At 33.1% G+C, this 144,179-nt stretch overlaps 5 protein-coding genes across 5 annotated transcripts; 4 read left to right on the top strand and 1 right to left on the bottom strand.

The window, feature by feature from the left end:
• The first annotated feature begins 17,725 nt into the window (after nt 1-17,725).
• On the top strand, nt 17,726-18,680 carry LOC134262637 (uncharacterized). The gene is made up of 3 exons (XM_062745012.1): nt 17,726-17,877; nt 18,161-18,241; nt 18,427-18,680. The coding sequence occupies exons 1-3, from the start codon at nt 17,733-17,735 to the stop codon at nt 18,621-18,623; spliced, it is 423 nt and encodes a 140-aa protein (XP_062600996.1). The 5' UTR covers nt 17,726-17,732; the 3' UTR covers nt 18,624-18,680.
• Nucleotides 18,681-25,402: 6,722 nt separating this feature from the next.
• On the top strand, nt 25,403-41,408 carry LOC134262639 (fibropellin-1-like). Its single transcript, XM_062745014.1, has 12 exons — nt 25,403-25,514; nt 25,739-25,897; nt 25,996-26,078; nt 26,177-26,318; nt 26,572-26,682; nt 28,458-28,568; nt 29,412-29,522; nt 29,757-29,867; nt 38,826-38,936; nt 39,088-39,198; nt 40,296-40,427; nt 41,184-41,408. The coding sequence occupies exons 1-12, from the start codon at nt 25,403-25,405 to the stop codon at nt 41,357-41,359; spliced, it is 1,470 nt and encodes a 489-aa protein (XP_062600998.1). The 3' UTR covers nt 41,360-41,408.
• Nucleotides 41,409-46,714: 5,306 nt separating this feature from the next.
• On the bottom strand, nt 46,715-58,564 carry LOC134262638 (uncharacterized). The gene is made up of 4 exons (XM_062745013.1): nt 58,427-58,564; nt 47,690-47,738; nt 47,131-47,418; nt 46,715-47,019 (listed from the first exon to the last, which is right to left on the bottom strand). Exons 1-4 carry the CDS (start codon nt 58,475-58,477, stop codon nt 46,715-46,717), a joined length of 693 nt encoding a protein of 230 aa, XP_062600997.1. The 5' UTR covers nt 58,478-58,564.
• On the top strand, nt 53,692-56,803 carry LOC134262636 (chromatin accessibility complex protein 1-like). Its single transcript, XM_062745011.1, has 3 exons — nt 53,692-53,839; nt 55,067-55,187; nt 56,149-56,803. The coding sequence occupies exons 1-3, from the start codon at nt 53,708-53,710 to the stop codon at nt 56,220-56,222; spliced, it is 327 nt and encodes a 108-aa protein (XP_062600995.1). The 5' UTR covers nt 53,692-53,707; the 3' UTR covers nt 56,223-56,803.
• An 8,648-nt stretch (nt 58,565-67,212) lies between the features above and the next one.
• LOC134262643 (diacylglycerol kinase beta-like) lies at nt 67,213-136,757 on the top strand. The gene is given in 30 exon segments (XM_062745019.1): nt 67,213-67,508; nt 81,242-81,339; nt 85,357-85,473; nt 86,756-86,849; nt 88,785-88,911; nt 95,101-95,177; nt 98,254-98,611; nt 104,765-104,923; nt 105,910-106,070; nt 106,073-106,133; nt 108,438-108,487; nt 108,788-108,862; nt 109,659-109,778; nt 110,033-110,159; nt 110,978-111,066; nt 114,219-114,335; nt 114,424-114,526; nt 114,985-115,040; nt 118,215-118,238; nt 118,954-119,045; nt 119,416-119,490; nt 119,810-119,985; nt 121,561-121,730; nt 125,458-125,522; nt 125,735-125,825; nt 127,202-127,415; nt 132,597-132,717; nt 133,017-133,077; nt 133,347-133,432; nt 133,565-136,757. Coding segments are annotated over 26 exon segments (2,802 nt in total). The 5' UTR covers nt 67,213-67,508; nt 81,242-81,339; nt 85,357-85,473; nt 86,756-86,849; nt 88,785-88,841; the 3' UTR covers nt 133,569-136,757.
• Nucleotides 136,758-144,179: the final 7,422 nt, after the last annotated feature.

Below are 144,179 nucleotides of genomic sequence, written 5' to 3'. Positions count from 1 at the left end.
TGAAAAAAAATACTAGTACTTTGAAATAAAATTTGCGACAATCTAAAGATGTGATTTATTTAAGGAATGCAATTTATTACAATTATTTAACAACAAAACTCCCAAATTTACAAATGAAATATATGAAGATAACGAACAGTGCAGATGATGAAGGTATATTGCTGCATAAGCATAAGAAAGGAAAGTTGACGATTGAAAAGTTAAAGTCATCACGTTTATCATAAAGCTGGATTTTTAGACTGCCATTAACGTCTTTTTCAAGTAAAATATTCAAATATGTAACAAATTAAAAAAAATGTCGTCTTTTTCTAATCAATACATCTTAACAATACGATTTAATACATTTATAAATTTATTTTTATATGTAATGGAGTTTAATATATAATCTCTTAAAGATCCTAACAAAAAAGGCTTTGCTCAGCACAAAGAGGAATTAACAAAATTAAATATCTTCTCAAGTGCCCAGGAGTAATATAAATTACATATGAAATTACAAAACCTTGATTTTTTTCGGTCTAGACATTTTTATGATTTGCCTCTGGTTTTTAAAGCAAATATCGATGATATGACATCATGGTCGAACAATACTGTAAAACCTAAAATGCCCCGTTTATATGCTGCTTTGCTTCTACTGATGCTTTGAAGCAGTACACTACCAGTCTGGAAGCAGAAATTAAGATATTGCTGTATTTTGGCCAGCATTACAGCCGTAGCTGATCAATGTGGTTAAAACTGAGAGCAGGTATTGTAAACAGAAGAAAACAAATTATCTGTCTGCTTTGTATAGTGAAAATTAGGTCTGTAAAGAAGTTACAAAATCAGAGCTTATAAACCAAACTATGGGAAAGCGGCAGGAATTTCAAATTGGTCAGAATAGATTTTCAATTGATTTTGTTGAAACTTTACTTGTTTGTATTTTTATATTCTTTTTTTCCACATTAGATTGCTGTACTTGTGAAGTGAAGGAAAGGGAAACCTTTGCTACAGTATTGATATTTTTTGTTTTGTTAAGTGAAAATATTGCTTTAAGAATGCCTTATCAAAAGCTAAATATCAGTTACCGGGGGGGGGGGGCTATACAATTTTGCAACGTTAAATTTTTGGTTTTAACAAATAAGGCATAAAGAGGATCCAAAAATATAGATCGTTCAGTTTATGAATGAAAAAAGTTGAATCCATGTTGTCTTATACAAAGTATTTGAAAAATTCAATTCTTTTTCTTTAGAAATGTTGACAATTGGATATACATGTATGTCCACATAGAAAATATAACTTGTATCTCGTATATTTGTTGTCTAGGGCGTTAGTGGGTAGTTTATAAAAGATTTCCTTATTGTAATCCAGCATATATTTGTTATTTTGCGAAAAATTTCCTGCCTTCAATCCTGTCTCATCATTCTTACAGCAGAAGATAGTTGTATATTGCCACAATTGTCAAGAAAAGTAACTTAAAGATTACAAAAATGATACAAGATTAAATGAAAAGAAATTATTTTCGACTTTGAAGGCAAAGTGCTGCATCAAAACATTCAGCCTTATAAATGATAGTCAATTAATTATCATTTCATCTATTTCGCCAAAAAAATGTAAAACTAGCATACAAAAATATTACACCAAAATGAATTATTATAATAGTCTTGGTACAGAATATTTTCAAGAATTATAGTTTTCATAGAGGAAACGGAATGTCAGATGGGAAATTGTTTGCAAAATTATGAGAAATGGTCGAGAAAAGACCAAAATAAAATAAATTAAATTAAATATATGAATATGTATCAATATGACATACACATTTAAAATCTTAAAACATAAAACTTTTGCGTTGTTTCAAATAGGAAAAAATTAAATCAAAAAAAAAATTGAAGATAGCAGAGTTTAAATAATTCGTTTTCAGAGGAGGTGTATGTAGGGTTTAAAATTAATCATGACTCGTTTCTATCTATGATTAATTTCATTTCAGAAATTTCATTATTAATATAATAGGATTGTTATGATGTCGTGTAACAAATCTGTGAAAAGGGTATGTGAAACAAGATATACTTTAAGGGTCAAAGGATTTCATTACTTAAAGTATCTTACGAAAGGAGAAATGAAGTATGCATGTAAGTGACTGAACTTTCATAACATTCCGCACACACATATTAAATAATGTATAGATATTATTAGTAAAAGGCAAATATAAACTATTTAAATGATTTTCTAAACCTAATGATAAGTTAAAATCATGTAACGCAAAATGTGGTTGAAGTTTCTTTTTCTCGATGATTGTTACTAGAAATTTGTCATATTTTGCAATAATCAAAAAATAAAGAAGTACCAGGCACCCCTCTATCAAAACGTCTAAGCCACACTGCTGCAGTATGTTTTTTTTAACTGTGACTAAATAAGCATTGTTAATAAATGAGTAAATTTCTTTAGCCATGCAGAAACTTGCCGACGAATTTCATCCGTTATTTCCCGATCATGATAAGGCGCAAAAGGCGGATGTGACCGGTGGTCAGGGGATGTTCACTCCCTCATGGCATATGATCCCACATATGATGTTTGAGAGTTTGCTCTGCTCAAAATTTGTATTTTTTTAACGGAGTGTTGAGCTTGAATACTGAGTACTATTCCCTGCCTCAATATATTTCATCGCAGTGAAATTGAAAGAAATGACACCCCAGAATATGCCATTTGTTTGATATCTGGAGTTTTATTGACCATAGATGATAAAGGCCAAGTGCCAACTAAATTGTTTAAAAATCAAGATAACTTATAATTTCCAAGGTCAATTTTCTATATTACACTGCTTTCGCTTTCATATAATGATTTTGTCTGCCAAATCATTTGATACCCAAAGGCAGATTTGAATGCGATCAATTTTCAAACCGCGGAAGGCTACTCAAAAAATAAAGAAATGTTACCGGAATTTCAACAACCTCGTTTTAAGTCGACTTTTCATACTAGTATTCTATAACTGGATTGTTTGTTTTGAACATTTTTTTACTAACAACGTGTCAAAGGGATAAGATACAGGTTCCAAAAACTTCGATAGTCCTCTCCCATACATAAAACCAGTGTTTAGTCATACAAAGCCGTACGAAATTAACAAGGTTTTACAATGTTTTTATACATGCACATAGAAGAACAAAAAAATGTTTTTATGAATAAGGAAATTATTTCAATTAATAATAATGGTAATGATAAATATGATGTTGATATTATTGAAAATATAATATTTTTCATAAAGTGAATTATATGGAGATAAAGAACAGTATTCAAGACAAAAAGTCCATAAAACGATACAAAATAAGAGCACGTGCCATGGAGGAGTGAACATCCCCTGCCGACGGTCACACTCGCCGTGTACTCCTTGTCATGATCGGGACGACCCGTATTCTGAATACATTTTAAACAATTCCATTTTTTCCTGAAAAGATAAAGATTCATCACCCAATAGCACATTAAGTATTTTTACATTATGAATTACAAGTCATGCATTCGTCATGAGATTGGATTTTACATTACTTATGTTATACCCATTGTTAAGCTTTATATTTTACATTGAATTTGACTACAGAATGTTCCGTCTTTCAGATCAATACATAGCTATTTCCACAGCGGGTGTGTCCGGTCACCATGCGATGCTTACTCCTCTGAAATTAGATGTACCTTAATCACAGATTGTGAATTGATGTATTTTTCGATCACTGTTAGTTTTTTTTTTTAGCCTTTTTTCGTGAATGACCTATATAGATATATATACAGAAATAAAAATATATCTTTATTTTTTTAGTTAAATATGTTTTTGTAATGATTTCTATAATTATTTCTAGAGAATGAAAACATTTCTTTACTTAAATTTATAATATTTGATTATAAAAAACAGTAGATTGTCGTATATATGAACTATTGTTTAATATTTATAAAATTTTTAAAATATTTCATAAGCTCGATGCAAAAGCCATTTTTCTGCTGATGCTATTTGAAAATTATTAAAGTTGTCAAAAAGCTGACAAAACTTGATTGATCAAAGAATCTACACATGAAGGAATGATTCTTAATTATAAATTTATAAAACTGCGTATTGCCTATACTTACTGAAATGCCATAAATTGTCCATATCTGTTTTTAGAATTTTAAAAAAAGACAAAATTATTATCCTTATTAAAAGTGTTGAATTCTTTTTTATGTGAAATAATTTGCTAGAGCAAGAATTTTCATGTGATGGAACGAAGATGGGTTTTCCTTCAGTTTCATATCTTCCATATAAGTCAGAAAATTTATGTAATGAACACATGAAAGTCATTTGACTGGAAATTCCACTTTTCAGGAGAACGTAACTCTACAAATTAATGTATGCGTTTTCTCATCATACCAAGTAGACATTTAGATAATTTTTGCGGCATGTTCCAATAAATCATTTATTTAAACCTTTATGCTGTTTGCTATGTGATAGGTACATTTCTCTTTCTGTACCTGTAATGGGCGTAACATCTGGACACTGATTTGTTCAAAAGTATTTCTTTTGTGTTTTCTGAATAAAAGAGCAGCAACTCTGAATCGTGAAATGTATTCTTCATTTCTTGAACAATATACATGTTTATTCCTTAGACTTAGAGACTCTGTTTCTTTTCTTCTATATGATATGTATGGTATGATTCTGGATTTGCAATTCTATAAAAGTATTATCTATTTATTTTCGTGTTATTGTGCTTTTTATTTTAAAGATTGCTTGTACTGGCAGGTTGAGTGGTGATTACGGCAAATTCATGCTGTTAAAACAACATACTTTGTTTTTTTTCTAATGTTAAAGATCGTAGATACAGAAGATAGAGAAGTAAAGCATTTACTTTCTTTATCTGACTGGTTTTATTCTAGTATATAGCCTTTCAAATATCCTTTCTTAGTTTAATAACAAAATTTATTTTCTAAAATGACTGATAATGTAAAAGTTCAGCATATGGAATGGCAGTATGGATCTCCTGCATCGTTTACGATGCTTTGAAATTGCAAGCCTATCCTTGAGATGCTTATAATCCTGTTCTTATGCAGAGTCGATCGTTTGATTTGACTAACGCCAAATATTATCCAGTACTTGTTTATTCTCTATATTCAAAGAGTACAAGCAATAGCTATATGGATTTAGTTGAAGAAATGACATTTTTATCCTTATGGCTTTAAAAAGATTGGTTTTTATGATTCTGATAAAGTGATAGCTTAAAACGACGTAACAGCAGTCATCAAATCGAAATTAACAGATACATGTATTTATATTCTTACAGATGTTTTGAAATCTTAAACAATTCGTTATTGTTCCTTGCCCTCTTTTTCAATTAAATTTATGAAGATAACAAACAGTATTCAAGCTCAAAAGTCCATTTAACAAATCAAAATTGGAGCAGAGGAAACACGGGCCTCTAGAACATCAGGGGTGGGATCTGCTGCCATGCTCTGAAGGTATCTTAAGATCTAAACAACATGATCCGAGAAGGCAGATATCAAAACATAAAATAAGTTTAGAGGAAATTTAAAATTTAGGGTTGTTTCAAATTTTGTTATCTCAATCAAAATTGTCCTCATTTTAATTAATAATTAGTATAAATATGATACCACTCATTCGGATATTTCCTTAAAATATTTATGCAAATTACCAACTGTGATATATAAAAATAAGCCTTTTGAACTATTGTGGTTTCTACTTTTAAGGTAGATCGCGGGTTTACTGTCTGCCTGAAAACATATCAAAATTTGTCATATTGAAATTTTACTTTCTGAAATTTTTGTGAGATTCGTCTGCGTGGTTTTATTGTTATCGTCTTTCAAAGGCACTAATGTTGATGAGAACTGGTGAATTACAATGAAATATATATAGGGTTGTTTTCAAAACCATGCTTTGGCGCAGACGAATTATTACTCAACACGATGAATGTGAGATAAATTTCAATCAAAATTGTCCTCATTTTAAAAAAACTTAATAATTAACAAACGTATATAATTTCATTAAGACGTTATATATAACGTTAGTGCACTCATTATTTACGTACGACATTTCCAATTCAAAATAAAAATTTATGCAAATTTTTCACCATGTAAACTGTGATATATAAAAATAAGCCTTTTGAACTATTGTGCTGTCTACTTTTAAAAGATACATTAGCAATATTTCAGAACTGATTCCATGTTGCTTGAATTATTTTTTTAAGCAGTACACTACATATTACATAATTATATATTATGGACATATTATTATGCCATTGTATGACTGAATACAGACTAAGTGATATTTTACCAACTGTACTCGCAATTCATTAATTAAAGTGAACAATTTATTTAAAAATCTCCAACAATAATAGGCACTGAGTAAGGAAAATACATGTAGGAATTTCTTTAATCTTTCTCGAAAGTGGAATAGAGGAAGCTTCTTGACGGAATTTACGGAGAAATCGACAGGAAAAAAAGATAACGTGCAATTTTCTTTGATTTTCATGAAATATAACGTCTAGGAAGAAGTTTAACACTGATGATATGGAAATATAACCAAGAACGCTAACAAAGGTATATGGTGTCTTCTTTCTATGTAACACTCACATTTGAGAAAAATACAGGGGGATTTCCATTTAATAAAGGAAGGGATATATGCGTTAATTTGGCACAAGAAAACAAAATAAGAAGCTTTCCATGAATATCCATTAGATAAATTAAATATCATTATTGCTTATTAATAATTGTTGGAATTTTCGAACTTTAATTGAAGCTGACAACGCCTATCTGCAATATCTGTTCATATCTGGATGTTGTACTGGCTATATACGCTAACGGCCAACTAAAAACAAAATCGTATAACAAAATGATGACTTCAGCTTTATATATATGTAAGCGTAAACTTTTTTGTGTTGTAATATTCGCTATCTCCTACATATGGTGTTTGTCTCCCATTTTCGATGCTCAGTAGCATTCTCTGAATGTGGTTAATTTTTAACTGAGGCAGGCTATTCATACATAACTTGATGCTAAAGGGATATCTACAATCTCGTTAAAAGTCAGCATTTCGTAATTTTCTGTTTTTTTTTTAAACAATGAGCTTAAATAAAAAAAGGATTTTATAGGTGGCTATGTTTTTCTTTTGTTTAATCGTTTGAATCAATTGACAACAAAACATTATACAAATTAAAAAATATATCAAAATTGTCAATAACCTTTTTTCTGAAGATATAAGGAATAACATTCAAAGAAAAATATATATTAAATAATAACTTAGAATGTTCACCATTTTTATCATGTCATACCAAATCAAATAACAGTCAATTTGGGCGGTGTATTGTCCTTGTCAGGATGTAATTATTCAGCATTTCGTTATATGTATTATTTCCTTGGTTTGGGTCAGCTTAATCATTTATTTTACGGAAGTTCTATGTATATTATTTTTTATTGGAGGATTTTTACTTTCAAGATTGAATACAAGAACACTTTCTTGTACGTATATATCAAATAGTCACTTTAGCATACCTTTTAAACTGCAATTAAACGTTTTCCTTATAAAATTAAACAGCTTTCAAGAATAAAACAGCAAGAAATTAGAACTATATTTATTTATTTATTTTTAAAAAGGCATGATATATGAGAACAAAGAACAGTAACATGCAAAAAAAAAAATGCAACTTGTGAGCAAAGAAATCAGGAACATCATATCATATACATAGATATATGTTAAAGTTAAGTTAATCAGTTTAAATGTGATGCTCTTATTTTTTAAGAATATGTGTTCAACTTGCATAGAATATAATAAAAATTAATTTCTGTCCTTCAGATTCATATCTCAAAGTTTGTTAAACACTCTTTTACAAGAAAACCTACATATATGAAAAATATAAGAACCAATGATTACGGAAAACAGGGAGATGTAAAAAAATAAATGTACAGGTCATGTAATAAAGTAATTTGTCCAATTTTTAATAGAGGAATATTTGATTCCATTTCAGACACTTCATAGATTTGTTAAAAAAACGAAGATGGTCAAGATGGTGATGTTTCCAATTCCGTGTTAATGTTCTTTACAGGTGATTTCACATTATGTACAACTACATCCTTTCAGGATGACGTCATCAATAGCTATGTCACTTGGCCAATTACTTCCTCTCGTGGCTTCAATAATAATCTGAAATATTCAAAATGCGGAAAGAACGTTAGATTGTCTAAGCAAGCCGGTAAAATATTATTTAAGGAATTAAGGAATGAGGCTTATTTGAACCTATGTTATACGATATAACATAGCTTGGGCATTTTTATGGTTTATAAACCGCGATGCGGTTTATAAAAAAAAGTGTACATGTAAACTGCCCCCCCCCTAAGTTATGTTATATCGTATAAGAAAGGTTCAAAGAAGTTTCAGTCTTTATAATTTAATTTCAGTGAAGTCAATAAGACAATTTTCCATCAAAAAATGGCTTCAAATTGAGCATATATCTTAACGACGTTCGATCCTGATATTTAAAGTCTTAAACTTTTTTTGCCAAGTATATTTCTAGTTTCTACATACATACCTTAATTAAAATTCAAATCAAAAAATGGGGGTAAATGCGCTTCTTTTGGCGCTACAGAACATTAAATATGACCTTATTGCACTGAAATTTGTGTCTAAGTGAAAAATTAATTTTTTTACGTTTTCCCTCCAATATTTTTATCCAATTATAGCATGAAACAAAATGAACTCTTAGGTTGTTTTAAAAAAGACACTTAAAAATTGTGACTAAGAAAAAGTTTCAAATTCCTTCGCATAATCAATTATTTGACCTTTCTGCACTAATAAAAAGTGATTTTTCTGGCATTGAAAATTTAATTAACAAGAAAATTATTTTGAAGTCTTAAACTTTTTCTGATTTGAAGCAAATAGGTCAAATTTATCTTGAATATTTAGAAAAGAACATCAAAACTTGGGGTATATGATGTAAATTTTCAGATATTACTAAAAAAGTGTCAATTTTACGTTAAAATTAGCTCAATTTTTTCCAGGATTTTCAGAATATATTTACTGTATTTGTCACTCTTTGTTGATAAAATTCATAAGAAATAATTGAATAGATATTTCAGAACCAGCATAACACATTTCACTGCAAAAAACAGCTTTGTGTGCAACCAGGATGGAAAAATAGGAATCGAAAATTAACAGTACTGTTATAGTTCAAAATGGAAAAACTGAGCATTTTCGTCTAAAAAATCTTCCACCACAAAATATAGTCCCTAGCTTAGTTCTACTTGAATGGAATTTAATCGCGGTTTTTTCATTGCATATAGTAATATTTGCACTGTAGAATTCAGATTTAATGTAAGAGCTTATAAATGATGCAAAATTTTATAAATAAAGGACCTGACCAAAATACTCTCAAAATATCAGGATCGAACGTCCTTAAAAGTAAGGCCAAGCGGAGTAACCGTTCTTGACGTAATTCATTGTGACGTAGGCAACTTATTTTATATCATATAGATATAATAATCAAATGGTTTGTAACAACCAAAATTAAATTATATATGTATATAATTTAATTATGGTTGTAACGCTGTATTTGATTGGATAAAAAATTTACTTCATATCGTATAAAATGGGTTGCCTACGTCACAATGACTTACGTCAAAAACGTATCAATCCGTCTGACGTTACATTCAAATTTTGTACAAATTGAAGTCATTTTGTAAGAACAATCATCTTTTTTTCTTACATCAAATGAATGAAAATTAAATTATAAGCAATGAATTTAATAGCTACCCATTTTATACGGTATAAACTGGGCTGGAACAGTTTACGCTTTTTTATAAACCGCTTCGCGGTTTATAATGCGTAAACTGCCCCAACCCAGTTTATACCGTATAAAATGGGTAGCTATTAAATTCATTCCTTAAATAAAATAGACAAGATTTAAAAGATAATCTCGAATACAGTTCCTTATCTTCAAATACATTGTTTTTCATCCTGATGCTCAAGGTCATAGAACAAATATGTTTTAGAGCTTTTACAGTGATATTTTAATTTATATTATAATTTTCTATGGCCCCCTCCAGAGCTGCGCCTGCTCTTGCTTTATCCTAAGGCCGGGATACATATTCTTTAAATTAGCTTGTTGACTTCCAACTTAAACTAAAATACTCACTCAAGTACACACAAATTTAACTGCAGTTTAAGCAATACATAAAAAAGATATGAAAAGTTACATATATATACAAATTTCCATATTTTTGTGGATAACATTTTACAAATTAATTTATACCCTGAGAAAGTAGAAATTGGGAAAATCAATAATGATATGTTAGAATTTAAAAATGCATTACAGGCAAAAAAATGGTATGTAGATAGTAAAAACTCACTGAGTTCTCTAGGCCAATTGCTTTTATACTTAATGGGTTTTATTTTTTGAATTCACTTATTATTGTAACTTCACACGGAGATATGTGAGGAACCTTTAATTTTCGCCACTCCAAATTACTCTGAAAATGATTTTTTTATGAAACATTAGGAAAAGGTAGCAATATGCTAGGCAATTACATTGCTTTGCCTCTTTTCAATTGCTTGCGAAAATAGATTACAGAAAACTTTTATTTTATAGCTTTGAGTAAAACGTTAAACTTTTCGAGTGAGCTAGATATTTCACAGATAACATTATTGGATTAAGTAAATTTGTTGTCAAAAGTAAGGTTCACTCGTTTTTAAATTGATATTAAAATGTTATTTTCAAATTAAATAAATTTTTGAAGGTAAATGTAAGAAAATACTTATATAGGAATATGACTAACCAGAAAGACTTGATTAAGAAAAATTATATGTCTATGGATATCTGAAATGCTTCTTCCTAGATGGATTCATTTTTATGTTTGGTCACCAAAAAAAAGACACTGTATTACAATTTTATTTGAAAATGATTAGTTTTGTTCATTTTAAATATCTATATCTGATTTGAATGGATATTCAAGGAAGTAGCTTAAGTGTTGTCTGTTTGAGTCATTTTTTAATTAAGTAAAACGTTCTTAGTTAAAGACAATCTGTATTATATTTAATGTATATAAAATAATATTCATGGAAACCCGATCTTTTAACCGGGGTAAAAATTTTATAAATGTTATGGCTTCTTTGGAAGATTACGCCAGACGGTGGGCAAAACATGAAAAAGAAGACCTTGACTCTTGTCAGAATGGATTAAATGTATCAATGCGTATTAAAATCTCGCATTAAGCAATTGAAGGTTAAAATGAAAACCATCCATCCTTCTGTGTTCAGTAATTAGCAGGAGGATTAGGTAGATCAGTTCGTATTGGTCCGAGAAGGAAACAACATAATGTTTGTTGGTAACCATCCTTATTCAAAGAGTCTGACACATCTGTTTCAGATTAAGACATTTTACCCGAGAAAATAATTCTAATGGTTTTCTGACGAGTGAAATATATGGAGATAACGAACAGTGTTCAAGATCAAAAGTTCATCAAGCAATAAAAATAGGGGCTCCAAAACATCAGAGGTGGGATCAGATGCCATGGAGGAGTGGGCACCTCTTACCGACCGGTCACATCCGCCGTGTGCTCCTTGTCATGATCAGGAAATAACGAAAAAATCCGTCGTTAATTCAGTGCTCAAATAATGGACTAACCGCATGAAAAAAATGATGACTTTAGAAAAGTCTGCTTTAATCCTTGTTTCATCAACTGAGATATATAAACTTCGTATGCAGGTATGAAGGTATATTGCTGAATAAATAAGGGAAGTTGACGATAGAAAAGTTTAAGTATAAACAATTTCTAAAACGAGGTAAACAACTTGAGGAAACAAGAATATTAACAGTTTCATTTAAATTCATAATTTCGTTAGTTCTATCGTCAATACGATGACCTTGTCAGCAAAGGCATTTTTATTATCAAATCAATTGTTGACAGACATTTTATATCATAATTTTTGGGCCATTTTTACACTTTGCATTGTCGACGGAATTTTCCATTATACCCCAATCATGACAAGGAGCACATAGCTGCTGTAACAGGTGGGTAAGAAATTTTTACGCCTCCATGGCACCTGATCTCACCTCTGATGCGTTGGAGGTCTGCGTTTGCTCTGCTATAAAATTTTATTGTTTAATTGACTTTTGAGCTTGAATATATATTGTTCGTTATTTCCATATCATATGTCGGCAAAACATCTTCCACAGGGTCTGATATATCTGTTGCATACTTTGATATGTTACTAGAATTATACATGAATGGTACTAAACAATACGTTTTATGAAAACGGGAATTTTTTCATCAACTTCACCTATAAATGCAGAAATATACCATTATCAAATGCATACGATGTTTACATCTCTCAGTTGATTTGATGCGCAAAGGAGGTGCAGAAAGAATTTTTAAGACGATGTAACTTCATTTAGCATTCTAAAGTTGAAAAATAAATGCATGGATAGGCTTTGGTATTTTTTTAATAATCCATTTGAATATTTCAGAAAACAGAATAAAGTGAAAGGAATATGTGATAAAAACTTATCTTTATTGACGTAAAGCAGAAGTAATCCAAATGGATATGCATTTTTCAGTTTGTACAATATAAAATGCAATTAAATCAAATAAACTAAGTAGATGTAGCTACATTTAAATAAACTCTGAATAACTGATTTACGAACGTGATGAGGACCTAATTGTTTATTGACGTAAGGCAGAGGTGGCAGAAGATAGGTTCTATGCCAAACATGTGCCGAGGGGGTACACATAAACGTGCAATCCATGTACATGGGGACAGTTTTCCATTGGCTAATTAATTACACTACATATGCCCCTAGCTCACAAATTATGTTAACAATTTACTTGTAATCTTCCTTTTAGAGTGCACATGTACCAAAAGTGCACCCCGGGACTACCCAGATTTTGGCTTGTTTTCCCAAGACTTGGGCCACTTTCGGACCTTTACGGCCAACCCTCCGAGCGAGCACTGGATAAAACTCTCAGTAGTCTTTAAATTAATGCATGCCGTAATGAAAATTCACCAATTAATATAAGGCCATTCACCTTCCCTCTTGGATACACACATTCTTCTAGGGCCTGCTGATTTTCAGCTGAAGTTCCTCTGCAACTGACCACGTGTCCTAGTTTCGCATTTACAACTCTGTATATGCTAAGCATATACCCACATGTTGTACATCTTTTTTTCAGCAAGCACTTTGCTTCACTGTAAAGGTGTCTCATATTTATTCTCATCGTTTTCTACATAAAATATCATATCAAAAAGGGAATATCTCAGTTTTTTAAGAAAATTGGTCTTTAGTACTAAACTATCACCTGACACCAGACGTGAATAATAAAACATGCATTTTTCATTCAAAATATGATAATTACCTAAATCAAATGAACAATGCAGAAGAGCCTACTTATAGATAAACTCTGGAAAAAACTGATCTGAACCAGGAATTTATAAACCGTTATGGAAATCGGTTACACATTGTCTTAAAATATTTTTAAAAGATGCTTGAGTTTCTGACTGACAATATCTATGTGGTTTTTAGAGTCCAGGTTTTAATACAATCAATTAGACTTCCCAGAGGTACCAATTGCGCCCCGTTATTAGCAGACCTATTTTTGTATTCATAAGAAGTTTAGTTTGTTCAAAATCTTTTACCGACCTTTAGATATATATCGACGACGTATTGTCGATTTACAATGGTAATTTCCATTCTTATGTCGATTCGATATATATTTGGAGAGCTTGAGATAAAAGATACCACAGAGTCTAATACATCTGTTTCATAATTAGATATTTGACTTGAAAAAGACGTAAATGGTTATCTAACAACCACGCTCTATGATAAACGTGATGGCTTTAATTTTTCTATCGTCAACAATTAGCAATATACCTTTACCACCTGTATACGGAGTTTATATATCTCAGAGGATTCAATTCGCAAGAGCATACTCTACGTATGAAAAATTTCTAAAACGAGGTAAATTATTGACATACAAGTTGATGAACCAAGAATATCAGCAGTCTCGTTTAAAGTCATCATTTCGTAAGTTCTATGGTCGATACAATGACCTTGTCAGCAAGTACAATTTATCATTGGGTTAAATGCTGACTGACGTTTTTCATACTATTTGTAAGTTCATTATTTATATACAGAATTGACGATGGATTTTTACATTATTTCCCGATCATGGCAAGAAGCACACGGCTGGTGTGACCGGTCAGTTGGAGATGCTCACTCCTCCATGGCACCTGATCAAACCTCTGATGTTTTGGAGGTCCGTGTTTGCTCAGCTCCTATTTTGAATTGTTTTATGGACTTTTGATCTTAAATGCTGTTCGTTTTCTGCATATGTTTCATTAAAGACATGCATTATTAGAAATGTTATCACAATAATTTGAATTTGCAAATATTAGTTCACAAATAATATTTATTTTATGATTGACACAAAAAATCTTGGATTGCTATACGACCCTTTAATATGTTTTTACATAATTAAATGTCTTTTGGTTGACATCTGCCCGACTACCCAAAGACTAGTTTTTTAATAGAAATTTTATTTTCTTGAATTGAGGTCGTTCGCCCAGCTTTCCTGCTATTTTTCTTTCGAACAAAATGCAAAGGTTGGATAATGACAGGGAATAAATACTTCTGTCTTATATAATCAGGGATTCTGTGTGTTTTAATTCATAAATGAAACACGCTTGCCTCATTATTGTGTAATGATGTATATTGATCCTACTCTCCCGAAATTAGTAATTTTAAAAATTTTCAAATATGAGCAGCATACACGTATCTTATAAAAAAAAAAGAATTTAATGTCATATGAACTTAGAAAATAAAAATAAAAATGTTTTACTTAAATTAGAAGATTATTTGCATCGACTTTTTAAGTTTGTAATAATTTAAAAAGACGTAAGCAATAAAATTTTATTTTGAAAAAAAGCATTTACATTGGCATTTATAAAATAGTTTGGACTCATTTCAGTTTTAAAATGTGAAAAAGAATAAAGATTTTTATAAATCCCATTCCATTTAAATTGCATCATTTAATATTACATTGTACTTGTAAATATCCTAATGGATCGATACTTTCATTTTCAAAATGGTTGGGCAAATTTCAAAAAAAAAAACTTCTACATAAGAAAAGCAGCAATCGCTATGACCTTTAACTAATATATCGACTATTTTTGTCAATAAATAATAGTTACATTTCACCAGTATCACCAGTATGGAAATAACCTAAGTACATTTATCCATGGGTCATTTTCATACTGGTTTCTCACCTTGACCTTAAAATAAAAGGGAAAAAACAGCCTGGCGCAGCATCAAATTCGATGTTTTACTAAAAATAGAGGATAATAATAATACTTACAACAAAACTGTAAAACAAATGAGACTTCCGATTATCTGAGTTAAGGTGATAAATACTGAATGCAACTTGTAATTAATTTATCTCTATTGTATCTTCCACTTGATAGTGTTACCATAATTTTTAGCTCACCTGAGCCGAAGGCTCAAGTGAGCTTTTCTGATCACATTTTGTCCGGCGTCCGTCTGTCCGTCTGTCTGTCTGTAAACTTTTCACATTTTCGACTTCTTCTCAAGAACCGCTGGGCCAATTTCAACCAAACTTGCCACAAAGTATCCTTGGGTGAAGGGGATTCAAGTTTGTTCAAATGAAGGGCCACGCCCTCATTCAAGGGGAGGTAATTGGGAATGAATGAAAATTTAGTGGCATATTTTAAAAATCTTCTTCTCAAGAACCACTGTGCCAGGAAAGATGAAACTTATGGGAAAACATCCTCAGGTAGTGTAGATTCAAGTTTGTTCAAATGATGACCCCCGGGGGTAGGGCGGGGCCAAAATGGCCGACCAAACTTTTACATAGAAATATATAGGAAAATTCTTTAAAAATCTTCTTCTCAAGAATGACCAAGCCATAATTCATCATATTTATATGGAAGCATGCTCAGGTAGTGTAGATTCAAGTTTGTTCAAATGATGACCCCCGGGGGTAGGGCGGGGCCAAAATGGCCGACCAAACTTTTACATTGAAATATATAGGAAAATTCTTTAAAAATCTTCTCAAGAATGACAAAGCCATAATTCATCATATTTATATGGAAGCATGCTCAGGTAGTGTAGATTCAAGTTTGTTCAAATGATGACCCCCGGGGGTAGGGCGGGGCCAAAATGGCCGACCAAACTTTTACATAGAAATATATAGGAAAATTCTTTAAAAATTTTCCTCTCAAGAATGACAAAGCCATAATTCATCATATTTTTATGGAAGCATGCTCAAGTAGTGTAGATTCAAGTTTGTTCAAATCATGACCCCCGGGGGTAGGGCGGGGTCAAAATGGCCGACTAAAGTTTTTAAAGATATATGTAGGAAAATTCTTTAAAAATCATTTTCTAAAAAATAGCAAATCCATGATTAATCATGGGACTACTTTTGGATATAAACTTTACAATAAAAAGCCATTTTCTACTTTTTCCTACCCTTAGTGCTCAGGTGAGCGATGTGGCCCATGAGCCTCTTGTTATACATGATATTTATTCGCAGTTTATGAAAATTGATCACAGATACGATTATACTGACCACCACTATTGATTGATTGTAAATTGTTTAACGCCTAGTCGGCAATATTTCAGCCATATTTCTGCAGACCACGGCTAACACAAAATCACCTATACTACCACACAGGAGATTAAACAGCTAAAGAACACTATTTTAAACAAGAAGACTTTCATTAATCTAATATCTTTTTTGTTGTGTGTATCAATAAATCTGGTTTAATTTAGATTTATTGATTTTAGATTTATAAAAAAAATACATGGTTTAAAAGATAATCAAGGATAGACAACCCTTATAGCTTAGGTTGTGCTTAAGACACTGTGATGAAAAATTTTGATTTTTACACTAAATTCAAACGTTAAAGGTAATTATAACAAATAATGGTAAATCTCATAAAAAATTATAAATCGATTACATGGTATATAAATGTGATAGAACTATCATGTATTCGAAAGCCAATCCCTCCACCTAAATAATAAGTCATTAATTTTAACTTTATGAAGCAGTAATTTCATTATATAATTAAACATTGTGGATAGGGGACAGGGGTCTATGCAAAATATCAAACAAAATATTTTTGGTCATGTTGAAGGAATTTTCAGGATTTTTAGACCATGACGCAATTCATGACGTTATAATACATGGACTAAGAGAAAATTAAGTCATTATTAAAAGATATGTAGTCTTAAAGGGTCCAGTTGATATTTAAGGTATTTCAACTAACACCGATTAGTTAAATTTTTTTACGAAATTCACAGGACCAAAGAGGGGCGGGTAAGTGTACATTTCTTACTGGACATTGCAAGATAATACCTTTACAAGGTTATGCACCCGCCAGAATTGATTGATTGCAAATCATAATGTACCTAATTACCTGATGGTAGCAGATAGTTTTCCCTTTCACCTTTATGGCCCACCAGTGAGTAGATTATACTTTGATATTCTTCTTGACAGCTTCTTGCTGCTATGTTATATAGATAATGTGACAGTAATTATGTACTCAGACATTATTTGGCTATTATTTAAGTGTCAAATAAGGATTTTCCAGTTAACCTTCTGATCAAACAATTCTTGTGATATAATGATTTGTAATTTAACCAAAAAACCAAAAGTTATGTCATTTTATTCCGCTAAAATCATTATTCTCACTCCAATTTGATTTCAAATTAAGGAATCTGGAAGATATGGGTGAGGGAAGCTTTATATGTCTCATAACTTTATTGTTGTTGTCGAATCAGTTTGGAAGTGTTAATACATTCTTATATTTTGATACGGAGTGTGTACAATGGAAAATTATTCTCGGCATTTTATCTTCTTTACTCCTATCAGGTACGTCATTCACTAAAACATCAATACGTGTTGTTAAGCAAATGCCTTTTTGCAAGTTAATTCATCAATTCTAAAATGAACACATCAGAAAGCTACTAATAACTGAAGTTCATACATGCTACTTTAATTTGTGCTCTTGCAAAATTGATTAACAGATTTATTTTTTGGTTACTTCAATGCTTGATAGAGATGCCTTTTAACTTAGTATAAGTGAATTTGTCAACAACAATGTTAAAAAAACAAACAAACTTCTAATTTCATAGCGTTTAATTCTCTTTTACAGGACAAAACGTTTCAGATGAAAACCTTGCGATTGTTATAACAGTGATCTTTTTTATACCATGCCCAAATATTCAAGGAACAGGTAAACTAGAATTATTACATATTTACATTCATGTAGATATGTTTGATAATTTTTTTCTCCCTTTGCATTTATTTTTAAAAGAAAATGGATTCATAAAAGAAGCATAAAGATGTAAACTATATGTGATACTAGAAATGTTTTGTTTAAGTTTTGGAATTAAGTTTCATTTATTTTTTATTCTATAGATCCGAACAACTCTAGAACTAGATCACTAGCATCAGCGGAAATCATAACCAGTGACAAGAGTTCTATATCCACTGTAACTCCTGTCGCGCCTAATTCTCTCCTGACGTCTGCTACCCCTACCACGCCAAACGTCCCCTCCACGTCCGTCCACCCAGTCACTACTGTGACCCCTTACCCAATCATTCCAGTATTATAGAAATTCCAATTTACATTATAATGAGAAGCTGATGGTCGTTCAAATATAAGGTCTAATAAATATGCAAAACAGAAAACATCTTCCTTTTTTATCACACAGGTATTTGAATGAAAACTGAGATAGGACGGGTGTAGTTCTCCTTTTTTCAGACAAATTCTTTGTACATTTTTTGATTTATTCAATTTCAGAGCTTCTTGAGAGAGTTTTATTAACTTCTTTCTACGAAATGCCCTCTTTCCTGATCAGTAAATAGGGCTCACGGTGGATGTGACCGGTCTACAGGGGTAGCTCACTCCTCCTTGCGACCTGATCCCACCTTTGAAATTTCCAGGGGTCTGTGTGTATGCCCTATCCAAAAGATTTATATTGCTTAAAGGTTTTATTTTATCGATCACTGTTGGTTTGCTTCACCCCTTTTCATACTCATCAATATTTTTTTCGTGTTTCAAAGTACACATATTTATAAAAAATCTTTTTAAAACGAAATCAAATATGCAATGTTTATGCCTGAACACTTTATTGGCGTCATCCACACAAGTTATTAGTTATAGTATCCTTCATCGCCGGCGGCTATGTATATACAGTAATTAACCTGTAATTATCCAGTACACGGCTATTCTCACTTATTGTGACCATCAGTTTTAGGTAGACTTATCGACTTCTTTTCAACGAACATCGTTAAATTATGCTGTCTTTATCTATACTTTACTATATTATCACACGTACATAAGCGAAAATCCAACATGCATAGAAATACCGATATCAGGTTATGGTTTTCGATGTACAACGCAAGTAAGTTTTGATGTAATAGAGGTTTGAAATTTTGTTGGTTTTTTTTTAAATTGAGAAAATGGAGTATATTTGGATGAAATATATGGAAATAACGAACAGTATTCAAGCTCAAAAGTTCATTAAACAATACAAGATTGGAGCAGAGTAAACAATTTCAACAAAACCAGAGGTTTGATCAGGTGCCATGAAGAAGTGAGCATCCCCTGCCATTCCCTAATCCAATTTATACCACTTCTTGAATTTGCTCTAGCATAGTGCGTCTGGATCTTCTCCTTTGCAGCAGTTACCAATATTTGTAAGATCACTTGCTGGACCATACAATGTATCTATGTTTGTTAGGTTTTTGTTAAATTTAGAAATATAGTGTATGTTTTTCAAACGAATTAATAAGATAAATAAGTTCTGTTGCCATTTAAGGAATCGTGTATTTCTGCTTTTAGGTCTTTATTATAATTAATTTAAGGTCATCATTTTGAAAATAAGAACCATGTGTGTGACAACTATATATCGCCTGCATTAATGTATCAAACAGAACTGTAGTTTAATAAAAGAAAATGAGCACTTACAAAGAAGGCTGAAATCTGTTATCATTTAAAGGATTGTGTTAACAAATATAACTTATCATTGGGTCCATATTTAGGCTGAGTTTCTCAAATCAAGTTGTAAGACCTTTTTAATGCTAAATTTGATTAAGGAATAATATTCTATCTATCTGATCAACAGCTCTTGGCGGGCGTGACAGGTTGAAATGAAATGTTTACTCCTCCAAGGCAGCTAATCCCGTCTCTGATAATTTCTGAGGGTGAGAAATTGATACCCTGTTTACAATTCTCTATTATTTGTAAACTGTTCAGCCAGTCATTATCTTCGTCTTCTTTACTGTAATTACGGAAGTAAATGAATATTGTTCTAAGTCAAGTTTTAAAGAACTTTCAATGATCATGATGGGCAACTTTAGGACAATATTGACAAAGATGTCAAAATTGATCAGGAAATTTGGTAAAATTTTAACAGGCACTAAAACGTAGTTATGCTCTCTCGACCAATCGGAGTTTTGTGGGTTTTCTTGATTGTTATAAATGTGTTGGTTTGTAGCTTTGTTTGTCAAGAAATTCAGTACAGGTATACAACAGATCTGATATATATTTTGTTTACGTAATCCATGAAATTCCTTTTAAAAGACTTAAGATAGATGGAGAAGGTCTGTCATATATTCATTACTTGAGAACATAACTGGATATTTTTTTTAAAATAAAGTTTGGTCACAAATAAATTTCAATTTTAAATATGCTGTATTATATTTGCTTCCATGCTGGTAAAAATCAATCTACGAAGACAACACAGGCCAACTAACAATAAATTTATTGACAAACGAATAAAATCAGCTTTTAAATCCTCAGATTTCCTTATTTTTGCAGTAAAATTCGGCTGTTACTTGCTTATGGAGTTTTCATGAGGTCTTCCAAAGTAAAAGGTGAAGAAAAAGAATAGTGATCGACCTAAACAAAGACTTTAAACAACATAAATCTGTGACGAGGGCATAAACACGGACCCCTAAAAATGCAAGGAGTGGGATCTGGTGCCTAGAAGGAGTAAGCTTCCCCTGTCGACCGGTACACCCACCATGAGCCCTATATATAGATAACTTAGACTGAACTATTTGTAGAAAAATTCGAAAAAAAGACAATGGTTTTAAACTGCTATAGTAATCAGCTAAAATACGACATAATGATAGCTTATATTAATAACAAGATTTGTACAATACCAGTAGTATTTACTGATTTTAAATGAGGTTGTTGAAACCCCTGTAACATCAACTTATTAATAATCATCCTTTATAATAAAATGTTAGTGATATTGACCTTAGACACTTGACATAGATCCTTATAATTACATATCGACTTACATTGAAGTCCATAATTGTATATTATGCTAGATAAAAGATGTTTATGGTAGCCTAAAAAGCTATATTATGAACATTATGACTTTGAATTTTATAACGTAAAACACTCCTTTTTAGCTAACTATATATCATTAACATATATATTTAAAGTTTTTTGTATCCCAGTTAATTCGATGTGCAAGAGCATGCATTGCGTAGGAGCTTAGCTTATCTTCAGTGTAAGCTGATGTTATAATCACATCCAGAGTCTCGTTTAAAGTCAATATATCACATGTTCTATGGTTGAAACAGTGACTTTGTCAGCAAAGAGAATTTATTTTAAGGAAAAAAATATTAAGAGGCTATTTTATTCAGATTGTAAGACCATTATTTTGTACTGAATTATCTAAGGATTATTCCTGTTCCCTGACAGATTGGTGTGACTTATTCTTTCATGGCACCTGATCCCACCTTTCTTGTTTGGTTCTCTCCAAGTTTGTATTGTTTGTATAATATTAAGACATATTGGTTTCTAAAATGAAAAGGGTGAAAATGACGAATGGCGATCGATCTCATAAAAAATCTTTAACAATACAAATTTGAAAAACAGAAGTGGATTAATGTGCCTATAACGAAAAAGATTCCCTTCCAGAAACATCCATCGCTATGTACTGATCGAGCAGATGGAACGTTCCGTTGTCTAATTTAGTACAAACACAAAGGTCTTCTTTTGGTATGAACCAAGTCAGCCAAAGACGACGCAATGATAGATTATATTCGTTAATAATCAAAGAAATTACAAAATGCCGACTTGAAACAATGCTCTGTAAATCCTAAAGCATCGCTGTGTTGTTGCACAATAAAAATTATTTATTATCACAAAGAAAATGTATTTATTGTTATGAAAAGAAATATATATGATACAAGGTTTAACTTATCAAAAAATTTTTACTTGAGAATCAAAACTATATATTACACAGAGGGGATTCTATATTATCAAATAGGCTACTATATTTGAATTTGGAACTCCTTGATACCCTTTCAGATATAATTATATGAATTCTTATTCATTGTTATATGAACTATTTATAATGTTGATTTAAAAATTACATCAGTGGTATTTCTTCTAAATGTTAGTAGCCTGCGTCGGTTTAAAAAATGATCGTACATAAGTCTTGCTCTTTGCGAGTTTGGAGACATTAACTCCATATGCAGGTGTTGGGAGAATATATTCAATAAATAAGTTGACAATGAAAAAGTTAAAATCATCTCATTAATTATATAATTTAGCTGGACTTTTCGTCTTTAGTCAATATAGCATCAACACATGAGACGTTTGTGACTGAATCTGCGGTGAATTTATGTCAAGTTTACTATAATATATCGAGTGGACATGAAGATACTAGTAACTATGTTAAAACGTCATCATCATATCTTTGAATGCCTATGTCTGCCAATTTATTATATATGATATATAAAGATAACGACAAGTATTTATTACTTACGTTCAATTAAACAATACCGATCAGTAGTAGAGCAAAACGCGGACCTAAAAAGCATCAGAGAAATGATCGGGTGATTCTCATTGGCACCTGATCCCACCTCTGATGGTTTTGAGGTCCGTGTTTGCTCCACTAAAATTTTGGAATGTTTCATGGACTTTTTAGTTCGAATACTGTTCGTTGTCTCCATATATTTCTATGAAAGTGAACATTCCCTGCCAACCGGTCATATCCGTTGTGTGCTCCTTGTCATGATTGTAGAAAACGAAAAATCCTTATATATTTAAGGGTGTAAATAATGACCTATCATTAAGGAAGCAAAACGTCAGTCAGTATTTGAGTTTAAGATAGGTTGTTGTATCATTGTATCGACCATAAATCTAAACGAATATATGACACTGCTGCATCGATTCAACTGAAAGGTATAAACCTCATCTGCAGGTGAAAAGTTCTTATTGTTACATAAATAAGATGAGGAGACGAATGAAAAGTTAAAGTCATCTGTTTCATACTTGGATATTTTACTTGAAAAAGACGTTAATGGTAATCTAACAACCAAGTTATATGATAAACGTGACGACTTTAACTTTTGTATCGTCAACTTCGCTTATTTATGCAGCAATATACCTTCACCACCTGCATACGGAGTGTATATATCCCAGTTGATTCCGATACGCAAGAGCAGGCTCTACGTATGAACAATATCTGAAACGAGGTAAATTATTGAGTTGATGAAACAAGAATATCAGCAGTCTCGTTTAAAGTCATCATTTCGTAAGTTCTATCGTCGATACAATGACCTTGTCAGCAAATACAATTTATCACTGAGTTAAATGCTGACTGACGTTTTTCATACCTATTGTTAGTCCATTATTTATACACTGAATTGACGATGGATTTTTCCGTTATTTCACGATCATGACAATGAGCACACGGCGGGTGTGACCGGTCAGCAGGGGATACTCACTCCTCCATGGCACCTGATCCACCTCTGATGTTTCGGAGGTCCATGTTTGCTCTGCTCCTATTTTGTATTGTTTTATGGACTTCGATATTGAATACTGTTCGTTATCTCCATATCCTGCTTTTATCATTAAATTTATATTACCATTAACATCTTTTTTTCAGCATAATATCAAATTGTGTGTGAAATGTGTAAGACTCTTTGGTTTCTATCGTTTCAACTTTTCAAGCTTACGTGGGTATATCTAGTCGACATAGGAAGAAGAAACTATTGTTAATTGATAATACGTCTTCAATATGTCAAAATGTCGAGTTGAAGGTCACACAAGTGTTTACTTTTTATGCTGAAGCTTTTGAATATGTTTTTCTTCGTATGAATATAAAAGTAGGCTTAATAAAAATGGGGCGCAATCGGTACCCCCGGAAATTTCAACGGATTGCTTGAATACCTCATCTCCAAAACTACAAAGAACATTCTCAATCAAACACGTGGATCATCTTTTTAATATCAACATAAGAGTACATGTGAGCACAAAAGAAATGTTTTTTAAGCAAAATAATTTTGGAGATGTCTAATTTCAAGGTCAGTTTATTTACGAGTTCAATTTGTATTGAAACAGAAGCTTTTTATGATAATTATATATATACACTCGCACACATACATTTTAATTAAGAAATTTCTTGTTCCCCTAAAACTTCTAAATATCAATTTTTCTTTTGCAGAAAATGGATAATTTGCCATCGACTTCATCATATGATAACTATTCTAGGGCGATAAACTATTTTTTAGCGAGAGATTGTTCAGGTCAGGTGCTTACCTAGTTATAAAAGATTGATATATCTCTAGATAACAGTGAAAGTTGAATTAGAAATTCAAAATGAACCAATCAAGTAAAACTTTTGATAACTTCCTTAAAGATCTATCGTCTTTTAACGTATATAAGAGAATTGTTTTTTAAAATTTTCTGTAGATTCTTATCATTATATCAGCATGGAAAGATATTTGATATTTTTAGTTGTATATCGCTTACTTTTTACATGGGTCTTCACTCTCAACATCAATGTAAGTGTTTGGAATATCGGATTGCAACTTAGCGGCATCGTCTATGTTTGCGTCTTTGTGTGTTAATTATAAGAATTCCAAAATTTCCTTTTTTCTATTCAAAATAAAGCAGAAATTTATTCTAAATCCGTGAAGCATTTAGGAAATATACAAAGAAAATGCCCGATCTTGTATTTTATAATTAATGGAATAATTTCTCACCAGGAAAGTATTTAAATTTGGTGTTTTTTGAAAAATGTTTTATATTTTACTTTTTCTATATTGAAAAACATATTTTATTCTTCAATCTAGAATCTTGTTATTTCACGCCCTAATGGAGTTATGTGTTAAAGTTATTTATCAAATATTTGAAATTGTCATCTTTTTTTTTATTTTTTTTTTTCCAAATATCACTTCGTGTACACATGTCCATGAATGTTTTGTACGCATATTTTATGAAAACAAATGCAACTAATAATTACAAAATATTTTAGTTATTTTAATTTCTTTTTTTTTTATATTTTTGTCAGTTTTATCTAGATTTCTACTGTTTACTTATTAATTCATTTACATATTTTTCTATTGATATATTTTAAAGATGTCAAATTGGTGCAAAAGTTCCCCATGTGTCAATGGTAGATGCGAAAACATAAAAAACGGATACATATGTAAATGCCAAAAAGAGTTCACAGGACGAATATGTGAAAAACGTATGATATATTGTTTCTAACCAAAGATTATTTATAACCTTGAGAGATTAAGAGATTAACATTCAATTTAAAACAAAGAATTTTGTTAAAATCAGTAAATTGATGTTTTATGTATTTTATGAAACAATCTAAAAAATCAATAGAAAAGGAGAAAATTTATGGTTGCAAAGTACTATGCAAAAAAATTATACATAACAACATCAATTGTTTTTATGTACATGTAGATCGTTGTAATGGTTTTCCAAGCTGGACACTGTATGGGAACAGCTGCTTTAACTGTAGAGGAGATAAAAGAACTTGGCAAAATGCCAGAGCAGACTGTCATCTAGAAGGGGCGGATCTTGTGTCTATTACAAATGCGGGCATTCAGGGCTTCGTGCAAAGTAAGAGTACTCGTTTGTCCCCGTTTAGTTTCATTATCACACACAATGTTTTTTTCTGATCTTGGTGATTTAAATTAATTGGTTTACTAAAATGGTAGATTTTTGCTCATTTCAACAAAGCTGGATCGGGTTTAACGATATACAGAGAGAGAATAATTTCATATGGCTTGATGGTTCTAAGGTATATATTTATTTGATATCTGTCATAAATGAATGTATTTTCCCCTCCATTTTTCACTTCCTATTGAGATAAAAATCAGATAATTTATCAATGTTTAGTTGGGCAGCTTTACGAACTGGAACCCTGGTGAACCCAACGATATGAATGGGGAAGATTGCACCATCATGTTTGGTACCAATGGTCTATGGAATGATATGGACTGTTCAGCAAACTTGACATACATGTGCCAGAAAAGTGCCGGTATAAACATTACTTGAATTTCATAAATTTCGTTATCGTATGTGATTTTCATTTTCTGTCTAAAGAGAATGTAATCATTTGTAAAAGTTGGAAATGATAGACAGTGATCAATCTCATTATTTTAGTAAGCAATTCGAAAACTTAACAGGGCAAAACAAAGACCATCGGAACACCAGAGATGGGATCAGGTGCCTGCGAGAGGTAAGCATCCCTTCCGTCAGAATCACTTTTACAGTTTTCAATTTATTTTCAGACCTTGATGACTGTCTGTCTTCACCTTGTAAAAATGGTACCTGTGTTGATCTTTTCGGAACCTACCAATGTATTTGTCAACCCGACTTCACAGGGAACAATTGTGATATAGGTAATGTACACTATGAAAAATTATTTTCTCTCTTCTTGTTACATTACAATAATTAGAAAAATATGACCGAAATTGCAATGGGCAGCGTGTTACATTTTTATATCATTGATACTTGTCAAAATTGCGAAAATTGATATATGTACTAAGTATAAATTCTTTTCTATGCTTTTGCAAAATAAGGTAGATAAGTGAAACAAACATTCTGTAACATTATTTTTTAAAATTATGAATATATGTGACATTAATCTAGAAAACAGAGTAGTGAAGATTTTTTTTAAATAATGAATAGAGGACGAAGCTTTGAATAATGAAGATCGTCATATATATTTAAGATATGAATTCGTGTCGAAGTCCCCCTTGTTTACAAGGCTCCTGTGTAAACTAAATCAACAAATTCCAGTGTCAGTGCCACCCTGGGTTTGACGGTGATCGATGTGAACACGGTATGTCATCTTGGCTTAGTGATTCTTTAAATTTTATTTTCCTGTTGTTTTTTAAACTACTTCTGCTCAGATTTAATTTTTCTTTTTAAAACATAAATGAAAATCTTTTTTTATTAATTCATATTTGTTCATCAACTTAATATTATTTATTAACATGCTACTTTGAAAAAAATATCATAATACGTTAAATACGAGGGGCTATCAAAAAGTTCGTGGACTAGCGCCATAAAATTAAAACCGCTTTAGGTACATCAATGAATTTTAAAATATTTAGTTATCATCATCTTTTCTATCTTTAGAATAAATCACAGAGCATAAATTTTACTTTTAAATAAATAAGTAAAGTTTTTGTAAGCAATGGTATGCCCAGGCGGCGCAACCTCGAAAACGACGTTTTTTCGACCTACGTGTAACTAAGGTAAACTATTTTGATATAAACATTTGACGTCCAAAAATCCCGTTAATTCAGTTATGTGTTGGGACACTATTGTTCCATAAAATATGTAATTTTTACCTCATTCAGGAAGGTCTATGAAATGTTATTGTAAATTTTACATGGCGTATCCAAACAAAAATTGCCTTGAAAATGACGTCAAAAAAAGGGGGGGTCATTTTCCAATTTTCTATAAAGTCTAGCCCTTGGAAAACTGGTATACACCTAGGAAATATTTAAACTTGCCACGGAGAAAAAAAATGCATCCAGATTACTTGTTCTTAATACCAAAATAGATTCAGAGAGAAAAGGGATGCAAAGTGAATGTCGATTTGTAGTCAAGTTTTGAAAAATCTATCACGTCAAATAATGACGTGGATCATGTGTTTTAAATGGCTCTATTGAACTCCAAAAAACAAAATATGCTGGCACAACCAAGCGGGGATCTCTCCCAATGTATAAATCTATTTGCAATATTATGATATATGCATTGAAAGCTGTTGTTCATGACATTGTAAAGTCATAAAAACAAGACGGGTTGAAGTCCTTCCTCGTCTCTAGGGAATCTCATCAAAATAAGTGTACGAGGTAGAAGAAGCGGACATTGAAAAATAATGACGTTGTCGGACGTCATGAAACTACGCGGCGACGGCGCCGGGTGATCATATAATGTCGTTTTTATTTTATAATAATTTATGAAATAGTGAACGTATCAAGCTAAAATTTTCAACATTTCTTTTTTTGCTTTTTTTTTTGTTTGTTTTATGTTCTTAATAATTTTTTTTAAGCTCAGACAACATAGTACTAATTTTATAGCCTAAGTCCACGAACTTTTTGATAACCCTCGTACTTCAATGACAGACCAACTTTATGAAATCTTTTTTCATAATATACCAAAGATATAAATGAATGCCAAAGCTCCCCATGTCTCCATGGCAACTGTACAGACCATGTAAACAAATATGAATGCAGTTGTTACCCTGGATACACTGGAACTAATTGTGCAACAGGTAGTTCATTTTTCTTCCTTCATGATTAATGCTTCTTTACAAACAAACCATATTTAGATCACCTGAGTCACCAAGGTTACATTTTGCTATCTGTTATCGTCCGTAGTCGTGTGGATGTGAGTCATGCGTATACTTCTCACATTCTCAACTTCTTCCCAAAAACCACTGGTCAATTTCAACCAACATGCCACAAAGTATCCTTGGGTAAAGACAATTCAAATGAAGGGTCATGCCTTCTTCAAAGGGGAGATAATTGAGAATTAGTGAAAAATTAATGGCATATTTTAAAACTCTTCGTCTCAAGAACCACTAGATAAGTTAAGATATAACTTATATGGTAACATCGTCAGGTAGTGTGGAATAAAAATCGTCAGATCAATGCATATGACCCCCGGTTAGGGTTGGGCCACAATGAAAGATTAAAGTTTCACATCTAAAAGCATAGAAGAAATAATTTAAAGTCTTCTCCCTAGACCATTGAGCTAAGAAAGATAAAACTTATTTGGAAACTTCCTAAGATCTTGTAGATTCATCCTATTTCTCTTGCTTTTGGGCAACAACGCTTCTTCTATCAGTCTATTTTATACTCTATGATTCCTCAATGTAGCCTCTTGTTATTTATTAAACATTGATAAAATGAAACATATGCTCATTTATTTAATGATAATACTTTTAAAGACTTGCAAAAATGTCATACGTGTTTAAATTGAAGATGTCATGACTCGATATATTTTAGTTTGCTGATATTTTCCTGCTAATGCATGATACGGGTATGTGGAATTTCGTCACAAATCAAATTAATGGGGTTTTTTTTATTTTCATGAAACTGTACATATTTTCCAGATATTGATGAATGTTCAAGCTCCCCATGCCTTCACGGTTCTTGCATCGACCAGGTTAATGCGTATAGTTGCATATGTCAACAGGTTTACACTGGAACCAACTGTCAGATAGGTATCACATACGCAGTTCTTTATAATTTGCATATTTTTCATAGTTATTTTTGGATTTAATCATTTTAGCAATTTATTTCAGATATAGGAAAAGTTGCGCCATAAGCACTTGTATTTCGAAGGATTTTCTAAGTAGTGATATCAAAATGCTGAATAAAGAAATATTACTAGTTCCTTTTATCGCTTATCACTTGTATTCTTCTCATTTGAAGTCATATTGTGTATTCTGACTTAGATGTCAACGAATGCATCAGTTCTCCGTGTTCTCATGGCCAGTGTGTGGATAAAATTAACTCCTTCACATGTGACTGCTGGTTTGGATATGAAGGGACGATTTGTGAAGAATGTGAGTGTACTTAACTCCCCAGCTTTCAAGTCTGAAATTTAATCATACTTATTATACTTCTTTCTTTTTTGTCATTGTAGTTAAATATGAACTTTTATGGATTCTATTTATTTGTTTACCGATTCTCTTGGGATTTCTTTCAATACCTCTCGTTGTAAGAGAGAAAAGGAAAAAGTAAGATTTATCATTAATGATAAAGAAACTTTTTAATCTTTAATTCTTTACTCAATATTCTATGTCTTTTTGAAATAACCTTATCTAATATTCAACTTAATAATCATTGTTCTGAAAAAAAAGTAATAGGAAATGAAAACCAATTTAATGTTTCATCTTTTCGTTATAAAGTTTATTAAAGGTGAATTTGGAAAAAGTTCAAATTCACTTTTGTTTTAATCTTCCCAATTTATGTTCCAGATTGAAAAAAGACGACTACGTTCTTTTTGATTTTCCTGAAGTTCTACCTGGGGAATCAAAACCTAAAATTATATTTAAAAAATAAATCAAGCTGAAGTCATGCAATCCTCTCATTTCTAGTCCTCGGAATTCATTTTTTTATATCGTGTATACGTTTGAATAAAAATGACTTGGTCGCTGAATACTACTTATAATTAGATTTTGTCAACGAGGGTCTTCAATAGAGTATGAGAGAGTAGAAAAGCACACAATCATTTTGTTTTATTTCATGAGTTCAACGGACTTTCGTTATTTTGATTTTTTTAATTTTATTCTTGGTTATTTCTAAGAATTATTTTAACTTTTTTTTCCACATGACATCCAATGTAAATGTTACCTTTAAACAAATAAGTACATTTCATTGAATAAGTCCTGTTCATCAAATTTCTGAGTTTTGTTATTCTTATGAATACATATTATCTTATTTAATAGAGGAGTAGTTCAATTTGAGAGCGAAAAAATAAAAAATTTAGGTTTCAATGTAAAACTAGTTGTACATGCCAATTTTACCGATTTTCTTTGATTTGAAAAGTAGGTTTGATTTTAACATACAAGTATTGTCATGACAATGGCCAATGAAGTTATTAAGAAAAGTTCTGAAGTTTCCTCTTACTTCAATGTAATTGAAAAAAAATATATCATAGGGGAAATACAACATCACACAGAATAAATTAAAAATGTTTTAATGGGGATAAATTAAAAACAAACTAGTAGACTTTTACGAGGAGCGTTGACTTATACAGTCGACGACTTTCTTATATACTTGGACAATACACGGAAGTTCTTTTGCAGTAAGTATAATTAGCTCATCATTTGATGACACGGGAAAAAAACGGGCTGAAATAATGCACACAAGAGTTGCTCTTGGCTCATGGAGAATCCGACAACCACCCTGTGCTCAAATGCTGCCCTTCACAAACTGGTGTCCCAAACACCATACCTATTACCACTAGACTTGTTTTCTTATCAATTATCATTTCTGTACCTCCGTACATGACACAGGTTTCAATGTCACTGTAAAAGTCAGTGCTTCTCGAAAAAGTCCAGTACAAATTTCCACAATGAATAAACACTTCACTAAACGATATAATGCAATATTATAGTATCAAAAATTATAATGAAAAGTTTATGAAATGCAGACTTTCAATACTGAAATAAGAAGATCTTTGATATTTTAAAACAAAATCAATTCAAATCAAATTCCACTGTTGGCTTACTAGAAAAACACAGCAAATGTAAATATTTATACATGTAAGTAAAAATCAAATTCCACTGTTGGCTTACTAGAAAAACACAGCAAATGTAAATATTTATACATGTAAGTAATGATTGTGTAAGTAAATTCTTATTTTATTTTTTTTATAAATAAATGCAGGCTTAAAAATGGGACGGAAAATGTCTTTTTAATGGACGATCGGAAACCAAAATCAGCATTTCAATTTGTTTTTATCAAAAGAGATCACTCTAACAATGAAAACTGTTCAAGAATGGCAATAATAAATCTTTACACATTTTATATTTTGGGTCTATGAATAAAGAGGGAAAGAGGAACATTATTTTTTAAAAAGTATGCTTTGCACTCATGCTAATTAAATATAATACACTGTATCAATTTGACGGATATCGCTAACAGACTGATTTCATGGCTGCAAACATTTGTCTTTGTAAATGAAATATATGGATATAGCAGTATTCAAGCTCAAAAGTCCATAAAACAATACAAAATGAGAGAGCGAACACGGACCTGCAGTAAAAAAGCACAAAAATGATTTTGCTAATGATCAATGTCAAGATAAGTAAATTTGAAGTGCTTGATGTTTTGCCGTTACAAGGGAGCTTCGGGCTTTAAAGTCTCATCCGAAGGATCCGCAGCGTTCACTTCAAAATGTTGAGCGCTCGTCGAAGGAACAGTAGCACCTTTTTATCGATTTAGGCTAGTCGCGGCCTCTGCTCGGACCCACGACCTTCCGATCTTGGGGCAGACACTGATACTGAATACTACTACCATGACGATCTAAGTTAATTTCGTATAAAAACAAACTGATGGCTCAAAAATTAAGAAAAAAGTATATGTCAGGTAATATGTAACCAAATGATATGTTTTTATTTGTTTGGAAGTTCATTATAACAAACGAATTTACGATGCTTACTTCAAATGATGTTAAATTAACTTATCTGGCAATAATCTGCCTTAGTAAAAATTCATTGTACTTAGAGCATGTTCTTCGGTTTCAATAAGTTTAGAGACGTAAGCATTAAATGCAGTTGATTGTTGAATATTGGCTTTAACATTGGAGAGCTAACCAATATAAAACAAACTCTTTTGCGATATAAAAATTTAGCTTAAAGATATCAATGGGCCATTTCAAACCCACATTACGTAGCCTAGTAAGAGAGCGGAAACAGTCCTTCCCAACTTGACCAACTACTGCAGAGTTTTCCTTCCGGATTGTTTTTTTTTAATTTCATTTCTTTGGAAAATGAATTTAAAAGAAGATAGTATCTCTCATGAATAAGGTATTTTTTAAAGTAATTTTATTGTACCTCTTATCATCTCCCGTGCTGGTAAATGTCAAGGCCCCTAATATCATAACTTTAACCACTTTTAATGTTTTCTTAACTATTATCAGTTCAAAACCTCTGTAAATAACAAAAAAAAAATCAAAATACTTCGTCAATTGTAAAAATCATTCCTTGACGCAAATCTCCATAACTATATAATAAGGAAAGTTGCAGTAGAAAAGCTGAAAAGCAAAAATAGACGTTTGAGCTTGAATTGTGTTCGTTATTGCTATACCTCAGTATAATCCTATTTGTATGGTTTGTTATTGGTTTTATAAGCTTTTGAGCTTGAATATTGTTCGTTATCTCCATATATTTCATTCAAATATAAACATATTTGAGAATCTCTTCTTTCATTTTCATTTTGATATATCCACAAATGAACTGAAGTAATTAGTCGACGATCGGAATTGAATGGGGCTTTTAAAAGTATTTATTAATACATGCAAACACGCAAGTCTTAACATGTTTGTGTATATATTCATTAACAAAGTCTACAACACTGGGATCTGGAAAAAACCTATCACTTGCCAATGCATAATACAGTATGCATAAACTATTTTTCTGTTTCAACTTATTGATAAGAAAAATCAGATTGTCATAATAGAACTTCTCAACTCCCGGACATGTTAAAGACCATTACGGATCTTCCTGTTTCACGATTAAAAAGTTCCCATTCTTTGAATTTTTGACAAAGTAATATAGCACAATATAGTACAATGAGCTCTTTGAGAGTGGCATGTTATTTTTATTCCTACCTTCCACGCTTTTCTTTATTCCGTGTCCTGTTATGATTACACTCTGTTACACTCTCTAACGCCAGATACCCTTTTAAAAGTAAAGTAATGAGTGGTTAAAAAACTCTATTATACCATCGAGTTAATTCAATCATTGTTTAAAATTGTGTTATGGTTACCTGATGCAATGTATGGCAGTGCTCTGTTTGACTCAAATGGAAACACAAGGTTGGAATTTATCATTTATTAATAAATAAATGAAGAAGCGATCAAAATATGTCGACACATTAGTATAATTGCAATACCAAACACAAATAAACACATTAGGTAAAAGAAAGAAATACATATAGCAGAAACCATCATAAAATCTTAAAGCTTAATTTCACACTACTCTAAAATTTACAGTAAACAGAATGCGTATTTCAAACCTAAAAAGTGTCAAAGATGGGGACAAAATCCGCCTCCAAAGGGGAGAGGCTTTTCAAAAGAATTATCAAAATAATCATACGAAGAAAATACCATCAGTATCCATGACTGTTTTTATGAAATAAAAAAATATTTTGGACAAACGGGTGATTTTTTCATAGTTTTGATAGGGGAAATATATAGGAAACACTAAGCACTAAGTTTGAATCGACAATATTGCTCTATTTAAAACAATGTACAAACTGGTTGTTGGTATTTTATGTTAGTCCCCCGTGTGGCAATTGTTCTAGAGTAGCGGAGATTCTAAAATATAAATTATCATGTGAAACCTGCCCTAACCCTTCTTAAAGTTTTATTATAGTCTGAAATGATTGGAGCAACACAATCAATATCTTTACATTTGAAAAAATAAAACAACAGGATAATGAACAATAATCTCTCTTAAAGATCCATTTAAACATTACAAATTGTAAGTAGAGCAACTATTGTATGTGATCCTTGTCATGATCGGGTAACCGAAAAAATCCGTGGCAAAATGACCAGAAATTCTAATAAATTATCGCCAGACAACATTCAACCTCATGATGAAACATATGGAGATAACGAACAGTATTCCAGATCAAAAATCCATTAAAACAATACAAAATAGGAGCAGAACAAACACGGACCTCCAAAACATCAGAGGTAGGATCAGGTGCCATGGAGGAGTATAAGCAAACACGGGACCTCCCTAAAAATGATAAATTGTGGTTGCAAATAAGATCAATGACCATAGATTTTGCAAAAAGTTATATTTGAAATGGAACTGTTCTTGTGTTATCATTTAAGTTGTCAATAGCCAGTCTCCTTTCAGAAATTGTTCTTCATAGAATAAACTCTTCTTCTTAGCTTGACGGCATGAAAGCAAGTTTCTCTGATTAAAAAAAAAACATAAATCGTAAAAAAGACGTTGCGGCATTTTATACTAGAAAACTGGAATAATGAAAATATTTTTGTCTAAAATACTAAAAAAGCACCTATTTTCAAGGAACCAAAATCCCGTAGTTTAAGAAAACATGGGGTTTCGCATGAATTTGATTTCGTAGAAGTAAAATTGTTGAGCAGTTATGCATATGACTTTTTTACTTTCGTGCTGCACATTAAATTTTTGGGTTTCTCATCTGAGCTTAACTCATCTCAAACTTTCGGAGTGTTTTAGTTTTAATATTCTACGCAGCTTTGTTATTTCTTTTTATTTCGCCACCACCCATGAGAGTTACATTGTAACTAGGATAAATCTAAAATCAGAAATCTGATTTTGTTTCCATCTGTATCTGACAGTCTGACAGATTTCCAAACTACGATTAAACATTTACTGTCAAAAATTTCTTTTACAAACATCACTTTACTTTGTTGCATCACTTTACTTTGTTGCACAATTCAAATTAGAGCAAAAACGGATGATATATTTAGAAATACAAACAAAAATCCACTGAACAAAAGATTCCTTTAACACGAATCAACAAACAAATGTAAATTTAAAAAATCAATGTAAAATCTAAGAATGCTAAGGTTGTCAAAATACAAAATAAAAACTGTTGTATCCTTGTTTTAAAATATATGTATGTAAAGCATTTAATTCTTGTCTTAATACATGGGGGTCATTTTGGAAAAAAATATTCCTTGATCATTTAGTAACACTTCTAGTATTTATCAACAAAGGATTTTTTTGTATTTTAGTGGAATCCACTTCAGTAAATTATATTTTATTTTGAAATGGGGTTTTAGCGAACCTTATTCATTTGGCTATTTTTAATTTCATACAATTATTAATGCATGGTGCAAGCATTTATATGCAGATTATTATTTTCAAAAGAGGGGTAAACGGGTCAGGGATAATGATTATGAAATAAGTTAACCAATCACGTTACACTCGGGATAACTTCCTGTATTTACATACTTTTAAGAAAGACCGAAAATTAATTTTCACTACATATTTATGCGTATTCTTGTCATTAATATGCCGTTGGGAAGATATCTGATGTATTGTTTTGTATTATACCTAATCACAACAGTTGTCTTCCCTGTCTACAGCAATGTAAGTGATTTGAAGACTAAATGTCAAATGTGTTCATATCATCTGTACTGTTTAGAATGGCAAAATCGTATTAAAAGTTTTTCCTAGAAATAATCTTTAATGAATAACAATAATTTGATATCCTGAATTTTTCTATTTTTCTACAAGTTGATATCAAAGTAATCATTTTACGAAATACTATGTAACTTCTTATGTTATAACATAAAAGCTTTTCATTCAATAATTATTTTTTAGTACTAACAGGCTATGTAGGTAAAAGGGAAAACTCAAATATTTTGTATAAAATAGCTTTTTATATAAAAGCTAATGAGAAAGCGTGGTTATTTTTTATGTTTACCTCATAAATTCTACCAAATTATATTAAACTATATATATACCTGATAATTCTCACACCCAGACGTTTTGTATTTTTAAACATCACGGAAACAAAAAAGATAATTATAAAAATTACTTCATTTTCATCAGTGTTGTCGGCAATGCAAATTAATTGCTACACTTGTTCTTAATTTCCAATATATTTAGTCATATATGTTAACTAATATTTTCATTTGGTTGTATTGTAATACTTCAACAGGCGACAGATTTGTGCCAAAGCTCCCCTTGTGTCAATGGTACATGTGAAAACATAGAAAATGGATATATATGTAAATGTCAACAGGATTTCACGGGACAAAACTGCGAAACACGTAAGATTTATTTGGGACAAAAAAGACACTTAAACTTGGCAAATTTATAAAGGAATAATAGACATTTTGGTTATTAAGAGTTATCTCTCTTTTCAGAGTATCGATGAACCTTAAACATCTTACACATGTTTGTTTTTATTATAATTATCTATTTTAATAAAAGTCCTTCTGTAATTCTTCTTTCGCTGAGAAATGATGAGAATGAAGCGAACGTCCTTTCTCCTTCCAAAACCAGTTAATTTTGTGATCCAGTATTGTGCAGTCTTTCACTTACGTTATGTTTGAATTTCAGAAGTGGTTATACGCAGGCATTTTTCTTAACGTTGGACTTTTTTGTATACTGTAAACTAGCTCAAGAATACTAACCTTGATCTTTTTTAAGTAGATTGATTGTAGGCTACTTTAAATCCTGTTCGATAATTTTTCACTCATATTGAGACTTTTTAAATGGGAAGACAATCTACTGCATTTTTTTTTCATTTAAGTACATTTATCATGATTTGGTAGCATTTTTATTATTCTTCGAACCCGTTATTAATAAGCGAAAATTAATTTCATCATCAAATCAAAAAATCCATGATATTTAACTTGAAAAAGTGACGCTAATAGTAATCTACTAATCGTACAATCAAGCTTTATGATAAAGTGATGAATTTAACTTTTCAATCGTCAACTTTCCTTACTTATGCAGCTATACACCTTCATCACCTGTATACGGAGTTTATATACATGTATCTCAGTTTATTCGATACGCAAGAGAATGCTCTACGTAAGTACAATTTCTAAAGCCAGAGACATTATTGAAAAACAGGTTGATGAAACAAGAATTTCAGCAATCTCGTTTAAAGTCATCATTTTGTAAGTTCTATGGTGGATACAATGACCTTGTCAGCAAATACAATTTATCATTGAGTCAAATGCTGACTGACGTTTTTCATACTAATTGTAAGGCCATTATTGTCGACGGTTTCCCGTGGTTTCCCGGTCAAAACCAGTAGTACAAGGTGGGTGTGACCGTTTGGCAGGGAATGTTCACTCTTCCATGTCACTTGATCCTATCTCTGATGTTTTGCTCTTATCCTTTTTTGTATTGTTAAATGGATTTTTGAGCTTGAAAACTGTTCGTTATCTCCATAAATTTCATTCACACAATACCACAGAACAACTCTCCGGATGAATCTGGTGGCCTAGAAAATTTTCAAATTCATTTCCTTTCAACATCTAAATTCAGTATTTAATTTCATTGCGATATTGCTGAGTATTTTGTTTATATATATATTTTTTTATTTTTTTAACCTTTTCTTTATATGTTCATATTAATGTATATTAGTCGCCGTTTATTTAGATCTCTGTAAAGGTTATCCATATTGGACGTTTTATGAGGGCGATTGCTTTGTCTGTAAAGGAGTCGAAAAAACGTGGCATCAAGCCCGAACAGATTGCCAACTGGAAGGGGCGGATCTTGTGTCTATTACAAATGCAGGCATCCAGAGCTTTGTGCAAAGTAAGTGAAGCACCTGATCTGAATTTTAAACCATACCCTCTTCTTCTGAGTGTTACAGAACCATGTCGTTAAATTGTAGGTCACTGTACAACCCAATATAACTGGATTGGACTTAACGACATACAGACAGAAAATCATTTTGTATGGCTGGATAGTTCTAATGTAGGAATTGCCTTTGGATAATTATTTAATCGTTCAAATCTTACTCAAGATATTTTTTTGCACAGAGTACCGATAATAAGATAATAAGAAAGGCCATTTTCATTTATAGGTGAGCACATTCACAAACTGGTCACCTAGTGAACCAAACGATGCGGCGGGTGAGGATTGTACCCAAACGCGTGGTGCTAGTGGTCAATGGAATGATTTGGATTGTTCGAACAATTTAACCTTTATATGTCAGAAAAGTGCAGGTAGTGACCTCACTTTAATTTTAAGCAGTATCTTTCCGTCTTTTGCAACATAATTGTTGGTTGTTTTAAATATTCTTAAAGGAATTATTATTAGTTTCAGATACTGACGAATGTTTGTCTTCACCATGTGGAAATGGTACCTGTGTTGATCTTTTCGGAACTTACAAATGCATTTGCGAAGCTGAGTTCACAGGAAACAACTGTGATAAAGGTACAGTAGATTTGTGATAACATTTTCTTTGTTACCTGATATACTAGTATAACAACGATTTGTTAAATAAGACTGTCAAATTCATGTTTATTTATTTTTCATTTATACGAAAACAAAATTGAAAAAGTGATCGAGTCATATTTTATTTGAGACATGAATGAGTGTCGGAGTTCTCCCTGTGTTCATGGATCTTGTGTAAACCTTATCAACGGATTTGAGTGCCATTGCCAACCAGGATTTACTGGCAAAAGATGTGAACACGGTACGTCATCACGATAATAATTGGTTGATTTTTTTTAAAATTATGGCTCGCCTATCCTATAAAGAGATTATGATGCAAAATGCATATTCTTTAAACCAATCAATTTATTTATGCCACTAAATATCAATTGTTTACTAAGAATCATTTATTCAATCTCGGCAAAAATAAAATCGTTATTATTATATTTTTAAGATGTGAATGAATGTCAAAGCTCCCCGTGTCGCTATGGTAACTGTATTGATTTAGTCAACAAGTATGAATGCAACTGTTACCCTGGATACAGAGGGGCTAACTGTGAAACAGGTGAATTTTTTTATTGAATCTTGATCAACTGTTGTTTTCTTCAGTTTATTTATTACCACATAATAAGGGTGGGGGGTGGGGGGTAATTTAACGTGAATATCTCAGTTGATTCGATACACAAGAGCATGCTCTACGTAAGTACAATTTCTAAAGCCAGAGACATTATTGAAAAACAGGTTGATGAAACAAGAATATCAGCATTCTCGTTTAAAATCATCATTTCTTAGATTCTTTGGTCGATGCAATGACCTTTTCCGCAAAACAATTTATTATTGAGTCCAATGCTGACGGACGTTTTTCATACTTATTGTTAGTCCATTATTTTTACTGACTGATTTCCGGATTGACGACACACGGCGGGTGTGATTTTTCCATGTCACCTGATCCTACCTCTGAGTTTAAGAGGTCCGTGTTTGCTCTTCTCCTTTTTTGTATTGTTTTATGGACTTGTGATCTTGAATACTGTTCTTTATCTCCATTTTCATCATATCTGTATTGGTGGTCAGACAAAATTAAACTGACTCGTTGAAATACAAAACTTTGAAGTCACATAAAAATGCGACTGATGTAACATCATGGTTATCTTTAATTAATTTATCATGTTTTTATTAGTTTAGTTAATTTTTTTGTAGTGTTGAATCCATTGCCATCTTTAGTTTCTTTTAAACCATATTGTAAGAGGACTTGAGAGGAATGAATATTTTTATTGTCAAATAACAGTTTCTACTACATTTAACATTTAAATAAATGATTACCAAACAGTTTAGTTTTTTCACAAAACATTTCTTTTTCAGATATAGATGAATGTTCAAGTTCCCCTTGCCTCCAAGGCACTTGTATTGACCTAGTCAATGCCTATAAGTGTGTATGTCGACAAGGTTACAGTGGAACAAACTGTGAGAAAGGTAGGCTTCAAATGATCCGATAAACCACGCAATGTTTCTCTATTTTGTATTGTTTTATGGAGGAGCTTGTGATCTTAAAATTATTTTACTTTTTGATAGGACACATATTTTGGGTTTCCCATATCAAAACATGGACACTGCCATTCTATCCATAATATTCCAGGTACCAATCTCTTATCCGCAACTCCTCCTGTACCACTGAATTAAATTTCATGATACTATTTTACTTTTTGATCTGCACTTCATGGACTTTGCCTTTATAATTAAGTGGAAGGTGGAAGGTGGGGTATCCTTTTTTGTATTGTTTTATGGACTTGTGATCTTGAAAACTGTTCGGTATCTCCACATGTTTCATATCTGTATTGGTGGTCAGACAAAATTAAACTGACTCTTTACCCAGTGACAGTGATCTTTGAAATAAAAAACTCTGAAGTCACATAAAAATGCGACTGATGTAACATCATGGTTATCTTTAATTAATTTATCATGCTTTTATTAGGTTTTAGATTCTTAGAAAAATCAATTTGACATCTTTACTTCACAGTAGTGAATGAAAATTCTTAAATATAAAATTGGAAAACTGTTAACGTTTGTACAACTTAGAAACTTAAATTTGCTATATCTATTTGATAGTTTAGTTATTTTTTTTTTTGTAGTGTTGAATCCATTGCCATCTTTAGTTTTTTTTTTAAACCATACTGTAAGAGGACTTGAGAGGAATGAATATTTTTCTTGTCAAATAACAGTTTATACTACATTTAACATTTAAATAAATGATTACCAAACAGTTTAGTTTTTCACAAAACATTTCTTTTTCAGATATAGATGAATGTTCAAGTTCCCCTTGCCTCCAAGGCACTTGTATTGACCTAGCCAATGCCTATAAGTGTGTATGTCGACAAGGTTACAGTGGAACAAACTGTGAGATAGGTAGACTTCAAATGATCCGATAAACCACGCAATGTTTCTCTATTGCCAACAAGTTTAGATTAAGAACCCTATAAACACTGCACACAAGGTGGGAAATGGTTATAATTTTTGGGAGGAGCTAGCTATGCATACAAACTTATCTGCTCTTAAATCTAAAATAAAAAAGAAAAGACATACAGTGAATTACCAGATTTTTAATCTGTTCAAACATATTTCATATTTAAATTGACCAATATAAATAAATTGAACATTATAAAAATATATTAGCCCATTTAAGGACCATCTCTACATTTATTATTGTAACGTTTATTTCAAAGATTCTGGAGCTCTTCCCAGGCAATAAAGGAATAAATTAAAAAATCATTAAACCTTTTAATCGAGGATTTTAGTTTGAAATTATTTATAGTATCCAATTCTGTCCTGGAACGCCAACAAGTGCAAGGTGGGAAATGGTTATAATTTTGGGAGGAGCTAGCTATGCATACAAACGTTCTTAAAAAGCTATGCATACAAACGTATCTGCTCTTAAATCTAAATAAAAAAGAAAAGACTAAGTTAAATAGTATTTATTTACTTGCAATAGAACACAACTTCTCCAAAACCTTATAAAGGCACATAATACTTGTTAAGCAAGATTTTATTCCTCACCTTCGCTAACTAGTTGAAACCTTTCGACTTCAAACACGAACTGACTAAGAACTCTGCCTCTACTTATATACCCTTTAATTATCACGTGGTGTCTGAGGATCGATAGGGTGGAAATAAAAAAAAGTTCATATCATTAAGCTTCCGAAGGACAGAATGGAATAATTGATTTTGATTCAGAATTTCGCTTCATTATACTCTCCGCTTGAAAAGTGAGAGTGTATGTATAGTAATAAGGATGTCCGTCTGTCCGTTCGTCTGTACCTTCGTATGTCCATCATACGTATAAGTTACGCTATTGGGTTTCTCATCTCTTATCCACAGCTCCTCTTGTACCACTGAATGAAATTTAATGAGACTTTTAAAAAAAATTTGATACATAATACCATTGTGCATCTTTTATTTTACTTTTTTATCGGACACATATTTCCGGTTCCCCATAGCCAAACATGGACGCTACCATTCTCTCCATAATATTGCAGGGTACCAATCTCTTATCCGCAACTTCTCCTATACCACTGAATTAAATTTTATGATACATGTACTATTATACTTTTTGATCTGACACTTAATTCGGGTCACCCAGAGCAAACATGGACGAAGTGGAAGGTGGGGTATCAGTGAGCGCGGTGATCCCAGTACCTCTTCTTTAATTTCGGGATTTGGATTCTTTCTTTTAGTTTAACTGACCTAGCATTTGACATAAAATAGAGTAGTAAAAAACTTTGTTTACTTGTATTTTCCCATCTAAGCATTTAAAAGAGATTTTTTCACTATGAAATTATCTTTGAAAATATTTTTTTCTGAAATTAAAAATGAATTAGTTTTTTAAAAAAATATTCGCCTTCAAAAACATTTCTCATCAGCGTTTATAGAGTCCTTGAGTATGATTGATTGATTGATTGATTGTATGGTGTTTAATGTCCCTCTCGAGAATTTTTCACTCATATGGAGACCCCACCCCTTGTTGGAGTTGAGCTGCAAATTTTGTCCCATACTCGGCACTTATATGTACGGCCATTGAGCAGTGATGGATCTTTTCGTCCCAGCACCTGCGACCCGGGACCTCGGTTTATACCGATGTGAGTCATATGTCAGTCTCTCCCGAAGGACCAGTCTCCACGTCCCACAGTGAGATTAGAAAACAAAGAGTAGTCAAGCACAGACGTCCATTGAGACAACACAAGTCAGGAGCAGAGCAAACACGAACCTTTAAAAATCAGTGTTTGGATCAGGCAGAGCATCCCCTCCGACGGGTCAGATACGCTTCGTGTTCCTTGTAATGATGGGAATAAAATATGAAGAAATTATTTCTGTTTCAGTGCTTTCCTATCTGCAAATTATCTTGGGGATATTAGTTCATTATCTTATTATAAAAGCTAAGAATATTTCCCCAAATTCAGTGAAATTTTCTATGCCATTTTATTATATTGATTTATCTTAAGAGGCAAATGAATGCTAAAGTTCACCTGTCATCATGGATATTGTATAAATCTGGTCTTTTTCAGATATTGACGAGTGTTCAGACTCCCCATGTCTACACGGTTCTTGCATCGATCAAGTCAACAACTATAGTTGCGTTTGTCAACAGGGTTATAAAGGAATAAATTGTGAGATAGGTATCACTATTTGAACCGCTTAATCAATATCATTGACCATGCAAGCTCTTCAATTTCATTGCCGAGCTGAAATGGTTTTTTCACTAATTATTTTAATACATGTATGTTCAAATTGTGAAAATGGTATATACATGTACTGCTGTATTTTTTTTCTCATGCAATTTAAGTACGTTTCCTTTTTTTTCCCTTTTTTTCTTTTCCTTTTTTTTTTTTTTTTTTTTTTTTTTTGGGGGGGGGGGGGGGGGGTATTTTTCAATTAATTTCAGTGTAGGTACCATTTGTCGTGAATCATTATCAGAATTGTTCAAAATTATTTTCAGCTGATTTTAGGAGAAATATATTTAAATAATGTCTTTGGAATTTTAAGCTCTTTTAGATAGAAAGTTAGAAATAAATGAAATTTATTATATTATTTTCTCTTCAGACATAACACTTTTCGAATACTTTTACTTATCACTTGTAATTATTTGTTGTACGTATTTAATGTTTTGGTGCATCGGGTTTCAGATGTAAACGAGTGCCTTAGTTCTCCATGCTCTCATGGTCAATGCGTTGATAAAATCATCTCCTTTACATGTGAATGTGAATGTGCACCTTTTGATCTACTGATTTAGACAAGTTCAATTTTTGAAGTAAAATAAAATAAAAAAAGACTTTGTTTTGATCAAGAAATCTCTTTTTGCATTATTCAAAAAATTGTACAGGTATAAATAAATCAAATAATTTTAATTTTGCAGAAAGAAAAAATCAAGTTGTGAATTTAACAAAATCCGATATTTGCTTTTCAGATTGAAAATAGACGATTTTCCTGAGGTTTCACATTAGGAATCAAAGCCAAAAATCATCATCAAAAAATACACAGACGTTATAAAGTCGTAATGACCCTATGCTTAATTGCTCACAGTTCACGTAATCAAAAATATGAAATTTATATGAGAATTATTTTTTGAGTAATGCATATTTAAATGATATTAGAAAATATAATGAAGTGTTGTGTGTATTCTTTTTTAAATGATTAATATGTTTTATCAAGATACAAGAAAATAAAATAGAAAGAGTAATTATATATATTATTAAAAAATTAAAAATCGAAGTAAATATGAATTATATTTAGGGAAAAAATTATTACTCTGGCAAATATTTCTGAAATGCGAAAGAATAAGAATAAAAAAGTGTGTTTATTTTTTAATATTAAATAAAAAGTAGGCAACACCGGTTCAATAATCTCCCTTTTAAATCTATAAAATAAATTTTCTTTGAAAAATAGGTAATTGGAAAAACAAGAAATAATTTTACGTTTGTAAGTGAATCACACAGTCACAAACACTCCTGCTTTGGCTCCAAACTGTAGTCAATCAATCCATAAACATATAACTGTGTAAATGATAAACTATTCTGATATCAGTAAGCGACATATACAGCGAAAACAATGATGTTAGACGTGCTCCTCTCCTGATCTGTGTTGTCTGAATGGACTTTTGAGTTTAAAAACTGTTCGATATCTCCATATAATTTATTTCGCACAAAATATTTCAAAAGACGTATTATAAGCCTATAGAATAGACTTTAATTTTCCAATTGGCAACTTCCCTTACTTTTGAAGTAACATACTATTTTCTCTTGCATTTGGAGTTTTTGTCTCTTACTTGATTCGATGCGCAATAGATGCTCTACCTACAAACAATTTATTTCAGAAATAAGGTATCATTTTTTAAACATCTATCGGGATATAAATACGAATTGATCACGAGATCAAATTCACCAGTCTTCACAGGATTATATCAAGTGATCGACCCGCTTCAATTCCCATTTGTTATTTATCTCTTAAATATAAAATGAGGTGAGCTACTATCAAATCAGTTGATGATACAATGATAACCTAACATGATTTAAGCATGTGGGGATATATTTAATGAAATGTTTAAAGCTCAGCTCCCAACATACGGTCTCGGGCGTATACTAGTATTGACTCCTTGGAACACTAATGTGGGATCAGGTCCCATGGAGTGGGAAGCATTCACTGTTATGCAAGATTTAAGGTTGTTTCCAAAGAACAAAAAACTTGTGCTATAAAATTTTTGCTAAGCCCTGTCTTTCCAGCTTGTTTGTGTAAACAGGTGTTGTGCATTGTTTCTGTTGTCATTAGAACGATTAATCCGCGTAATCTGCAGATGTGTTTTATGGTTTAAATTAATTAGAGTTAATATATATTATTCATAAACAGTTATCGATTTCAATACATATAATCAATACAATATATCGAATTATTTTAGTAAATTTAAATCTTGGATTCATAACTATTACTGGCAAATAAATATACTCAAGCTCAAATATTTCACATTTTATTCTATCATCAAGGTTTTTCAGTTTATTATTCATGCACAGGACAGAAAAAGAGAACAACATAATTTCTAAACAATGCAAAATGCCATGGTTTAGCTGGAAAAGTTCTTACATAAACGATATCTTAATTTGAGATAAAAGATTAGATTAATCATAAACTATATGATACCAGATAAAATTATACCAATTTCAAATAAAAGAATTATAAAAGATACAATGATATCGACTATATGTCATTTAACGCATTGCATGCGCACGCACGTGCATTCACATGGAAGATGAACATGACATGTTGTCTAAACCATTAACATAACTTTATATCGTGAGAATCAATAAAAAATCATTAGAATATAAATGTTACCGTTTTTCAAATATATTGGTCATTTTGCGGATTTCGCGCACCCGCGTGCATACAAGCATGTCCTTGCATTCAAATATGATAGTAGCATAATGTAGGAATCCATTATACCTATTCATAATTTATGCAGAATTTCATCCCCTTTTGTTGAGAACTTAGAAAGTTATAGACATATAAAGTTTCAGCAAATCAGATTGCAGCATACGTGCATGCGTATGCTTTCAGGATAATTCTTATATATCATGCTCTAGATCTTTATAGTGTTTAATTATGTTTAAAATTTCAAACTTCGTTTGGGGAACATAAAAAAGAAAGGAAACAAAACAAAAAGAGCATGAAACATCGAAGGCAAGGGAGATAATGAATACTGGCAGTATATACCTACAGATAATATAAACCCTATACTTATCATACTAAAAGTGACACCTCAATGAGGCGCAATAACTTAATATTTTTAAGAAATCAAAGATTACTATAATCCCTACAACTAACATCAATCCGCAGACTCCGAAGTAGCCGACATCTTTAGCAGACGGTCGCGGGTTTTCAGCACAGGACAATTTTCGTTTTGTTGATGATAGTTCTGTCTTGTTTAGAGATAGTTTAGACAGGCGTTCGTTCAAAATCTCATCGATGCTGGCGTTACTCTCTTTGCACAAGCATTTACACAGGGGTTCTCTTGTCTCTGTGGTTGTCGGGGCAATAACAGAAGTGGAAGCTAAAAGAGCACCAGTCTCAATTACAAATTTTTTTTTATTTCATTAATACTTGAGTAAAACTATTTTTAGAATAAATACTTTTATTTGAAGAGTAGTGTTTGGAAAATTACCTTCCGGCATATGTTCTTCCGGTTCCATTGGACAACTTTTCCATCCGGATAGACAATATGAACAACTATCTGAATTTGTATAATGCCACTGAATCATGTAAGAGCTCACGTCAAAAAGTTTACAACGAGATGTAAGGTTCTTGTATGTAAACACTGTACACCTGTCGGCATCTTTACACCGGCGTAGACAGTAGGAGAAAAGAACAGGTTCCAATGTATCGTAAAGACGGTAATAAGTCCAGGAAAGCTCGGTTGTACTGTAGTTAAAGGTACATGCTTCTTTGGGGCCTTATTTTAAAAAAGAATAAGTAAAGTTTATGATTAAATTGAAACGTAAAGTTACTGTAAATTTTAAAATTTTATTTCTTAAGGAATCAGTTCATTAAACTTTTTTTTGCAGAGCAAACAACACGAAAGTATACAAGCTCAATATATCTGTATCAGGAAATGACAATAGCATTCATTGAGAAATTACAAATGGTCGATAAAAAGGATATTCTTCGGGAGGAAGACACTTTTAAATCTAATATTACTTGCATAAATAAAGAATAAATCTTACCTCTGAAATCCATCTGATCAAGCATAACTATCATCAAGATGACCAAGACCTGAAATATACATTGTAATATGTATTGGGACTAACTGATGACCTAGATTACAATATAGAACTTGTAACTTGTACTTTTAAAATAAGATAATTTAACCTACCTTAAATATATTTTTTCTCATTTTTCATAAGACGTGAAGCAGATGACTTGTCATTAAAATAATAACTATTTTTCATTAAATGTGATAAGCAGACCATTGTACGCTTTGTTTGCTTTACATCTACACTGAAATGTTTTCGTATTTACAAATTCCCAATAAAATACGAATAGCTTTTACTGCAAAATAAAATAATGTAAAAGCAAACATAACCTTAAAAAGATTGAATGTGTATCCTTAACAATTCAATCTGCCATTTTTTAAACAAATATTTAGAAAAGCAAGTGTTCTAATTGCCTTTGATTGGAAGTGGAGTAAATGTGATCGACTTTATTTATACAAGTTTGTAAGCAGGAAAAACTCTGCATCTGGAACAAGTATACGAAGGTACGTATACCTGTACTTTGTATCCATGACCAGAATATATCTGCAGATGTCCAAAAGACCAAAAGAAACTTATGATTATAACACTTTCTGTGTTGTTTCTTCCTTACGATGTTATAATAAAAAGATTTTACAAAGACTGGGATTTAGTAACTAAGAAGTCTCAAGAAGATAGCTATTAGATTTGTAAATCTTCGATCTTTCTTTATGATTACCCATTCCTCTCTGATTACTAGTATTTCTGGGAGCATTGTCAAGTTCAGAAAAATTACCTTTGGACACTTATATTCGGACCTTCCCGAAAATACGTTCAGCAGTGTCATAGTACATTAACCCTTTTTAGTGCTTCCTTTGGGTGATTGTACAGTCATGTATTACTAGCCCTCTTACGTAAAAAAAACTATAAGACATGTATGGCACGCCAAATTCACAAACTTGAGCTAAACATAGTTTCACAGTCGATAAACTAGGTTTATCGGTTGTAAACTATAGTTTACGGACTGTAAACTATAATTAACAACGTTAATCTATATTTTACATCCGTAAACCATAGTTAACGCGATAATCTATGTTTCACAACCGTAAACTATACTTAACACTGAAAACAATCATTTGCGATTGCAAAACATAGATTATCTGATAAATACAGTTTCACGATTTGTAAACTATAGTTTACAAACCGTTAACTATAGTTAACGATCTGATAAACATAGTTTCACGATTTGTGAAACTAAGATTAACAACTCTTAACTATAGTTTACGATTGTAAACTATAGTTTACAAATGTGAATCTATGTTTATCAACAAAATCTATTGTTAACGCTTATTACAGACAGATAAACTTAGATTATCATTCGTAAACTATAGTAAACAACCATTAAATATAGTTTTACAGATGAAAACTATACTTAACGAATCGTTAACTATAGTTTACGGTTTGTAAACTATAGTTTACAGTTGATAAACCTAGTTTATCAAATGTGAAACTAGGTTTATCCCATTTTTGTGAATTTGGCGTGCCATAGACATGTTTAAACTTTAAAGCCTAAGTTTGTCTTTGCCATAAAAGGACGGAAACTCTCTCTGATTGCACATTTTATCATTGATCTTCCTTTTAAGCTATAAAAAGTGCACCCATTTTCGTCTCCATCTCCTCAATTTATCAAATCTTCCCTTTGGTAAAAAAAATATTTATTTTTAAATACTAGTAGATAAACAGAACATTAAACACGTGTTTTCTCCTAAGCATTTGAAAGGAAATAGGGCACTATTTCTTTTCCTTGGCAGAACTTTGTAAATGTTTTGATGATGAAACATATTAATGAATTAGCAATGTACCGGGTATGTAATTGTAAATCGGCATTTTACGAATTTACATGACTTACAGCATCAACATTTTAGTGTCCCTACAGAATTTTATCGACCAGATCGATTGCAATCTTTTAACTATTACATTTTTGAATTTCTTAACATATCTGAAAACGATACATAGTTAGTTTCTTTCTTGTGGAAGTTTTATAATAAATTCTGCTTCATACATATATTAATACGAAAATAGATCTCCTAAAACGGGGCGCAATTGGTACCCATTGGAATTCCATTTGAAGACCTGATCTTCGATCGAAGAAATGTTACAATATTAATAACAATAACAAAAAACTTATTCTGGCTTGTTTTTGCCTTTAATGTTAATTGTTTTTATGTAATAATTACATCTCAGATATCACACTAGAGATTAGAAATAACAACAGCAAAGTTTGCTCCAGAGAGTTTTCATTGGAGGCGTGATAAGAAATAAAAGCAATGGCTTGATGCTAAAATTGATTATCCATGGCAAAGGATTGATCCGGAATATTCTAAACTCAGATGATGTTGTGAGCTGTTTCAACCAGTCAGGTAAGTCGGAACCCCAGATAAGATGTACAGAAATAAGGACAACTTCCTGAAAGCATGCCAGATTAATTATAGTCAACATAATAGTTATGATAACCACCAGGCTTTTCTTGACATAATAAAAATTATTTCTGATTTTTAGACGCATAAAGTGAAGCATGAAGCTTGGAATAATGGGAAGTGACGTCAGAACTAGTCTTAGATATAGGTGCGCTGTGGAGAACTTTATGACAAGTTGTTGGTACTCTCCTGTGCTTGTGTAATTGTTCGAATTGATATTTATGAACAAAGGCGTCACAAAAGCTACACCAAGAGCTAATCCTATGGTGAAAAATATCGCGTTGGAAGTGATAATTTTGCACTTCATGCTTTTCGAGTTTGCTTCTTTTTGAAGGTGATAACGAACAACTGTGAGTAGTGTGGCATTGAGGCTTGACCATGTGGTTGTACATATGATGAAAACAAAGTTAACAGCTAACACGATATCGAACACAACAATGACTTCAGTTATGTATCCAGTGACGAAAAAGGAAACCAAGGCAACAGAGTCCGAAACAATGACACAAGCTAGAGCGACGAAGATATCCGAATGTAGCTTCTTGTCGGAAACAATCTTCACAAAGGCAATGAAATTCCCTACCATTCCAACACAAGCAATGACGACTGCTGCCAAAGCAAAGGCAAAGGTAGAGCCACCGAAACAAGCCCAGAGTTGTGTTTGGTAAAATCCAAGGCATCCATTGCGGAATTCACGGATGAAATAGTCGTCAATCACACTCTTGCCGCCAATGGGAAGTTCAATAGTTCCATTTGAAATACGGATAGTTGTGTTCGTATCGCTCGGCGATGTAGTTGATTCAAAAGTTGTTGTGAAGTTATCCATTATTTTCTTCTTAATTCAATGTCAATATATGGATTTTTGCTTTAACAAAATTTCCCCCAAGAATGTTAAAAATATCCAAATTGCTCTTCTTCTCTTTCCAGATACATCTTTTGAATACATGCAAAGTGGTGGGGATTTAATTTGACATCCGTTTTTAAACTAACACTGTGATGTTTACTACATGAATCACACTTTATAGAAGGAAATCCGCTCGCTCGATTGTTATCGTCCCTCGCAGTAGTTCTGTGTTGTCTGTTGATGGGATTACGGCTTCGTGCGTGGTTTCAACTGCATCATTTCCCCCTTTACAACTTTAATGCACTTCTTATATATAGTTATTACTCAAAGGTCACTAGGTGATAACATTTTTTCTCATATAGTAATTTCTCAATATCGTAAATATTTTTGCTAAACAATCGTATATTCGATTCTTTTCTAAGATGCTATGTTTACAATGTTGTCTAAACAATGGAGAAGTAGGAGTTTTGATATTGGTGATCTACTACAACATAGAGGCTCTGTGGAGAATGGGAATTTTTTTATCTTAAATTTAAGATCATTTTATAAAAAGGGCCACTGATTTGTGTGTGTGTTTGGGAGGGGGAGGGAGGGAGGGGGGCAAGGAAGCAAAATTTATTCAAATTTCTACGAACATGAGTAAAGGAAAACACTAGTCGTAGCCTCCACATCGACATTCTGATATATCGACGGCGTTAAATATCTATTACTAGTTAGCATTTCCATTAACGAAGACTCAATATATCCTAATATCCTATCATCGGGTTGTTTTGGCTGCTTTGTTGCATTCCAACTGCCGTAGGTCTTTTATATACTAGATTTGACTACAGGTTATTCTGTCTACCTAAAATAGACCTGATATAGATAAATAGGTCTCACGGGTATAGCGCCTGTCGAAAGGGGATTCTTACTCATTATAGGAACCTGATCCCAACTCTTCGAAATATAAAACTTCATAGATTCGTTTTGCCGTGTTTTTTTTTTTAAGTCCTACATGTACCACTGCCCGATATTTACATCTTTTTTCATTATACATTCTCAAGACTTTACACTCAACTGGTTATAGCGAGCGCAGCGAGGCGGCGCGAAGCGCCGCTCGCGTAGCGAGCTCAATAGACTAACGTGAACGAACGGAGGAACTTTTTCTGCAATTGTTCCAAGAAATTTTTATCTCACCGCGTGAAAAAATTCTAAACTCCCAATAATCCTTTGCGGTGCATAGCAACATGGTGGCTAAATCATAGCAACAACTACTAGAAAAAACATAAAAAATACAAACAACGATTTAATGCAATCTCCATGCCACAAAACTATCGTGTGCGTTCTAAGTCAACAGGACTTTTTATTTGACGTCATACTTTCGTCACTTACACGGCTCGGGTATTTCCGATTTTGTCGGAAATTTCCGAAAAGTTCGGAATCTCGATCCCGATGCCTAAAAAGTGATTTCTTTTTATTCTTTTCTTTTTTTAATGAACTTAGGTTAAGCAGTGCAAGTTAAAGCTGTGTAAATGTTTTTGATAGTAAATAACTGCGCTCGCCCCAACGGTCGCGCCGTAGAACATATTAATGCATTGATGGTTTTATTTTATAAATAATGCTGCTTCAGTTTTTAAAATCGCTGTTCTCAAAATAAAAGTTTTCGGGGACTTTCCTCTTAATAGCGAGCGCAGCGAGCGTCGCGAAGCGACGCTCGTAACTGCGAGCTCTAACGACAACGCCTGGGCGAAGAGAAAATTCGAACTACTGCACATTCATTCTTTAGAATTTTTTGCTGCAGTTATTTTGACCCACAATGCATCACTTAGCAAAGTTGCGTTCTCGCGAGAATGACGGCAAATGTTCAACAAAAAGTTTACTCGCCTTGATAAAATGGATGCATATTGAAGATAAATTGTAAACGTAACTTTTTTCATTAACTTTTAGCACTGTTCAGTTTTTTTCTTGGTATTTGTAACTTACACACGACGTCATGTGACGTCAGAGTCTAGACGCACCAAATGTCACGTGCGGTTTGACGAGCCCGATCTTAATTAAAACAATGGAAGAGTTTGCGCTCGCTCTAACGGTCGCACCGTCAACATATTAGCGAGCGCAGCGAGCGTCGCGAAGCGACGCTCGTAACTGCGAGCTCTAACGACAACGCCTGGGCGAAGAGAAAATTCGGACTACTGCACATTCATTCGATAGAATTTTTTGACGCAGTTATTTTGCAATGCATCACTTAGCAAAGTTGCGTTCTCGCGAGAATAACGGCAAATATTCAACAAAAAGTTTACTCGACTTGATTTAATGGATGCATATTGAAGATGAATAGTAAACGAAACGTTCTTCATTAAATTTCAGCACTGTTCAGGTTTTTTTCTTGGTATTTGCAACTTACATACGACGTCATGTGACGTCAAGAGTAACTTGTCACGTGCGGTTTGACGATCTGATCTAAATTAAAACAATAGAGTTTGCGCTCGCTCTAACGGTCGCACCGTCAACATATTACAGACGGGCAGGAATTAGACTTGGCTTCTACCTGTTCTGAAATATTAATGATATAAAATACTTGTCACTTTTTCTGCAAGGTTAAGTTGACATAAATTGATTTTAACTTCCCATGTACAACTAAGCGTATTCCGGAATAAAATTTGTTGTATTAAAGGAATTTTAAAATTATGTAGCTGGGTGCACTTCTCGTTTAAAATGGCGGAAAAACAAACTGACAAGGACGGACAATGTCTTCTTCCCATGTCAAGAATACGAACAATTATGAAAAGTTCGCCAGATGTCGGAAGCATTAGTCACGAAGCTTTGTTTCTGACTGGAAAAGCAACGGTAACATTATTTTTGAAAGCCATCGACTAAGTATATCAGCATTTAGACCTCAGCCTCATAGGCACTCCCCATCTTAATTGTTAAAAAAATATATCTCTACTATACTATGTTTATAGTATAGTAGAGATATATTTTTTTAACAATTAAGATGGAGAGTGCCTATGCTCAGCCTTGCACATGCACTTGTTTCGGCCACGATACTTGGGTCTTGCCTTGACCAGTCTAGTCGAACCCTCAAACAGGGGTATACCCCCAAATGAGGGTTTCCTTCCCTTAATGCAACACGCGAAAGTCAAGAACGATAACTCTTCTGATTTAAAAAATATATATATTTTTTAAAAATCACAAACATGCAAAAATGATTCGTCTACACCTTTGTTTTCAATTTAAAAAAAATAATAAATTACTTTTCGTTTTTATTTACCCTCATTTCTGAAGCACAAAAGTTTGTTTACAGGACAGAGGAAATTCTGACGGGCACAGAAGAAAGTGTCGAAAAATAATTAATAACATGTTCATTACACAAAACTTGTAATACCGGGGAACGGAATTATATGTAGTTTAACTTTAAACAAAACATTGTTTGTTTATTCATCCGTTTTATTTAATTATGGATAAAAAATCTAGTTGTATCAAGCATGGAGGACAAGGCACAGAATACGCTAACTTTGGGAGAGAAAAAGTCTCGATTTTTGCAATAAACATATATTTTTTTGCAATACAATCTCTTTAAACATCTTTCATCTATCAAATTTGAGTACATACAGAGCTACGAAATAATCCATTACTTTGCACGAGCATATTTTGTGGACCACACGTTTTTCCGTGAAAACGGCACTTTTTTGAGTGTCTGTGCATGCGCGTACCCCCGTTTGAAGGTACGGATTTCCTACTTCCGTTTACCCCCGTTTGAGGGTTCGACTAGACTGTTGACTTTCGATCAATACCAACTGAAAAGAATTCCCTGCCTGTTTCAACTTTTTGCTTTGGACATCCTTTTAACTCTATCTCTAGAAAACTTTTGTTTCTTGCCTTTTAAAGGTGTAAATCTAACCAAAATTAAGTTTTTAATTTTTTTCATTGCATTGACATATTCATTCAAACCTCCAAAACCAAGGAGTTCCAGCAATAGTCTGCTTTAAATAATTCATTCCCCAATGAATTCCTATAGAAATGAATTATAGTACAGCTTAGATTTATTTTTATAATTGATTTTTTTTTATGCAGGAGATGTTCGTTAAAAATTTGACAAATGTGTCTCGAGGGAAGAGTCAGGACAAGATGAATGTTAGTTACAAAGATTTAGCAGAAGTTGTCAATTCAGATGATGTACTACAGTTTCTTCAAGGTAAATTTAAAAACAGAGGTCAAAATATTGTTATTTTATTTGACAAAAGAAGTGGTTGTTTTGCTAAACTTAATTTAAAATTAGCCATTTTTACAGTTGTTACATGTAAAACATACATAATACATCATTTCATGTACGTTCCTTCTTTATATAGAAAATACAAAACAAAATTAAAGCTGGAGACCAACACCTTGAGGTTAAAATTGCGGAAGATTCTTACGAGTGGATACCACGTGGTATTCAATAGGGTCTGGATCAAAAGTAGTAAACTTAATTAGAACAAACAGATCACCAACACTTCGTAAGAATGCACATGTAAATTTATTTGGTTGACCGGTTTCGTTTCGACCAGAGACAGTCGTCATCAGAACCTATATGGAATATATATACAGAAAATAATGGAAAGAATAAAATGAATGGGAAAGGAAAGACAACTCTTCGATAAAATAACTTTTTTTTATACTCTTGATTTGCATTTAAAAACAGGTTAATTTTAAATTTTTATGATTAAAATGAAATCTGATATAACAAATTTACAGATATATCTAACTGATTTTGAGTCCTGTAGAGTTTAAAAATAATGAAATGTACATCTTTTAAAACAAATGTGTAAAGAACTCGAAATTTGATTTACTGAACTGACCTTATTTTGGGTAAGTATTTGTGTATTAAAAATTGTGAAAGATAGGACACAGTTCACAGCATAATAAGGATATTGTTAATTGCTAGTATACACAATTAACCCCATTCCCCTTTCTTTAAGATAATCAGATATTAAGAATTTAAAATCTTTTTTCATTGTACATGTTGTAAATGGCATCTTATCTTCATGAAAACTTTCTGATGGATTGAGTTCAAACTTGAATATACTAGACCTTAATATTTTCTTACAATGATAATTTTATTTTGCAAAATTTCATCATAAAAACCAAGATGAGATTATATTTATCTTTTAATACAGATATCATTCCAAGGAAAATCAAGGCGAGGGAATACTTAGAACAGCTAGAGGATGAGGATGAAGATTCCTCCTGACAGACCCTAAGTCCCCCTGAAAGATAGCAAATCCCCATGGCAATATTAAGAGACTCAACATGCATTGTATAGAACTGTGTCCATATTTCATATGTAGGATATCAAACAATGTTTTCATACAAATTCATTCATAAACTAAATAAATTATATGTAGTGAAAAAAGATGTGTTGTTCAAGGATGATCATATTACCTGTTTGAATGTAGAAAGAGAAAAGCAACTACGATATTGTTACTTACTTTCCATGTCGGGAAAACTAACTTTAAAAATACTCTGATCAGAAATAGTAGCAATTCATCTATATATTCTGCAACTAGATTCCATTGTTGGATAATCTATCATAAAGCCCAAGTTCTTCTTAGATTTATCTATTGGTTACAGAATTTTATTCACTTATCTATGAATGGTACCTGCTTTTAGTAAGAAGGCAAAGTTCAAGTTCAGGGTCAGAACATGGGGAATGTAAGGAATGTTAGAAGGTATTGCTACACAGAATAAAACAATTCAGTATAGAATTGTTACATTTTTTTCAGAACATGAAATTAAAAAAAATATCTTGCTTACATTAAATATTTTAAAATGTGTATGTTTTATGATTTATTAAAATGTATATATTTCATTTTTATGCCTCCGGATCGAAAAAATCCCGGGGGTATACAGTGGACCTTCAGATATCCGGACGCCAGATATCCGGATGCTTCAGTATCCGGACGATTTTTCATCGGAACGAAATTTTAAAATGTTATTCTATCTTGTTTAACTGGTGATTCAGATATCCGGATGCTTCACATATCCGGACAAATTGACTGGGAACCAAAGCGTCCGGATAAATGAGGGTCCACTGTATTGCTTTTGTCCTATCTGTGTGTTTGTCAGTCTCTTTGTCTAGCTGTCTGTTTCTCTGTTTGTTAACTTTAAGCTAGACCATAACTATTGAATGGGTGGGGCTATGGCTTTCATATTTCACAAGTGTATTCCTTGTGACAAGGCTCATTCATTGTCAGGATGCTAAGTAGACCATTTCTATAGGCTTACAGAGTAGATAAAGGTCTGTTCAATTTTGTCTTAATTTTCTGATTTTCCAAAGGACTTTGGTCCTGTATTTAATTCCTCATTTTGCTTTTATCTAAGTTTAAAATAAACTGTTCAGGGTATTTTTGTCTAATTTCAGAGATACTTGAGATAAAAAAAGCTTTCCATTTGTTTTAAAATTTATAGTCTAATGCCATTCCACTCTCTTAGTTGACTTTTCTAATGACCTTGATTTTTCCTTGACCTTTGATTTTTTTTTAGTCAAACATTACATGTATCAGTATATTCATGTTCTAAGATACACAGGAAATATTGGTGAAACAAACTCTGTTCTTATTTGGCAATGGGACCAAAACTCAAAATACATGTAGTACAATCTTCTGAAATCTATCTTTACTCCTGGATATCCAAAAGTTTTGTAGGTTGGGGCTCTATAAATCATTTACAAAGACTTTTGTATCCATTTTAATTCAGAATAGAAACTAAGTGCATGGTTATGACAAGCAAGGGTACCACTACTTAATTTTGAAATTCATGGCCTCAGGGTCAGGTTTTCTTGTGATAGGAATGGGCTCTATTGATCATGCAGTTAAATTTATTAAAAATTTTATTCTCCCCCCCCCCCTTGCATATGTAACTTAGTGCATGATCATGATGAATAAGAATTGAAATTTTCACAAACCCAGGGTCAAAGGTTCAATTTTTAGGACAGAGTTGTGTCGTTCATGTAGTATATATCAATGATCAATTGATAACACAATAAAATGCACTAAATCTGATCATTTAGCAGAAAACTTATAAACACTTTACATGTAAAAGTTTACCAGTCACAGGTCACTGCCTTGACACATTTGAATGGCTTCAAATTAATTTTGAAATATGTGTGTTATAGTTTACAGAAATAGTTGTAAATTAACAATATTTACATTCATTTTCAGTTTGGGGAGCAAAACAAAACGTTTTCAATGGCGGGGGGGAGCAGCACCAAGCAAAAAAGTAGCATAATGTTGAATTAAAAAGTCACCAGGCTTGCTTACTGATGGGGCACAAACATCAACTAGCTACATTTGCTACAGTATTATTAGTTGGTTGGTTGATTGGGGGGGGGGGGGGGCATCCGTTCCTGCGGCTATATAGAGACAAATCAATGACAAAAGCAAGTAAACAAATTACCATCAGAGTTGTTGCACCACCGCTCTGATCCGTGTTTGTCCCATTTCTCATATATGACCTATGCTCCTCTAACAGTTTATTTTGCTCCTTTACTTTAAAATATCAGTATTACATTGTGAATCCTCAACTGATTTGTATTAAGACGCGCATGGTCCTCTTGGTTACATTACGGAAAAATACTAAATGCTTAATTAGTGCTTTGAAATTTGAGGCGTGTGTCCTCCTTATAATTCATCATTAGCCAAAATAGCCAAGACATGGAATTCATGAATTGTAATTCCTAGAAATCTTCTAATTTATAAACAGAATGCATGAAAATAGATCAGCAACGTAACTAATCGTAGAGCGAACGTAGCTGGGAGGACGATCAAGTTAGTTATTAATCGCATATTGTTTAGAATATCCCGAAATAATATTCCTACGCCCTTCTTAGATAAAGTCTAATGCATTACATTGCTGTATTTATAGGACACGTCAGGGTTTTGTAATATAAGATTGCTGGTGATTGTCTAACGATCCAATACGTCAAAGGCACAAAGACGAAGCTGAGGCGGACATACATTGATGAATTAAAAGAATTGATCCCCGCCGAGTTTTGGTCCTCCCCGTATATATAACTTTACATTTAGATGTCCTTACAGAGGCAGATATCATGAATAGATAGACTCTTCTGATGAAGTCCGTCTTCCTGGTAATGCTTCCTTTCTTTGCCGATATACAGAAGAAAGGACGCTCTTGTCTCGAAATTTGTTACTTTCTCCAGTCAGAGAAGACAAAGTTTGAAGTACGTGATAGAATTTGTTTGTTTGTCTGTCAAAACTACTGTCTGATCTATGTCTTTTGTCCTTCGTTGTCATCGACATCGACACCTACAAAAACATCAGAGGTGGAATCAGGTGCCATGAAGGAATAAGCATTCCCTGCCGACCGGTCGCGCCTGCCTTGTGATCCTTGTCATGATCGGGTAATAGAAAATTCTCCATAGTGTGGAAAAAAATGACTTAACAATTTGTATGAAAAATCTCGGTCAACATTCGATGTAATAGAATTTTGGATGTAATAGAACTCAGGGGCGTAGCCAGGGTACATTTGATGTGGACGCCTGGATAGGCTAGGGGTTTGGGGGAAGCTGGTGAATTTTCGATGTGCATGTTTGACCCTTCTGATAGCATTTTTCTGATCTTTTTCGGTTTGTTACGCAGCCAAATTAAAGGTTTGTTCTTCCCTTGTACAAAATGCTGACAGTAACTCAAAAATGAGAAAATATCTGTCCAAAATCGAACCCACTAAAACAATTTCAGACTTTTGAAGCTCGACAAAATACGTATGGCAACATACGATACTTGGTTAGAGTAGTTGATTAGTTCAGACAGACCACGAAATATACTACTGGTTTTAAGGTAGTATTATGGATGTCAATACTTAAACAGGCTTTATTATTATTTTTTTTTTTTAAGTTAGATTGAATTTTTCCAATTTTTCGATTTTTGATGTTCATATATAAAGCTGAATTATGATTTTGAAGTCTCGCATGAATCCGATATTAGGTTAAAATTGGGGATGGGGGGGGGGGGGGGGGGGTCGCTGCGGTTGGAAGTTAATTTCCATTGATAGAAATTAATTTTTTTTTGGCATAAAATAAAGTTATCGATTGTTTTAAGAGAACCGACTGGGGTTTTATTGTGTGACATCTACAATAGAGAAACTCTTTAAGAATGTAATTACACTTGGAAAAAAAAAAATCAGCAATATTCGATAGTAAACCAAAATCCGGGAAAATCTTTTGATTTTAGTTTGGTGTATAATATCGTATTTCCCCCAAAACTGATTCTGTTGATTTTCATTTTTTATCGTTAATTCTAAATTGTTTCTTAGTATTTTTTTTAATTTCTGAAATTATAATTTACTAATATTTTGCAAAAATTATGAGTACGCTTAAAAATATTATACCTGTCTCGCTTTCCTCTCCGTTCTTTTCTTTTCTTTTCTTTTCTTTTCTTTTCTTTTCTTTTTTTTTTTTGAAAATGATGTGGACGTTTGTGCGTACAAACGTACGCCTGGCTACGCGCCTGGAACTTTATGTAATGATTATTATGCATCATAGTAATTTGTGGAACCAGCACGTTTCCGAACTATTTGGTAACACTGTTATTTGGAGCTAGTGAATTTGATTAAAAACAAAAGTCTTTGCCCTTTTGAACAAAAAACATAAAACAGCATCACCTAAAATACGTTTTTATTTCTAACATATATATGTATATAGATTACAAAAGTCTCTCTAAGGTCTACAACCCTGTAAATCAATTTTTCAGATGATGAAATTTGTTTTGCTATAGACGAAGAATTGGTAGTGGTTATAAGTATCTTGGAACGGAGGTGTTACTGCATTGCTTTATCCCCAAATCGCTTAAATATAAAATGAAAGTTAATGGTGACAGAATTTAAGCTCCGTCCGCACCTAACCATCACCTCCCCCTGCTCTATATTATTTGTAAACCAGAACACTGAGTCAACGTTTTCTATACGTGGCATAAAGAAGATATGTGGGGAGATAACGAACATTATTATCCTTCAGAATTATACAGTCAATCTGATTGGTTTAAAGCATGTCACGTGAGGTGAGACAATTCGTGATGTCTCCCTCACGCGCAGGGTGACAACTGTTGTCACCCTCCAGATGACAATGAAATAGCGTAAATGAGTAAGCAGGGTTACAACTGCGTTGTCGCCCTTTGAATGAAATTACAGTGGTTTAAGCGAGATAACTCTTATTTATGATTATACGTATGTAATATAGTATTACTAATATGCGGGATCGGTAAACAATAAATTCTAACGATGACGTCAGATCGAGTTGTCTGTTGACATATTTTAAAAGTATGGAATCAGAGCAGAGACGGAGACACAAAATGAAGGTTTGATTACTATTTTCTACTCTTTCTAATTGATAATTAGATTCTTCAGGATAATAAAACTATTATGGACTGTTTAGACGGGAGACATCACCAGTTATCAGGTCTGAGTAGGGTTGTCACCCTCGGGCGCAAGCGCCCTCGGGTGACAACCCTACTCAGACCTGATAACTGGTGATGTCTCCCTTCTAAACAGTCCATAATTGTATAGTATTCGAGTTCAAAAGTCCATTGATATTACAAAATAGGAGCGGAGCAAATACGGGCCTCCAAATCAACAAAATCAACATAGGTGGGATCAGGTGCCATGGAGGAGTGAGCATCCACTGCCGACTAGTCACAACCGCCTTGTGCTCCTTTTCATGCTCAGAGGGGGGATACGTTGTCAAATCAGTGTATAAATAATGGATAAACAATTATAGTATGAAAAACGTCAGTCAGCATTTGACTCAATTGCATTTGCTGACAAGGTCATTGTATCGACCATAGAACGTACGACGAATTGATGACTTTTGACGAGAACGTTGATTATCTTGCTTCATCAACTTATTTGTCAATAACTTACTAGACTTAAAATCGTGGGGAAAAGTTGTATATAAAGTCAAAAAATCTTAAGTGTTTTACTTTTTATGTCGTTGATTTTGGTAAAAGTGTGTGATTTCAAATGTTCCAAAAATTCCTTGGAACTTTTTAGTATCCATATCTGATTTACAACTTCTCGAATACAATTTTTTTTCAACAGTACTGTTGAAGTTTCTTCTTCATAACTGTTAATATCTTAGTGAGGAGTAAAGAAAGAGGCTTGGTTGAGCAATTTTTGGGACCTGCTATGTATCTAGACACTCGACAAATTCCACTCAAAAATGGTTAGAATTAAAAGCATACATGTACATGCATTGAAGTTTACCTTGATTATAGAATCACTTTCAAGATTGTTCACGGCATTTCTAATTAAGAAATGAGCTAAAAGTTTTCTCAAGATAGACAGACTATATAATTTCAAAAACCGGAAATAAACGACTCCCAAATCTTAAATTTGGCTGCGATATCAAGTTGCAATATTTACTCAATTTAACTCTAAGCTACAAAGCTACAAGTTTAACTTAAGCTGCAATCCTAAATTAAGCTTGTGTTTCAGTCGCAAATTTTAATCAGGTCGCAAATTAAAAATGCTTCAATCTTGAATCTAGCTGCAATATTCAATCAGGATGCAATTTTAACCAATCTTTACTGTAGATGCAATTTTAATCTAGCTTCAATGTTTAATCAAGCTACAATGAAGCAGCAAGCTTTATTTTAGTAACATCTACTGTCTTTAATTAAAGCCAAGCAACTGTCATTTATCAATCTGCAATTCTAAAGTAAGCTGTAATCCTTTATCAAGATTCAATCTACCTGCAATCTTTAATTTAGCTACGATTTTTTACTTTAGTTGCAATCTGGCCTCTACATTTAATCAAGCTGCAATTCTTATTTACAGTTGCATTCCTAAATCCACATGCAATCTCTTATCAAGCTGCCGATTTTTAATTGAGCTTAATCTTTAATCGAGTTACAAGCTTGAATTATGCTTCAATCTTTAATCAAGCATCAAAATTGTAATCAAGCTGCTATTTTTATTCAAGCGAAGATCTTTAATCAAGCAGCTTTCTGCTATATCTCTAACCAAGCTTCTATCTTGAATCCAGCTACAAGCATTTATCATGTTTATCAAGCTATACATATTTAATCAAGCTGTACTCCTTCATCAATCTGCCATAACTAATCAATTTACAATCTTTAGTCAAGTTGCAATTTTGAATCTAGCCGAATCATTAATCAAGTTGTGATATATCAAATAAAGCTGCAATTTCTAATCTAAATGGCATGTTTAAGCAAGTTACAAAATCTTTAATCAAGTTAAAATCTTGAATAGCAATATTTAACAAAGATTCTGTGAAAGTCTCATCAAAGGATGACTGCACTTAATGATATGCAAAAATTGCGTCCAAATAAACTTTTAAAACAGACATTTTTCTTTCAATTGCAGAAATGACCAACATGTAATCTACAACTTTACCTAACTACAATAAATAAAAGTATGTATTTACGATGTAGAAATCTGTTTTATAAGGCGGGGTTCGCCACAATTTCTTCAATCTCCGTACGATAATGAGAACGCCCACTTTTTTTTACTGACTTTATACATAGTCAGCGCATGTTTGTCTATTGTTCTCCAATTAACAGTAGTCGTATATTTGCACAAAAAATGTTGTGTTAAAAGGAGATTAATAGACAAACATGCGCTCATGATTAAAAAGAGAAAAAAACTGCTTCTCCTTACACTCGCTCTATCTATTGTAACCAAGGACTGTGACACGTTGAATATTATAATTCACCATGTGATATCTTTCCCCAGGTAATTTTGTGAATACTAAATTCTGTCACGTGACTTATTGGTAGCATGTTTTGTGCCGACTAGGAGACTGTACTCAAACACGTTAGATAGTCAGCCATCGATTTTAAATATTCTTTACTAACATGGATGGGCTCACACGCTTTAAACCTTTGTAAATACTGTACTTGTGCCATAATACAGAATAAATAGGAAGATGGAAAATAGATATCTCGTATATTTTAATACATGTCATTGTCATTCATCCAGTCTAATTTTAGATTCATTCTTAGGATGTTAGCTCCACCTCTCATACATACATAATGTTCAATCAAGGGCAGGCATACTCGAGCTCGTAAGCGTAAATGCTCTGTATTCGGAAAACCCTAAGAACAAAACACATGAAATTAATTACTGTATTGCAGTCTAAAATTATTTTTAACATTTAATTTTTGTACAAAACAAAGAAAAGCTGGAGACCAACACCTTGAGGTTAAAATTGCGGAAGATTCTCACGTTTAATTTTTAGGTCACCTGAGTAACTCAGGTGACCTATTGCTATCCGTTTTCGTCCGTCGTGCGTCGTGTGTCGTGTGTTAACATTTGAACATTTTCAGCTTCTTCTCTGAAACCACTGAACCAATTTCAACCAAATTTGGTGTACAGCATCCATGGGTGGAGGGGAACAAAAATTGTGAATTTCATGGTCCCCGCCCCCCTGGGGCCTGAGGGGTGGGGCCAAAACCACTAAAATTAATGAAATCTTTAAAAATCTTCTTCTTTACTCCTGGACATCAAGCAGGCAAACTATTGGCATGAATGTAATGAGCATTGAGTCCTCTACCAAAATTGTGAAATTCATGGCCCCAGGGTCAGGGGTTCAGGGCGGGGCTCTATAGATTATATAGTGAAAATGCATTATTTCTTTGAAAATCTTCTTCTCTGCTCCTGGGTATTTAATAAACAAATTAAGCACATAGTTATGATGAGCAAGACTGCCTCTTCCAGATTTGTGAATTTTATGGCCCCAGGGTCAGGGGTTCTGGTGTTAGGGCGGGGCTCTATAGATTATATAGTGAAAATGCATTATTTCTTAGAAAATCTTCTTCACTGCTCCTGGGTATTAAATACACTAACTAAGCACATAGTTATGATGAGCAAGAGTGCCTCTTCCAAAATTGTGAATTTTATGGCCCCAGGGTCAGGGGTTCTGGTGTTAGGGCGGGGCTCTATAGATTATATAGTGAAAATGCATTATTTCTTTGAAAATATTCTTCTCTGCTCCTGGGTATTAAATACACTAAATAAGCACATAGTTATGATGAGCAAGAGTGCCTCTTCCAAAATTGTGAATTTTATGGCCGCAGGGTCAGGGGTTCTGGTGTTAGGGCGGGGCTCTATAGATTATATAGTGAAAATGCATTATTTCTTAGAAAATCTTTTTCTCTGCTCCTGGGTATTAGATTAACTAACTAAGCACATAGTTATGATGAGCAAGAGTGCCTCGTCCAAAATTGTGAATTTTATGGCCCCAGGGTCAGGGGTTCTGGTGTTAAGTCGGGGCTCTATTGATTATATAGTAAAAATACATTTATTCTTTGTAAATATTTTTCTTTGCTTTTGGGTTTTAAGCCAATGATCCAAGTATATATATATTTATGATGAAGAAAGGTGCATCTAGAAAAGTGGTTATTCATGCCCCCAGGGTCAAAGGGGGGGGTGGTTACATAGCCTGAAAATAAATTAATGCTTTGAAATCTGCTCTTTGGTATTAATCAACCATTTTATGATAAAATTTGCAAAATTTTGAAATATATGGCCCTGGGTCAGTGGTTCCTTTGGGGTGAGGTGCACAACTGGTTATAGAGTGGAAGTGCATTTTCTCTTTGTTACTCTGATCTACCTCTGGGTATTAAGTAGAGTAAGCATGCTAAGTTAATAATTATGATATGCAATGGTGCCTCTTTCAAAATTGTAAATTGTGAATTTCATGGCCTCCGGTTTAAACACGAACCAAAGTTAATTGTTTGAAAGTTGTTACACAATACTCAGGTGACCTATAAGGCCCGTGGGCCTCTTGTTGTGTCAAATTGACATAATTCTGTAGTACTGTAAATATATAAAGGTGAAATTTAGGAAAGATTTAAAAGAAACAGAAGTGATCGAAAAAGACCTAGAACACAGCGTTAAGTGCAGTCATCCTTTCATTCAGTGGTGTGAGAGGAGTTGCGGATAAGATATGGGTACCCTAAAGCGTAACAGACGGACGTACAGCTAGACGGACGGACATTCCGATCACTATATACATGTATATACCCCCTGCTTTTCAAGTGGGGGTATAATAAGGCTGAGATATATGTAAACGGCACCCATGCTGTCAAATTCGTTTGAAAAACTAAACCAATACTTCATCCACCAAATATCAATGTGCACTTTTATGAAAGGTATGTCACTAACATGACAGAACATTGCATTTAATAGGCCTATAACATTCAGTTTTTTAAAAACTGTAAATAATTTGGTTAGAAACTGGAGGTGCTGTGAACACTAGTACTGAGCTCACTAAATGATACCCCCACTTGGATGTCCATGTTTTGCTCTGGGGGACCCGAAATAAGTGTCAGATCAAAAAGGAGAATAGGTCATAGTGTCACTGTGCACCTCTTATTTTACTTTTCTGATCGGAAACAAATTTCGGGTTTCCCATAGCAAAGCAATGACACTGCCCTTTTATCTATAATATGGAAGGGTACCCATCTCTCATTTGCGACTCTTTAACAATTCGAGGTAATGTTAAACTAGATTAATAATTAGCCTGCAAAATTTTACCAATAACTGAACAATTCAGTCATGTATCAGTGACCTCAATTTTTTATGTAATATATATGTTATATAGTGCACGATACTCACCATCAGACAGTCATGCAGATTATAATAATTTACTAATGCAAAGTAATATACAGTAAAGTAAGGGAAAAATACCCAGGTATTACTAGAGACACCCCCCCCCCCTCGACTCCAAAAACGCCAACTTCTTGTTTTAAAAGGTTTAGGTTTTGTTTCCTTGTCAAAGGGTTTTTGGAATGGATTTCTGTTTTGTTTTGTTTTTTTTTTGGGGGGGGGGTGCATGTGGACTTTTCCTAGTACATGGAATCAAAATCGTAAACGGACAACTTAAAAACTTGTCATAATAAGAGAGATTTATTATTATTATATTGTGTCTATCTTTTCATGTTTAAAAAAGCAATTTTAAAAATTATTAGTGTGCTTATATATTTTTTACTCATTTTCATTTAAATAATATAAGTGTTAAAATATGGATAGCTTTCTGCAAATATTTTCCACCTTGCTATCCCTAGAGAGGAAAAAAAAAAACACCTGTTAAAGAAAGCAACGCACGTACATCTAATTATCCGAAAGAGTGCGCGTGGCAGAAAAGGTGTACAGTGTAAGACCATGGTACAGCTGCTTATAAGTGCAGATAGGATTACTTCTACAGACAGTGAAACTGGCTTATTATTTAGTAGACACGAGCGTATTGAAACATCCGTTTGTGTTGTATTCCGTGAAATAGTTTGTATTGAGTGAAAGAAAAACATTTCCCCTCTGTTGGCCTCTAAATTTAATCAAGATACAGTCGAGAAATGCGTGGGCGGAGGCGAGCTCCACAGTTGCGCGAGTTACTCTTCATTAAGGAGATTGAAAAGCTCTAAGTACCGATTGAGGAACAATTTTCGTGCTAGCAGAAACCTTAAACCAGTACGGATATTGGGGGAAAGAAGGAACTATAGTTCAGGTATGTGCTGATTTATTTTATTAAAAGCATAAGGTGCAATAATAGTATCATCAGAGAAGGTATAAATAGCACATCAAGTACGGCGACCTCGGGGAAGTATTTAGACATTTTTTCACGAGAGTTTGTTTACATGTTCAATGCTAGCCGTCCAAAACTACGAAAATGGCATGCTTTTGTAACAAGAAGATGCGAGGGAGTGAGTATGGAATTAATTTTCTCCGTAATCCGGTAATTTAAAGGATTCATTGATTTTTTCTCTTTTGTTTATGCGGGGAAACAGAAGGTCTTGTATATATCTCAGTGCATAGCGTAAGCATGTCTAACCCCGTCATGTTTTGCTAAAGATTTTCTTGAAAATAACAATGATTTCAAGGGTCCATAACTGATGGTAATGAGCAACATATGTAACGGGGGTTTGTTAAATAGAAAAATTCATCTCTGAAGTTGAGAATTATCTTTCTATAACAGATAAATATGCGATGTGTATGATAAAAGAAATCTAAATACATTGCATGATAATTTGATGCATAATGTGGCATGGCCATTTAAATTTTTTTTTTAGGTAATGTTTGATACAGGCCTAATCAGTTTAAGTATAAAAATTTGAAGTGCTCATTAAAATCATTATATTTTACGAATTGCTCCCTTGTAATTAACCTGGACCAATAGGACAATATCACTTTTAATAATGTGTAAACGATGGAATCTGTAGAATGATTTATCTTTAGAAGTCTACCACACTCCACATCTATAGTTTACTCATCGTTGATGTAGTTAACGTGACATTGATAAAAACCAAGTATCAATCAGACCACTATTCCTGCAGCCTTAACCAGTAATCTCAGTCACATATCAGCCAAACATCCTGACCATCTCCTGAAAACAGCTAGAGAACTGTAATTAATAAATAAATCTTTTAATTATAAAAATTTCTCCAATTTCTGAAATCGAGCTATTTTACTTTTTATAATTTTTTTTTTTTTTGAGATTAAGGGTAGACTTTACTTTACCGGTCCCCAGATCCGCAAGATCCTCGCGCTCATTGGACTATGATGTAACAATTAATGACATCACTCAACTGAAATGGGTTAAATTTGCACACTATTCGACTGATTATGGTTAGTCTTGCACCCACCTGAGAGATTAAGATTAGTCCTTGCACTAGTATTCGACTGATTAGGGTTAGTCTCGCATCCATTTGAGAGATTAGGGTTAGTCCTCGCACATAATTTGACTGATTAGGGTTAGTTTAGCATCTGCCCAGGAGATTTCGTCTGAATGTCTTAGTCCTTGCATACCATCCGATGGATTAGGGTTAGTGATTCGTTCTTTTAGATAAGTTAAGAAATTCAGTTCTTTCTGTAATTTTTCCAAGATCATAATTCAGCTTCAAAGGCATTTCGTCTGTTTGTTTACATGGAAGAATGGCTAAGTCCAAAAGAAATGACACTAAGCATACGCCACACGCGCTTCGTTCAGAATTTTTCTTTGTCGATTTTTTCCATGAATAAACAATATTTATTAATTTTTTTCAGAGAACAGGGTTAAAAACTTTGTTTAAAAACGAAGTTTTAAACTAAACCTGTAGAATTCAATTTTGGGGTCAAAAGGCCAAAAAACCTCTTATTTAAAATTTCTTTTTGATCGTTCACGCGATCTCATATATACCAAAGTCACTTTCGGTGACACTACATTTTAGCGCATTTTTCTGGGGACCGTTAAAGTAAAGTCGTTCCGAGATTAAGAGTTTTTTTTTTTTGATATTAGTGTCAACAAATATTTGCTATTTTGCAATATGAAGTACTGGCATTAAATGAAATTACAGGTTAAATGAGGTAGCTTGGCTTCAAATTAACTTCCTACCTCATTTTAAGAAAAGGATATGCATTAATTTTTATTCAAATTAATTCAAAGACCAATTAATTTTGCAATTGCAATTTTTGAAGAAATATGCAAATTTTTGGAAACTGCAGAAAATGCTCATAAAACAATTAATTAAACTTGCAGAATATGTCATGTAATTGATTATGGAAAGATTTTGCTACAGAACTGTAGCTCTCTGCTGGAGAAAATTCGGACAGATAAAGCAGAGAGCTACAGATCCAAGCGTTGTAAAAACCTTCGATTTATGCTGCCACTTTTTTGTTGCTCAATTACGGTATTATTTCTAATATTGTATGCTTTTCACCACTTAAAAAAATGGTATACAATAATTAACCATATTCATAATAACTCCTTCTCCTGATATTTTATTAACATCCTGCTTGAAAAGGGGGAGAGTATATAATAATTGGGATATCAAGCTGTTTGTCTGTACATCCGTCTGTTACGCTTTGGGGTACCCATCTCTTATCCACAATTCCTCTTATTCTACAGGATGAAATTTAATGAGACTTTCACAGAATTTTTGTTACATAGTGCCATTATGACCTCCTATTTACTTCTTGATCCGACACTTATTTCGGGTCTCCCTTAGAAAAACATTGACTGTTATTATAATCATATGGGAGGCGGGGATATCATTTTATAGTAAGCTCAGTGCTCACAGACTTCGCAGACCTTTAGTTTAGCTTGCATTGGTTCCAAAAGGTTTGTGGTAGCGGACATCAAAATAAGAATTTGTTAAACCAACACTCCAAACCCAAAGGACTGATGCTGACCTTTGAAAGGTAAAAAATGCATCAATAATAGGAGTAAAATATATTATTAATTATTGGATATCTTTATATATTCTAGACTAATATCAAAGATAAGCAAAAATTACAGGATATAACACCTGAAGCAAAATACCCGAAGTGAGCGATTAAAATGTGGCGGCAAAAATCGAAGGTTTTTACAATGCTAGGATCTGTAGCTCTCTGCTTTATCTGTCTGAATTTTCTCAAGCAGAGAGCTACAGTTCTACAGCTTGGAAAGATGGAGTATAGAATATACTCATTATATTCTATCAAATCAGACATAAGAATTTTCTGCCCGTTTGGCCTTGCAGCTGGTGGGTTGTTAAAGATCTTTGATGAAAATAAAACTGATTTTATTTGTTGATGTTGGCCACTTTGTGTATCAGGTATTGTTTTTATGTTTACTCGTCTTCCGTGGCTGCAGACCTGTTTATTCTATAACTACAGTTACTGCTTTCTCCTTTCTCTCGTTTCATGCTGGATGTGATCATTTTAACCAATACCAAACCTTAGATAAGTAAACAGATCCAGTGTACATCTAATGCAGGGTTGTATATACATCTATAGGGTAATGTTCTATAGTTTGTAAAAAGCAGAATGATGATTGGGCATGAAATGGAAGACCTTATTTTTCCTCATGTTCAGAAATTTGAAGTTATTAAAGATGAAAAGCATTCTTAGTTCATAACTACAGAACCAATGCTTAAGGATATACGATCCTCAGCCAGGAAGGATAACTCTTTAATTTATAATTTAATTCAAAAAGTATTCAAATAAGGCTTGAAATTGAAATTTTTTCATGCAACAATTTTTATTATATGCCTCTACGTATGATTCAATGCTCTTTAAAGTTTTAACAAACGGTATTTAAAAAGTTGACATTTTTCCTTTATAAAATGAAGTAAAACTTGCAAATTTTAAAAAAGTCAAATTTCTTTTAATTCAGTCTTAGTTACCAATGTTTATAAGCATGATTTGAAATTAGAAGTGATTTACCTTGTTTTATTTGAAAGGAAACACTTCAAACACTATGCATATTGAAACAATGGAAGTAAGTAGGAGAAAGTAAAGTCCAAATAGTTGTAAAATTCATGCAATTTTCTTTAAAAGCCTGGATACCTATCATTTTTATTCCTAAAATGTATTTCTTGATCAATTATCAATTAAAAAATATGCAGTAGGTAGTTCAAATCGCATTTCCTGAAAAATTATTTGAGATTTACTAATTTTCCCTATATAATATGATTAATTTTAAAGATGAATTTTAAAGAAACACCGTGGGTAAATCCATTTTAATTTGAGAATTTAGAGACATCTTTGTGAACATTTTCAATTACTCAATGCCTGATTTTCAGAACCTGAGGATCGGATAACCTTAAAATAAGTTAATATTCGCTGTGTATCTATAGGGTCATGACTATATACGTACACTTCTGATTCTAGCTATTGAAGGCGTCTCCCCAGAGGTTTATGAATAATCCCGGTTACATGTAATATTCAGGTTTAAATGGCAGATCAAACAATTTCTTTTGTTGTTGTTGCTTACACAGAAATCCAAAAGAAAGCAATGTACTTTAAACTTCACATTACAGGGACTTTTTTAGCTCTCCTGTCGTTTGATATTATCGCTGTTTATAAGCGTTTGTACCTCACCATAAGTGGCTGTACCATTTGACAACACCCGTCCTTAAAACACCTTTGTAAGGAAATCAAATCTACCTAGAGGTATCTTAAAATCAAAGTACTGAAAGTACTGAAAAGCGGTTAGCATGCTTTCATCGAATATGTACAGTGTACAATAACAAAAAATGCATTGAATGATGATATTAAAGTAGGCATGCATATCTTTTTCCAATGCCATCAGCGAAGAAGCAGACACATTGAATTTTGTAGTACTTAACTAAATGGTATAACCAATAACATCCCAGACTGATGTCACAAATGTTTGTTTCAAAATATCAACCTGAGATTTTTAGTTTGAAAGACAGGAAGTTCAATTTCAAAAATTTCTCCCTCATTGTCTCCATTGGCGGCGTCCAAAAGTGCTCAGAACGAAAAAGAAATTATGTTGATGTTGCAAATTTAATTGGCTTACATGCTCTATTGATTCTGAAATTAGGTAACTGTAAAGGCTACTATAGCAAACAACTCAAACAGAAAATAAAATGATAATTCAAATTCTTTAGATTAATTGATTTGGAGTACTGTACATAGATCTTTAGCTGGCTAGTCTGGGAAAAACGGATGGACGAGCAGAGAATTAATTAATTTCAGAGAGCTTCAGTTTCGTAGGCTCACTGCGGGTCAGCAGGTGTGACCTGTCATTGGGGATGCTTACTTCTCCTAGGCACCGGAACTTTCAAGGATCCGTTTTTCTTTTGAGACCGATCACTGTTCATTCTGTATTTTGATACAGATACCGAGTACATCTGTTTATTAATATTATGAACTATTTCTCTCACAGGAAGAAAGACAAGTAAACAAGATAATAGAGTTTTAAGAAATGTACATTATTGACTTTTCATACAATTAAATGTTCGAATAAGTAAATGGTATATGACAATTATTTAAAAAAGAATCTTAGCATGATATGTATAAACGAACATATACTGAGTATTTGGCAAATATTTTTCATGAAATATTGTAAAAAATTATTTCTTCTCAAAGGCTCAAAATGATAATTAACAAATTGGACAAATTCAAATTTAAAAAGTATTTTTACAACTTATACCTTACATAGTAATTTAGCAAACTTTCAAAAATAATCATTCATTAGATATAATTTTCAATTTGTGCTTATCGTCAAGATTTTTCATGCCTCTTATTTCTGTGCATATTTTATATCGGCTGATTTTTAGAAAAGGATCGAATGCCGATTAAATTTTTTTATCCAATTTTTTAAAATTAATTTTAGTATTTTCAGGCTTCCATTATTTTTTTTTTTTAATGAAAATGTGATCGTTTAAAATCGTTGGTAATAATTAGACTGAGTACACATCCCTGGAAACAAAGCTTTTATCATCTTTTAAATAATTTCAATTGAGAAAAAAGGAGAAGAAAACAAACGTTTCATTATGGAAGTAATCCATAACTGTACAACTTACAGATGTATTTGGTATTTTTATATAAAGGCTTTCTTCGTGTACTAGTATTACTTAAGTTAATTAAAGGGATGCCTTAATATTTTGGAAAATGAAACTCGATTGAGAGATTCTCCGATGTTTTGCAGTCGGTAATAACCTTCAACCCCTTTAGCCAGTAATTAACCCGTCCTCCCTGTGCCCAGTAGCATAATTCGGTCAAATATTTATTGTTCATGAGGGGTGCCTTATAATTAATCACAGGCACCTGAATTTTTATCAGTAAGTCTCTAAATTAGCCAAATATCGAAACATTCTACCCCCTCTATATATAAATACACATGGTGTCCAACGCCATTTTTACCACCTGTTCGATTCAGGCTTCAATTTAACACATAAATCGGAAATGCCTACTGGTTTTCGTTTAGCATTGGGTTCAAATATGATATTTCTCGCTATACATTTCTTCCTAAAGTTTAAATCTAACGCGTTGATAATGTTATCAGCTAAACTTCATGCTGACTTCGAATTTCGTCACAGGGCCCGATCGCCATCAGCTGACGTCACAGAAATTTAATCTCGACACCAAATGCTCCTATACATAAACTTTTTTTAATACAACAATTATAAATTTATTTCATTGACAAACAAAATCAGAAAAAATTAGAAAACCGAAAGATTATGTTGTTCTGATAGTCTTGATTTTATTTAACATATGTTGTATGTGTTAGAAACAAATCATAGCTAGGTCTTAGGTAGAGGCTTTGTTGAAGTTTCCGTTGTCGATAGGTAGCGCCTTATGGAAGTTTCCGGTGTCGATAAAAATCGGACACATGCCATAAAGCGGTTAGCGAAGCTAACCGCTTAAAAATTAAAAATCAGTCTTGGTTAGAATTAATGGTACTGTGTATATTGAACACAGCCATAGGAAAAGGAAATAAAGCTATTGGTGGAAACACCTTTCATATACAATTTACTTCTCAGTAATGTTATCATACCTGTAAGTCTGGTTTTACCAAATGAGCTAGCAAAAAAAATCTGATTTGTGAAACCAAGAGTGTCAAAGATATACCTTTTGATTGACTTCTAAAAGAAAAATATGATAATTTTTTTTAAATGCATGTTATATAGCGAAGAGGCAATAAATGTATTCCAACAGGCAGAGCATACCCCATTTATATATATAATGGTATAAAGAAGTGATGATATAACCTATAATGAACTGTGAAATGATAAGAACAAACACGTAATCCACTTTTTCTCCCTGTTCAATGACACCAAAGCCACTCGCATCAGGTGAGTTTTAATAAATATCTCCGGTTGACTCAAGGTAAGTTTTGATGTCGTTTATTCAAACATGATGAGTGTTGAGGAAGTAAGTTCACACCAGATGAGTTATAGGGTCGTATGTTTACCAAAGGAAGTTTTTTGACTTCTGTTCACACGTCCCCTATTCACTCAATAAGTCAAGGTAAGTTTGGTCAGACCAAGTGAGAATATCATTTGTTCAGACTCATTTTTAATGTCATTTGTTCGGATGTGAGTTTTTATGTCATCTGTTCAGACTCTGTTTCCAAAGACCAACTGACAGTTTTAATGTCATTTGTTCAGACCGACTGAGTTTTGATGTTATTTTTCTAAGGTTTGAGTGAGTTTTTATGTCATTTGTTCAGACTCTTGTTTCTAGAGATCAAGTGAGTTTTAATGTAATTTGTTCAGACCGAGTTTTAATGTCATTTTTCCAGACTCAGAGTGCTTAAAAAAAACCAATTTAGTGAGTTTTAATGTCATTTGTGTAGACTGAGTGAGTTTTAAATGTCATTTTTTCAGACTGTTTCTAAAGACCAAGTGAGTTTTAATGTCATATATACATTGTCAAGTGTATATCTTTTCTCTATAACACTTTATTTAGTTGTCACCATCTTTTCAGCCATATGACTTCGCACTATTTTCTGATTAAATAAGAACGTAGAAGTATGAGATTCTCTGGTAACCCAAAAACGTCATACACCCTTCCAACAAAAGAGCAATTTCGACAGAAAATAGCGTTTCTTGTGACCTACGCTGTCCTTTTTCTCAGACAATTCAATAGATTAATTCACAAGGGTCTATTTTAAGGCAGTTTTGACAAGCAATCCCCATCTTATTCTATCTGAGACACAAATCATCTCCTGGTCTGACAGAATTTCCATTTCACCAAATGTAAATTAATAAATCCATCATACTGCCACACTATATAATGTATTGATTTCATTCTGAGATATCTTGATAATGGAGGGTTTTTTTAAATCTCATCTCTTGCATGGAAGATGGTGGACAATGAAGATGACAAAAATTACAATATGTCTTGATATATCATGTTAATATTTCATGATATATCATGTCAGTATTTAATGATATCTCAGTTTAATATATAATAATAAATGTCAATAATTAGAAATGATGTAATAGTCATGATAGTTATTCTTATTCCTCTTAGAACACTGTAGAAGGATGTCATATTGTTTATCTGTAAATTCTTTTATATCTTCTGAAACTCTGCAATAATGTTTCTTAAAAATATTAGTCCTGCTATCATCACCTGCATATGGTTTTTACATCTAATTTATTAGATACTCAAGAGCATGCAGTAAATACGATCAATTTTAATGAGGCAGTCTTCTGACAGATAAGTTGATGTTACAGGGATTTTTAAAAATCCTTCAGCGTCAGCATTTTGTAAATTCTATGGTTGTAATAGTGACCTTGTCAGCAAATTTAACCTATCAGTGGGTTGTATTTTGGCTGATTTGTTTCACTCCAATGATTAGGTCTCTGTTTTTATGCTGAATTTGACTTTGAAATGTTCCTTCTACCAGATTAATATAAAGGGCTCATATGGCAGAAGTGACTTGTCAACAGGGGATGCTTACTCCTCCTAGGCACCTGATCCCACCTCTGGAATTTCCAGGGGTTCCTGTTTTATGCCCTCATCAAAGAATTGTGTTTTTAGGTCACCAGAGTAACTCAGGTGACCTATTGCTATCCGTTTTCGTCCGTCGTCGTCCGTCGTGTGTTAACATTTGAACATTTTCAGCTTCTTCTCTGAAACCACTGAACCAATTTCAACCAAATTTGGTATACAGCATCTATGGGTGAAGGGGAACAAAAATTTTGAATTTTATGGTCCCCGCCCCCCTTGGGCCTGAGGGGTGGGGCCAAAACCACTAAAATTATTGCAATCTTTAAAAATCTTCTTCTTTACTCCTGGACATCAAGCAGGCAAACTGTTGGCATGAATGTAATGAACATTGTGTCCTCTACCTAAATTGTGAAATTCATGGCCCCAGGATTAGGGATTCTAGTGCCAGGGCGGGGCTATATAGAGTATATAGTGAAAATGCATTATTTCTTTGAAAATCTTCTGCTCTGCTCCTGGGCATTAAGTAAACTAACTAAGTACATAGTAATGATGAGCAAGAGTGCCTCTTCCAAAATTGTGAATTTTATGGCCCCAGGGTCAGGGGTTCTGGTGTTAGGGCGGGGCTCTATTGATTATACAGTGAAAATGCATTTATTCTTTGAAAATCTTCTTCTCTGCTCCTGGGTATTAAATAAACTAACGAAGTACATAGTAATAATGAGCAAGAGGGCGTCTTTCAAAATTATGAATTTTATGGCTCCAGGGTCAGGGGTTCTGATGTTAGGGCGGGGCTCTATTGATTATATAGTGAAAATGCATTAATTCTTTGAAAATTTTCCTCTCTACTTCTGGGTATTAAATAAACTAAATAAGTTTATAGTTATGATGAGCAAGAGGGCCTCTTCCAAAATTGTGAATTTTATGGCCCCAGGATCAGGGGTTCTGATGTTAGGGTGGGGCTCTATTGATTATATAGTGAAAATGCATTAATTCTTTGAAAATCTTCTTCTCTGCTTCTGGGTATTAAATAAACTAACTAAGTACATAGTTATGATGAGCAAGAATACCTCTTCCAAAATTGTGAATTTTATGGCCCCAGGGTCAGGGGTTCTGATGTTAGGGCGGGGTTCTATTGATTATATAGTGAAAATGCATTAATTCTTTGAAAATCTTCTTCTCTGCTTCTGGGTATCAAATAAACTAACTAAGTACATAGTTATGATGAGCAAGAGTGTCTCTTCCAAAATTGTGAATTTTATGGCCCCAGGGTCAGGGGTTCTGATGTTAGGGCGGGGTTCTATTGATTATATAGTGAAAATGCATTAATTCTTTGAAAATCTTCTTCTCTGCTTCTGGGTATCAAATAAACTAACTAAGTACATAGTTATGATGAGCAAGAGTGTTTCTTCCAAAATTGTGAATTTTATGGCCCCAGGGTCAGGGGTTCTGATGTTAGGGCGAGGTTCTATTGATTATATAGTGAAAATACATTAATTCTTTTAAAATCTTTTCTTTTGCTCCTGGGTTTTATGCCAATGATCCAAGTATATATGTATATGATGAAGAAAGGTGTATCTAGCAAAATTGTTATTTTTTATGCCCCCCCTAGGTCAGGGGGGGGGGGGAGGTTTAGTCTGAATATAAATTAATGCCTTGAAATCTGGTCTTTTGTATTAATTAACCATTTTATGAAAACATTTGCAAAATTTTGAAATATGTGGCCCCAGAATCAGTGGTTCCTTTGGGATGAGGTGCACAACTGGTGATAAAGTGGAAGTGCATTTTCTCTTTGTTTCTCTGATCTACCTCTGGGTATTAAGTAAATAGAATAAGCATGCTTAGTTTATAATTATGATTAGCAATGGTGCTTTTTTCAAAATTGTGAATTGTGAATTTCATGGCCTCTGCTTTAAAACACGAACCAAATTTAATTGTTTGAAAGTTGTTACACAATACTCAGGTGACCTATAAGGCCTGTGGGCCTCTTGTTATAGATTGATCACTGTTAATTATCTTTACCTTTTTCATTGTTACAGTCAAATCCAGTTTGTATAATTACAATTATACGTGTACATGTACTGTGAATTAACTTTTGTAGTGTATATATGTATCAGATGGCTCACTGGCGATGATCTGAATTGTTGGATTTATACATACCTGGTACATTATACTTTGTTTAATGGGAGACTTACAAAGATGTGGTTCTCATCAATAAGTGTATTCATTTCATTTAAAACTTATAAATTACAATAGACAAGAAACATATTGACGCAAGCATCAAAAATCGGCCGCAAACCAATTTATATAACTGTTGAAATTATTTCAGAAGCTGAAATTTGCTGATTTTTTTTTTTTATAATTTTTTATATTTATCTGTTAAAATATCCTCGTGACACACAAAAAAAAATGCATGCGACAATGCCGATTTTCTTCATGCATAATGCATGCACAATATTACATGTATAGGCAATATAAAATGTGCATAAGTCCTCTGCGTCTCTGCACTCAGTTTGGTACAACTTAACGAACTCTGGTGAGTTTAATTTGCTGTTTAAGTAGTTTTTACATAAAACGTACAAAACTAAAGTTTAAACTCAGCTATAGTTTTACCTTAATAAAAACGCAACAAATATATATAATATGTGGGGCTCCTCGCTCTCTCTTAGAGGATGTTAACCCCCCCCCCCCCCCCCCCACCCCTAACTCCTTCTAGATCCACCACTACATTTCTTCTCTTTTGGTGTTGAGATTTGGCGGGAAAATGTTTGGCACATTGTAAAACGCGCTTTATCCTAGTCTTCTGGACTAACATGTCGTAATATTCTTTGCTTTTAAGAAATCAATATTTCATCATATTTTTGAAAAATATCCATAGGAAATGTTTAAATATACACTTCATTTCAAATAAATACAGCAGATCCTGTTTTAAGAATAGAAAGTAAAATTGTTGATTTACAACGCGGGCTTTGTTTTAGACTATGCCTAACACTCGTACTAATTTTCTCCGTTCAGTTATATCAGAGTTTGTCATAGGATTGGATGAAATATTTACCCCATTAATTATAAAAGTTAATATTACGATTATTGTGCTTTTTCCTAAACATTTAGACAATCTTTGTTTAATATTGATCATGTTGATTCGGGCGATATGAATGTTGAATGTTTTTATTTAAATTGTTAACTCCGCAGAAACGCACAGCGACTTAAAACTTTCATATCATATAAAGAAACACACTAGAATGGTTTGTCACTGTGTATATACATTTCCTTTGTAGGATAATAATATACAGTTAAAGTATATCATTAAGGGAGTTAGCAAGATTCCAGTTCCCCAAGACCAGGACTATTTCCCGAGCAAGGTTCGAAATTCACTATACAACTTGCAAAATATCCAAATTGCAAGTTAAAATATTTGTAACTTGCAAAAATTTGCGAGTTGATTTTTTCATGATTGGAATTTTGACCCAGGAAAGAAACATCTGTTTCAACCCGCATTTAGTCTTTTCTTTTTAGTTACTATATCTGCAATTTTTAAATGAATGAGCATGTGCCATTTGATGATCATGTTGAAAATTACGAAGTTTTTTTAAAGATGGATAAATGGCTGTTTATTTTGAAAAGCTTTCATTTTAAAATTGTGAGTTGTCTTTTGAAATATTGAGTTCATTTTTATGGTACTCGCAATGGACTTTTACGAGAAGCACTGATTTCACAGTTGACAGTTTACTTGACATTTAAACCTGCATCATGTATGGAGGTATGGAGTTGATAATAGATAATATACTTTCATGTAAATTAGTTGAATCTGATTGGTCGAGAAACATTTATAAATAAACACTATTACCCGCTGAATAATGAAGCCACGCCCTCCAGTGTAGCAACAGTCAACATTGCTTGACGATGGGTGATATTCCAAAAAATAGCAACTGCGCAGAATTTATGCGCACACTGTTTACTGTTATATGTATTTGTTTAAATCATTCAGTATGATATAATAAATATTGCATGTAGTTGAGTGTAACATTGAAAATTTTCACCTCAAGAAAACCATTGTCAACCGAGGCGCAGCCGAGGTTGACAATGGTTTTCGAGGGGTGAAAATTTTCAATGTTACACTCAACTACATGCAATATTTATGTAAGAGCAGCTTTCTAGTGGTCATAGGTAGTGCCCCTACTGTTGATAGGGGCACTAACATCTGAAGTCTGGAAGTTGAGGGGAGGGTGGTTGTCGTTTTCTTTAAGAAAAACTGATTTATGCTTTGAATAACCTGTTATTTAGTTGAATTAAATGTTGAGCTAAATATTTATATTGTAAAAGAGCTCCCATACATTGTTCTGGTGTAAAATAAGCTGTCAACTGTAAAAGTCAGCCCTACTCTTAAAAGTCCAATTATTTGCGAGTTATAATTTTAGGGAGTTTCTACCCCTGCCAAGGCGCAGTACATGTATATTGTTAATGTTTTTTAGGGTTATTTTAAATTTTGAGAGGAAAATACTGTTTTAAAGATTTAGTAGGTTTTTCTGTACAAGATAGATTCTTGTTAAAAGACTGGGATACGAGTGGATCTTGTTGTAAATTGTGTTTTATCTGCTATTTGTCTGATATTTCAGATGTAAGACAGCTATCTATAGTTTATCTTGTTAAACATGTCGTAAACTTGTGTTTTTCACTGTCAAATAATTCTTATAATCACCTTTCCTCTCCTGTGATAAATTTATTGCAGAATATCTTGAACAGGCAGGGGATAAACATATCTTAAGCAAATAATGCTGTTACATAGATAGCCCCATGGTGCATTAGGAAAACACAATGTTTGATACTTTACCTATAGTGTATAATGCAAGCTGATACTTGGTTTTTCATGGAAAATAGGGGAGGAAGTGAGAGAGGTATTCTTTAGTAAATATTGTTAAAGTACATTTGTACGAAGAATGATCACATCAGTCTTTAGATATACAAACAAGATTATGTCCTGTATTTTAGTGATATAATGATAGATTGTTACGAGTTTTGTTGACTTTCACTAAATCACAATATGCGCCTAATTATTGTTATGTGACTATTTTACAGATTCCGTGCGAGACTATGCACACCACTTGATGAAACACCGTTTAAATGGTTGGGAAGATTGGGTATCAGCTATAAGCTTGGAGGCAATGGTTAGGTGGGTGGACTGTGTAATTATATACAGAGATTTACCTCTCCTTTAGGTGTGAATGCATTCCTCTATATTCCATAAAAATATTGTACATGCATGCATGTGTATTCAAGCATGCTTTCTTTTTATTTGACAAGTTTATATCTGTTTACATCATGACTGCAATTCAAAAGCTGTTTTGTAAACAAAAAAAATTTACATAAGTAATGTGGGTGTATAGAATAATTTTGTACGTTTTATGGACACTAAAAAAATGTTACCTGCCTTTTTTGATTTTTGACAATTGAGTGGGGCAACAAAATATATCTGAAACATATATATATAGGTGTTTCAAATATATATACATGTATATAATGGTAACTGATTAGCAATCCGATGTCCAAGTTAATTACCAATCTAAATGCATGTACACCAGATCCTTTAAATGACTATGACAGGTCACAGTAATAAATATCTGTTGATGGCCAGCAGAAGGCCGATCAATAACATAGATTTTACTTCTCATTAGTAGTACAACAGATTCAGGCATGAAATGGTTGGATTGTTCCACGGCCTGTAAACCACCATGGCATACTGCAGTGATCTGGGAGAGGGGACCATGGATCTGTGTGAGGGGCACACTCTGTAGTGTGTGTGTGTGTTGGGGGGGCACACTGGTGATCTGGAAGAGGGTACCTAGGGTCTGTGTGTGCGTGTTGGTGGGGGAGGGACACACTGGTGATCTGGGAGAGGGGGTCTGTGTGTGTTGGGGAGGGGCACACTGGTGATCTGGGAGAGGGGGTCACTGGTGATCTGGGAGAGGGGGTCCTGGGTCTGTATGGAGGGACACACTAGTAATCTTGGGGAAGGCTGACTTGGGTCTGTGTGTGGGGGACACACTAGTGATCTGGGAGAGGGGGCCATGGATCTGTGTGTGGGGCACACTAGTGATCTGGGAGAGGGGGCCCTGGGTCAGTATGGGGGACACACCAGTGATTTGGGAGAGGGGGCATAGGGTCTATGTGGTGGTGTCAGTCTGTGTGGGCCAGCGCATTGGTGATCTTGCAGGGCCTGAGGGGGCCCCTTTGGACAGTGTGGCTGGAATATAAATGACCTTGGTCAGAGTGAATAGGTCAAAGTGTGTTTTGGTATGCATCATATGACAGTCAAATTATATGTTGTAAGTTTTTTCTTTGCATTTGCTAGGTCTCTTTCGGTATTGTAAGCTTTGTTGTTACCAATTGCTTATACATGTATAGATTTTGATGATTTTGTCTTGCTGACATTTCAAACACACAAGATTCATATCCAACCTCTAGCTCATATCAACAAAATTAGTGATATGATCATCCATAACGCAGAAAACTCAGGTTGTTTCATGTATATCCAGTAAGATTAACATGCATGAACAGCTGATCAGCCATTGTTCAATGTCTTTGATATCTTATAGAGTCATATGATTGCTATCTAATAAACATGAATTTTTAGCAAGTTTAATTCATGTGTTTTCATTTTAATCAATGAGTGTTTATTGTTTAGTTTTTAAAAAATAAAATAAATGTGATATTTACTTAATCTACTGTTAGCCCCCTTTACAGCATATATTGTATTCCCCTTTTTTAAATGTCTCTTTTTGAATTAACTTTAAAAGAGTTGTTACATTTAATAGAAGGGCCTGAATTAAAAATATTATTTTCAAATGATCTGGTCATTATTTAACACCAGCATGAACATTGAACACCATTCCTTTTCATTTTAATATCTTGTACACTATTCTATTTTTTTATGAACACCTTTTTATTTTTTGGATAACATGTGTACCATTCTTTTATTTGATACAAAACCTGCATTTCTTTGACAAACTAGCTTGGACCTCATTTACTTACAATTTCATAACATGAACATAGCATCAGTTAACATGTGTAACACATAAGTCTTACTTTTTTAGCTGTATTTGTTTTAATGAATACAATTATGAAATAAATGTATATTATAGTGGTTATTTAACCCGCATTTTAACGCATATACCATTTCCTATTTCTAACGCAAAATCATGCATATATCGTTTCCCCACAATCATGCATTTTCACGATTTTTAAAAAGTTCATTTAATCTTCAATTTATGGCCAATTCCTTCTATTTTATATTTGCTTAAATCACATAAAATATTAAGAGAAGTTAATTTCTTATTAAAATATAACGTCATAATATTATTTATCCCGCTTCAGACAAATTTGTTGATTACTGATTGGATAAAAGCTAGTCACGTGACGCTGAAATTTTCCGTATTAGGTCTCCGTTTCCGTATTACGTCTCCGTCGAGGCGTAATATGAGAATCAGGGACGCGATTCCGTTGGAAGCGTTGTTATTGTAAATAAAAAATGGCGGCTAAGAAACGGTTAACGTAGGTAGTTTAGTTTAATTTCTTGTTACCGTAACGATATTTTATGTTGATTGTTATTTGATTAAAACTTAATATTTTCGTGATATGCACAAATATTTTTGTTATGATGAAAAAGGTCTTCAGCGGGGTAAATTCGTAACACAGTCAGTTAGTGACCTAATACGGAATCATACAGGGTGTGAAATGGAAATCCGTACTTGGGACTCGGCTTCGCCTCGCCCAATATGGATTTCCATTTCACACCTGTATGACTCCGTATTAGGTCACTAACTGACTATGTAACTAATATTACGCTAAACTTTAGAGAAACTTGTACCACGCTATAAAGTGCTTGCAGGGAAATGGTAACGTCATTTAAGCATTGAATTCATATTTTGGGATGTCTTCGGTACTATAACACACCTGGCCGTGCCGACAAATTGAATACTGCGCATTAGCGCGGTATGATAATTTGTCGGCACGGCCATGTGTGTTATAGGACCGAAGACATCCCAAAATATGAATTCAATGCTTATATTTACATTCTCTAATTTTCCATCTTCATAATTGCTTTTTTTTCTTAATCTTAAATGTGAATTTAGCGCCCTTCAGAACTGTCGTGGTTAATAGATGTAAGAGCCGTTTGTGACGTCAAATGACATTAAATGACGTTAAATGACGTTGCAAAGTTAAATAACACAAACAAACATTGCGAGGAAAAAAAGTGACAAATCAATTCTTAACGCACATAACGTTAATTTTTAGGTTGATTTTTCAGGGTTATAGATTTTCATTAAATTGAAATAAAAATTTTTACATTTTGGTGTTCCTAGAGTATTGAAAATGCATATAGTTCCTACTGTGTATTCTAACGCGCGGTGACAAGGTTTCACGTGTGTTATAGAAATTTGAACATCGTGGAATTCTAATGGATTTCATAAGGAAAATTACACTGAATGTAAATATATTTCTATGACGTGAACATTAAGTGTATGTTGCATAACAATTCAGTAAGTTGTAAAGAATTTAGTTTTTTCAAGTAGATTTTAAGTAGATTATTTTGGATTGATGCTGTAATGTCATGCATACACTTCATGCCTTGAGTGGACCAATACTGGATAAAATTGTTTCTGGTTAGCCTGACATCCTAACTCTATAACGAAATCTTTCCTATTTATCAGAAATTCCAATATTTCTATTTTTCTGGACAACATATTCAGATGATGTCATTCTGTCCGGTGTTAGGTGTCGGACCCTTTAATTGAATTTTTTAGCTCAGTTAGATATCTGTGTGATTCATGATTTACTCTGATTAATGATGAAGAAATAATTAACTTTTTTGAATTGTAGTACTGTCTGGATTTTTACTTAGTTCAATAATGGCCCAATCCAGCATGTATTCAGCTACAAAATCATCTAAACATAAATGAATCAAAGCTATATTGCATGGGAATTTCCCTTAAAGCACCATATTTCGTGCCTGTTATATCAGATTTTTGATAACCAAGAGAATGAGATTTTGGGGAAAATGAAAGGTTGACTTAATTAGTGTGTATTTATATGATTGTATTCATTATAGGGGGGCTTTTATTGATTATGCAGCATGTGGACAGTGCATTTGTTTATCCTGGGACTGATGGGCGAAATCTGTTGATATTTTGTAGGTATTAATTCACATACTTACATTCATGGAAACTGGGACACCTCTGAGGGCTGCCAAATATAGGATCATCTGAAAGACAAAATTCACTGCTTTGGAGGATTTTCAGGTAGAAAGTGAGGTAATAATATTATACTGTGCCTTTTTTGTTTGCTTTCTGTAGGGTAGAGGTGAAATCATTTGTTGACCAGTTTGGTGTGTTTTTAAAAGTTCAGTTAAAATGATGCAGTGTGCATCAAACTGAAATATATTCTGATAAATCTTGATTTTATTAATGTGAGGTAACATGGTGATGTACAAATTATTTAAGATTTTTTTAGGAGTATATCATTCAAAGGTTAAACTTTTAATTTTTGCATATCTTACAGAGACAATTAAAGTTATTACTTGTATACATGTAAAAACTGGAATCAGTTAACTATTAACTGATAACATTTATGAAAACACACATTCTGTTCTTTATTGATTCATCTTTTAATACAGATGTGTTTACTTAGTATGTACATCAGGCATATATATACATGTATACCTACATGTCTATATAACTGTACTTGCATCTTTTGATACACGGTATGTTAATGTATATTCTGAGAAGCAGGATGTAGCTGCACCCTTGGTATGTGCTCAGTAAAATCAGTTTATATTATTAAAATTTATCTATTGATTTTTGTTCAAATCTTTATGCTAAGTTGCCTTCAAGATAAGTAATATGGACAGATAGACATACATGCAAAGACTTCATGGTAAGGATCAGAACTTTTTGTGACAGGAAAACAGCTGATTTTTTATTCATAATGTGACATGCGAAAACTTTAAGAGCTAGCGTCAAAGCAGTAAGATCTTGAATTGGCTAATGGTGTGAAAGTTGCTGGTTAATTAAATATGCATATTTTAATTTCACAGTCAGTGTAATTTCTTAAGACCTTCTGATGATTGTGTTAATGTGACATTTTTTCCTCCTGCAGAACGTGCTGACCCAGCTAACCTAGTTTGTAATCCAATGTTATGTTTATAAGCTTGATGAGGTGTGTGGGAGGATATTTTTTTTATCTGCTCATAAATAGGCCCTAGCGATTTGTTATGGTTATTTCGGTATGTGATAGAATTACGGTCTTATGATTACGTAACAGCCTCGTCCTAAACAAGTCCATCTAAAGTGAAGATCTTTCCCCAACAAACAAGGAATTGCAGACAAAGGTTATTTGTTTGATAAGGGCATGAATAAGCTAGCCATACTTATGAATTGTTGATCCATGCATTTATGAATGCATTATGGAGAGATATGACACAAGACGTGTACTTAACACGGCGATACAAGGATATGTGTGACTAGAGTAGTATATATATATATGTGTGTGTGGATATTACGATGTCTTATATGTAAATATTGTCATTCTTTACAGGTAGAATGCCTGTGAAGTGAACCTGAAGACTTGTTTATGATTTTATCTCATTTTCTGGATAATTATTAATTGGGATTTGTGCAAAAATATTCATGTAAGTATATAATTCAAGAACAAAGTAAGCATCATTGCAAGCAAACATTTTGTTAAATTACATGTACCATATTATTTATTGACAGTATAGTTATGATCACTCTGCTTTAATGTGTCAGTGATAATCTTGAGTATATATATTTATTTATAGATACAACTGTTAATTACACTGTAGAGGTGCATGCTTATATAACTGAGCCCATAGGAAGTAATTCCTTGGGTGGGTGGGGGGGGGGGGGGGGGGGGGGGGTAAATGACCGATTATTTTCAGTTTGGCAAACCATTACCAAGCAAATGTTCCTAGACATACCAAAAATAAAAATGTATCAGAATTTTTACTGAGGAGGCACAAGCATAAAGTAGCATGATTTTGTATATAGTATATTTATTATTTCAAAGCTAATTGGGGGGAGGGATGTCCCTACCATCTTCTATGGCCATGATGATTGCATATCACTCAAAGAGAATATTTCGCGAACTGTCAGATTCACATCTGTTAAGAAGCAAGGTGTGTGTGTGTGTGTGTGTGTGGGGGGGGGGGGGGGGGGGGGGGGGGGTTACATGCTGCACAGCTTGTCTAAGAAGATGAAAAAATATACCTAGCACAGGCAGATTCCTGCATGACATGAATTATGACAGCTGTTACTGAATTGTAGCTTCTCTAAGAATGGGTTTGTTTATGTTGTAGTCCTAATGTGTTATCATTGAAAAATGTGCATTTTTAAACATTGAATGAGAGAAAACCTAAATCCTAGTCCTGCCATGCTCCTATTCACCTTACTAAATGTGCATATCACGTTCCAGTGTCTGGAACTGCACAAGTATAGGACAGAGCTTAGTCACTTTATTTGTTTATTTACCATGAAATGAGAAAATACAATGCTGCCATTGGTTCATTTTGTTTTAATTTTGTTATACATGTTATAAATCTTAGAAAAGGTTAACATTAATGCAGATTTGTTTAAAAAAAAAGACAACTGTTCCTCTCTGGCTTCTTCAAGTGGTTATTTGGGGCAGAATTCCTTGTTGACATAATGTAAGCTGACAAGTCTGAAAATAAGCCTGATTAGAATGGTACTCACTAACATAATTGAGGGGCAGGGGGCCACAAAGTATGTTACATCCACTTCAAGTTCTCATCAGCAATCCAGCTTCACTTAAGACACATTAAGATAATTAGATTTTGTCCAGCAAATTTAACAATGAAATTTAAAAAAAGGTTAACTGATTTCATATTTTAATCATCCAATAAGCCTTTACTGGTTTTATGTTAAGAAGTATCAAAGAAAAAGAAATCAAAGTGGATCCATTCAAAGTTATAGTTTGAAGCTTTAAGCTATAGACTCAGATTTAGTGAAATATAATCTGAATGCATTATTACATCACTGTCTACTGCCTGTAATTTATCTCCCTTTAAAAAGATCAAAGATTTGTCAACAGGACTTTTAAATTTTTAAAATCATAAAAGAAAGGAAATGACAAAATTGTGTATGGGAATGCTATTATACTGTATTGGGGAAGGTTTTTTTTATGAATAGGTTTTTTGTTGCTTCCCTTTTGATTATTTTTTACCTTTTGATGCACATTGTAATAAAAGTCCATATTTAATCTGGATATCATGCAAGCAGTTAACATTTAAATGATGCAGTCATGTGCATGATGTATACTTTATACTGTTCATTTGGCAAATTGTCTGATATACAGAATTTGTCTGCACATATTTACATATTACTTACCGTAATGTGAACAAAGTGGAATCAATTTATCAGCTGCCTGGTCCTCAGAGAATTTAGGACTCTCTCAGTTCAATCTGTTCCAGATTTCGTATGCAAAAAATTAGTTATGGCTCCCTATGAACCATTGTCACCTTTGTGGTGTAGAGCAGAATACATAATCCAATCCTTTCAAGACCCAACATTAAAGATTTTTATTTCAGAACTTGATTTGTGGAAGTAAAGTTAACAATGACACCAAACTTACTGAAGTCAGCTTAATGATGGCCGACATGGACTGGAAAAAGATCAGTGCAGAAGAGTTCCACCAGCTGCAGGAGTACACGTCATGTAAGTTTGTCTGTCTGTATAAAACAGTGATAAGTGTATTGGCATTGGGAATTCACACCATGTAAGTTTGTTTGTCAGTATGAAGCAACTACAGGTGTATAGATTGCAGGCATACACCTTATGTAAGTTTGTTTGTGTGTCTATCTGTGTGCACCAAGTAGGTGTAGACCTCATGTACGTTTGTCTGTCTGTATGAAGGAGAGCTACTCATATAAATGTGATGGGCTTGTGAACAAAGTAGGAGTGTATAGGCATTGCGGGCTGACCTCTTGTAAGTGTTTTTTGTCTGTATCATCTATGGATCAGCTATAAATGAATGCATAGAATATAAACCAGCTAGAACTGTATTAACTGAGAGCATACATTTCATGTGAGTGTGTCTGTAGGTCAAACTCTATGGGACGGAGAAAGGATACATGAGGATTCTTGATATTCAGGGTAAAATACTGTTTTGGACTTCCTGGTCACTTTGATGTATCCATGCTATTTTAGATAATGGTGTTTAAGATACCAAAGTTGAATTGTATAAAAATGGTTTTATGTAGATTGTTGTCTGTTATAGAATCTGAAGGTCAAGGTCAAGTGACCTTGATTTCAGTATTAAGCTTGACACTACAATATGGTCAGAGTTTGAGGGAAGCCATGGCTATTTATAGCAATAAGTAGCTAAGATGAAGGGGTATTTATTCTGATATTTGTTTAAGGTACCTTTTTTTCCATTGTGTGTACATAGCAATTACCATCACTGGGCATATGGTTATAGCCGGGTTAACCAGCCTGATGCTATACAAGTCTATTAATCCCAGGGATATAAAAGGTTTAAGCAGTTTTTGTTGTTTACTGAATCTACAACTTCTTCGTAAATGGGGAAAAAGTTTCTAAATTTATTCAGCCCTGATCATTTGTGTAATTGATTTTTTTTGTTTTACCACTGAGCAATTTGCTAGAAAGGTTTTCCTACGGATTCTTGTTTTTAATGGAAGGGATTAAAATTGCGATCCATATGTGTATAAAACTGTACAGATAAATTTGCTGAGTTAGTGATGTTCGGGCCGTAATGATAAGAATGATTGTGAGCCATTAATTTTCGCATCTCGTCCCTAATGGTTAGCCAGTGTAGGCAGGGTTAGCCCTGTCTGAGACTTCTTTGAATCAAGATGCATATGTATAATCATGGTAGATAGTGTCCACAAGGAGTTTATATTTAAATAATTTGTCATTTCTGTTTGAGCTAGTATATAGCTCCCAGTAGAAGAAGCAAGAAGGGTCCACATCACTTGAATGATTAAGTTACTGTCTTCTCTAATCTTCTATCAGAGGAATTTATCAAGCCATCATTTGAATAGGGAGCATATAATTTGTATTTCAAATAAAGCTTGACTTATATTAAGTCTAAATCAATCTTAGGTCTAGCTAAGTTCAAAAATATAAGACAAGCTTAATTCAAAAGTCACACTGAATTTTATTAAAGGATCATATTAAAAAAACAAATCAAAATCACAGGTATTAAGTTTTATGCATAGAATTGTGGAATCAGGGTCAATGTTTATGGGTAGGCAAAATTTTATCATGTAAGTGTACTTGCATGGGTTACTCGTATATTCAGAACATTCATTGAATAATGACAAATTAAGTGTTTGTGGGGATGTAAATGTTAGGATAAATCCATGGTCGTTGGTGATAAATCCATGGTCGTTGGTCTCCCATGCTCCCATTGATTCCACAGTAGTTAAACTTGTGGAGGATGCCTCTAATCTATACACTGCACACTGATGAGTTCTATTTTTTGATACTTTGGTACACTTAAAATGCAGTGAGAGTCAGGTTTCTTTGCTGTCTGAGAACATTTTTCTTGGGACAGAATGGCAGGTAGCCTACAGCTTACAGAGCACCTGACTGGAAATTCAGGGGGCCCGGTCCAAATCCCTGTCTGGTTCATCACATTTTTCTCCTCTTCTGTTATACTTGTATAGTGTATATATAGGGGGCCCCCCTTATCAAAATGAAATCCATTTAGATACCATTTAAAAGCCATTTCTTTTCTGACCATTTAAAGACCATTCAGAAACCATTTTATTTCGTCAATTCTTTCAAAAATTCTCAACAGAAAGGCTGATCATTTAAAAACCATTTTTCATTTTATCTCCATTCAAACTCCATTCAAAGTCCATTCAAACACCATTCAAACACCATTTTTTTGGGCCCTGTAACATGCAAATTAACCATTCCAAAACCATTTATGCAAATGAGATGAAAAATGAAAAATAAATGGTTTTTGTTTTAACCATTTAATATCCATTTTAAAACATTTTCTCCATAATTAAAAAATGAAAAATTTAGGTGGGTCCTTAATTGATATCCATATGCAAGGAATATTAAGCACTTTAAAAATCCATCTTAGTTGCAGAGTCAGTCACAAAATAGAGGTCACTTGTTCAATTATTTCACATATTCGGTTTTTGAATTCTAGGAAATTTTATCAATTAAAATCCCAATTTGATCTGAATTGTGGTAGTCTTGCTCCATCTTTGAAAATTTATGTATCTTCCCGTGCTTATTTTTGTGCTCCATGTCATGTCCATATGACAATGTATGCAAGCAGTATTCTAAAAGCAAGAAAATATTTACAAAGACTTATTATAATTGATGTTAATCAATAAGAATTTACAAAAGTGTCCATCAGTCTGACAAATTTTCATTATAAATTAACAAGATTGGTTTATAGATTATTGCATCAGTATGATTAATGGGCACTTGATCCTTTTGCGTTTTCTTTGGGAAACAACATTTTTCTGTAACTCAGAAATTAATAAAAAATTATGTACATAATCCTTACCACTCAAAAAGAATAAGGTCCTTTCAGTGAATAGAATACAAATGTGTTGCATTTCTTCTGCTGTAACTTAATACGTTAAATTAAACTTCCCAATTGGGCAAATGTTTGAAACACGAAAACAGTCACAAATAATCATCTTTCAAGAAATAAGTTATCTATTTCTGCTTTGACCATCAATATACAGTTTTGTCAGCTTCAAAAAACACTGAAAACCTATATATTCCTTGAAGAATAGTCCATCCATCTAAACTCACTACCAGCTAGGTCAAAGTGCTCTTGTCCAATATTCAAACTTAAACTAGAAAAGGCGGTCACTACAGAGCTTGGGAAGAAATCTGATATCCAGTGCCCCATTATAAAAACCTGGCACATGGCATCAATTAACCACTGATAAATCTTTCTTAAAATTAAAGGCTAAGACTAACCATTTTTTCCTTGTCTTCCATTTCTCAGAAAATAAATGGGGGAAAAATGGCCCCATCAAGCAAGGTGGATCACCAAACTGGCATTTCTTTTCCATTTACTCAAATAAATGGAAAGAAAATTTTGGAACTTCACCATTTAAAATACATTTTCTAACAGAAATGGTTCTTAAATGGTTCTGAGAAAATGGTCTATGAAAATTGAAAGATAGAGAAATGTAGGAAAAATGGTTTTGAAATGAAAAATGGCTAAAAAATGCTGAATAAATGGAGATAAAATGGAAAAATGCCATTTCTTTTTGCTATGGGGGGCAATAAGGGGTCAGTGATATTGTGAGCACTCACCATTAAAACGTGACCTTCTGGACAGTAACCTCAGACCTTTACTTACAATTACTTATCTTCAAATTGAAAATGCATTTATTTTAAAAGGTTTGTTTTTGTTTTGTTAAGTCTTGTAAATCTTAAGCTTTTGAATTCTTTCCTCCAGAAATTTTACAAAATTCCTGTTCTGATTCTCGTTTGTGAGGTTGAGCTTCCTTCTGAACTATACAGAGGAATCCATTGGTTTTCCTCTGTTTTTGTTACATTTATTTTCATTTCTCTTACATTTTGACATTTTCTCTTCATATTTCAATCAGTTTTAAAATATTCAGTTCTGAGTAAACAAAGAAAAGAATCAAACTATTATTGAAGAGAAAACAATTCACATGATTCATAACAATTGAATCCACACCATAAAGTCATTCTTGTTCTTTATATGTGACTACTGTGTTACATGTAAGCTCTGAAGGAATACATGTCCTATTTTATTATCGTTCTAGATGTAACACTAGAATAATGTTCTTGAAAGAATAATACAGGTCTTTTTTTTAACAGTTTGAAATTTTCACTCTAACAACAGTGGTGCTAATTGATAATTTTTTGACAGTAAATCCAATACATTTCTTTTTTTTACATTGATGTCATAGATCACAATTACCATCATGCTGTATATAGGAAATGTTTCTAATTTTTGACCTAAATAGGATTATAATGTGTCAGCTTGGATGTAAGAAAATAGGTTTTAGTAGATTCCATTTTTAGATGGTCGGCAGTTTAGCTCCATGCAGACTACTGTAGTGGAAAATTATTGTTAGTGCACGTCTTTTTACATGCGACTTTATTGTTGCAATGATCCATCCTACACATCTGTTAAAATGTTAAGCTCTTAACATACAAGACTTAAGGCAGTGGGATGCTGAATGGGTTTGGAAAGACAAATTAGAAGTAGTCACCCATTGATTAGGAAACACGGAGCCTTGACAAGGGACAGGAAATTTGTCACTGGATTTCCGGAAACGCAAACAAGGAAAGAACTCAGGGAACATTCTTGTTTTTTTAAGGACTTGTTAAAGATTCATTTATCTTTTAAAGTATATTTAATTTTTTGCATGCACATCTTCTGACATCATATCTTCTGAAGGACATATAGAGGAAGATAACTTGACACTTCAGAAAAGAAGGGATGTTACTTGTGTAAGGTTTCAAGTGCTCCTTAGAGGGGATACTGAAGTACATGTTCAACCCCAGTAAACAATTCACATGAAATACTGTGTTAATGTCGTACATCGTGCACCGAAAAGCATTCATCATGTAGTCATTTACTGCATTGAATAGGAATGGATTTTCGATCCCTTGGTTCAGATATATGGAAGTATGTCTTTAATAAGTGGATTGATCTAGGTGAGTTAGGATCATGTGAATTCAGGGTCTACCAAAAAATACTCTATTGTTTGTCATATTATGAAGAAAACATTCTAAGAATTTCTTTATTGTATGTAACAGTGTTATTGTATATAATATGACTGTGTATTGAGAAGTTTTCATAGTGCCAGGGAAAAGGGGAGATCACCCTCAGTGGCTAGAATATTTGAACCTTCTCTGACTGATCTTTAAAATTATTTTGTGTTCTTATAACCTAAAAATGTCACCTAACAAATACTGTATAGAAGTATTTTTTAAGTTATTTTTATGCCCCTCTTTGAAGAAGTGAGAGCATAATGCTTTCACAGCTGCTGTCTGTCAGTCATTTGGTCTATTGGTCTGCCATTACTGTCTTCATAACTGTTGCACATACTGAAATGAAATTTGGTATATAGATTTATCATAAGAATGTCTAGATGAAAGTCTGTTTGGGGTATGAATGAGCGATTTTTGACAGAGTTGTGCCCCTTGGACTTAGAAAAATTCCAATGCTTTGCAGTCTCCATTTTCTTTGAATGTATGAAGAGGGGGGGGGGCATAAGTGTTTCTGAAACATATCTTGTTTTTTTTAGCAACAATATTCTAATCTGTTCATTGTTCTGTTTCTTCCAATAGTGTCTGTCGACTTAAAGTCATATTAATTTGCATTTCTTAGACTTAACAGTTGTCCTATAATTTTCCTAATATTTGTTTGGTCCTAATTCTGCTTATTTAAGATAAGTTCATAATTTTTCACCTTCAATTTTTTTCCCAAAATCACTATTTGTAAATACTATTAAGGAAAATAATACATATTCAAATTTCACTCAGTAAGATATGAAGATGCTGAATGATATATGATCAGGTGATGTTGGTTTTGTAAGTCATGTATTTAATGAAAGTTAGAAAAAATTCTGTCAACATAGCAATGGTTTTTATCTACTTTAATTTTCATTAGAAGTGCTTCAGCAAAAACGACTTGTAATCACAAAAAATGAACTGATTGTCATGGGTACTGAGTAGTTGGTGTATTCCTGATCAGGCACTTTAAAAAAAATATTAATTTGTGTGTATGAAAGGATTCTGTTAGACATACTAAGGTAGCACAGCAACACATAGCCTTTTGTTACAGTACATCTAATGCAGTAGACAATAGAAGATATTGATAAGAAATTAATGTTAAATCTTCTTTTTCTCTAAATGCAGATTCCTCAAAGAAACTTAAAGACGTCTTAGAAGAGTTTAATGGAGATGGATGTTTGTCCAAGTATAACCCAGAAGAGGTATGTCTTTCATTTCTGTCACAGATTTCGATCATCACACATTACCATATGATAAAATACATCATCACATGTTGCCATATGCTGAAGTTCGTCATCACAAATTACCATACAATGAAATACATCATCATGCAATACTATATGATGAAAAACATCATCACACCACCTTTTGATAAAATACCATATCACATTACCATATGATGATGTTCATCATCACGCATTAACATATGATGTTCATCATCACAAATTACCACACTGAACATAAAATTATCTTATACTTACATTTTACATGTTTAAAAGCACCTTAAAATATGCTTAATATTTCAATTTCTCACTGCCCTATATCATTACCTTTTTATTAGCTCAAGTGAGCTTTTCTGATCACATTTTGTCCGTCGTCCGTCCGTCCGTCTGTCTAGCTGTCTGTATGTCTCTCCGTCTGTAAACTTTTCACATTTTTGACTTCTCAAGAACCACTGGGCCAATTTTGACCAAACTTGGTACAAAGCATCCTTGAGTGAAGGGGAATTTAAATTATTACAGTGAAACTCGGTTAAAGCGAAGTCCTTGGGACCTGTGAATTTAATTCGCTATATCTGTAATTCGTTATATCCATATAACAAATTCGTATAACCATATATAGCGAATTCGCAATATGCATGTTTTCCTTCAAGTATTACTACCAAATATGTTAGGGAAGCATATATTACAAAACATATCTTCGATAACTTAAAGTTTTATTATGCATTGAATTTTATATACAAATGCTAAAATGAAATAATTTAATTTCACTTGTATCAAGCAATTTCATTGGTTGAATCATTCAGAGGAACATATAACATTTTGTATAACATAACTTGCCTACGTCACAATGAGTTACGTCAAAAACATATCACTCCGCTTGACGTTACCTTTAAAATATTGCTCAATTTGAAGCCTCTTTCCAAAGAAAATATTGTCTCATTGTCTACACTGAAATTAAATTATAAGGAATGAAGCTAATTTCATTTTATGTTATGTTGTTCGCGGTCTATAAAGCGTAAACCGCCCCAAGTTATGTTATGCCGAATAACATAAGTTGAAATAAGCTTCATTTCTTACATAAAGTCAGTTTAATTTATCAATTTTTTTTATAATCTTTGAAAGTTCGTTATAATAGATGTAAATTTCATTATATTTAACCTCAACGGGACTTAAAATTAGTTCGCTATATCCGTAAATTCGTTATATCAGAGTTCGTTTTAAACGTAAAATTTTACTAAGATTTGTTAAGAATTTTGCCGGGAACCAAGAAAAACTTCACTATATCCGTGAATTCGCTATATCCGTGTTCGTACTAAACGAGTTTTACTGTAAAATGAAGGGCCAAGTCCGTTCATAAGGGGAGATAATCAAGAAAAGACAAAAATAGGGTGGGGTCATTAAAAAATCTTCTTCTCAAGAACCACTGGGTCAGAAAAGCTGAAACTTATGTGAAAGCATCCTGGGGTAGTGTAAATTCCAAATTATTAAAATCATGACCCCTGGGGGGTTGGTCGGGGCCACAATGGGGAATCAAAGTTTTACATAGAAATATATAGGAAAAATCATTTGAAAATCTTCTTCTCAAGAACCACTGGGCCAGAAAAGCTGAAACTTACATGGAAGCATCCTGGGGTAGTGTAGATTCTAAATTGTTAAAATCATGACCCCTGGGGGGTTGGGCGGGGCCACAATGGGGAATCAAAGTTTTACATAGAAATATATGGGAAAAATCTTTGAAAATCTTCTTCTCAAGAACCACTGGGCCAGAAAAGGCTGAAACTTATGTGGAAGCATCCTGGGATAGTGTAGATTCTAAATTGTTCAAATCATGATCCCTGGGGGTAGGGCAGGGCCACAATGGGGAATCAAACATTACATAGAAATATACAGGAAAAATCTTTGAAAATCTTCTTCTCAAGAACCACTGGGCCAGAAAAGCTGAAACTTATGTGGAAGCATCCTGGGGTAGTGTAGATTCTAAATTGTTAAAATCATGACCCCCGGGGGTTGAGCGGGGCCACAATGGGGGATCAAAGTTTAACATAGAAATGTATGGGAAAAATCTTTGAAAATCTTCTACTTAAGAACCACAGGGCCAGAAAAGCTAAAACTTAAGTGAAAGCATCCTGGGGTAGTGTAGATTCTAAATTGTTAAAATCATGACCCCCGGGGGTTGGGCAGGGCCACAATGGGGAATCAAAGTTTTACAATGGGGAATCAAAGCATCCTATGGTAGTGTAGATTTCAAATTGTCTAAATTATGATCAGTGGTATAGGATGTTGTCACAATATGTATAATAAGTGGGAAATCTGGTAAAGAACGGAATGGTCAAAGCTTCTCAGGTGAGCGATGTGGCCCATGGGCCTCTTGTTAACTTCTCTAGCCGCTTTGTGACATCACTTTAGCAAAAGGTATTGCTATTTTTATCTAATATGTTTACAGCCCTTTGGATTTTAATGAATGTGTTATTTATTCCTATTTTTCTCTGTGTTTACAGCCCATTGGATATGACTGTTTTGTGTTATTGATTGCTATTTTTATCTCTATTTACAGCCCATTGGATATGACTGTTTTGTGTTATTGATTGCTATTTTTATCTCTTTTTACAGCCCATTGGATATGACTGTTTTGTGTTATTGATTGCTATTTTTATCTCTATTTACAGCCCATTGGATATGACTGTTTTGTGTTATTGATTGCTATTTTTATCTCTATTTACAGCCCATTGGATATGACTGTTTTGTGTTATTGATTGCTATTTTTATCTCTTTTTACAGCCCATTGGATATGACTGATTTGTGTTATTGATTGCTATTTTTATCTCTATTTACAGCCCATTGGATATGACTGTTTTGTGTTATTGATTGCTATTTTTATCTCTATTTACAGCCCATTGGATATGACTGTTTTGTGTTATTGATTGCTATCTTTTCTATGTTTACAGCCCATTGGATATAACTGTTTTGTGTTATTGATTGCTATCTTTTCTATGTTTACAGCCCATTGGATATGACTGTTTTGTGTTATTGATTGCTATCTTTTCTATGTTTACAGCCCATTGGATATGACTGTTTTGTGTTATTTATGGAGACTTACTTGGATGCTCAATTACCAGAGGATCTATGCAAACACCTATTCTACTCCTTCATGAAGAAGCCTTCCCAGGCGGTGCTGGCGCCGCCCACTGTGGGTAAGGATCTACATCTGAAGGATGTGGCGGCCGTGACTGCCTCCCAGACTGTATGTGCTCCCATTACACATTTGGGGACTGAAATTCTGGTTGAAAAAGATAGGCATCATTCAGGATTAGCTGAAAAACTCCACGGCTTAACCGAAAAACTAAACCTCCATGGCCTGGGTCATAGTCGGCATGATAGCGGAGGTGGTGAAATAGGGAGACGGAGTCGAGCAGGTACCCTCAAACCTGTCAGTCAACCCGGGGCTTGCATGGCGCCCCCTGGTGTTGTGGTTAGCTCTGTTTTATACGCTGCCTGATATTTGTTGTGTTGGATAGAGTGGAGGTTTACTTTACTTCTATAATATTGCAGTATATGATGCGGATTGGTCTGTTGTATATCATGCGTTTCTAAGCAACTGCACTAAATATACTCTTAAATCCTCTAAATTATTGGACATACCACTGGAAGAGGTCGTCTTCTTTTGTTGTCTGTTTAGTGCCAAGCTCAGGTTAAGACATAACTATACATGGGTTACAGTCATTGTTTATTACTTCATTACAAGATGAATTCAAGTAGGTTTTAAATGAAAACTCATAGTTTTACTGTAAAAATTTTCCTCAGGCTCGTAACTTTCTGACATCACAATTTCTGTTTGCATGGGAATATTCTCTAGGATAATCCTTTAGAGAGGTGGTGGACAAGTCTGATAAGAATCGTATACAATTGTCAAAATTCTATTTGTATTTATTCTCTTTATAGCTCACCTGATCTGAAGGCTCAAGTGAGCTTTTCAGATAAAAATTTGTCTGTTGTCTGTCCTCCTAGACATCATTATTGTTGTTGTAAATTTTTCACACTTTCTTACTTTCTCTAGTACCACTAGACCAGTTTCAATTAAACTTGGCAGAAGATATCCTAGGGTGAAGGGCATTCATAATTGTTCAAATGAAGGGGCACACCTTCTTAGCTCCCAAGAGGAGATAATTAAGAAAAAGTGAAAATTGGGTGGAGTTTAACATGTGCATATTGAAAAAATCTTTAAAAATCAAGGATATTAAAGCCTTGATTAGGCATATTACTATAGAAACATCTGCAAGTAGTTTACATTCAAATTTGTTCCAATCATTGCCCCACCAAATGTAGGGTCAGGCCACAACAAGGTTGTATATAGAAGTATATAGGGAAATATCTGAAAAATTTTCATCTTATACCCATCATGTTTAAATGTATAATAAGGCATCTTTGGGTAGTGAATATTCAAATTTTATCAAAGTTTGTCCCCTTGGAGGTAGGGCAGTCTATATTAGAAGTTTTAAAACATTTACATATTAGAAATTTATATAGAAATTACAAATGTAATAGTTTTTAGAAATCCTCTGAAGACCTGATATGTCAAAGAAATGTGAAAGCATCATTAGGCAGTGTAGATTCAAGTTTGTTTATATCCACCCCCTTCCTAAAAGGGGTTATTGGGACAAGTTATTTTAAACTTTTTGAATTTTCTAGACATTGTGAACAGGTGAGCATTGTGGCACATGGGCCTCTTCTTTCATTTCCAGTTATTGTATTTGTTAAAAATATTACAGTACATATTGCGTTTCAGTTAAAAATATTGCAATATATTGCAGCAATAAAAAATCTTAAGGCAATACCGAGCCCTAACACACACACTTGTTTTATTTCTTAAGTTTATAACACACATTAAGATGAAAAGTTTTTTTATATACCCCAATAAATATTAAATCCGTCTCGCAGACCATATTTTGATGAAATATCAATAAATTTCTCAGTCTGTGGTTTTTTATGATGATTATCAATGTGTAAAAATAGTTTGTAAAAAAAAAAATGAAGCTGGGTTGAAGTACATCGAAAAGGGAAAAAAATGATTGATGGCCCAGGTACATGCTCTTTGTTTCAATAGAATGATCTTTCATGGCTTCTAGCAAAGCATGTTTAATTATAAATTATGTATGCCTCAATATATATAAAGCCATGCAGTTTGAATTGCTATTTTATAAGTATATATTTAATGATTATTTTAATGAGTGCATGTTTTAGAACAGATTTCCAAAAAACTGATATTATGTATTGCATTTCTGAAATTTTTTAAAGGTGGGATTTGGCAGAAATCATAATCTAAACATGAATTAAGGCAAAGGAGTGCAATATTGTTAGCACTTAAACACAAGTATTGTTAGTATGTTATGACAATTTGTAAGCATGCAATACTCATATATTATAGATCATGGTGAAAAGTTAATTAGTGTTTTTGTGTAACAATTTTTCATATGCCATAGTTTAATGCAATATGTTTACAAAAAAAAAGGAAGGGTGTTTCAATGGGTTCATGTATTTTTGAAATATAATTTTTTCAATTTTTCAGAAACTTTAAAGTCCATCGATTCAGAGTGATATATATATGGCTTATTGCATGATAATCATTATAAATTTTTAAAAATTTCAACAAAGTGAAAAATAATTGGATCACAAACTATACAATAAACCAATTAATTCTATTAGAAAATACTCAAAACCGTACATTTTAAAACAAATGTATACTTAGTGAACACAACTGGAGACAATAATTAAATTATATATATTTTACTATTACCCACCTTATTTTTGCAGATATTTGATTTACTTTCCAGGAAATGTTAAAAAACATGATAAAAAAGTAAGTAATCCCATTTATAAAAATTTCAGAGATGCAATACACTGCATGCTACATGTCAGATTTAGTTTGATAGTAATTTGATGATGTTTGATTCGTAAGAATTCAATGTATACTTCAGAATCTATGATTCTGGTACTTATTGTACAGTAGTGGTTTGAGTAGGTATAAAAGAAAGAGAATTGTTCAGCCATATGTTGCCTATAGATGGTAAATGATCTATCTGTGGCTTCATATGTTTTAGGAAGAACTGCACATTATTTCTCGTTAAAGACTTACTCGTACACAGTTAATTGTGCCATTGTGAGTCTGAAGCAACTCGATGTTCAATCTGCGCCGAGTAAATGAAAAAAAAATTATATCTAGCAAATGCAACAACTGAGTCCAATGTTTAAAGTATTAATTTACAGTGACTGTCCAAGAAGTTTCAGTAAATAAAGTTCTACAAAAAATTGCATAATGAATTGATGAATACAAATTATTTTGAATCTGAACATAGTAAAACTAGAAGATTTTGTTTAATTATGCCCCCTTTCGAAAAAGGGAGGGCATATTGCTTTGCTGCTGTCTGTCGGTCGGTTGGTCTGTTGGTCTGTCGGACCATTTAGTTTCCGTTCATTTTCTTCACAACCGTTGCACATACTGAAATGAAATATGGTATACAGGTATATCAGATGAATATCTAGGGCAAGTTCTGTTTTGGGTATGATCGCACCATGTTTGACAGAGTTATGCCCCTTGGACTTAGAAAAATTCCAACTATTTGCAATTTTCGTTCATTTTCTTTGGAGAGGTTGCACACATTGAAACGGAATTTAGTATACAGATTAGTCAGATAAATAGCTAGGTAAAATTTTGTTTTGGGTATGATAGCACCATAATTGACAGAGTTATGCCCCTTGGACTTAGAAAAATTCTAATTATTTGCAGTTTCCGTTCATTTTCTTTGGAGAGGTTGCACACATTGAAATGGAATTTAGTATACAGATTAGTCAGATAAATATCTAAGTCAAGTTCTGTTTTGGGTACGATAGCACCATAATTGACAGAGTTATGCCCCTTGGACTTAGAAAAATTCCAATTATTTGCAGTTTCCTTTCATTTTCTTTGGAGAGGTTGCACACATTGAAATGGAATTTAGTATACAGATTACCGGGGTAGTCAGATAAATATCTAGGTCAAGTTCTGTTTTGGGTATGATCGCACCATTTTTGACAGAGTTATGCCCTTTCGGACTTAGAAAAATTCCAATTTGTGGGGGAGGGGGGCATAAGTGTTTTACAAACATCTCTTGTTTGTAAATAGTATTTTAAATTAATGAATTAGAGAAATAATCGAAATATCGAGCACAATGATAGCATTACCGGGGTATATGTTTTGCACACTGGAATTCTGTGAAAATTATAAACACATAGGAATGTGCCGTATTTGTCATTTCTGGTTTGATGTTGACATGTAATTGGGTACCTGTTGTGTTTTCAGAACCTATGTCAGTCGATGTACCCTCAAACGAGAATGGTAAACCTAATATTAATTATTATATATATTTTAATATTATATATCCTTTATATAACTAATATCTTTCCACCCTTTTGCTTCAGGTAGTCATCTCTTAATACTTCGTTGATTTGTAGAATTGAAGACTGGAAACTTGCTTTTAATTTCTTACACATAAGAGAGATCATCTGATTCAGTGCATTTGAAATGGTGCATTGATCAGTAATGTAATAAAATGTAGCTCTGCGAACTATTTATATATGCTGGGCTTAATAAAGTCACAAATGGTTAATAAAAAAAGCTTTTAAAATGTTGATGAAAGCCATCTCCACAATGTTTCCATGTTAAAAAAAAAAAGGGATTAATTTTAAATTTTTTGTTGACCTTTTGAAATATAAAAGTAATATAAGCTTTTAGTTATCAGCTTAATCATGAAAAGTAATGATAAAGTATTCGATATCATACACAATTTATGACCATGCAAGGCAATGCTGCAAGATCTATCTAGAGGTATAGAGAATCATTAATGTTTATGTATATTGAAGCCTTTTAATCAGAAATATTAATAAGCTTCAGTTTCTCTCCATGCTTCTCTCTATCCATAACTTAATATCATTTTAATATGCAAATCTAGCAGGCTAATTAGCATTTCCTGTGAATAATGTCCAGTATCTTATAGTGTAATTTGTAAATAAAAGCATCACTTTGATTTATTTAGACATGTCAAACTAATACAGGACAAATTTAGTGAGTTTTGATGATAATGATACACTTTAATCATATTTCAAATCATTTGTTGAATATTATAATTAAGGGAAAAGTAGTTTTTTTGGGTATATTCAAATATTTCTCTATAATAAGAAAATTTTAGAAAGATTTAATTTTCATACAATTTTTAAAACCACACATAACACTAGATGTGTGTCAAGGTTGTTTGAGGTACAGGGCTGTTGCTTATTTTGTCTCAGTTCCGACACAAATCACCCGTCCAATACAGACTATAAGATGAATGTGACGACAGTCAGGGACATATAAAATAAATCCCTAGTAGTCATTCACCTCCAGGAATCGGACCATTGTCCCTCCATCTGGGTCGTTAGAAGGCTTGCCTAACCGTTTGATGTATATACTTCAGAAGATGAAGTAACTGACGACTTTTGTTATTCCTATCAATATTCCGGGTTCCTTGGGTTCCTTTTTTTTAAGGACAATTGCTACAGTTCTATTGACATTTAGGCTGGCTTCATGTTAAAGCCCTTTTGGGACTTGGTGCACTGTTCAATCAGTGAGTTTTAACTTTGACATTTTCATAAACTTAATTCTGGAGGCATCGATGCAGGAAAATAGAAACACTAATATTATTTGTATTGTACTTGATTGCAACTAGATTATTTGATTCAGTAAATGTATTAAACATTTGCATAAAGCAGTAACTGAATGGTGAGATATTCCCCGCACAGTCAAGTGTTCCCTGAAGTCAGTGGTCGTGGTACTGGTAAACCGTTATTGAATTAGCCTTCATCCGAGACTGTGTCTATTAGTTTATTGACATATTTAAACTAGAGATATGCTGGTCATTAAAACCAACGATATTCTGACAAGGGATGGGATTTCTCTAAAGAAAAGTAATTGTTCATGTGAGATCATATTGTTACAATAAAACACTACCCCCAGCCCTCTTTCTTATCCTATCTTACACAATAATACATGTGATAACTATTCTGTAATAGTCTCTACAAAGATTAAATATTCTGTAATGTTATCACTTTCCGATACTTATGGACACCCATTAATTAAGAATTAGGATCTGTTCATTATCCTTTTCCTTTGTAGACCTCATGTATACTCCGCAAATGCTTTTATTAACACTTGATTTTAGAATTGACCATATCTTTAATGCAATTTATCCTTTAGGAGAGGGATGGGTAATATTTAAAGCTGTGATTTCATCCAGTAATGTGATTCAATTTAAAAAATAACTTCATTTTTTTCATTATTTTGACTACTTATACATGTACTGAATAAATGCTCATATTTAATAGATTAAATTTAAATTGTTTTTCATGCAAATATGTCTTTATATTTTATGATCATGTTCATAAAATCGATGGAACTTTTCCACACATACAGTGTTTTAACTTAAATTGGAACCTTGGATATTTGTATTGTTTTAAAAAGAGAGAAGGTTTGGTTTTAATCTGGAGCTTTCCACTTTCAGGCTCTACGTCTGTGTCTACTCATACTTCCGTTGCCATGACAACCAATCCCAGTGTGGAGAAGTCGTTGTTGGCAAGGGATGACAGTCAACTTGAGGCCACAACTCACTCCCGCTCATCTTCAAAGAAATCCAACCATAGCATACACTCCACTCATAACGGTATTCCATAGCATACACTCCACTCATAATGGTAATCTCACCATAGCATAAACCTCACTCGTACTGGAAATACAACCATAACATACACTCCACTCATAATGGTAATACAACCATAGCATATACTCAACTCAGAATGGAAATACAACCATAGCATACACTCCACTCAAAATGGTAATACAACCACAGCATACACTCCACTCAAAATGGTAATACAACCATAACATACACTCCACTCATAACTGTAATCTAACTTAGCACACACTCCACTTGTAATGGTAATCCAACCATAGCATACACCCCACTCAGAACGGTAATCTAACCATAGCATACCCTCCACTCATAAAGGTAATCTAACCATAGCATACACTCCACTCATAATGGTAATCTAACCATAGCATACACTCCAATAATAACGGAAATCCCACCATAGCATACTCTCAGCTCATAACGGTAATCTAACCATAGCATACAATACAACCATAGTATACACTCTACTGGTAATGGTAATCCTACCATAGCATACTCTCCGCTCATAACGGTAATCCAACCATAGCATACAATACATCCATAGTATACACTCTACTGGTAATGGTAATCCAACCATACCATACTCTCCGCTCATAATGGTAATCAAACCATAGCATACAATACAACCATAGCATACACTCTACTGTTAATGGCAATCAAACCATACCATACTCTCCGCTCATAATGGTAATCCAACCATAGCATACAATACAACCATAGCATACACTCTACTGTTAATGGCAATCCAACCATACCATACTCTCCGCTCATAATGGTATTCCAACCATAGCATACAATACAACCATAGCATACACTCTACAGGTAATGGCAATCCAATCATAGCATACATTATCTGGGGATGCAAATTACCCAAACATTTGTTTGGTTTAAGACTTTCTTAAAGAAAGCATTGAGGTGATCTTTGTAATTTTTGACTTCCTTTGTCTGATGATTTGTAGGTCACTCATTAGATTCTGTAGATCCATGGATACCTCAGTCCAATTCCTCTTTACCTCGGAGTAACAACGTGGAACTGAAATCTGTACAGAAGCGGCTGGGCAGCAGTGATATCAAGGCGGGGCATATTTATCTGAAGGACTTAGTGTGTTTTCTGTCTCTGCTAAGGACTTAGTGTGTTTTCTGTCTCTTTTGGAGGCAGGGAGACCAGAAGACAAATTAGAATGTGAGTACTGTACAACAGAGTGTAGATTGTGTTAGATCGTATTTCGACTAAATAAAACGAATTCCTAAAGTTTCAATACTTATTTGTTCTTATTTAATAATTACATGAAATCCGAATAGTAATTGTCGGTTTGACTATTCCGCAGCTTGATCGGGTCCTTCACCTGTTCACCAGTGTTCACAAGATTTTTCTTATTAATCGAATAGAAGAAATTTCTTGTGCAATATTTTCCAAACAGTTCATAGCCGATATAGCTATGTAATTTTCTAAAAATTATATCTCTCGTTTTAGAGAAGGAATTTAAAAACAGTTTAATTAAAATTTAACAATATAATGTGTAAGTGTCATGTGTTAACACCTCAATGCCAAGATACAGTGCAACATGTAAGCAGCTCTTCTAACATAAAAGTTCTTAAGAAGAAGGAAGATGAAATAGTATGCTGGCAGAATAATGAGGCTCAAGGACTTGATGTCTATAAAGAAGGAAGAAATCAAGGAGCTCAAGAACATCAGTACATCAGAGAAGTAGGCACATAAAATGGCCCCCACAGACAAGTGGTGTAAGGGCATGGTGTAGAGAAGATCTAGAGCTAGGAAGTGCTAAGTCAACAAAAATAGGACTAATTGCCAGGCTTCAGATCTTTAAATCCTACTCTGAATGGGCCTGGTTTATGAAAAGTATAAAAATTTAAATGGTACATGTATACAATTTTAAATTCTCAGAAATATTAGGGGGGTTGGATTTAACATGCAGAAGTGGTATACCATTTCTAGCAAAAGAGGATATTGCCATCTACCCTCATATGCTACAAAATAGTTATTAGTATGTTTTGAGAGAAAGAAAGAAATCTGCACACAGTATCATTTACATGAACTGTATCAATATTAAAAGAATTTTATGGTTATATATAAAATACAGATATCAAATCAGCATATAGATGCTGTTTTAAAAGAGCTAGGAAACACAGTAAATCAGCTTATCTGTATTACGAGTTATAGATGAAAATTAATCATTCTAAAAACAGATTTATGGGTGGGGTAGGCTTCCTATACTATCAGGACATAGAACTGGTGTCACAGCTGAAAAAAGCATTTATTACATGTTTGATATGTTATTTTTGTATTTCTTAGATCAGTGAACTTGTAATGCATACAATACATATTCACCTCAGTTTGGTACAGTATTAAATATCTAATACAGGGTAGTGACTTTTATTTTCAGTTTTTGATATAAAGTTATTTTAAAGGAGATAATAACTAGGGTAAGCTGATGGAGGTGCCATCAGATTACCATCAATAAAATTTAAATGAATTGCTGTCTAAATAAGCAAGGCCCTGTTGGATATTCTGCCTTATGTAAGCTGGCTCCAGTTGACGTCAGCTGTTAAGCTTAATGAGAATTGTGGATTTGGAATGGTGTTGAAATGACAGACAGAATTAGGGTGCCCCCTGAGTCATGCTTACTGTGACATCATGGCACATTTATTGATCAGTTCTAACCCAATTATTAGTCCAGCTTATTTCTAGAACTGTTATTCTAAGACAGTTTGATTTAAATTTGACTAATGAAAGGTGAGGAGTAGGCAATGAAGCAGGGTGTGCTTTGTCACAGACAGAATTAGGTAATATAGTACTATGCGTACTAATTAATTTGGAGATGACGCAAGAGAATAGAAATGATTGATGAATTACGAGAGGACCTTTTATGATAATATTAATTAATCTTTAGAAAATATTCTGAGAAATTGTTTTTGTTAATTAATTATTTGTATAACAATAGAATACAGTACAAAATATTAGTTATTAAATTTTATCTGGTTATTTAATTTTCATGTAGCATTGGGAATATTTTCTAATGGCAGGGGCTGACAAATAGATTTTTAAGGCACTTGTCCAAGGGCAATTGCATGGTCAAAATTAACTTGCTGTACCTTAATTTTTGATTGCCCTACCATAAACTGATACTGTATATATAAATTTTTCAAAAAAAGAGAAAGACAAATACTGAGTAGATCATGTAAGCCCCTATGCCCAGCTTAAAATCTATGACTTACATTTTGATTTTGTTTTTGTGAAGCCACTTGCCCACTGTTAAAATTTCACTTGACCACCACTGAAATTCACTAGCCCCTGACGTCGGGCAGTGGGATTTGTCATCCCCTGGATGTTATTTAAATTAATGCACATTGCAGCGTAAGTGGGAGTTAATGGTATTTGAAAATATTGTAAAATGACCAATAACACACATAGATTGTATAAACATGCCTGATGTTTACATATAGCTGTCATGTTGTCTATTTTCAGTCATGTTTAGGTTGTATGACACGGATGGGAACGGGCTGCTAGATGCTAGTGTGAGTATTAAGTCTGAGAATTATTTCAATATTCTATACTGCAAAACTTTTATAAGATACACATTTATGTAACTTTAATTTTGTGAAGGATATTTTATTAAAGGTTTACTAAGAATAGATTTTATATAAGCTGATTGACAAAAGGTCATCAGAGTTTACAGGAAGGAAAGAAATATAGTGGATAAAAGTATGAAATTGTAGATATATAAACAACAACTGCATTATGATTTATTAGATAACTTTGTTATATAACCTGTAGCATTAAAAGTGGCAGTAATTGTGAGGTTTTGAAATTGACAGGAATTGGACTGCATCGTGAATCAGATGATGTCTGTAGCAGAAAGTTTAGGCTGGGACGTTAGTGAATTAAAACCTGTAAGTAGCCCCTATCTGTGTATCATTTAATCCAGGAACCTTCTTATGCCCTGTTCACACGGAGAGTTAAACGTAAAGTTACTGTGAATTAGCTTCGCTTAGCGTTCACACGGAGAATTTAATGCGAATTAGTTTAATTCGAATTAATTTACTGTGCATTAAATTACTTCGCATTAGCTCCGTGTGAACGCTAAGCGAAGCTAATTCGAATTAAATTTTGACGCATGCGTAAGGCCAGAATTAAGTCACAGGACAAGTGTTGGTGGTTATATATAGGTATTTGTGCTATATTTGGTTCAAAAAATGAGGGAAAGTATGTTAATCACTAAAATCAATGAATACCTGTAGCCACTACATGATGTATCAAAGGATGGCTCTGCATACATGACGTAATTTACAAATGACATCATAATAGACTTACTGATGCCTGACTGTAGAAGAAAAAATTTAATTCGCATTAGTTTACTTCGCATTAGCTGTCGTGTGAACACAATTTAATTCGCATTAATTTGATTCGCATTAGTTTACTTCGCATTAATTTACTGCGAATTAAACTTGTCGTGTGAACAGGGCATTATATCCACCATTAAATAAACTGAATGATTAGTAAGATTGGCTTTGCCTTTGTAAAGTTGTTTTTTTATTCTTTCTACAGCAAAACACACTTATAACAAACTGCCAGTGACATGGGATTGTTCAAAATTTTAAAAAGCCAATATTCTTTACAATAAAGATGAAAAAAATGTTCATGATTTTATTGTGATTATTTTCTCATAGAAGATGGTTTTATCTTCAGATTCTACAAGATTTATTAAAGGAAATAGACTATGATTCCGATGGGACGGTCTCACTAGAAGAGTGGAAGCGGGGAGGGTTAACCACTATCCCCCTCCTGGTGTTACTGGGCCTGGACACGGTGAGTTATAGAAGCGGGGAGGGTTAACCACTATCCCCCTCCTTCGTGTTACTGGGTCTGGACACGATGAGTTTGTACTTATTTAAGTTATAGAAACCCAGAGGTTAAAATACTATAAAATGATAGATACAGTAATCTTCAGTTTGTAATACAGAGTATGTGTCTGTTAAACAGTTTAACACAATAAAATGAAGTTTATATGGTAGGGTAGTATTCATTGTAACTTAATATATATGTTATGACTGATTTTGCAGAATGTGAAAGACGATGGGACACACACATGGAGACTGAAACATTTTAACTACAAACTAAAACCAGCCTACTGTAATCTCTGCCTTAACCTTCTGGTGGGGCTAGGCAAACAGGGTCTATGTTGTACATGTAGGTATACCCTAACCTCCTGGAGAGGGGAGAGGGGGCTGGACAAACAGGGTCTTTGTTGTACATATAAGTATACCCTAACCTTCTGGGGGGGGGGCAAACAGGGTCTTTGTTGTACATATAAGTATACCCTAACCTTCTGGGGGGGCAAACAGGGTCTTTGTTGTACATGTAGAATCATTTCCAGGTAAGTTTGGACTTTCAGTAAGGTGTGGCATTCTCGGTGTTACGTAATTAGGGTCTGTGAAATGGCGAATAGATCTGCATTGGTTAAGAAATTAATAACATCAGGAACTTTAAATTGTTGTTGACAACCATGAGGCGACATAAGCTCCACTTCTTTTGCTGATACACTAATTGGCATTTGCCGGAATTTCTATCCCATGTATATTTCAACAGTGAAGAAAAGATGTGTAAATTTCAGAAGCTAATTATGTAACTTCGAGAATGCCACGCCTTACTGAAAGTCCAAGCTAAAGTGGAAATTGTCCTAAGTAAACCCTAATACCCTAACCTCCTGGAGGGGGGGGTTGGGGGGTTGGCAAACAGGGTCTTTGTTGTACTTGTTAAGACAGGTTGCACATGGTGCTTGATTTAGTATTGTAAGTAAATTTACACAATAAAGTTTGTAAAATTGTTTGTTTTAAATTAATAAAAATCAACTACTGGAACTAGTATTTTAACTTATATTCAAATTTATCCTTCCTCTGTCTTACAAATAACTCACAAATTTTAAAAAGATTTTTGACATCTTGATAGATTAATATATAGAATAAAGCAAGTGAAATGTTGATGTAACTAGAATGTTTTTTCTTTAGTTTGTAAATACACAGTCCATGAGAGGTGTGTTCAACGAGCACCAGCATGTTGTATCACAACCTACGTCAAATCCAAGAGAACCCCACAGGTATGTATCTATACACAATATTGTGGAGCCAAAAGGGATGCTTCTAATTATGTAGACTTCATACAGATAAAATACATTTACTTTGGTGTGACATAGTTCAAATATACTTGATTTGATTGGCTCTCATATCAGCCAATCAAATTTTCTTGATCCCTTGATAGACACTTTTCTTTTCAACAAAAATATTATTGTTTTCTTGGTATCAACCAGTTCAGCCCATGCTCTCTTGATATATGAAAAATACTATGTTTTTATTAAAAGTTGCAAGATTTGTTTCTGATGTGTGTCATAGTATTTTTATTTAGGTTTCCTTATGTAAAATGTAGATGTTCATATGTTTTGAAATTCCTGCAGTACATATTCAAAATTTACCCTATATGATAAAATCAATGCAGATTTTATTAGGATTTAGATAAACAAATTTAGCCTTTGAATTACAGTGTATTACTAAGTGCTCTTTCAGTTAAAGTTTCTTATTTGCTTTTAAAATAGATTAAATTTTCTAACAACATAAATATGATTAATGATTCTGTGCTAGCTAGGCTTCTTGAATGTAGGATTATTTTTTGTTTAGCATAAGTGTATTGGCTAATTTACATGCTAACAGGTTATATGAAATCAAGCTTATGTATTTGTATGAACTTGAATGATTTAATATTCACTCTTTGAATCAAAGTAACTAGTTCTGTAGCAAGCTTTCAACAAAATGAAAATGATGCTTTTCTGAACTCATATGACCTGGTTTTTACTTATTGCTACATTTTGCCATTAACTGCAACCTCATTAATTAAAACAGGATCGGCCACAGGTAACGTCCTACTGTCCATGGTTTTAGATTTATATCCTTGGTTGAGATTTGTTTTTTGAATGCCTTGATTGTTCCATGTCTATATATATATCTATTCATGTTGTGGTTTGGGATGAGGATGAACCCATGCTTGAACATTTCCTGATAAAAGTAAATCAAGGACATTTTATGATTACCTGCTTTGTTCACTTTGGTTTGGCAAATGTAACAATTTAAAAAGTAGAACAAATCGTATTTTAAATTCTAAAAAACTTCATTATTGTTTATTACTTTCACGTCTGTTACATCATTCAGGGTCAAGGTATATCATCTATTTTAGGAAATGTAAGGGTTATCTTGATACTTTATGCCATTGTATTAAAACCAGTGACTATAAAATAATTGTGAGAGAAAGCATCAAACCCTGCATGTCATACCTAAAGTACAATAGACCTAGCTGATGTCAGATTCACTAGAACTAATGCATTATGTGGGCTGTAGCTGATGTCAGATTCTTTAGAACTAACAGATTGTGGGCTGTAGCTGATGTCAGAGCCTCTACAACTGACATAGTGTGGGCAAACCAATGTCAGGCTTATTGAAGATTTAGGGATTTTAATTAACTATCAAGTTTGTGAATTTTAGAACTTAGACACTTGCTGTGGACTAGAAATTTGTAATAAAATTAAGTACAAAGAAGATTGCAGTATAATTTCAAACACATTCTTAAATTTTCATCTCATAATAGTTAGAGGATCATAAAATGACCTTTATAGAACTTAAATATATTGTGATTAGAAAGGAAAGTAAAAGCATGGAGATTAGTAGTTGGAGGTGGAAGGAAAATAGGATTTGTCCACATTTACTTGTACCACATTTAATTTTATATAATTGGTACAGATAATTTTCTCCTTGTTTGGGAATGCATCGTTGGAGAAGGTTAAGTTATTATTTAGAATATTATTAAGTTATACCTCTTGTACAGGTAATTGGGACATTATTGTAATATGATTTCCTTGGTAGGGTTGATATTTAGATGTTAATTCATTTTCTAACATTTATTTTTAATCTCTCTGTACCTCATGCCAACAACAACATATTTGATTTTTTGAATTTTTTCATTAAAACAGCATGCCCAGTATGATTTTATTAATATTATAAATTATGATTTCTTCCTACAGGTATAAAGGGATTGTTTATAGTTTTTTCTTTGAAAATAGTTGTCATACAAGATCCATATAATCACTTCACAAAATTTTATATACATGTACAAGAAAGTTTTTGACAGCTTAGCACAAAGTCTAATCCAGGATGAAAAAATTTAATATTACAGTTTTCTTAATTTGAAATATAAACAATAGTGTTTCTTCTTTATGATCTACAGTGAACTATGGAAAATGTAATTTAGTATTAAATATACATGTTACTGTGAAATGTAATAAAAATTGTGTGCACTAAATTTAAATATTTAAGTTTACTTACTTATTTGGGCACCAATTAAGATACTTTTTCATTGAAACAATGTACAGAACCTAGTATCTTTTTGTGGGATTGGCAATAATTTCAAGATGACCCAGTGACCTGATTCTACTTTGGTGTCTCCCTTGTTCCTAGTTTTAGTTACATCATTATGACCTCAATACTTCCTCCAGCTGAGTATCCTGTGTAGAACCATCCAAAGGTCTATATAGATGACACTTGATACCCCAGTAGATATCACTACTGTTAGGACTAGGAAGGAGTTTGGCACTTGCTGTCATTTTGATATTTTTTTTATGCATTTACACTATAATCCAATAATTACAGAGGAGATATCATACATGTACACAATGAAACTGTAATATTAAGGTTTTTTTATATTGGACTTGACTGTAAAATGCACAATTTTTAATTTAATTTATAGATTCTTATTTGTATTATTAAATGATTTCATCTTCAACTTCCAATGATTAAGCAATAAATAAAGGAAAAATTTAATTAAAAATTTTAACTAGGACCAGTTTGTATTTCTCAAAATATATGCTGAACATTGACTGTTTATGAAATGATTTCCTTTGATATTAAATTAAAACTTAATGTATCTTAAAGGTAACTTTCTTTTAAAAATTGAGACTTGAAAACATGCAAGTTTCTAATTCATTATAACTGATCTGAGTTTTCTTTGAATTAAAACTTCTAAAACTCCAGACTGTATCCTCAACTGTTACACTGGTCTGTGTGTTTTGAGATTGTGCTTATTATAATACAAGAAAATGAAGGTTATGTGGAGTATGTGCAAAATATAGAGTGACATCAATTTCTTGTTCTACATTTCATTATTATAACCTGCTTTAAAATTCATAAAAGTTTGATTTTTTTTTTACAGACTCTGAATCATCATTGGGTAGAGGGTAATTGTCCGGGAAAGTGTGACAAGTGTAGAAAATCAATCAAAACCTACAACGGCCTGACGGGGGTACATTGTCGCTGGTGTCATATATCTGTAAGTCTCGGTCAAAGAGAATCCTTTATAAGTGACGTTACTTGATTAATTCTTAGAGTGTAATTAAAATATGATTATAATTTTGTAGCTACACAATAAGTGCACGTCCCAAGTGAAGCCTGAATGTGATCTGGGGGAGTTCCGAGAACACACCCTCCCCCCGACCTCCATCTGTCCGGCAGTGCTGGTAGGTACAAAGAATAACAGTACGGAACAATGTATATGTGCTGAAAAAGGTCAGCTAAACATTTTGATTTTCCAGTTACGCTGATGTTTGTTCATTGTCTTTTCAAGAATTTTTCACTCATACATATATTGCCAATGCAGGGCTGCAGACTTAGAACTGTACCCAGCACTTACGGCTTTTGAGTTGTGAGGGATTTTTTTTTTGTGCTAGGACTTAGTGCAATATAGGCCCTTGGTTTATGGATAAAAATAAATCGTGTGAATTTTTTCTCTAGTTCAAATCATTTGCAAGTTCCAAAGTAATTCCATGATGCCTATATGATTTTAGATCATGAAATTATATGTATTTTGAGAGATGGATTGTTACCTCTGTTTTCACTGAGAGGTGACACCTGCAAACCCATCCCCTCCTTGATAGTCATTATTCTTTTAATTTGTTCTGTATTGTAGGGACAAAGGTCAGGAAAAAATGAGAAGAAGGAACTACAGCGATCCGATTCAGCTACATTTGATTGCTCGGTGAGAATTTCACAGGATTTCTTGTATGAATTTCATTCCCTGCAACATACATTGTATTGTACAGAGTAAAAACAACCATGTCTTGGACTTATTTCTAATTTTGGAGTGGGCTGTAATTAAGTGACCTAATTTGATGTTTGTGATGTATGTATCCAGCTTGTGAATCATTCAAATTATAGTTCTTTTGTAAGAGAATTCAGTTTGAATTTATTAAGTCAAGATCAATTTTTATTGAAAAAAAATGTTACCTTTCTCAGAGTATTGGAATCTATGTATTTTAAAAATCTAAAATTAAATTGAACATGTTTTCCATGTAGAAATAAGGAGACACCAAGATCCGTTGTTTTCACTTGATTTCAAAATCAAAACAAAACCGTCAATACTTTCTCAGGTCAAAAATATCAAAAATTAAACATGGCAGACAGCTCAGTTTTTAGGTCACCTGAGTAAACTCAGGTGACCTATTGCTATCCGTTTTCGTCTGTCGTCGTTCGTCGTGCGTCGTGCGTTAACATTTGAACATTTTCAGCTTCTTCTCTGCAACCACTGAACCAATTTCAACCAAATTTGGCACAAAGCATCTATGGGTGAAGGGGAACAAAAATTGTGAATTTCATGATCCCTGCCCCCCTGGGGCCTGAGGGGTGGGGCCAAAACCACTAAAATTAATGCAATCTTTAAAAATCTTCTTCTTTACTCCTGGACATCAAGCAATCAAACTGTTTGCATGATTGTAATCAGCAATGAGTCCTCTACCAAAATTGTGAAATTCATGGCCCTGGGGTCAGGGGTTCTAGTGCTAGGGCGGGGCTAAATAAGTAGGTAGTGAAAATGCATTATTTCTTTGAAAATCTTCTTCTCTGCTCCTGGGTATTAAATAAACCAACAAAGTACATAGTTATGATGAGCAAGAGTGCCTCTACCTAAATTGTGAATTTTATGGCCCCAGGGTCAGGGGTTCTGGTGTTAGGGCGGGGCTCTATTAATTATATAGTGAAAATACATTATTTCTTTGAAAATCTTCTTCTCTGCTCCTGGGTATTAAATAAACTAACTAAGTACATAGTTATGATGAGCAAGAGTGCCTCTACCAAAATTGTGAATTTTATGGCCCCAGGGTCAGGGGTTCTGGTGTTAGGGCGGGGTTCTATTGATTATAAAGTGAAAATACATGAATTCTCTGAAAATCTTCTTCTCTGCTCCTAGGTATTAAATTAACTTACTAAGTGCATAGTTATGATGAGCAAGAGTGCCTCTACCAAAATTGTGAATTTTATGGCCCCAGGGTCAGGGGTTCTGGTGTTAGGGCGGGGCTCTATTGATTATATAGTGAAAATACATGAATTCTTTGAAAATCTTCTTCTCTGCTCCTGGGTATTAAATAAACTAACTAAGTGCATAGTTATGATGAGCAAGAGTGCCTCTACCAAAATTGTGAATTTTATGGCCCCAGGGACAGGGGTTCTGGTGTAAGGGCGGGGCTCTATAGATTATATAGTGAAAATACATAAATTCTTTGAAAATCTTCTCCTCTGCTCCTAGGAAATAAATAAACTTACTAAGTGCATAGTTATGATGAGCAAGAGTGCTTCTACCAAAATAATGAATTTTATGGCCCCAGGGTCAGGGGTTCTGGTGTTAGGGTGGGACTGTATTGATTATATGGACTAAGTGAAAATACATGAATTCTTTGAAAATCTTCTCCTCTGCTCCTAGGAAATAAATAAACTAACTAAGTATATAGTTATGATGAGCAAGAATGCCTCTTCCATAATTGTGAATTTTATAGCCCCAGGGTCAGGGGTTCTGGTGTTAGGGCGGGGCTCTATTGATTATATAGTGAAAATACATTAAATCTTTGAAAATTTTCTTCTCTGCTCCAGGTTATTAAGCAGATGAACTACCAATATAGTTATGATGGACAAGGGCCCATATCTTCCACAATTGTGAATTTCAAGGCCCCAGGGTCAGGGGTACCATAGAGGGGGGGTTGTACTTATATACTGAAAATGAATGAATGGTTTGAAATCTGCTCCTTAATATTAATCAAATATCAAGGCCTAAGGGTCAGGGGTTCATGTATGGTAGGGGCACTACTGATTATTGCTGAATATTACTGATTAGTTGAAATGCATTTTGTGTTCCGTTACCCTGCGTATGGGTATCAAGTAAACAAACTAAGCAACTGCTAAGTGTATTGTTATGATGATCAATGGTGCCTCTTTCAAAATTGTGAATGCCATAGCATCTGGCTTAAAACATGAATCAAATTCAATCACTGGAAAGTTGTTGCATAATGCTCAGGTGACCTATAAGGCCCATGGGCCTCTTGTTTCTCTCTTAGTGTTAAGAAAGTGTTTTTTTATCATTATTGATCAAAATGATAATATCTAGTGGTTCTTCCTTTTTAAAAATTTTGTTCTCTTTATATAAGATGCATGGAAAGGGGTATAACTCCGTTTTCTATTCCAACTCTTGAGTTATTTCCCTTATCAGTATGTCGATAAAATTTATCATTGCTGCAGTTTTTGACCTGGTGGTGCCTGAGAAACTATTGATTATTATTTTGTTTTCTTATGTTGTATTTTCTGTATAGTTTAAGATTATTGTGGTAGAACTGTTCTTATTTTTAATAACCTTTATTTTAAATTGGTATGCATGTTGTTACATGTATTATATTGAATGAGCATGAGGTATATTGTTATGGTATGGAAAGATTGTGCATTGTTTTGTGTTAATGGTAAAACTAGGGGTTGATTGTATGACTGCCGATAAAATGAATTCTTTTAAGCCACAGAGTTTTTACAAATATTAAACATAGTAATCATGATAAAGATGGATAAATAAGAAGAAAAAAAATTATCAATCATTAGATAGATAAATTATGATAGATTGATATTACTGGGTAACTTTTAAATGCCAGTAAAATACCCATCTGACAATTTTGGAAACTAATTTTATTTTTAGGAAACATATTATTTCTAAATTACTTTAAGAATGAAAATGCAGGTTTTCTGGTGCAGAAGAATTACATGAAAAGTCAGCAATGACTTCTGTGTATTTATTGAAATAACATGCTTTATCTATGAATAAAAATAAAATATAAACGAAATAATCTTTTTTTGAAAAAAAGAATAGAAAATTCAATGTGAGGATTTATTTTTATATTTTTAGAAATTATCCCAAAGTATATATTTTGTAAGTGAATGCCTTGATGACCTTAATGCACTGACTAAGCTCTCTTAGAACCTTGATTCTTTCTAACTCTTCCCTAAGTGACTCTTTGCCTTTAACATCTCGAGCTTTCCTCTGAGTGTACTGGTCCTTTAATTTGCTTGCTGTATTGTCTGTAGAGAACTAAAACAAAAACTAAAAGCATTTAATATGAAACAGTGTTGCTTGTATTCTAGGGAAATAAACCTTGTTAACCCTATGTATACAGGACCTACAATATCTGTGTATAAATTTATGCTTTATTAATTTTTTTTACAGGATATTGCCTTGTATAATGCCTATTGCTCATAGTCGAAACTTTAAGATTAGATTACCTTTATAAGAATCATGTGAATGTGTAAAGCCATTCTGTCTTTTAAAGTTTCAGAATCTTTTCATATAAATAATATTTTTTGTGATCTATAAATTATAACTTCATAGATGTATATTTTGAAATTCATTGACAAATATTTGGATTTGAAGCCCCATATTTATATATAACAACATTTATAACCTTTTAAGTAACATTAAATGCACATAAAACATATAAATTAGTTTGAAAACAAAATATTATGTGATACACCTAGAATTTCTAATGTTCATCTTGTTATGTTTATATATAGATCATGTAAACATTGATTGAAATGATTCAGACAAAATTAATGGTTGAATTATCTAGTGACATTTTTTATTTATTCAGGGTCAGAGTTCATTTCAAATCACACCAATTCCAGGATCTCATCCATTGCTTGTGTTCGTCAATCCGAAGAGTGGCGGAAAGCAGGGAGCAAAGTAAGTCATTCCTCAGAATGTTGAGAATTTAGCTGGACAGTATATAGAGTGTTGTCAAGTGACAATATTCTACAGAACACAAAACACAAAAAAACAACAACAACAAAATAAAGTTCCTGATTTCAAGCATTTCAAGAAAGTGACTAGTCTTAAACTTGCTATTTCATCCACATTTGCCTGGGAAAACAATGAAACATTTGTTTTCATTTTATTAGCACTTAAAAAAAATGTGCACTATAAAGGTATTTATTTTTGTCATAAATTGCATTTGAGTGTATGGTGAAAGTTGATAAATATTAGCAGGACCAACACTAGTCTAACAGATTTGTTAACATATTACGGTTTTCAAAATTTTTATATATTTAAACAGATTAATCAGAAAATTCCAATATCTACTGAATCCACGGCAAGTGTATGACATGATCAAGCATGGTCCAACTCAGGGGTATGTAACTGGAAACTACTTTAACAGACATACTTTGACTCGGATAGATTTTTCATATTTGGAAGAATATGTATTTGGAATACTTCGAAGTTCTGTTGTTTGTTGCTAGGTTACAGTTCTTTAAAAATGTTCTGATGTTTCTTGTTGCTAGGTTACAGTTCTTTAAAGACATTCTACTGTTTTTTGTTGCTAGGTTACAGTTCTTTAAGGACATTCTACTGTTTTTTGTTGCTAGGTTACAGTTCTTTAAGGATGTTCTACTGTTTTTTGTTGCTAGGTTACAGTTCTTTAAGGATGTTTTACTGTCTTTTGTTGCTAGGTTACAGTTCTTTAAGGATGTTCCAGGCGCCCGTATCCTGGTGTGTGGTGGGGATGGCACGGTGGGCTGGCTTATCGATGCCATGGACAAGATGGGCCTTACTGAGCGCCCGCCTGTCGCCGTTCTTCCCCTGGGGACGGGGAATGACTTAGCCAGATGTCTGCGATGGGGAGGAGGTGTGATATTTGATTTTATTTACATTTCATGCTGGAATTAAAAGATAACAGATCTAGAGAACCAAAATTACCTGTGTTCCTAGGAAAATTTTACTTATAAAGATTTCTGTATATTGATTTAGATTTTCAGCTCACCTCAACGAAGTTGGGGGAGCTTATGTAATACCCTCGGCGTCCCCGTCGGCGTCGGTGTCGGCGTCCCAGGTTAAGTTTTTTGGAGCAGTTTTCTTTTAGAGTACTTCTATGTCCTATATTGATTAGACATGCATGGAAGATGCTTCTAGTGTGTTTCATTGTACCAGTCAAAGTTTCAAACTTGCATGGATTATACATCTAAGGATGCACACTACTAGGCTTGCTTCGGATGCTGAATCTGACCTTCATTTTCCGGTTGAGTGAACAGGTTAAAGTTTTAGGTGCAGGTCTCATTTCCAAAATACTATGAGCACTATAATGACCTAACTTGCAGGTTTGATACATCTAAATGGACTTGCTTCGAATGCTGAATTGACCTACATTTTCCGGTTGAGTGAACAGGTTAAAGTTTTAGGTGCAGTTTTCATTTTCAAGATACTTTGAGCCCTATTATGACCAAACTTGCATGGATGGTACATGGATGCATACTACCAGACTTACTTTGGATGCTTCTGACCTACATTTTCTGGTTGAGTTGAACAGGTTAAAGTTTTAGGTGCAGTTTTCATTTTCAAGATACTTGAAGCCCTATTATGACCAAACTTGCATGGATGGTACATCTAAAGATGCTACTACCAGACTTACTTCGGATGCTTCTGACCTACATTTTCCGGTTGAGTGAACAGGTTAAAGTTTTTGGTGCAGGTTTCATTTCCAAGTAACTATGAGCCCTATAATGAGCAAACTTGCATGGACGATACATCTTATGCACACTAATGGACTTGCTTCTGCTGAATTATAAATTTTTCAGATAATGGACCAGGTAAAAGTTATGGGTGCAGGTCTATTACCAAAAAACTATAAGGCTTATATAACATTCTATAAACCAAACTTGCTCAAGTGATGCATCATGAAAACTCTCAAATTTGCTTCAGATGCTGGATTTTAATTACATTTTCATGAAAAAGAACTAGTTTGAAGTTTTTATATAGCTCTATTCCAAAGTATCAGATCAAAATTGCATAAATATTTTCATTTTCGGATGTACACTTTTTTTTTTGGTGAATTGTGTAACTTTGCCTTACTTAAAGACAACATTCGTTGAGGTGAGCTCTGTAATCTCTGATTACCTATGTTTATATGTTCCTTATACTTTGCAAGTACTTATATCTATAATTATTGTTTCATTGTCTTAAACTTTAAGTATGAAAAATGCCATTTTCTTTCTTTCATTGCAATGTACATGTATCAGTAGAAATGAATTGAATTTGTTAGCAAAATCAGTCACATGAAAAAGTAATTGTTCTCTGAACATTGGTGTATAGGAACACTTATAATGCCTCAATCTATGATACATGCAGGTAAAATATTGTACAGTAAATCCATTCATACTGGCATGAAAACTAGCAGCATACACATTAGCTTGTGTTCTGGTAACAGGTTATGACGGTGAGAACCCTCGGAAGACCCTCCAGAAAGTGTCCCAGAGCGTGAAGATCATGATGGACCGGTGGAAGATTGAGTTCAGTAAACCAGAGGAGGGGGAGGAAGAGGAGGAGGGTGACCCAGTCCCATGCAATATTATCAATAACTACTTTTCCATTGGTGTAGTAAGTAGGACCCAGTCCCATGCAATATTATCAATAACTACTTTTCCATTGGTGTAGTAAGTAGGACCCAGTCCCATGCAATATTATCAATAACTACTTTTCCATTGGTGTAGTAAGTATCACCCAGTCCCATGCAATATTGTCAATAATTTCTTTTCCATTGGTGTAGTAAGTAGGACCCAGTCCCATGCAATATTATCAATAACTACTTTTCCATAGGTGTAGTAAGTATCACCCAGTCCCATGCAATATTATCAATAATTTCTTTTCCATTGGTGTGGTAAGTAGGACCCAGTCCCATGCAATATTATCAATAACTACTTTTCCATTGGTGTAGTAAGTATCACCCAGTCCCATGCAATATTGTCAATAATTTCTTTTCCATTGGTGTGTAAGTAGGACCCAGTCCCATGCAATATTATCAATAACTACTTTTCCATAGGTGTAGTAAGTATCACCCAGTCCCATGCAATATTATCAATAATTTCTTTTCCATTGGTGTGGTAAGTAGGACCCAGTCCCATGCAATATTATCAATAACTACTTTTCCATTGGTGTAGTAAGTATCACCCAGTCCCATGCAATATTATCAATAATTTCTCTTCCATTGGACAGGTGTGGTAAGTAGGACCCAGTCCCATACAATATTATCAATAACTACTTTTCCATTGGTGTAGTAAGTAGGACCCAGTCCCATGCAATATTATCAATAACTACTTTTCCATTGGTGTAGTAAGTAGGACCCAGTCCCATGCAATAATATTGCAATATTATCAATAACTACTTTTTTTATAGGTGTAGTAAGTAGGACCGGACCCATGCAATATTTTCAATAACTACTTTTTCATTGGGGTACTATGTACTAAGTAGGACCCAGTCCCATGCAATATTATCATTATCTACTTCTCCATTGGTGTTTTAACGAGGCCCGATCTACTTGATCTGCGCATACGTTTTAATGCAGTGTTGACTCAGGCACGTCACAGTACGTCACAGTACCCTGGACTGCCGTAACAATTGAATACAATAACGTCACAATTAAAATGATGTCAAATTGCGCTAAAATGTTTTGCTGATCTTGCATACCTGGTAGCTCTATAGACAGTGCATGTTGAAAGCTGGCTCATTCTGGCATTTCTATTTTTTACATGTTTTAATTTATTTATAATTAATAATCAACAGTAGAAGATAATTTATTTTGAGATATCAATTTCTTGGTACAAATTCATTAATTTTATCTTGTTTTATTTCAATAAGTGAGTTAGAAAAAAAACAAACAAACAAACACTGCAACCAAAAGTAAACAATTTTAGTCTTTCTCCTTCAACATGTTGAAGAGTTTATACACACCCCTTTTTACTGCAGACTTAAATATGCATGGATTAGCTTGAGTTTAAAAAAAGAAAAATAAGTCTCTGAATCATTTAAATGCAACCACAAAAATATTTTATTTTTCTATATAATACACGGTATTAGTAAATTTCGTAATTTTTGTCGCCTTTTTTACCCCCCCCCCCCCCTTTCCACATAAAACAACGTCTTGTGTTAAGAAAAAAATAAAGCATGGAGAGAAAATTATTTCATAATGTAAGAATTATTGATTTTTTTAGAAACTAATACAGTATTATAATTGTTTGTTGATGTTATGCAAACCCATTGCGACTGATATAAATATCTAGTTGGATAAAATAAGTCCTATTTTTGTGTTTTGACGTCCCCTTTTTCACTGCAATAAAGGCTACCTCCAATTTTCTTTTCATTTTTAAAAAGAGGAATGAAAAATTGCATGATATATGTGAAAAACAAAACATTTCATCATTTACTTTTTTTAATCTGTCAACTACTTTGTTTATTGGGGAGTTTTAGTATGTAATTGTGTATAAAAACACGAAAAATGGTCCATATCTTGAAAGTGCCCCCATTGAACTACAATAAAGGCAAGGTAACAAAATTTCAATCTAATTTTTCTTGTCATAATGCATTCAAATTAGGGATGTCAAAATTTTTATTTTCCTTAGTCGAACATTCGATTGCATTATTCGAACAATAGTCGACCATTCGGAACATTTTTTTCATAATAAAATCTTAATTTCCGTTTTACTTTCGTTTGCATAGACTATGCAAGAGTTATCCTTCTTTGATTTATGCATTACGTATGCTTTTGACAGATATTCACAGGCACTTGACTTGTAGCTATTATGTTTACATGAAATTATAATTATTTAGTTTTAATATGCATCAAAAACCACCAGCAAATATTTTTTAAAACTCATTTAAATAAAATAAGATAAACACAGCGTCTACACGTCAGGTGCCCGTGTGACATTGTTAATACCCATTACCGTATTAACTTTAAAACAGTTAAATGCCCTAGCTTACAACACTACAATGTATGCGTGTTTTTATAAAAGTAATTATCAAATTAATATCAAAACGTGTCTCGGCTACCGTATGTGAACCTTTGAATATTACTAAAGTAACAATATTTTGGATACATGGAATGTAAAGTCTAATTAACTGTGTTTTCATTATAATTCTACAAACAAAACCCAGCACAGTGATTCATAATTTATCAGAAAAACAATTGTTATTGACAATTATCAGATTATAGAAGAGCAAAGTTTCGCTTAAAAAATTTCCACACGGTTGATTTCGGTGGTGGCATTTTCAAAACTGAACTGAAAATCTATGAAACCTAGACCTAATTGGGGGTTTGATTTTTCTGAAAGGTTCTTACGTAGTGAATAATACTCACAAATGAATAGCTAGCAATGACTTTGTAAAGAAAGATAACCCATGAACTTTTTCATAAATTTGTAATCAAGAGTTACCGCTCTTTTTTTTATCGTATTTTATTTAGTCGATAGTCGGTCGCATTATTCGATAGTCGGTCCTTTCGACTGACAGTTGAATAGTCGACTATTCGTTGACATCCCTAATACAAATATATTTCCAAGAATTAAAATTTTTTATCGTTCCATTTTCGTAATTTCCAACTAGATTTGGCCTCGTTAAGTAGGACCCGGTCCCATGCAATATTATCAATAACTACTTTTCCATTGGGGAAGAAAGAAGTAGCCAGTCCTATGCAATATTATCAATAACTACTTTTCCATTGGTGTTGTAAGTAGGATCAACCCATGCAATATTATCAATAAGTATTTTTCCATTGGTATTGTAAGTAGGACCCAGTCCCATGCAATATTATCAATAACTATTTTTTCATAGGTGTAGTAAGTAGGACCAGACCCAAGCAATATTTTCAATAACTACTTTTTCATTGGAGTACTACGTACTAAGTAGGACCTAGTCCCATGCAATATTATCATTATCTACTTCTCCATTGGTGTTTTAAGTAGGACCTAGTCCCATGCAATATTATCAATAACTACTTTTCCATTGGAATAGTAAGTCGGACCCAGTCCCATGCAATATTATCAATAACTATTTTTCCATTGGGGTAATAAGTATGACCCAGTCCCATGAAATAGTATCAATAACTACTTTTTCATTGGGGTACAAGTAGGATGCAGTCCCATTCAGTATTTTCAATAACTACTTTTCCATTGGGGTTTTTGTAGGACCCAACCCATGCAATATTATCAATAACTACTTTTCCATTGGTATTGTAAGTAGTACCCAACCCATGCAATATTATCAATAACTGCTTTTTCATAGCTTGAAGGTACTTTTGTTGCAGAATAAGAGTTGTCTTTCTTTCTTTTAGGATGCTTCCATTGCTCACAGATTCCATTTAATGCGAGAAAAACATCCTGAAAAATTTAATAGCAGGTAGGTAATTGTTTTAATTTATGTTTGTGGAGTGAAATTAATCGTAGGGCAAATTTTCTTATGATGTTAATTGTTTTGACTAATCTCAGCATTGAAGCAATTTTCAAGTAATCAAATAATGTGTAATTTAATCTTGGAAGAAATGGATATTAAAAAAGTTTTTTAATTTATTCTATTGCTTTATATGTATCTTGCTGTTTGTTTATATACAGGATGAAAAATAAGATGTGGTATTTTGAGTTTTATACCTCTGAGACCCTATCAGCCACATGTAAAAACCTCCATGAAGAAATAGACATTATGGTATGTATCATATGATGAATAAATGATAGAAAAAAATTATTTTCAAATGTGTTTGAGAGAAATCTACAAATAAAGATATAACTTGATATCTTGATTCATAAAACCATTCACTAATTGGGGACAAAACAATGCTAAGTGTGGTTTTATGAATCACTGGGCAGGGTAAAGGACTTTAATGTCAATTATTGAATGCAATAGCATTATTATCTCTTCATTTTTTTATTTATTTAATCAAGGATTATTTAAATATATGCAATAACTAACTGTCTGGGTTCTTTGTTTTGTGATGATGATCAAACAGTTAGCATGTGTGAAAAATTTAATCATGCAAAGTATCATTTGTCAATGAACAAATTAACTGCTGCTGCAGTATATTTCAAATGAAAAATTCTTACAAATACCCAATGTTAAGAAATACATATTCTGAACAATGGTTTTTATGCCCTGCCATGAATATGGCCGGGGCATATAGTGTTTGTCATGTCCATCTTCTGTTCTTCCGTCTTTCCATCCTTGACCACACTTTTTTTAAATAAGAGTTTAACTCAGTTTTTAAGAAACTATCCAAGATATTTTTATCAAGCTTCATATGCTGATACATACTGATGAAAGCTATTCAACTGCATTAACATTTTTGACCTTGACCTTTCCTTTGACCTTTGACCTAACTTTTCCTAAATTAGTGTCAAACTTCACATGCTGATACATACTAATGTAACAATTCAACTGCATCAACATTTTTTACCTTAACCTTTCATTTGACCTTGACCTCACTTCTCAAATTGTGTCTAAGTCAGTTTTAAAGAAATCATTCAAGATTTTTTTATCAAACTTTATATGTTGATACATATTGATGAGAGATATGCAACTGCATCAACATTTTTGACCTTTACCTTTGCTTTGACCTTTGCCTCACATTACTAAATTATATGATCAAACGTTATATGCTGATTCATATTGATGTAAGCATTTCAACTGTATCAACTTTTTTGACCTTGACCTTTCATTTGACCTTGACCTCACTTTATCAAATTGGTGTAATTCAGTTTTAAAGAAACCATTTATAATAATTTTTCAACTTCATATGCTGATACATACTGATGAGAGCTTTTCAACTGCATCAACATTTTTTGACCTTGGCATTTTTTATCTTGACCTCACTTTAAAGAGGTTAGTTTCAAACTTCATATGGTGATATATACTGATGTAAGCAATTCAAATACATCACTATTCAAGATATTCTGATCAAATTTCATATACTAATACAAATTTTCATGTTTCATAATATACCCTCGGCAGGGTATTCATGTCCTATGGACATATTTCTAGTTTCAGTTAAATTTTGGTAATGTTCCTTGAATGCCTGTTTATTTTAGTGTGATGGATATGCCCTTGATTTGGCCAATGGACCACGATTAGAGGGTATTGCACTTCTTAATATTCCAAGTATCTATGGTGGTACGAATCTATGGGGAGACAACCCCAGCCAGAAAAAGCGCCGAAAAGCTCAGAAAGCAGCGAAAAAAGACAAAGACAGGGAATTCTCAACCAGTAGTATGTCATCTGCTGAACTCTCCATAGCTGTACAGGGTAAGTACAGGGTCTACCAATAGTATGTCATCTGCTGAACTCTCCATAGCTGTACAGGGTAGGTACAGGGTCTACCAATAGTATGTCATCTGCTGAACTCTCCATAGCTGTACAGGGTAAGTACAGGGTCTACCAATAGTATGTCATCTGCTGAACTCTCCATAGCTGTACAGGGTAAGTACAGGGTCTACCAATAGTATGTCATCTGCTGAACTCTCCATAGCTGTACAGGGTAGGCACAGGGTCTACCAATAGTATGTCATCTGCTGAACTCTCCATAGCTGTACAGGGTAGGTACAGGGTCTACCAATAGTATGTCATCTGCTGAACTCTCCATAGCTGTACAGGGTAAGTACAGGGTCTACCAATAGTATGTCATCTGCTGAACTCTCCATAGCTGTACAGGGTAAGTACAGGGTCTACCAATAGTATGTCATCTGCTGAACTCTCCATAGCTGTACAGGGTAAGTACAGGGTCTACCAATAGTATGTCATCTGCTGAACTCTCCATAGCTGTACAGGGTAGGTACAGGGTCTACCAATAGTATGTCATCTGCTGAACTCTCCATAGCTGTACAGGGTAGGTACAGGATCTACCAATAGTATGTCATCTGCTGAACTCTCCATAGCTGTACAGGGTAGGCACAGGGTCTACCAATAGTATGTCATCTGCTGAACTCTACATAGGTGTACAGACTAAGTACAGGGTCTACCAATAGCATGTCATCAGTCGGTCCCACCATAGGTGTACAGACTAAGTACAAGGTCTAACAATAGTACAGGTATGTCATAGAACTCTCCATAGCTGTACAGGGTAGGTACAGGGTCTACCAATAATCAGTAGAACTCTCCATCAAAGTACAGTGTAAGTACAGAGTATACAATATGTACTAAAAATGTAACAGAATTTCTTCTTGGAAGGAATCTCTTTGTATGTTTGTAATAATAGAATTCCTTGTTTAAGAAAAAGTGCCAAACAAGAGTAATATACCTTCCTGTATAGATATATACTCCAGAACTCCAGAAAATTTTCAAATGAAGAAAATTGGACACTTAGATTTATACAAATCAAAGTAGGCATGGAATATAAATGTTGATTAGTAAAATTATGTTATCCCCTCCCCCCCCCCCCCCCTTAAAAGAAAAAGAAATGGATGAGAGTAAAAACATGTTCAAAAGATACTATCTATGTATTAACCATGATTAACAATGAATGTAAAGCAAATGTATACAGTTCCTTAACAATGAAATAGGGGCAAGCATGAGTTATTCGCAGATCTCTCCCTCATTGAGTTGTTATAATGAATTGTCATCTGACTCTCCTTTAAATTTGTAGGAGAATCAATTAATGCTCACAGCAGAAGCTATGGGGACTTCATTTAGTGTATCTATTAGCTGGGATGTTCCTATCTCTCCTCTTTTTGTGGAGAAGTTAATTGGGGCTGTGTCTATTACCATGATTTACAAATCTCAAAAAATCTCACACAAGAGGATGCATTTTGTCACAGGCATCGCACAAACTATCAGCATTTAAGCTGTTCATCAAAAATAATTCTGCCACCATTCTATAATAATCATCACATCACCATGGTAACAATTTTTCTTAATTGAGAAAGCTCTGTTTGTTCCTGACAACCTTCTAAATAGAACTATAAACAATTTGTCATTTTGACATGAAAGTCGTTATAAAATGTAATAAAAATCGGCAGGATCCTGGCTTTCCATATTGTACCTGGTCCGTCTTTTTTATTGATTTTGCCCAGTTCTTATGATATGGCGTGGTGAATCAGGCCAGGCGGAGAATAACTGGAGGTTTTAGGGGAAGATAATCACTTTTGCTTAGTAGGTTTTAGATTTATGGGTACAAGAGCGGTCCTTTGAGTTAATTAATTTTATTAAAAATTATGAAATCTATTACGATTTTTAAAATTATTATTATCTGTGTGTACAGATATTTTACATCTTTATATGTGTATAATTTTCTCTAATTTCTTTTTGTTGTTATGGCAAAATTTTCTTAATAACATGTTTTAGAAATTAAGCCATACATTTTCATGTACTTTTTTCCTCTTAATTTGGTATCTAGCTTAGTTTCTAGGAAAGTGTTCAAGATTTTTTTCTTGAAACATCCAAGGCAGAAGAAATACACAAGAAAAGAAAAGAGCACTAACATTTATTTTCTCTCAGCTGATTTTGTAGATTTTTATGAAGTGAAACAAATCATTTTAATACTGTATCAAATGTCTGATTCTGAGATTGGAGACTAAAACTCTTTTTTGCACAAATTAAGTCTAATTCTCTCCCAATTATTAGTAATTTGAAGATCAATTTTCTATGGAAATTGAGAGTGTCATTTACATTTTGTCCTCGGTTTATGAATTACATGAAGTTGATATTTTATTTCAAAAATGATCGTGGATTTCACTGTCAAATTGTATGAATTATATGCAAGGGATAATTTATTTTTTCATAATATCATAAGTTAGCATTTAAAGATGTTATAAAAATTTTACTTTTTTAGTGTGATCTTGCAATGGCTAAATTATTTTAAGATTTGCAGTATTCTATGAAAAATGGTGTTAGTAAGAATTCTTCCAAAAAAGGGGAAAGAAACAAAATTTGAATTTATTAAAACATTCTCTTTTCTATGAACCAGTGAAATATAGATGTATCTTGTCAGGTACACCATAAACCAAATAAGTTTGAATGATTTGATTTCTAAAGAAGCTAGGGTTGAATCACATACTTTAAACACTAATCCCCAACAATAAACTAAGAACAGAGTTTAGTCAAAATTTTGATTTTGAATATCTTGAGTTTCTTGATCTAAATGTCATGTTTAAAATTAAATATTGTAATTCAGATGAATGAGAAAAATTGTTTTATTAACAGAATTATTTCAAAAGTTGCATTCCTTTTGAAATCTGACTTAAGTTTGTACTTCATTTATGGTCTTTGGGCCATGTATTAGTCTTCTAGGTGTGAGTCTTGTTTATGGATCCTATATCAATATATAAAGCCTTTTTAAAATTGCTTCCGTGAGCCGTAGAATGTCTTCAGAAAAATTTAAACAAGTATTCTAAAGTGCATAGATTTCTTTATATTTAAAGTCAATATGATTCCAGTAATTAACTTTTAATTAAATAGTAGGAGTAAATAACTTTCCTGTCATTTAAATGGCATAAACGTATTGACTGCTTTCAAGCGTGTTGGTATTAAATTCACCCGAAAATGATCTTGTTAATCATTCTCATTTTCGTGACACATGATCAGATTCTTATCGCGTCTAATTTTTATTTTCTACTAAATGTTTCCTGTAAAGTAAAAAGCCTCAGCACTTACAAGTTGCAATTACAAGGGTAATACCTTAGCTAATTTGAATATACTCCGATCATTCCAATTATAAAAAAGGCCCCTCTACCATTAAGTCTGGCTCCATACGGTAAAAACATGGAGAGTTAAGATTCTAATGGGGCGGTTTTTTCCCCTGTTATAAATCTGTATTGACAAAATTAATATTCTTGGTGTATTTTTCAGAGGAAAAATGTCTTTTACTGGTAAAGATTATCGTCACAATTATGGCCACATAAAAAAGACTTCATCCTCATTCTAAATGTGATTTGCCACGGTTGCAAACAATGGATCTCTTCATTTACACTGAATTAATCTCCTCATTTACATATAGTGATTCCAGTATGAGGGTAATTTTCAATGGTTAAAAAAGGTGGAAATGTGAAATCCAATGAATAGAAAAAAGAATAAAAACATCAAACGGGACCTTTGTTTTCAGCAGTTAATACTATTATAGGCTTTTGACAATGGATTGGAGGAATCAAGTGCCTTGATAGTGAAAGGAACCAATAAATAAATGTATATATCAGAAAGTAACTTAATTGTTCTGCTGATAAAGGTCTGACCTATTAGTTGCCTGCTATTTCAAATGCAAGCTGCACCTTTGTCTGTTATTTATACTTAGTTACTTTATAAAAGAAAAATATTAATATGGCACAATTACTAATTAAGTTTTTTTTTATTTGTGTTGTAACCATTTGTACATGTTTTTCCCCATTAAAATAGTTGTTGTGGAAATTAAAAGATATTACTTTGAGAATTCCTCCAAACTCATGAGTTATTTAATACTGAATTTTTTTTGTCATTGAATAAGCCATAAAAATAAACAATAAATAAAAAATAGATGAACTTAAGTCTGGCTCTTAATTCTGTGGTACAGTTCACAGAGAGAAATGTTTTTCAATATGAAATCATGGACGAGAGAATAAACAGTGTAATCCTATTTGATGATCCACGAGTTCCCAGCATCTCTACACATGACGACAGATTCCTAACGGGATTAAGATCTTTACGGGCTTTTTTTGCCGTTGACAAGAGTTGTATGTTTAATATTGTTTTCTGTCATAAATGTTCATCATCGGAAGTTAATATATCAAGTCTCCTGGTGTGAAAGGAACTCAATAAATAAGACCACTGTTTCAGAAATGATTTTTAGCAAGAAATATATCATTAGCTCATAAGATGTCATTTTCCCCTTGGTGAAACCGTTAGAAAAAATTCAATAAGATCAGCTGTATTTCTAAATTTGATTCTCATCAAATGATGTATGCAATTAATTAAAAAGATATTTTGGTGCAACAATAGAATTTTTTTTTTCTAGTTAAATGTTAAATCGATGGGGAAAAAAGTACTTTGAAATATGAAGAAATATATCTGAAATTGGCATTGTTAAGGAAAATATATTTCAAAAAAAAGTGTAAATGGATAAATTCTTTTAATTTATACTGTAAACCATATCAAATTATGACTGTTCCATATAAACATTTGCATGTATAATTAAAGATATTGTTTTCTTGTTCAGTTTTTAGACCATTCTTAGAACAATATAAGATATGGTGAAAAGAATCCTTTTCAATTATTTTTAAAAGAAGACATTTTTATCCATGCATGCCTACAATAAAGAAAACTTCTTCTATGTACATCTTTTGAAAATCTGTTTGTCCAAATGTTTATATACTCTAGAAACAGAGATCTTCTGACCACCTTCCTTAAACTCTGAGCATTACTGAAACAATTATGGAATATTATAATCTTATATCATTTAATGACGATTTTTGAGATCTGTTTTGATGTGTACGGTATTAGATATTTTGATGTTTATGGTTTCAGATGTGGGAGACAGTATGATTGAGGTGGTGGGGTTGGAGAACAGCATGCACATGGGTCAGGTGTACGCCGGTCTGAGGGCCTCGGGGCGGCGACTGGCACAGTGTACTCAGGTTGTGATCAGGTGAGAGTCAGCGGTCTAATATTCCTACACAGTGTAATGATGTAAAATACAGTAAAACTTGACTATTCTGGATGTTGTATAATCTGAAAACTTGTCTAATATGGTGTAAACTTAAAGTCCACTGCAGTAAATTCCACAGCTGTAAATGTAATGCAGCCAATATCTTTGGAACCAGTGATGTAGGGTTCAGACAAATTTTACTGTATATATAAAATCAAATAAGTAGTTTGATATTCCTATAAATTTAATTAGTCAGTTTAATGTTATGTATGTGAATGAGTCTGTAAATTTTATTACAGGACGAGAAAAAGGTTCCCTATGCAGATAGATGGTGAGCCCTGGTTACAGCCTCCATGTACTGTAAGTCACACCTTGTCAATTCTCTTAACGAGAAGTTTTTACAAATCTTTACTTGAATGTGAGAAATGTTTGATAAATGTTAATAACTCATGATTTATATGACAAATTTGAAATGCTTTAAATGCTGTTGTTAAAAAGTTAAACACAGGATTTCATGAAGCAATAAATAATTCCATTTTTATTAAATATGTACATGTAAATATTATTTAACATGTGAAGATGTGTCAGCTATCACTACTTAAGGTGATATATATTTTATGTTGTTTCAGATCAACATAACACACAAAAACCAAGTACCTATGCTCATGGGACCCCCTTCCACAAAAAAAACATCCATTTTTAAGATGTTTAAAAAGTAAGGCATTGTAAGTATGCACTAACCTCTCTTATTTTATAAAAAAAAAAAAAAACATGGAAAAACTTAGGTCTTACAACAATAACATCTATGAAATTTATTAAGGTATTTTTAATTATTCTGTTGTTTTAGCTGAAACAAAAATAAAACAAACTACCAATGGCAGCAGAATACACACAAAACCAGCTTGTACCCGTAAACCAGAAGTCGCAGCTCTGTACCTCGTCTACATACGCCAGTAGATTTACAGTCGTAGTGGAATCTATATAACACAGAGCCTGATCACACAGTCTACATACTCTCTACCAAAAGACCTAAACAGTCCGCAGTTCTTTTTTTCTAGAATTTTATTTGAGCCAGATTATCAGAGTGGTTATAATTACGGTTAGATTATTTAGAAATTTGCAGGTACAGTAAAGCTCGTTTAATACGAACACAGATATTGCGAAATCACGGATATAGCGAAGTTACCGTGGATCCCCAGCCATATAAATTTAACGAATTCTTGATACGCATATAAAGAATTATGGATATAGCTAAGTAATTTCATAGGTCCCAGTGAGTTTGTTATAACCGAGTTTTGCTGTATACCCCTTTTGATCCATTCCTTAAGAAATAGTATGTAACTGACATATAGGTTAATATAAGCGTGTATGTGTTTCCAACTGACAACACCTTTGTAATGGTGCTGGCTAACTTCAGTGGTACAAGAAAATGACAGTTTTGTGTAGTAGACGGTTTTTAATATCAATTGAGATCTAGATCTACAGTTATAATCAATATCAATGTGATGCTTATGTAAAACTAACCTTAATTAAAAAGAGATTTACACTGGTTTGATGTGCTATAAAAGTCCATATACAGCTACAATCTACTGAAGAGTGCATGAAATTAAACTCAAAATTATTTTTTATGCTCAAATTTGAAATTAAGGAACTTTTAAGACAAGGTCCATGGTAAAAAATTTTTTTTTAAATTGTGACACTGGATGATAATGTCTCCTGCTTAGGGGGTTTAAGGGTTTTCTACTTGTCCTGGGTCTTCAGTGGTAGAACACACCTGTTCACATGGATTGAAACTGTTAGAATTGATACAGGTATGATCAAATGTTGGTCGTAAAATTCAGTGTAATAGGGTGTCTCAACACTTATTGTTAAGCAAGGACACAACAGAAACTAAAAACTAAGGAGAATTTTATCACTCTTAATACATGCAGATGCTACTAGGTGAAAAGGATAAACTGTCTGTCTGATGTTTCTGTAGAAATCCAAACTAGGATGGAATATGAATAATGTAAATCTTACATAAGTTACTTACAGTGTATTTGTTTTTATTTGTGAATAATTATTATTGTATCTAATGTAGAATTTTCCAGATTGTCATTTTTTTAATAAAGAAGAGTTTAAGTGCTAAAACTATAATGGGAGTGTATTTTAAAGAAAAACATGAAATAATCATAGTTATAAGTAAGATTAACTACTACTGAGTAATAGAAAATAAGTTTAAAAGAATTTGTTTTAAAGCTTGAATTTTTTTTTTACATTTAAGAGCAACATTAAATTTTAAAAATATGTTAACAAATGTACATACAATTTTTGTAATTGCTGGCAATTGCAGTGTTTGTACAAAGAGCTTTTGACTCGTGTATGTAGTATCTAAGATACAGTAGAAAGCTGATCAACTGAAATGAACAAGCACAAACTATACAAAACACTCAGTCTAGGTTGTTTTTCTGTAAGGGAAAAATGTTACCATTCAAATTTTGACTGTCATGGATTATATTTATATATATAGGAGTTTGTTTTCCTTTCATTCCAACAGCATTCATGTTATCAGGGTGTTTGTTTTTTTTCCTTAAACTGAATAAAATTTGCTCGCCTAGATTTGAATGTTCTTGTGGCATTGGGTTCGATTTTTATAATCTTGCCAATATATATAGATATAATTTTATTTAAGAAATTTATATGTAGTGCATTTTTACCTTGTTAACTGAATTATTGTAGAACTGCAGACTCTGCGCATTGAGCTAAGGAATTTAACAAATTGATCATCATGTGTACATTTGTATCTCTTGTATATTATTGGAAGTAAATTTTATAAACTTTATCATGTAAAATATTTTATGATAGATAATAAGTTGAAATTCCAGTGTGACATTTTTTTAGTTGAATTCGCAAACTTTTTATGTTGTCTGAAAAATTAATTGCAACCAGAACACATTTGTTGTAGTACCTGCACCCTACCCCTTAAAAGACAATAGGACTGTTTATTTACACTACATGTAACTGGTGGTCTTTGGTGCTTGTTTTTAATACTAGTAAGTCTTATCAGATATACATAGAAACGATCATACAAAAATCAACAACCATATATTTTTTTCTTTAAAGAGATTTTTTCGTGACAGAGAATCGTGGACAGGGGGAGGGTAGCTGAGGTATTGCTCATATGGGCAAAAAATGTATCAGTAATACATTTGTCTTAAATTTCATTTGTTTTTAATTTATGAAATGAGAATACAATATCAACAATACCTAAATATATTTACTGTGGAATTAACTGTGATTAAAATGCTACTATGCTGAATACAAAAACTGGCACAAATTCAGAATTTCTAATGAATTGCACACAAGCGATGAATTCCTTAGTATCATTTTTACCTGGCGTATAGAGATGCTGACCACTTTACCACAGCCCACAATAGATAATGGCATGTAAAACCTGCTATTGACTTGTCCTCCAGAATAACTTAAATATTTCTCAGAAAGAAAGGAATTTTGCAGCATAAAAGAGGATTTAAACTAAATTAACAAATTTAAACATTTTTATGATTATTTTCTATGATGTTTTTATGTAGGAAAAAGTCTTCTATGATTTATGTCGAAATTCAATATTGAATATTTTTTATAAGACAGGTAAAATGTTTGCAGTCAACCTGTTCATGATGGACAATTAAGATCAGATTTTCGATGGACAATTAAGATCAGATTTTCCTCGTGAATCTCTCCATGCCCGTCGTTGTAATGACTTCCAAATTTGAGATGACAATACATAAATAATAATCCAGCATTTTTAAAAAACTTGTTCAAGTTTAAATTTGATAAGAGTATATTTGAAACACACACGCAATGTTCGAGAAAGAACTACAGCAATACCCCTAGTCGACGAGTAACTGACCCAGCTTCTAAATAGGTGTTTCTATAGGTGTGTTTGTAATTTTATTTTAATTAAAATACTTAATTTAAATTCAATTTTTCTCGCAACACATGAAAGTGTTGCTGGAAACTCTTACACTGAAACCAAATAATTGTGGTGCTTGCATAAAATGGAGCATTGTTAATGATGGGGGAATCTGAAGTCTGCGTTATTTTACAATTTTCTTAAGATTTTGTGAGTGTATATTACAAAGCCTACAGCATAGTCTGAGATGATGCTAGATAGTTTGTTTTTGTTTGTTTGTATTGTTGATTTTTTTTATATATAATTATATCTGGGAAGTACCAAACTGTCTTAATTTTTATATAATCATACAGACATGCTCACCCACTTTCAAATATTGTTCTTTTGTTCTTGACTTCAATTTGAAAACATAGGCAAATGTATTTATATATACTAAGTGTACGACTAATTCATTGCTTGATTACATAACTTGAGTTAATATATAGATGTTGATATATTTGGTCTCTGCATAATTACGCCGCGAGGAGTCTCTCGTGAAAATCATCGTGTATGTGTTCGTTGTTTTATTATTATAACATATTAGAATATATATATATTTTACTCGGTAATGTTAACATATTGAATTTCTCCGTTACCAAATAAATATTTCACGAGTTCTGTTATATCAGTTTTCTTTTCTTTTATGATTGATGCCCACAACTGTATATATAATAATAATTTATAACAAATATATTGTGAATGACGTCACTATAGATCATGTAAATAAATGTTTAGTTATGTTACGCTGACACATTTTGCAAATAGTTCATTTCTACGGGTGAAAAAAAAAAAGATGCGAGTGGAAAAATAGATCAGTTGCATTTTGAAAAAGGAAAATCAATAAATAAAATATATTTCACAAATCACAAGGAAAACAAAATTTTCTAGAGGATTTATTAATTCTGGGAAAGTTATGATCTATATATACATTTTAAATAAATAAATGTAACAACCACGTGAGTCCGTTTTTATGTTAATGTTTGAAAAATATTAGAAAAACATGCTTTTACTATTTAATGTGCAGTTTGCTGCAATTATTTCTTAAAGGATTTCAAGAAAAGGTTAATGAGTAAAGCGCGCTACTGATGTTCGTGTTGTAGTACAGACAGAATGGAGCTAGCCCCGATAGAGGATAAGATAGACCACTGCTGGCGAATTCCTGTCATAGCGGAGCCCTGAATCCTCCAAGACGGTTCCTCAGTTTCCCTGGGCTGCTCTGGCACGCGTACGATATTTACCCAAGATAGCCTCACTCTGGATAGATTTGAAGAAGGATTAACGGAGATTTGAATGCGTCCAACACATTATAAAGGTATCAGCGCCGAGTCGACCGCGGCGAAGTTAGAAGACAGACGACTTATAGACGTTTGATTTTTGATTCGGTGGATACGAATGGAATTCGTTAGTTGTTCAGAGAGTCGCTTCTTGGTGAATTTGGATGACACAGAAGCGCGTGCTTTTTCCACTAGGAGGTTCACTATCTAGACGCTAATTCTCCTCTGTTATTTAGGTATAAATTAATCCCAAGTAATCCCCTACATAGTCTTATAAAGGCTTTCGAATTAAACCTCCAAAATTAAGAACACAGGGCAGATATATTAAGATTTAGATCTAACTGTTCGTTGATTAGTGTTAATTTCGTGTGAGTTGATTAAGTCAAAGTTAAAAATCAGAATACAATCAGACACGGATTTCAGAGTCGAGATTTTCCTATCGGAAATTCCTTTAATATGATGTCACCTTGAGATACACAACACAATATTGTCGCTAAAAGCAGAAGTCAACTTCTCCAAAAGATATGCTTGTTGTCTGTGTAAGTTATGAAAACGGCAGCGAAATCGCACACCTAATGCAGAAACACCTACTCCGTCTGAGTGCTGTTAGTCTAACAGCCTCATCTTTTTCGTGAGAATTCGGAATACACCTAACATTTAAAAGTGCCGTTGCCTCGTGGCCGGCCTTTATTTTGCAACTGCAAGTATGTTTGGACCCCAAAACAAATACAGAAACGCGGCGGAAATTTCAGTGTGTGTCTATACACCGAGCAAAGGCTACCATTAAAGCCAAGAGCTAGCGAGAATCAATTTCAAACATTGACCACAAACTGCATTTTTCTTTACGTTTAACCTAATATATTAGAAGGCGTTACCCTTAGATTGATTTCTGTTCAATTTTAACTACACATAAGTCAAGACATTGTGTGATAAGTACGAATTTTACAACATGAAATTATATTCTGACAATGTTAACTATTCCAGGATAGTCCAGTCTTTTTTTGTTTTGTTTCCTCTTAATTGCGTTACATTTTTTTGTTTTAATACATTACTACGCTTCATTTTCTAATGAATTAAGGTCAGACAATACGTTCCTTAAATATCTGTATTGTATATTTTTGAAATTATGAAAAATATTTAAAATTTAAAATTTCATAATGATTTTTTAAACTAATTTTTAATCGTCTTTAACTAAAGAATTTTTATGAAAAATTATGTTTTTTACCAGAAACACTACCCTATGCTATATGTTTGTTGCACAAATGCCTGGTTAGGTACCTCATATTGTTTTGTCAGTAAACATAAAGTAGTAATACTTCAGTGACAAATTCTTTGAAAAAATTGTATATTATTGAGGAAGGTATCATCTGTCCTTAACCTTAGACACTACCCTTCTTAATTGTTTGAAAAAAGTATACACTTACTATACTATAAACAAACGTTATGTTTATAGTATAGTAGCAGGTGTTTTTCTAAACGATTAAGATGGGGAATTCCTATGGGAAAAGTATGCAAGGTTGCCACTACATGAAATATATGTAGATAACGAAAAGTATTCAAGCCCAAAAGTCCATAAAACAATACAAATCAGGAGCAGGGCAAACATGGACCTCTTAAACATAGAGGTGGGATCAGGTGACATGAAGGGTTGAGTATCCCCTGCCGACCGGTCACACCCGTATTGTGCTTCTTGTCATGATCGGAAAATACCGGAAAAATATGTCGAAACCTCTGCATCTAATGGTCTAATAATTGGTATGAAAAATTCACACACCATCATCATTTGACTTACAGATAGAATGCGTTTGCTAAAAAGGTCACTATCGACCTAAAAACTTTCAAAATGGTGACTTTAATCGAGACTGCTGATATTCTTGTTTTATCAACTTCTTAGAAATTGTTCATACGCAGAGAATGTTCTTACATATAGAATCATGTTAGAGAAATCAATTTCGTACATTAAGGGTATATTGCTGCATACATGCAAGTAAGGGTAGTTAACGATTGAAAAGTAAAAGTCATCATGTTTATCATAAATCTTTGTGGTTAGATTATCACTAGTGCATTTTTCTGGTAAAATATCTAAATAAAAATTCGAAACAGATGTGTCCGACTGTGTGGTATCTTTTATTCCAAATTCACAGGGATATATCTTATCGACAGAAAAATGGAAATAACCGTTGTTAATTGATATCTTATTGTCGAGTAGAAGGCCACAGCAACTGTTTTCTTCTTTTCACGTACAAGACTTTGAAAAAATTCTACTTTATCATGTGTTTATATGATTACAAAATTAGGTCTGGCAATAACGCTGCACAATTGATACATGGAAATTCCAATAAATTGTTGGAAGACCGGGTCACCAAAAGCCACATATGCATGTAGTGGATATTGTCAATCAGAAACTCAATCATCTTTAAGTTTTTAATATCAAATTCAGAGTACTTTTGTGTACAATAAGATTTTTTTTTCTGACAAAGTATTTGCAAATAATCAATGACAAGGTAAGTAAATTTATGAGTTCCATCTTTATTGAAAATGCAACTGTCCATGATATCAAAAAACCTGCTGGACTTTAATTTATAGTGGGGAATGGTTACATATAAATGGTTTTGTAAAGTCTTGTTTTTATGCTGTTGATTTAGGTAAAATTTTGTTATGTCGATTTCCAAATGTTCCTTGGAATTTTTAAGTATCCACATCTGATTTACACCACTTCTTGAATTCATTGTTGCACAGTACTCCTGAGGTTTCTTCTTTACTACTGTTTATATTTTAGTGAGGGATTGGAAGAACATTTACTGGAACCCGCTATATATATATCTTTGTAAGAATTTTAATGAAGTTTCGGGATCCAATATATTTTTTTTGTATAGTCTTTAGATACGGAAATTCAAATTCTTTTTGGTGGTTTGGAATATTAAGATATTCAAAACTTACATATTCCTCCTTAGAAAGGAAATAATGGGTATAAGTTGGATTACCATTAGTAGAATCAAATCCCAGTTCCTCTAATATACAGATTAAATAATGCGCCTTACAAACAAAAATGTTTATCGTACTATTGTGATCCTAGTCGAAGTACAATTTACATATAATCATTTTTTAAGCGCTAAGCGCAGCGCACAGCGCTTTCTGTCAGCGTAAATCTACTTCCGTTCTGGATCCAGCGCCACTATAAGCAAGTTAGATAACTCCACTTGTTATTCTAAAAATATGCAACTGGAAATCCCCGACTCTCTTTCTGCTATTTTAGTGTAATGTTGCGTTACGTGCATTTCTAATAATAGAAGGTAATTAGTAAGGTTTAAGGATGATCCACAGTTAGTAGATAAGAGCAGTTCTTATCATGCTCTTCTGCATACATTATATTGTTGTTCATTTAAATCATGTCGGCACACATTAATTTGGTACCCCGTGGCTTACAATTGCTGCCTCTATGGCACAATTACTTAATTATAGAACCAGTATATTAATTATTATGTACATGCAATATAGTGATTGTATTTTCATACGTACCCGGTACATGATTTAAACTCAGATGGGATTTTGATTAAGTTTTATATCTCAAACTGGAAGTGAGTTATTCAGTAAAAGAAATCACATAAAATTGATTTACAATGTACTACTTACATAATATGGTACGTTCTATGTATCCATATAAATTTTAATTATTTTTTTCTTCTAGACAATTATTTCAGGCAATGTAACTAAAAGAGCCTTTCTATTATTGTCTTGCACCATGCTGAGATTTATCAGTGAAGTTGATTTTCGCATCTAAGTATCAATTAGTAATAGACTGGAATGCATTCAAGGACTGTCTTTTTTAATGTCTATACTTGTGTTGTACATAATTCGAAAGGAAGGGTAGTTTGTTTCTGTACAGACATGTAGAGCATGTGGTGGATGTGTTTTCAACGAATCCACTCAAATAGTAAAACTTATTGTATTGTGCTCTAAAATTGTGCGTGTAGTGTGCAGGATATGACGAAACATGTTAAAACTTTAAATAACGTTCTTAGTAATGGAAAGATATAGGGATGATGAAATGTTAAGCAAACGAATACTTGAAGTAGGGACTAGGATTAAATAGTTTATGTAAAGATGTGGCTCAGCTGTGTTGCCGATTCTTAATGAAGACTAAATAAAAACAGAAAAAAATAATGTTGTATACCTTCATGAAGATTTATTAATACTTGAGATTAATACTGTATTTTCTTTCTTGGACTCTTGAATTATTAATCATTGAAATAGCAGAAATATTAAGAGCAATTATTTTCAGTATTCCTTTTTAACTAGCACTACAATGTCGTAGATATGTTTTTCCTCTCAACATGTTTTGCATGGTAGTGAAGATCATACACAAGTAAAGAATGGTGAAATGCATCAAGCGTCCGCAAAAAATACTGAAGCATTTTAAATTATTTCAACAATAGTCAAAAATACTTTTGGAGGTTTAACGTATGACGGGTTTGACGTATTTTTAATCCAACGAAGTGTAAAATTTTTATTGCAAAAACGTATCATTTAGTAATGAGTGACACATATTGTATATCAACACAAATGTTACTGCAAATACATGTACACTGTAAATCAAATATTTGAATATCTTACAGGATAGCATCAAAGATAAATATAATATCTTTATACTAAAATGTATATTTACATATTATCTCTGACATAAGGGGCGTTAATTCTACGGATGTTAATTTCATTTACATACCAGTGGTATGACGTTGTTAAGGCCCTGTCACATCAACTGCGTTCACACGGAGTCATTACGGCGTTGTTAAATTTTTAAAATCGCCGTGGAATCGCAGGAAAATTGCACAAATTTCTGTAAAATTTTCACATTATGAAGATGTCACGGCGTCCCTACGGCGACGGACGCGATTCTACGGCGATCTCACGGCGATCTCACGGCGTTCTACTGCGTTCCCACGGAGATCTCTCGGCGATTGACTGCGCTTCCGCGGAGTTTCCACGGCGCGTTAGGTGTTTTCACCTCGTGTTCACGGCGTTCTCACTGCGCTGGCTGCGTTCACAATACGTTCACAATGCGCTCTATACTCATTGATATATATTCAGAAGGAATGTAACACATTTTCAAGTTACACGATGGAAAGACTTCTAATCATGCCAAGAAATATTCTTAATAATTAAAAATGTTCTATATTTAAATAATTTAGTACTATTATTAATAGTTTTATGATTAAACTCCTTTTTTTTCAATTTCATCGGTTCAGTTGTGTTGTTAGATTTTCTTTATTTTATTTTGAATGTAAAAAAATAATAAACACACCGAAAAGTTTTCTACAAAATTTAAGTGAAACAACAGAACAAGTTCTGTCGTAATTTTCTCTTCCATTTTTTTCCAGTGCAACAAATACCCGGTACGTTGGAATTGTTGCTGATCAAATATGATCCCATTGCTCTTGTTTTGTGAGCTGGCTGACAACGTTCTAACAACGCCGTGAAAGCGCATTGTGATCGCCAACGGACGCTGTAGAAACGCCGTGGGAGCGCAATGATCGCAGTGACAACTCCGTGCTGTCGCCGTGTAATCGCAGTCGAAAAATCACAAGACGATAAATCTCATTAGAAGCGCCGTAATAACGCGATAGAAACGCAGTGACATCTCCAAGGACTCCGCGACATCTCCGTGAGGTCTCCGTGGAAGCGCAGTCTGCTATCACTGCGTTCGTGCCGCGATCATGTGCGTCTTCACGGAGCTCCCGCTACGTTGTTGGAGATCTCACCGCGCTGCTACGGCGATCATACTACGTTTCCACTGCGTTCTTGTCAGACCGCGATCACACGGCGCGTACTTTGTGCATGCCCAAAGTGATCGCCGTCCCCTGGCGTTCTAGGAGACCCTACGCGACCCTACGGCGTTCAGTAGAGATCTCGCCGCGTTGTCACGGTGCTGTAGGAGACTCTACTGCGATCACCTCGGCGTTTTGCATTTTTTGAGGACGCCATGCAGTCGCCGTGAGGACGCAGCCCCGATGTGACAGGGGTTTTACAAACATGATGCCAATCTTCAATTTGAAAAACTTGTAAACACAGAATGAATTTGTTATTAAATATGATCACCAGAAGATTTTATCTTTCATTGTTGCACGTAAATGAGAGGAATTTTAGCGACATTTTCAAGTGTTAACATTTTTTTCAAATACAATGTATACATTTTCCAGCAAAAGTGTTGTCTTCAGACAGTATAGCTACAAGTACATTTAGAGTTTAAATTTGATCGG

This window comes from Saccostrea cucullata, unplaced genomic scaffold, assembly GCF_032062105.1.
Source record: "Saccostrea cucullata isolate Sc308-1 unplaced genomic scaffold, CSIRO_AGI_Scuc_v1 ctg625, whole genome shotgun sequence".
NCBI classification, from domain to species: Eukaryota; Metazoa; Mollusca; class Bivalvia; order Ostreida; family Ostreidae; genus Saccostrea; species Saccostrea cuccullata.
This window is presented reverse-complemented; position numbering and strand designations above follow the sequence as displayed.

Excerpts from the sequence above, each read along its gene's own strand:
- LOC134262637 (XM_062745012.1), top strand. The coding sequence starts at position 17,733 with ATGGGTGAGGGAAGCTTTATATGTCTCATAACTTTATTGTTGTTGTCG. Across the intron at positions 17,878-18,160 it reads ATCTTCTTTACTCCTATCAG|GACAAAACGTTTCAGATGAA; the intron begins GTACGTCATTCA and ends TCTCTTTTACAG. Across the intron at positions 18,242-18,426 it reads CCCAAATATTCAAGGAACAG|ATCCGAACAACTCTAGAACT; the intron begins GTAAACTAGAAT and ends TTTATTCTATAG.
- LOC134262639 (XM_062745014.1), top strand. The coding sequence starts at position 25,403 with ATGTCAAATTGGTGCAAAAGTTCCCCATGTGTCAATGGTAGATGCGAA. Across the intron at positions 26,079-26,176 it reads TATGGCTTGATGGTTCTAAG|TTGGGCAGCTTTACGAACTG; the intron begins GTATATATTTAT and ends ATCAATGTTTAG. Across the intron at positions 40,428-41,183 it reads TAGGCTTCAAATGATCCGAT|TTACCAAACAGTTTAGTTTT; the intron begins AAACCACGCAAT and ends TTAAATAAATGA.
- LOC134262636 (XM_062745011.1), top strand. The coding sequence starts at position 53,708 with ATGGCGGAAAAACAAACTGACAAGGACGGACAATGTCTTCTTCCCATG. Across the intron at positions 53,840-55,066 it reads TTCTGACTGGAAAAGCAACG|GAGATGTTCGTTAAAAATTT; the intron begins GTAACATTATTT and ends TTTTTTATGCAG. Across the intron at positions 55,188-56,148 it reads TGTACTACAGTTTCTTCAAG|ATATCATTCCAAGGAAAATC; the intron begins GTAAATTTAAAA and ends CTTTTAATACAG.
- LOC134262638 (XM_062745013.1), bottom strand. The coding sequence starts at position 58,477 with ATGAGAAATGGGACAAACACGGATCAGAGCGGTGGTGCAACAACTCTG. Across the intron at positions 47,739-58,426 it reads GTGGTGCAACAACTCTGATG|GTCTTGGTCATCTTGATGAT; the intron begins GTAATTTGTTTA and ends TGTATATTTCAG. Across the intron at positions 47,020-47,130 it reads GGAAGAACATATGCCGGAAG|CTTCCACTTCTGTTATTGCC; the intron begins GTAATTTTCCAA and ends GTGCTCTTTTAG.